The following is a 142,819-nucleotide window of genomic DNA, read 5'->3' on the forward strand; positions in this document are numbered from 1 at the left end:
AATACGGATGTATATATATATATAGAGAGAGAGAGAGAGAGAGAGAGAGAGAGAGAGAGAAATATGGAACTTAATTTGTTTGTTGAAGAGCCTAATTCAATTCACGTCTCTGTTTGCTAAAAAATATTCATATAAAGGTTTTTATAGTGAATAAATTAGTTGATTAAATTTGTAATGTTTGATAAATTAGCAGAATAAATTAGCTGATTAAATTTGTAGTGTTTGATAAAATTAGCGGTTGAAATAGCTTATAAATATAAAATGATAGAAAAATATATTGTTAATTAATATTTAATTTTTTCAAGTAAGATGGCAGAATTAAAATTGAAATAAAAAATGATAAACTATAAGCTCATAAACTACTTGAAATAGCGTTTGAAAATAAGTTACAAGTTCTTTTTAAAAAATGTTTATCAAATAGATCTTTTTTAATTTGAACTTATAAGCTATAAGTTGAAAATTCGACCTTACTAAACAAAATAATATTTACCAATGTTGTAAATTCGTTAACATCACACTAATAAACCTTGATGTGTGGAGTAAATAAATTAAACAACCAAATAAAGCGAGAATGACAATAACAATCACAAGAAAAGATAAACAGTGAGAAGAAAAAAAAAATACGATAAGTGGGAGAGAGAACTGCTCTCCATCCCACTATCAAATGAAGTATTTGTTTACAAAGAAACTCCCTCAATAAGATTACAAGAATCAACTTGATCCTAATTCTACCATTTGCCCGATCAATCTCTATCTGTAGCCAAAAAATTCTATTTGATAAGTGTTTCCAATGTGATGTATCAATACTCAACCCTAATGTTTGCCCAAGAGAATTCTCTTTAAACCCTAACATGTATGTTGGCATAAAAAACCCTAAAACACTTAGGTATCGCGCCTGCACCTCGCGCAGCTTACAGGAGCAAAAGCGCCATCGCACTAAAACATTGCACCTCGCGCAAAGGTCCCCGCGACCAATGCAGCAATGCACTGCTGTTAATTTGTTCTGATCTTCTAAATTTGAAGGCAATTGATTTACATTTTGGATTGTGTCCAAGTAAGAACAATCAAGTTAGTTCTAAAAAACACGCATTGATTAAAGACACAATATCAAATCTGAATCGTTAAAGTAACGAATTTTAACGATGTACCTACAAAATATTTGATTTGTTATCTTAAGCTAGGGGCATTTGTGATAAGATAAGATTGAATAGATCATGATATACGATTGACAATTTTTAATGGAGAAATGATGCATGGGGAAACCAAGAAAACCTGCGGACAAAAGCAAAAAAAAAAATAGTAGAATGAAAATATTAAGCATGAGATTCTCACAAAAAAATGAATTTAAATCATTGAATTCTAATGTTTGTGCTTTTGTGGGGTTAGGGACCTCCATAATGAAGGTACCAAGACCTAGAACCACAACGTTATAGACACTACCTAGAGGACAATTCTTATATAAACCTAAATGAAAAATATTTGGATACCTACAATTAAAAAAAAATAATCAAATGTAGTAAAATATCTTAGTCATTTTATTTGACATCATCATTTAATCATTTTTTCTATTGTTTTTTATTTAATATTGTGCGTGCGCCTAAATGATTTTTACATTTAGGATTGTGTCAAAGTAAGAATATCTCTAGTCTTAATTTTGTCAACAAAAAAAGAAATTAATCAACAAATAATTAATATTACTCATATTATATTATACGGTGAATTGTTCACTTTAGAAAATCGGATCCCAATCATAAATTTCAACTTTTAATTTTTGTTGATAATTTTCTTAATCCGTATAATATCGTCAAATAAATCGTTCAGTATTAACGTGGAAGTGGAAAAGATGAAGTATACAATGTTATTTGTATTCGTAAATTTGACATATATATTACGGTATAATTAATCAATTAGAGTTAGTTGATAGGTTATCACGTTAGCCAGAAGGTTAGAAAGTTAGTTAGGGAAGTAGTTACTCTTAATAATTCAATAAATAAGATAAGATACTCCATTGTATATTTTATTCATTTTTTTTATCAATTTATATTTATTTAATATGAATTCTTACGAGTATTTTCCTTATAAGTATTCCTATGCATTCTATCTTATTGATATCTACGATCTTTATCCTTTTAATTCCATCATACATAACAATATAATCAAGTTTGATTTTTTGTAATAGAACAATATGGTGTCTTTAATCTTTATTTATCTTCTAATCCAATAAATATTAGTTCAATTCATAATTCATATATAAGCAAAACGAGTGTAACATCGATGAGCACAAGTGTTGGTGTTTAATTTAAAAAATGGAATACTAGCTAGTAGTGCATGCATATCAAAAACAAGAAAACAAAGTTTATGATCAATCATCAACAATATGAATACCAAAAAGAAAATCATCAACAATATTATTGAAAATGAATACATCATGCAAAAAACTTCAAAAAAGTTTGGTAAATATCGCTTTTATAATGCTCGGAATCATAGTTGGACCCTACTTATCCTATGTTAGGTGGAAGCCTTATCCATTACTCCATTTTGAGGTTTTAATTAGGGAGGTAAATACATATTCATAGAGGTATATAGTATCATATTTGTGTCCACCTTTTATTGGATAAATATGTTATCTGTATCTGCTTCATATTCGTATGGGTATTCACTACATAGATAATCCATTGGTTTTGAAGTATCCGGGGATATTAACAGATATTTATGGATGATAATTTTTTTAATTTTTTCTTTTTAATTATCTAAAATTTCTTAAAAGAATTAAAAAGAAAAATATTAAAACATAATATTATAATTCACTTTCAATTTATCAACAAAGTCACCACATTTATTTTTCTTCTTTTTAACAAAACTTAATATAATATCCATATTTCTCTTTTAAAAAAATAATATACATATATTTCTGATCGTACCTGGTGATCAGAATAGATTGATGGCCGGTCCGTTGAGCGAGCGTCCACACCGAAGGGGGGGTTTGTACCTGCAGGTGCTCCGATGCCTAAGTCAGCAAAGTGAACAGAGAGATACTAAAGAAGAGAGAGAAAGTGTATTGAATAATGATTCAGAATACCTGGCTCTCCTGTCTAGGAGAGCTTATATAGTGCCCCCAGCGCTGGGCCAAAGGTTGGTCTATTGGGCCGGGATAACCGGCCCAATAGACTCAACTGCCAAGATAGTCCCTGTATCGTAGGGGAAGGCCGTTATTTGCCTCTATCTTGGTTGGAGCCGTTCCGCTATTCGCGGGTAAGGGATAGGCTCCGTGACAGCTGTGGCTGGATAAAGGAGCACGTGCTAAACGTGCTGCTTACCCATAATGTCGAGCAGGACACGTCATTGGCTGACGTGTCGGGGAAATCTCCCCTTATTGGGCTGTGCCCCAAATGTCGGGCAGAAGGGATTGGGCCAGCCCTTGGCCCAGTCCAGAACAGGAGCCCCCCAAGTCGTTGCTCCTAGTCGTAGGAGTAATGACTTAAGGTCCATGCTCGTATATCGAGGAGTTGTTTTCCCCGTCAATCCTAGGAGGAGTTCATAATTCATTGATTATGATTGTTGCTCGTATGCGCGAGGAGCGCATTGTTTATGTTGCTCGTAAATTCCTCCGTAGCACGACGAGGAGAATTATCCAAGGAGGAAGCTTCCCTTTGCTCGTGACGCATGCCAGGATGTTCGTGGAGGAAGTTACGGGGAAGGGATTTTGCTTTTGAAAGTCACTTGCTTTTACGTCCCTCGGCGGAGTGTCGAGGAAGTGTTGTGTTAAGTGCATCTTGTTGATGCTGCCTGTTTTTACGGGCACGTTTATATATGAAGTTTGTTCCAAGTGCCCGTGATTTCTGTATGCTCGCAAAATCGAGGAGATATTTGCGTTGGGGATAGGGATGAGTCCCTCGAGGGTCGCGTCGTCTGTTCGATGGGACGCGAAAGGACAGACGTTTCGTCTGCTGTTGCCACGCGTTACAGCTATTAAAGGCTGTAATCATGACCTAGGAAATAGGTACTAATTGCCTCGTTCTACGAGGAGGCATGCGAGCCGTTGGATTCATCGCGTCTTTTCAGTTTTCATCAGAATGAACCAGGGCCATTTGATGGCTTTTGATCTGGGCCGTTGGTTTTTTTTAATCAACGACGGTAATGTATTGTGGCGTACCATTTCGCAATGGGGGCGCAGGAACTTGTAAAGATCTGTGTCCTCTATAAATAGAGAAGGAGGAAACCATTTGCAAAGTTTTACTCTTTGCTTTCTCTTTTCCTGCGTTTCGCTGCTGCTGCTACTGCCAAGCTATTGCCTGTTTTTCCTTCGTTTGTGAAAGATCCTGCCAAGTTCATTTCTCCTTTTGCTCAAAGCTTGCATTTTTCTTCTCTTCAAGGTAAGATTGTTGTACTCTGTTTTGACTTCCAAACCTGTGCCTTTATTTGTGTTTTTGCTTCGACTGCATTTAGATTTAGAGCCAACTCTGGTTTGTTTTGGGTTTAAATGACCCTTCACCGCCGTTTGTTGGTGGTTTATGCGTTTAGAGGGTTTTTGATGACCCATTTCTACCTATATTTATGTGCTTTTTGGTTTGTTTGATTATCCATCCCTTTCTCGTGTTCGTAGTTGGTGTCACTGTTTTTAGTGAGATTTAGTGTTTGATTTAGGTAGAATCACTGTCGTATGGCGTTTGAAACTCTGGGTTCTGCGAGGAACACCATGAGTGTTGTTCGAATGATGTTTCATTTTCTGGGAAAATGATGGATATTGATGCGTTTCTGGAAAATTTATGAACATGATGATGAACGCGATGAAGATGATGAATAGTATGATGAATTTCTGGAGTTCTGTGCGTTTTGTGTCGGGGAGGAGAATGCTGTTTCCTCTCCCCGTTTATTGTAGCAAAAAGCTAGGCTATTTGAATCTTATGTCGGGGAGCTTCTCCCCGTTTTCGCCTTCGCGAATATTTTAACCTGTCTTTGTGAATGTATGAATGTCGGGGACCTTCTCCCCGTTTTTTCGTTGAGAAAATGAGTTTGTAAAAACTCTGTGTCGGGGAGCTTCTCCCCGTTATTTCGCTGGGAAATTTCTGTAGATAAATGAGTTTGTAGAAACTCTGTGTCGGGGAGCTTCTCCCCGTTTTTAACTTGGGATTTTATCCAAATTAGAGTTTGGCTTCAAGTGTCGAGCCATGTCTTGTGTCGGGGACCTTCTCCCCGTTTTTAGGCTTTGTTAAGTGGTTTTCCCCGGTTTCTCTGTTTTGTTTGCCATTTTGATAAGGGCTTTTGGTCGGGGACAGCGTCCTCGTCCTACTTTACGCCCTTTCACTTGATTTGCGGTGAAAGGGTGGATTTGATTACTGTCGAATTCACTTTATTTTCGCTGCTTTTCAGGTACTCAAAATGTCCGACGTGGAGGAGGTAACGGGGAGCCAAGCTACGTCGAAACACAAGTTGGTCGACACTATTACTGACCCAGAGCTGGCTTGGGTTGCGCCCGAGCCCCGGGGGATTGCTTCGATGATTACTGCCCAGGATCCCCGGCTTTTTACTATAGTCGAGGAGGCTGGTTCGGAAAACTGGGAGGTTCATGCACCTGCCGAAGGGGAGCGGGTTTGCTCGTCGTACGGAGGAGGTAGATTCACTATGTACGAGATGGCATTTAAGGAGTTGGGATTTCGGCTGCCCTTCAACGACCTTGAAGCTGGGATTTTTGGCCGATTAAGGGTGGCTCCTTCCCAGCTTCACCCGAACTCGTTGGCGTTCATCCGGGCGTACCAGATCCTTTGTCGGTATCTGGAGGTGGAAGCTACTGTTGCTTTATTTTTCTACATCTTCCAAATCCAAAGACAGAAAGTCGGGGACCGGCAGGGTTGGATTTCCTTGAAGCACCAGTCGAGCAAAATTTTTAAGATGTTCGTCGAGTCTGCTCGGGGTTTCAAGGAGAGGTACTATGTGGTGAAGCCGGTGACGGAGTTTGCTTTCGATTCTCTGCATACGGAAAGGCCCGTGTTCCTCGAGGATGGGTCTCCTCAGTTGGACGAGGAAGGGGAGCAAGTAATGGAGTGGGTTCTTCGATTCCCACTGTCGTGGTCGTCGGAACATTTTGTACTGCGAACCGACGAGTATCTAACGCCTGTCGAGGACCTGAACCCGGCGGAGATGGCAGGCTTTGAGAAGCTTAAGGCCTACGTGGATGGCTTTAAGCCTTGTAAAGTTATAACCAGTCTAGGGGATGTTGCACTAGACAAGCATGGTAAACCGAGGATCGAACCTCGTTTTGTAAATACAAAATTATTACTGTCGTGCAAGACTGTCTCTGCCGAGGACACTTTATTGGGTATCTGTTTTAATTCCTGCCCGTTTTTTACTTGTTTTATATTCAGCATTTGATGTCTTGAGTTTCTCCCCGTGTTTCTGACCACGTTTGTGACTTTGCAGGTAGAATGGCTGATCTTGCTTCCGAGCTGTTGAGGATAGCTGCTGAGCAAAAGGGGGAGAAGTCAAAGAAAAAGGCGAGGAGGGCCAAGCCAACCATTTTGATGGGCGATCAGGGTGCTTCGGGGAGCGTCTCCCAATCCTCCCCGGTAGGCAGTTCAGCTGGTACTCCGGGTGGTCGTTCGAAGAGGCAGCGGGAGGAGCAGATGACGCCTATCGTCGACTTGTCAGAGGGGGACGGTGGCTTCGTTCTCCCCGCATGTTTGAGCGACCGGAGCTTTTTTGACAAAAATCCCCTCCAGGTGCCAGCATCGGAGAAGAATTATATACTGGGCGCTTCTGCATCTGCCCGACAGAAGCAGCTTAATGAGGATGTTGCTGCTGTCATCCGTCTGGCGGAGACAGCCTTGGTGCTCAATGAAGGGGGACCGACTCTCGAGGCTGAGAAGCTGGCCGCTAAAAACAGGAAGCTGGAGGCTGAGATTGCTTTGTTGGAAAATGATCTGCTCGACCTTAGGAGCAAGCAGGAAAATTATTTCAAGAATATGGAGGAGGCCCGACTTACCGCTGAGCAGCTGGAGAAGACGAATAAGGTGCTCGAGGACCTGAAAGTCAGCAGTGCCGAGCAGAGGGGTAAGCTGATGGAAGAAGTGGCTATGTTGCAAGCCAAGTGTGCCCCTCTTGAGGATGAGAAGGAGGAAACTCTCAAGTTTGTAACTCGGGGAGATTTGGTGAAGGAAATCAAGAGGCAAGGGGGCTTGATGTTGGCGAGTATGGTGCACGGGTGGAAGAATGCGATCGCCCAACTCAGGGTTGTGAATGCCGAGCATGGCTTGATTACTGATGGCATTCACAAGCTCAAACGGGTTGAGAACGGGCAGATTGTTATTCCTGAAGAGTATAAGCAAATGGAGCTCGAGGAGGAGAAGTTGGATGAGGAGGCGGTTGATGATGAGGACGAGGAGGATGGGGAAGTCGAAGAGGAAGTTGTCGGGGAGGAGAGGGCACCGGAGGGCAACCCAGAGGGTCATGATGAAAGCTCCTGATCCTCCCCGGTTTTTATTTGGGCCTGCGCGCCAATGACTTGTACTTTATTCGTCTTTTTTGTTTCATGACAATTTGCTTTTGGTGGCCTGCGTGCCCGGTTTTTGTAACATTCGGACAAATGGGTTTTTATGCCCGGTATTTATAACAATGATCGTTTTATTCATCCTGCTCGTCTATTCTATCTCCTCGTTTGTATGTTTAAGTTATTGCTCTTTGTTTTTGCTAAGTTATGCCTGTTCGTAATATGCATGTCTTTATGCTTGCTCGTTTTTAACTTAACAAATTTTTGGTTTTGGTGTTTGTGTATTTGCTCGACATTGTTGTATGCCTGCTCGACAAAACCATTTTTTCTATTTGCAAGTTTTTTTTTGTTGCGAGCGCGTTTCGTCGAGGCTAATACGGACGCCGACACGTTGTTTTCTGAGGCTAATACGGACGCCGACACGTTGTTGTGCCCGCCCCCGCGGCTTGAACTTCCCATCGCGAGCTGGGCGTTAAGCCTTGGCACGAAGACGAGGAGCTTGTCTCAAAGGTCATCCTCGTCGGGGGGACGCTCTGCCCTTCCTGAGCCAGAGTATCTCCTTTTCGATTGTTTGGATCGAGCACGTGTGCCCGCGTGCTCTCCGTTGTCGAGGTGTCGGGCTCGTTGCTAGAGGATCCGAGCAGCCTTTTAAAAGTGTTTTTAGTTTGGCAATAACTTAGCTATAATACTGTTTTAATTTTTGGGCGTTCCAAGGTCGAGGAAGTTTCTTTCCTCGAAGATCCTCGAGATAGTATGCGCCATTTCCTGTTTTGTTAATGACGCGATATGGTCCTTCCCAGTTGGCCGCCAGTTTACCATCCTGGGAGTCCTTAGCATTTCGTCTTAGGACGAGGCTGCCTACTTCAAAGTCTCTTTTGATGACTTTGGTATCGTGTCGGGCAGCTATTTTTTGTTTAAGGGTGGCTTCTCGAAGAGATGCCCCCGTGCGAATTTCCTCGACGAGATCTAGCTCTTCGCGAAGAGCTTCGTCGTTCATTTCTTCTTCGAGCGGTTGCTCGGTTCGGCGAGATGGCTCGCCCACCTCCACGGGGATGACTGCTTCTGTTCCATATACCATTCTAAATGGAGTCTCCCCGGTTGTGGAGTGTGGTGTTGTGCGATAGGCCCAAAGGACGCTTTCGAGCTCCTCGACCCATTTCTTTTTATTTTGGTCCAATCTTCGTCTTAGGCCGCGCAGGATTACTCTGTTGGCGGCCTCGGCTTGCCCGTTGGTTTGGGGATGTTCCACGGAAGTGAAATGTTGCTTGGTCCCCAGGGCAGCGAGGAAGTCTTGGAATCCTTTGTCCGTGAATTGTGTCCCGTTGTCCGTGACGACGGCCTGTGGTATCCCAAATCGGCAGAGTACGTCGCGTTTGAAGAAACGGAGTATCCTGAACGACGTTATGTCGGAGAGGGGTTCAGCCTCTACCCATTTGGTGAAATAGTCCACGGCGACTATCAGAAATTTATTTTGGTGAAGTCCCTTTGTGAAGGGGCCAAGTATGTCCATGCCCCACCAAGCGAAGGGCCATGGTGACGACAAAGATTTGAGTTCGTGGGGAGGAGCTAGGTGCATGTCCCCATGTCGTTGACATTTGTCGCATTTCTTCACATGGTCCTTTGCGTCTTGCTGCATGGTGGGCCAGTAGTATCCTGCTCGAAGAGCTTTCCTGGCCAGCGATCTTCCTCCCAGATGCTGGGCGTTGATTCCCTCGTGTACCTCGCGCAAGATATAGTCGACCGTTTCCTCGTCGACACATTTAAGGAGTGGGATTGAGAATCCTCTTCTATATAACTTTCCGTCGAGGACGACATATGCGCATGCTCGACGTCTAATTATTGCTGCCTCTTTCTGATCGTCAGGGAGGGTTCCATTCGCGAGGAAATTGTATACGGGGGTCATCCAGCAGTTTTGGTCGCCAATGACATTTATGTCGAGGACGTTGCTCGCCTTCTCGATGCTTGGTCGGGGGAGTACTTCCTGAATGACGGATTTGTTTCCGCCTTTCTTTTTTGTGCTCGCCAGTTTGGACAGGATATCTGCCCGTTTGTTGTGCTCGCGCGGAACGTGTTGCACCTCCACGGATTCGAACTTAGTGATTTTTTCCTTCACTAATGCTAGATATTCAGAGAGATTATCATTTTTGGCTTGATATTCTCCCAATACTTGTGAGGCAACAAGTTGTGAGTCTGTGAAAATTTTTACTTCTTTTGCCTCCATGTCCTCGGCCAACCGTAGCCCTGCTAGGAAGGCTTCGTATTCTGCTTGGTTATTTGATGTCGGGAAGGATAGTGCTAGGGACACTTCGATGATGATCCCATTTTCGTTTTCCAGGATAATTCCTGCTCCTGCTCCCGTGGAGCTTGACGCCCCGTCGACGAATATTGTCCATTTGTCTGCCTCGCTTGTCGAGGAGGCTGGACTCGTCATTTCGGCCACAAAGTCTGCTAGGACTTGTGATTTTAGCGCTTTCCTGCTTTCGTAACGAATGTCGAATTCGGAAAGCTCGAGGGACCATTTGAGCATCCTGCCCGCCATGTCTGGTCGACCAAGCAATGATTTGATGGGTTGGTCGGTTCGTACTATGATTGTGTGTGCTAGGAAGTAGTGACGTAGTCTTCTTGCTGCGTTGATCAAGGCGAGGGCCACCTTTTCGATTTGTGTATATCTGAGTTCGGGCCCCTGTAGAGCCTTGCTCGTGAAGTACACTGGTTTTTGTCCTTCCGTTGTTTCGCGGACAAGGGCTGCGCTGACGGCCTCGGATGCGACGGAGAGGTAGATGTATAATACTTCCTCGACATCCGGGCGCGAGAGGACTGGGGGTTCGGACAGGGCCTTCTTAAGATGTTGGAGGGCCTGCTCGCACTCGTCCGTCCATTCGAACACAGCTTCTTTCCTTAGTAATTTGAAAAGTGGTAATGCGTGTTGAGCAGATTTTGCTACGAAGCGAGACAATGAGGTCAGCATTCCGTTCAAGGTTTGTATGGATTTTTTGTTGCTCGGAGTTGGGAGCTCCGTAAATGCACGACATTTGTCGGGGTTGGCTTCGATTCCTCGTTCTGTTAGGTAGAATCCGAGGAACTTTCCTGCTCGTACCCCGAAGGTGCACTTTTCTGGGTTGAATCGCATGTTGTGTTTTCTGGCCTGCTCGAAGACCTTACGTAGGTGGGCGGTATGGTCGATTTCCTCGTGGGATTTTACGATCATGTCGTCCATGTAGACTTCGAGCATGTCGCCTATTTCTGCCCGGAATACTTTGTTCATCATCCGCTGGTATGTAGCACCAGCGTTTTTTAGACCGAAGGGCATTACGTTGTAGTAATAGTTGCCCGACTCGGTCATGAAAGCTGTTTTTCCCCTGTCGGCCACAGCCATTGGGATTTGGTTGTATCCTGAATATGCATCCATAAAAGACAATAATTTAAAGCCAGAAGAATTATCGACTAATTTATCAATGCAAGGTAAAGGATAGGAATCTTTAGGGCAAGCCCTATTGAGATCGGTATAGTCAACACACATGCGCCATTTTCCATTAGATTTTTTAACTAGTACAACGTTTGACAGCCAGGTAGTGTATCTAGCTTCAGAAATAAAATTTGCCTCTAGGAGGTCTTTTACAGCTTTTTCAGCAGCCTCCGCTTTTTCGGGAGACTGCCTACGCCTACGTTGCACTACAGCACTAGCAAGTGGGTCGACAGTAAGTTGATGACAAGCGATGTTTGGATCCAGCCCGGGCATGTCGGCAGCGTGCCATGCGAACAAGTCAGCATTTTCTCTAAGGCAGGCTTTCAGCTGCTTCCTCGCCAACTCGGGGAGCCCTGTCCCAATCTTGACTCCTTTTTCTGGATCTTCGCCAAACTGGACTATCTCGAAATCTCCATCTGGAATGGGGCGATAATGTTCTTTGCTCGCCTCGTCGTCCTCCTTCTCCTCCTTCTTTAACTTTTTCTCCTCCTTATGCTCTTTCTTGGAGGTGCGGCTGTCGAGGTCAACAGAGCTCACATTTGGGGCTGGCAGACTTGATGGTGCTTCCGGGGAAGGCTTTGATGGCGCTTCCGAGGAGGGTTTTTGCTTTTTCGGCTCAGGAGCTTTGCCGATGAAGTTGTTGCCTTTGGAGGCTGCGTCAAAGCACCTTCTTGCAGCTTCAATGTCCCCGTGTAGAGTAGCAACCTGCCCTTTGTGAGTATAATACTTCATCTTCAAGTGGGCAGTGGAGGGGACAGCAACCAGGTCTGCTATGGCCGTCCTGCCGATGATGCACTGGTAGAGGCAAGGGCAGTCCACGACCAAGAATTTCACCCTGATCGACTTAGCGGTCTCTTCGGAGCCAAAGGTGACGATCAGGTCGACATAACCCCAAGGCCTAGTAGTTGCTCCATTGAATCCTGTGAGATCTGAGCCCAAGTACGGGGTGAGATGTGTCTCGTCCAGCTGTAAGGTCCTGAACAAACTGGAGTACATGATGTCGCAGGAGCTCCCCGGATCGATGAGGACCCGACGAACGTCCATGTTGGCCATGTCTGCCCGGACGAGGAGAGGAATTTGGAAATTGGCTGTCCCACCGGGCAGCTCTTCTCGATAGAAGGCTAAAGGCATTGATCGCCCCTTCGCCTTGTCCAGCGTGGCGTTCATATTCGAGGACGTATTTATGAGATCCTCGAATTTTCTTTTTATTGATCCGACGGTGTGCTTGTCCATGTGACCGCCGGATATGACGAGTGAGTCTGTGAAGTAGTCCCCCGTGGTAAGCGTAGGACTAGTATGGGTGTCCCCAAAACCGCTGGGGATAGCAAAGTCTTCTGGCCGGGAGACGCTCATGGCAATCTGCTTGGTGCCACTCTGCCCGACTGGTGGGGGAACTACCTCTTCGACGGCGCGAGTCTCCGCGGCCTCTGGTCGAGGGTCATTGTTTCTTTTCACGAACTCTCGTAACTGTCCGTTTCTTATTAATATTTCGATAGCATCCTTCAGTTGGATGCAATCGTCGGTCCTGTGACCATAACTCTTGTGGTATCTGCAATACCTATTCTTGTCTTGGCCGGGCTTCAGGGGAGTCGGCTTAGGCTGTTTTACATTCGCTCTGTTAAACTCAGAGATGTGAACTTCAGCAAAGATTTCTCCCCGTGACTTGACGAGGGGGGTGTATGTGGCGAATGTGCTTGGAGGGCCACGAGATTCACGCCTGTCGCCCCTCCTTCTGTCTCTGCCCCTCTCGCCGCCCCGATCGCCGCCTCTATCATGTCCCCGGTCGCTTCCCCTGTCATCGTTCCTGTGGGTGGACTCGCGGGCAGGGTGGCTGCTCCCAGGTCGGGCAAGGCGAGCGACATCAGCTGCCTGGACCTCCTCGTAGTCGATGTACTTTTGAGCTTTTAGGAGGAGGTCGTCCCAGGTGGGTGGTTTTTCTATGCCCACAGCTTTAGCAAAATCGCTGCCCGGGCGAAGGCCCCTCTGCAGCAAGTATTTCTTCATGTCGTCGGTCGTCTCGACCTGCACGGCCTCTTTATTGAACCTCTCGACGAAATTGCGGAGAGTTTCTTCCTCGGCTTGGTATATGGCCTCCAAGGCGTGCACAGTCTTTGGATGCTTGCGGGAAGCAGTGAAGTGTCTGGAAAACTGTTCAGTAAGATCCCTCCATGAATGGATGGATTGAGGGGGCAGGCTTTGGTACCATGCCATTGCTCCCTTCCTCAGCGTGGTTGGGAACAGTCTGCACCTAATGGCACCGCTAATGTTCCTGAAATCCAGGTTCGCGTTGACATTGGCTATGTGATCGTCGGGGTCGGTCAAACCATCATACGCGGGGAGCGTAGGAGGTCTCTCGAAACCCTTTGGAATATGTTTCTTTAAGATGTCTCTGGAAAGAGGGCATCGGGGATCGCCCTCGTCGCTCCCGTTGGGAGAATGGTCCTCGGAAGACCGGGGAGAATAATCGCCGGGCATGGGCGTTGGACTGCGAGATTTGCGTGGACGATAGCTGCCCGACGCGCCATGCTTGGCCATGTTCGTCAACCCTTGAGGTGAATGGCGGCGCGGGGCCTCGTGTTTTCCTTTCTTGCCCGGGGAGAGCCTACCCTCGCGATGTGGAGGAGTACGGTCCCTCTTCCGAGGAGTAACTTCGACCCTCTCTAAGTCGGGGCGTCGATGTTTGACGGCCGCCGGTCGGGGAGGGGAAGGAGTAGCCTGGTGTCTCCGCGGGGGAGAGTTGGTCTTTCTGCGACGCCGGCTTTTCTCCAGCGCGGCGATTCTTTCGCTCTGCTCGTCCAGTCGACGATTTTGAGCCTGCATGGCCTCTGTTGTTTGTTTGAGGGCAGCGATCAAGGCTGCGACCTCAGAGTTGGCCAAGACGGCGGGCTGTTCGGCGTTGTTTGCCGGAGCTTCTTGCTTCAATTGCGGGCGTTTGCCCATCCGACGATCGGTTAGGATCTCGACGTCTTCTTCATCGGAAGAGAGTGAGGCCTCCCGTCCGTCGCGGGAGTCGGTTTCTGGACCGTGAGACGCGGTGGTATTGTCACGCACCGGGGATAGCACGGTGTTATGCTGCGGCGGCGGTGAGGATGGAACGTTGAGCACGTTATCGTTGCCGGTATCGGTGTTGAGTGGCTGCGAAGAACTGGCCATGATGAAGTTTCTTGAGAGGTTTGGTTTTTTATCTTTGTTTCTTTGAGGAAAGGTTAAAGAATGGGGAAGAACTCAGTCCCCACAGACGGCGCCACTGATCGTACCTGGTGATCAGAATAGATTGATGGCCGGTCCGTTGAGCGAGCGTCCACACCGAAGGGGGGGTTTGTACCTGCAGGTGCTCCGATGCCTAAGTCAGCAAAGTGAACAGAGAGATACTAAAGAAGAGAGAGAAAGTGTATTGAATAATGATTCAGAATACCTGGCTCTCCTGTCTAGGAGAGCTTATATAGTGCCCCCAGCGCTGGGCCAAAGGTTGGTCTATTGGGCCGGGATAACCGGCCCAATAGACTCAACTGCCAAGATAGTCCCTGTATCGTAGGGGAAGGCCGTTATTTGCCTCTATCTTGGTTGGAGCCGTTCCGCTATTCGCGGGTAAGGGATAGGCTCCGTGACAGCTGTGGCTGGATAAAGGAGCACGTGCTAAACGTGCTGCTTACCCATAATGTCGAGCAGGACACGTCATTGGCTGACGTGTCGGGGAAATCTCCCCTTATTGGGCTGTGCCCCAAATGTCGGGCAGAAGGGATTGGGCCAGCCCTTGGCCCAGTCCAGAACAATTTCTAACTAAAATAAAGTTCATCACAAAGTTATACGGAATATAAGTCTCTTTTATATTATAACTAAGGATATGTAAGTAATTTTTTATTTATTAATTAATACGGATATATGCGGAGTGAATACCATTAAATCCGTATCAAAATTTATTAAGTAACAGATAGTTGAAATATCTATTTATTTATCCGTGTATATTTATTAAGTTATCCGCTACCTATTCGTGATAGATTTTATCTCCGTATAGCTTACTTACTATTGTCGGTACTTGGGGTCCCGCTCATGACTTAACGTACACGGTACACTACATTTTACACTCTCATGTCTCAACTACTATTATAGTGCGATTGACTCGGTCTAGTATTAATGTCGGGATTCAAATCTAACTTTATTTTCACACAAACATGTCACATTTTATTATGACTACGAGTCAAAATAGTCATAACAGGTACCATCATTAGCTAACAAAAATTTACTATGTCAATAATTGTTGAAAAACACAATTTATCCCAAGGTTTCAAACCATTGTAAAGAATAAATCTAACAAATAGGGTTTTGTAGTTTTTTTTTTTTGGTAAAAAAAGCTAAAGAGTATAAGGGAAAAGAAAAAAAAAAGACAAAATAGAAAGACTAGTCATGGCTAGTGAAATCAGCATCCGAGGAGGTTCCTAATTTTGCGAAGAAGTCTGCGCATTGATTACCTTCTTTAAGAGTGTGACAAAGGGAAACATTACTTTGGGAAATCAAATCCTTTATGTCCTGGATCAAAACTGCATGCATATGAAACTTAACTTGGGGACCTTTTATGAGGTTAATACAGTGTAAAGAATCTGAATAGCAGACAAGTTCGTCAATGCCCATGTTTATGGCCAACAAGAGGCCCTTGTAGACAGCATTAAGTTCAGAATACAAGATATCAGAAGACCCTTGAATGTAACCAGAAAACCCTGCCAAATAATGACCAAAAGTGTTTCTAATGATTCCACCAAAACCTGATCGAGCAGGGGAACCGAGACAGCTTCCGTCAACATTAAGAATGGTACAAGAGAAATTGTTGTTATTCCACTTGATAAATCTATCAACTGAACCACCATTAGAACTAATAGTGAAGCAATTCTTGAAAGTTTCAACCATAGACCTGATGTTAAAGGAGAGTCGGCTTAAGGACCAAGTTTCGTTATTGAGGCTCATCAAATTGCGGTGTCTCCAAGACAACCAGACACAGTCTCGGATGCAATGAAGGAATGTTTCATCTTGGAGGTCACATCGAACACAAGAAGCAGAGAGGTTCATCTTGCGGTGGTTAAGCAAGGAGAGAGTGGGCACAGAGTTGTAAGATGGAGCTTCCAGATCCAAGTCCAGGAATGCAAGGGGTTAGAGGTTATTCCTGGGTCTCGTAGTGAGAGAAGCCAGTCATAACCGCTTTTGGTAGTGTAAGAGCCATTTTTGTTGTTGGTCCAAATGAAAGTGTCTTCAATGGAAGCATTGAACTTCATGTGACTGTTGTTGATGGTGTCAAAAATCATTGGGGGGAGTTGAGTATAGAGGATTTGGGTGTGGGGGTTGCCTGAGGAAAGCACGTCCCTAACCAAGAGCTGAAGGTCATGAATATCAATATAAGGAACAATAGATCAATGACATAATAATTAATTAGCAAAAAAATAATATCAATGCGAATTGAAATGGATAGATATAGTAGAATTAATGAGTAATTTACTGATATAACCTTGTGATTTATTAGTCAGTTTGATCTATACGTACAATTAGGAGGTGTATTGGATTAAGATTTCATGAGATTTTAAAAGACTTTTTTATACAAAAAAAATCTTGAGGTATTCAATCAAGACTTTTAAAAAAGTTAAATAATCTTGTGGTATTCAATCAAGACAAATAAGATTTTTTTTCAGGGCAACAAAATTCGTTGGTATTCAATTGAGATTTGTTCATACTTTTAAAATGTCTATTGGTATTCAAAAGTCTACCAATTTTGATGGATTCTTATTTGGAATGAATTTTGACAGACTTTTTAGTTGAAAATACACTTGACAGACTTTTTCAACAATCTCACCAAATTACTTTCGCAGTTCATCATCACTGCATCCGGTTTTTTCTTCTTTTCTTTGTTCACTTTTTCAACAATCTCACCAAATTAAAGCCTTGAGAATTTTTCAAACTCATCAAGAGTTTTTACTTTCATCATCATCATTATACCGGTTTTCTTCTTCTTCTTCTTCTTCTTCTTCTTCTTCTTCTTCTTCTTCTTCTTCTTCTTCTTTACCTATCAAATATGTATTTTTGCAAAAAATATTTTAACAAATTCTACATCTTTTTTACAAAGTTTTGATTAATTCTTTGGCACGTCTTGTGCTGAGAATGCTGTTTGTTAATATATCTCATTTTAGCTTCTTCAAAAAAAAAAAGTTTTGATTAATTACAACGACAAACAAATTTTTTTCGTCACATTCATCTGCTCCTATTTCCCATCAATGGTGGTGGTGGTAACCTTTTTATTGGTGATTAGAAACCTATACATAAAAATGTACCCAAAAAAAATAATAAACATATACGTGAAAAAAACGTAAGGTTTTTTTAAAAAAAAAAAATTGGATTCCCAAAAAAATATAATTTTCTTTTATTAAAATTTATTGATTCTTTTAAAATTTTCCTAATATACAAAAGTTTCCTAATATATAAAGTGTTGTGAAATCTTAATTGTAAAAAAGTCTTTTGAGAAAAATCTCTCAAAATTCATTCAAATCATGTGTTAAAAATCTTGATTGTAAAAAAGTCTTTAAAATCTCACAAAATCAATATAGTCCAACAAAATCTCATAAAATCATCAAGACTTTTTTTTGCCAAAATTGTTTCATAAAATCTCAATCCAATACACCCCATAATTTTTATTTTACGGTATCTATACGTACAATTAATAACAAAAGAGAAATTTGAGTATTTGTCTATAATTTAATAAACTCAGATGGTCACATCTACGACAAGTTTCCAAATCTTGTATCAATTTGTATTGAACACATTCAGATTAATGAAATGTTATAAAGTAGAAAAGAAAACACATTTAGATACTATGCCTCTATATTTTTAATTTTATGAGTAATATGCATGTATGTAACATTAGATAGTATTTTGCTTCCACTTCTCATTTCTCAACATTATGCGTCTGTGCCTCTGTATGCACTCACATTATGCATGAGTTGAGTTGGTAAGATAGCTGAAAATTTTCTTTGTTGGTGAGTGAGAGTGATTTAGTGAAACATACTTATAGAAAATGATTCTTGATTCACATCATTATGTTAATATTTGAGTCATCATGATAATAGTGGAAAACGAATATAGTGACTCAGAAATCATCTATGTGGGGGGGGGCTTATTTTTTTTTGGGTATACATAATGTGGCACTTCTGTCTGTTGCAAAATGTTGTAGGTCAACCGTCAATGTCATTTTCGTTGGGAAAACAGCGCCGACCATTATCTACTTCTTTATTCCTATTTCCTCACCATCCACTAATTTATACATCAATATTTTAATGTCCAAAATAAAATAGTAAGATATAGAAATAAATCAAAAACGATATTGTCACTATTTTAATGTTCAAATATCACAATAATATGCGTAAAAAAAAAAAACACAATATTCTCTCCGGTCCTTTTTATAAGAAACACTTTGAAATAATTACACATACTAAGGAAGTACATTTTACATAGTTATTTTCATTTAATACTCTTATAAATTTAAATATATCTCATGTATACCCTTATTTAATTACTCTTAATTCATCTAACTTACTTATTTTTAATATTCTCTTTTATAATAAAGATGGACATAAGTGAAATTAAACATTTAAAACATTTGAAAATTGGTCAAAATTTCTTATAAAAAAGATTAAAAAAATTTCTCAAAATGTTCCTTATAAAAAGCACAGGAAGGAATAATAAATTTAAAGGTGGGATGTTGATTAAGGGGTCTAAGGAATATGTTGATCCAAATGTTAATGTTTTAATATTTTAATTGGAAATTGAAAAAAAAAATAACTAAAATATATTGTTACGTTATTTCATATTTATAAATTAGTTTAAATATGCACAATTTTTAATATAAAATTTATATCTTGATACAGTAACAGACTAACATATGCCCTAAGTACATATATTAGCTGATCATTATCTGATTAAGTTCAACATATGATAATTAATAGCCAAAAATTGAAAATAGAGTAAGCAAAGAGTTGATTAGTCCTTGTTTAAGTAGAACTAACCCAAAAAGTAGAAAGAAAAGCGAACGACAAAATCAATGGTCCCAATGGCACAACCCGTCATGACATTCACACCGCTTTGTTGTTCTGTTGTTCTTTAAGGCGTGAAATATGGAATTTCAACAATTTAAAACTGTCAAGTTTTTTTTTTTTGACCTTTGTCAAAAAAACAGTCAAGCTTTTAGAGAAATATAAAAAGGAAGTACGAAATTAAAGTAAAATAACAATTAAAATTTTCTTGTCTAGTGTAACAAAAAAAAAAACTTGTCCAGTTAGTTGTCTTGTTTATATATCTTCATTCTTCAACAATCTTTAAAGATGTCGAAATAAATCAAACAACACTATAGTAAAAGTATCTTTCAACTTAATCAGGTAGTTATATAGTTTGAATTTAATTTTAGAAATATAGTTATGTTAAAAAAATTGAGGAATAGTTTTGTCATCTATATTATCTTAGAATTGAGAGTTGTGTCTAAGTCATGAATGAAGGTAATTGTTTTCTTTGATATTTTTCTATGCTCTAATATCATCTTAATTAGAATTGAGTATTGAGTCTAAATCATCCTTACAAAACCAGTTTTGTAAGGATGAGTTAGACTCAATACTCAATTCTAAGATGATATCAAAGCCTATTCACGATTCGCTGGGCCACTTCGTCGGGCCGCCTGCAATCAGGTTTCTGATCGGGCCCTCCACCTTTCATGTCCGCGCCTCAAGCCCATAACGTTTGGCGCGAGGGGTTGTGTTAAGAAGTCTCATATCGGTTGTGGGATGGTCTGACTAAGTGTTTATAAACTAGAGACAATCCTCACTTTACAAGCCGATTTTGTAAGGTTGAGTTAGACATAACTATCAATTCTAAGATATTATATATAGTTTTACCTAGTTTGAGAATTAATCTATGCAATTATGTATAAAGAATATTCAATTGAACAAAAAATGTGAACATAATTTATATTTTTAATTACAAGACTTGTTAGTGTTTATTACTATTAGTAATGTATCATAATTAATGATATTTAAACAAAATAATAATAATCAAGTAAGAGTTTTGATACTGTTAAACATGTGATTAAAGGTTCGATTCATAACTCACGCGTATGTAAAAAATTCGGTTTGAAGACCACGTTGTGTGCTCCACAGGTTCTCTAATAGAGATTAGTCATCGCTAAGTGCGGTGAAAATTTTGTACCAATATTATGGTAACCAAAAAATAAAAAAAATAATAAATTTGAAGTAAAATTTATTAAAAAGATAATATTTAAGAAAGTTCTATACATGAAATTTAGTCAAAAGAAAATAGAAAGTTCTATACACAGAGCCGAGTGGTAAAGAGGTTAGGAAAAAGTCAAAGTTACACATAGTTCCTTCTGGAAACATGTTGTGTTTTACAATATTTAATTTAATAAAGGGTTGGCTTACCCTTATGGGGAAAGTCACTATTGTTGATTTTCTTGTGTGGGTCATCAGGCCACTTCCAGAAGGCCAATTTACAAATCAAAATGTAGAAACGGTGTTTTTTTTAGGCTTAATTAATAAAATGGTCCCTTAAAGATATTTTTGGTTTCATATTGATCCCTTAAAGAAAAAAATGTCTAAATAGGTCCCTTAAAGAAAAAAAGGTCCGAATATGTCCCTTAAAGACATATCCGTTAATCAGTTTGGTCCTATTTAGACCTCTTTTTAGGGACCAAACTGATTAACGGAGATGTCTTTAAGGGACCTATTCAGACTTTTTTTTCTTTAAGAGACCTATTTGGACCTTTTTTTCTTTAAGGGACCAATCTGAAACCAAAAATATCTTTAAGGGACCATTTTATTAATTAAACCTTTTTTTTATTATTACTTCTAATATTTTCAACTCCACAAAAAATATAATTAAATAGAAATAATTTATATTTTATTTTTTAAATAGTGTTTGCACTTGTCATTGTACCTCACATCTATATAAAATTCAAAATTTGAACTTTATAACACATACACTTATTTTATTTTAATAAATCAAGATATTCTCTGGATGCGGAAACAAAGACTGATCTTTGATATAACTGAAATTCATTTAATAAATTAATCTTTTTCAGCAAATATTTTTTCATACGCACCGGTTATAAATTGAATCTTTGACAAATAAGAAGTTTAAGTATCCATCATTTATGCTATACTGTGTTGGTACACATATACACACTTAATTCATAAAATCACCATTTGAGTTTTCTAGAATATACACTTATTTTTGTAATTTATTATAAAAATATCTTCTCCCTGTCCCTTTTATTGAGCTACTTTGACTAAAATATACAATTCATTTATCTTATTTTGACTGTATTTTTTAAATGGGTCTTGTTAACATGTGCCCTTATGGCACATGTTAAGATATACCAAAATAGAAATTCAACATTTAATGATACAAGAAATTTAATGCTTCAAAAGTCAAAATGCACAAATTAGCATTTAATAATTTCTATTTTTGATTCCTTAACATGTGCCTTAAGGGCACAAATTAACATTCTCCTTTTTAAATAATATATAGATACAAATATTAGCATATAAAATCTTGTTTAATTTGTTTTAATGAGTATTTTCAAAATATTAAATTTTTATAATTTTTTAGACAATTAAAAATATTAATGATTAAAATTGTGCATTGACCATACGTGCAATAATCAAACTAAGTCTCATTGGGAGGGGGAGTAGTAAAATACTATTTATAATATAAAAAATTGGAGTTTTGAGAAATTTGAGGTGTGAAGACCAGTTGTGAAGGCATGAAAAAAGTTTCAAATATTTAAGTTTTTTGCTTTTCCAAAGCAATAAATCGTCTCAAGATAAGCCTTTTTCGATCAAGAGATAAACAACTCCGACAAGGAAACGTTGTTGAGATTTTTTTTTTTTCAATTTCCTTGTTGTTTCTTAAAATGACCAAAATGCACTCCCACTTGTAAATTGAGTTTGCCGGTTAAATGTCCGTTTTTATGATTTTGGTGGCCTATGGACAACCTTATAATTTGGACCTAATTTGAATTCTTAAAAAACATTGAATTCAACTGCTAAATTTTTTTTTTTAATGAATTACTGTCATGTCAACAACCACAAAATAATAATTGACTCTAAAATATTCTTCGGATGATTGTATTCCTCATCATTATCATTTTCGTCACATTGACTTTTCATAAAGCTACGATGCTTTGTTGGAAGTGTCGACACCTATATATCAAATGCAAGACTTTTGACAATATTTATTCTAGATGGAAAATCTTCATTTCTATATTTTTAAAGTACAACATTATAGCCTCCACTTTTTTTCATTATTATTGTAACTTCAACGCACGTTTAATTTAGATTGCAACTTCTTATGATATATCATTGTAAATATAAATAATTATTCCTAACAATGTATTATTGTAAATATAAATCTAAAATATATTTAAATTTAAAATCTTCAAAATCTATTTAGACACATTATTTTTAACCATTAAAAAATTTGGTATTTATGGTATATTTGGAATAGCTTATTTTTGAGATTATACAAAACAACTTATGCAAATAATAAGTTTTTATTAAGTTAATTTATAAGTTCCAACTAACATAAATTGTATTTTTATAAGCTGTTTTTTCATAAACTAACTTGACAAATCTATAATATAATAATACATAAAAAAATTATTTATTTGTATAAGTTGTTTTGCATAAGCTAAAAAATAAGTATTTCAAGCGGACCCTTATTTATTTTATATATTTTGGCATATGTAATATTAATATACCCCCAAAAAATTATTTTGGGTCCCTAATTTGTAGGAGCCTAGGGCCGTCACCTTCTTCGCCCCCCTCGGATACGGTCCTGGCTGGTTAAGTAGTGAGTGACAGTTTTTTTTTTGTCTCAACTCCAACATGTACGGTTTTTTATGTATGGACAAATTAATGGTTTTGTATAAATATGTCTGGATAATTTTTATAGTTTATGTATGGTTAGTTTGTTACAACTTGTGTATTTAAACTGATTTATGTATATCTGCATGGTTATGTATTTAAATTTATCGAAATAGAACATGTCTAGTTCTGATCTAGGAGGTGTTCACTGGTTATGCAGTGAACTACAAGATGGTTCGTTGGGTATGCAGTGAATTGCGAAGGGTTTCGCAGTTAACCAGCGAACCCTTCTGTTACAGGGATAACAACAACATAAACAAAACAAATTTAGGAAACGAAAATGAAATGGTAGGCAAATTGAATATAAAATTTTTTATTAAGAAATTAGACAAAAATTACATCATAAACATGTTTATTACACCGTAAACTTACTTGAAAAAGAATACATTAGACATAAAAATTATATCAAACTATATAAGTTTTTTTTTTCTTTTAGCATACTACTGTACTAACTTATATCAAACTATAAGTTATAGAACTATAAACCATAAAGTGGTAATTTCTTTTCACACCCCTTGTTTCTCTTGTGCCCTGCTTTTTTTTTAAAAAATAAAAATAAAATATTATGCTCAAGTTATAGAACGCGAAACAGGTTTGTAATTCTCAGATTTAAATATTGATAAAAAAAGAAATTCGTCACCGGTATTCAAACTCGCCTCACCACCCATTAAATTTTTTTTAAAACAAGCACGCTCGAGTTATAGGACTCCAATACTTAAAAAAAGAATTCGGATTCTAGAACTCAAAATGTTTTCATATACGTACGATCCCCACATCTTCACCCACATTCTTTAGGATCCTAAAAACATCATTTACTATAACAAGGAGAAAACCAATTTCTTATGCATCAACGTCGACGTTGATGTGAGAATCATGTTTTCTAGTTTCTCCAGGGGCGGCATGGGCTAGACAGGGCCATGGCCCGCCCCGGTAAATAGTTTGTTTCCAATCCCCATTTTCCTGCTTTCCAGTTTGCGGGAGTTATAAACCCCCTCTATTTAGAAGTTCACATTCTAATTTAGAGGGTTATTAGCCTCCCTTTAATAGTTCTGGAATAAAAAAAAAATTCTCTATTATTAATAAGTCAAATATCCTTTCTAATTTCCTTTTTGTAGGATCCCTTCAAATGTTTTATTGTTTGATAATTTATAGATGTTTTTAAAATGTGTAATTTATTTTGTAATAAAGTACTCAAATTTTTATTTAAAATAGAATTTTAATTAGTGTATAAAAATTCATGTTTGATCAATCTTTTGTTAACAAAATTTTAATTTTATAATATAGTTTTAAAATTTATTTATGTCCATCTTTTGACTATTTTTAGATATTCAAATTAGATACACCCTCAATATGATATGTTTTTTTTTAGTAATTTTTTTGGATATTCGATTTATATTTATAGCGGCCCGCCCCCATTTTTTGGGCTAGCTCCGCCACTGAGTTTCTCTTAGCATACTACTAACAGACCAATGAAGTTAAATGTGACCCTGGTGAGATACGATTCATATTGAATCCAATGAAGATGAAGTAACCTGATCTATTTATTCCAGAGTCTTGTGTTTAATTCATATCACTTTTTAATATATGTTTATGTATTTGTTGATTTTATGTTCATGTACTCCGTTGTTGTTAATAAAAAGTTCACGTATTAATACAAATTTGTATTTGTTAAAATGTTATTGAACAGTGTAACATTATTCAAATGTTACACGGGTGTAATTTAATCATTCTTTCAAGGGTAAATAGGTTTTTACCCCCTGCAAAATAGGCGAATTTTGCATTACCCCCTGCAAATATTTTTTTTGACATTACCCCCTGCAATTTGAAAATTTCTTGCCTTTAGCCCCTGGTTGCACAACAAGCGGGTGACATGGACAAAATCTTAACAAGACAGGTACACGTGGTATTTATTTATTTATTTGTTTATTTTTAATTGCCACATCAATTGTACACGTGGAATTTGCCATTTTTTTAAAACAAAAATTAATGCCTCATAATATAAATAATTTGTTTAGTTTTTTTTCTTCGAATATATAATTTGTTTAGTTCTTTTTTATTTACTAAAAAAAATAGTAATCTGAGTTAAGTTAAAACCAATTCAATAAAAATCAGGAAGTTAAAACCAATTGATCATCTTCTTCCATCTTTCATCCTCATCCTCCTTCTTCTTCCAATGCAAAGGTTCCATGGCACAAACCCAAAAATCATAACAAAACCCCAGAAATTCATGAAACAAACCCAACTAACACTTAGTTATTATAGGTTTTAGGGGAAAATTCAAGGGACGATTAAGTGATCAAATAGTGCTACACCAAAACCAAAATCATAATATACGATAAAGAAACTTTTTTTCTTTCTAAATTAAAAAAAAAAGTGTTGCAATATTGAGAGAGATTAGAGAAGAACTGAGAATTATCATCATCAAAACATGTAACTCCATCATCAAAATTATCACCATGATTATGAACGCCAACCCCAACCTCTAAACTTTCATCATCTCCACAAACCTCACACAATTTTCAGGGCATAATTAAAAGAAAAATTTCCAAAATCAACCCCATATCTGGGTTTACCTATGAAGGTTTGGTTTTGATGAATTTAATTTTCTGGGCTGCTTCTGTGAATGACAAAAACGAAGGCGATCCGAGAGAAGAGATTCAATTGCCGGTAAAGGATTTCAAGATGACGGTGAAGAGTTTTAATTCCCGATTATTTGAGAGGAGATGAATGTTTCTGTCAGTTTCGGCTAAAGGTTTCAAAATGACGGTGAAGAGTTTCAAGAAGTAGATGAAGAAAGGTGAGAGAAGAGATGAACGTTTCTGCAGTTTTTTTTTTTTTTTTTGACAATTAATTTGTTTTTATTTAAAATAAAATAGGTAAATTCCACTTGTACAATTGGTGTGAATTAAAAATAAATAAAAATTATATAAATACCACGTGTACGTGCCATGTCAAGATTTTGTCCATGTCACCCGCTTGTTGTGCAACCAGGGGCTAAAGGCAAGAAATTTTTAAATTGCAGGGGGTAATGTCAAAAAAAAATTTTGCAGGGGGTAACGCAAAATTCGCCTATTTTGCAGGGGGTAAAAGCTTATTTACCCTTCTTTCAATGCTAATTTCAATTATTTGTGTTATCGAAACATTATGTTCAAACCACTGACATTTGCTTCAGAAGCAAGCATTGTAAGCCATGAAAAAACAATGTTCAGTTTGGTTTTGGTTTTGCATACACAGTTCATGTCAAAATTAGAATCTAGTGCACTAAACTTGATACCAAGTTCGGTTTGAGTGTATTGTTAATTTTTCCAGTTCGGTTCAATTTTCATGAACAGGCCTGCTCACAATTAAGTGCCATACTTGATGCTTAGTGCTCGACTCACATTATTAAGACTAAGGGAGAGCGGAAGTAAGTATATCAACACACAGAACAAGGTATCAGTCACACGAAAAAACTCTTTATTGTATCAAGACAGTACCATAAAATTCTATAAGAAAAAAACTGAGACAACATTCCCAACCACTCTTTTTGGACGGTGTAACTAAATGTACAAATTCCGAGAATGAGAAGGAAATTACAAATCAATGTTCACTTCAAATTTGTAAATGACACGGACACTAAAGAAGCATTGACCTGAATGGATACTTAAGCGGAAGCAGTAATGCACTGTATTGCCTCTTTGCATATACCAGTCATTGTTGCTTCAGGTCCATAAACCTGTAATGAAGTTATCCAAAAGGACTAATAAACCGTTCCTCCAAACAATTTTTCATATCGATAAAAGAGTTGATTAATTAACTAACCTCAATCGGGATGCCAATTTCGTCTCCAAGTGCTCGCATTTTCTCTAGACCCTTTTGGTAGTTCGGACCGCCTCTCCTTACGTAAATGTGCATTCTTGCTGCCTTTAACTTTGATTCCTGGATCGCAGTAGCTCAAAAATCAATCAACTATATACTACAAGAAGACTCTCGTGATACAACTATGAAAAGTTATATGATCGTTGTATTACCTTCTCCTTTAGTGCCCGGATTATGCCACTAAAAGTAGCAGCAACATCTGTAAAGTTAGCTATGCCTCCTCCTATAACAAGAGCCCTTTTTTGGCCATCAGGATCTGCAGTTGCACACTGGAAAGAAATAAAAGAGATTATTGCAGCTACAGAATAACTCTAGTATCTTCAGATCTATGAAGTACAAGTGTACAACAGAGTTACAGACACCGGACACGATACTGACACCAACCAACACGTCAACACAATTTAATCATTTGAAAAAAATAGAAGTAATTGATTGTAATCAGTATCGAACACTAACACGTGTCAAGCACCAGACGCACCTTCAATTAGAAGTGTTAGTGCTACCTACATAGCTTTCGACACTTAAATCGAGGACTGGCTGTTCATGTCACTCCATTTTTCAAAATCTAAATTGATATGTACTTTAAAAATAAAGCAAAAGTGAAAATTAATTACATCAATTACAACTCTGGCATACTGCAAAACCTCCTCTTCATTGGGCGCACCGCTATATTCTGCATAGTTTCCAAGCTCATTTGCAAAGCCAAGATCTCCTACCTGTTTTAATATTATTATTTAGCATAAAAGTTGTCACTTCATGCTGCAAATATGGAGATTAAGAATGAATATTGTTTCAAAAATAAGAGAAACTCACTGTGTCAGCGTAGATGACACTAGCACCTCCACCAGCAACCATTGTCCAAATTCGTCCCTTTGGGTTCAGCACAGTGAATTTTAGAGATGCACTTGTCTGCAAAAATTAAACAAGTGTTTAAATTAACTGATAACATCAAATCATAACTATAAGTAATGGTATTATTTCACTTATCAAAAGTTATTGATACATACACATACTGACGCAAGATTCCTCTGGGGGTTATTCAGAATACTAACCGCATGTAAGAAGTTAAAAAAAAAAAATGTACATACACGCACAACGCACACATATTTTCTAGACATACATAGTCTTAACTAAATTGAATAAGAGAGTACATTTAGGTCAGAGTTATGTTGCTGTACCTTTTCATCTAATCCATGAATGAAAGACTCGGTGGCACTAATAACCCTTCCAAATGGCAGTGAAAAAAAATGCATTTCTTAAGGTAATGTCTATTTTGAAGCGGATGGAGCAATTGCAATTAATTCATATGAAATTGTTAAGGTAATGTCTATTTAGAACTATTTTACATATCGATGTCTTATGCAAATTTTCTTGAGCAATGCCTAGCTATTTCGCACATCGATTTTAATAATGTGCAACCAAAAATCAGTACAGTTAGGTACAATCATCATTTAAGAACTGAATATAAAATTGTATCCTTCAAATTTTTGAAGAATTTTTTTTTGTTTAATATAAAATTTAAAATTTGAATTTGAATTATCTAATCTTAATTGAAAATTTACGAACGCACCAACTAGTATATGACTTCACTAAAACCCGATCCAGGATAGTATGGAAAGAGGATCGGGCTTTGGGCTTTAAAATTTATTTCAGCACAAATAACTGTTATATATATAACTACTTTTCTCTCTAGGGTTCCCGTTTTTCATTCATTCATTCATTCATATCTCAAGGTTTGCATATTTTTCATTCATCTCTCTCTCTTTTTCTTGCTCGCTCCCTCCCTCCCTCAAGGTATGTACGTATGCATTTTCATTATTGTTCTTTCGTTTTCAATACTTCTAGTTCGAGTTGTTTAATTCATAATCTATCTTTTTCCTTTCAATCTTTTCTCTGATTAATTGTTTAATTCATAATCTTTTCGCTCTAGGGTTTTTATTTGTTGTTTTAGGGTTCACGACTTTCATAATTTCTTCTTTTATTTTTCAATTCAATATATTATGATTATTATTATTGAATTGGGGATTGTAATCCTTCTTTTCAAATAACAATCCCTCGATATACAATACGGTCACTGTTTGTGAATTTGTGTCTCACTCACGTTTCTATATAACAACTTATTGTACAAGCGCTTATCATAAGCTATTTTTACTTTCAAACACAGAATTAACTTTGAGTGTTACTGAAACTCTTAGTGTTTTATTATTATTATTATTATTATTATTATTATTATTATTATTATTATTATTATTATTATTATTATTATTATTTGTCTATCTATTTGTTTCCTGCTTTTAACAATATTTTTCTTTCATCTAATTTTACAGCATTGGATTATGGATAATCTTGGTAACATGAGATATTCTATGGATTACTGCTTGGCTTACCGCTTGTATAATCCCGACTCGTTTATGACGTCTAGAACCGTAAGGCGTTTCACTGAGCCTCCGAAAAAATCACGGGCAAGTTTTTTCTTGTAAATGTGTTAGCAATGCTCTTGATGTTTTTGTTTATTTGTCCATATTTTACTTATTTAATATTTAATATTAATCTCTAAAATCTCTAATCTTGTAGCTTGCCCGTCTGGAAGATCAGCTGGAATCAGACATTCGATTAACTGAACACGTGAAAGAGAGGCTGAAGCTGTTGCAGGAATCTGGTGCTGATCCTGAACATATTGTAAGTTTTTCTGGAAATGTTAAAAATGTTTGTGCTGGGCTTTTTAGCAATGCTTTTGCTCCAAACATTTTTAGTTTCTTTGTCCATGTTTTAGCTCTTTAATATTATTAATCTCTAAACCCTGCAGGCTAGAGTCCACAATAAGTTACAGATTATGCTTGCTAGCTTGGAAACTGATAAAGCTGAAATCGAGCTTGAGAAAAAGGACATAGCTGAAGCTCAAAAACATGCAACTGAAGTTTCAAAGCAGCAGGTGAAGAGACCAAGGCAGATAGATGAACCTGGAAAGCAGACAACTGAAGTTCCAAAGTATATGGAGATAATAAACAACACTGAAGTTCCAATGCAGCTGGTGAAGAGACCAAGGCAGATAGATGAATCTGGAAAGCAGACAACTGAAGTTCCAAAGCAGCAGGAGAAGGAACTGAGGCTGATAATAAACAACACTGAAGTTCCAATGCAGCAGAATAAAGTGTTGGAGGCTTAAGAAGAACGTCATCCAAAACGTGGTCAATCAGTTTATATGAGTACCGTATTATACTTACATCTAGCAAATGTATTTGTAATCGTTCTACGTGTATGTGTCTCGGTGTATCCGTGTCATGTTATTCTTACTTATATCCTATAATTCTGTCGACTTGTAATATTGTGTGTAATATTCTGGTTTTGAATCATTATCAATGAAGTAATTGTGTTGTGCAATCTATTTTTGTTCAGTGCCATCAGATGAATTATAAATTTATTGGATATGTGTGAAATTGCTGAGCCTTCTTGATAATGGCACAACTTGTTACTCGTTTAGTTCATGGTACTCAATTCCTGGGATCCAACTTCTTCTAACTCCGTGCGTTCTTCTAATAGGAAGAGTAGTAGAAAAAGTCAGAACATGTGTTCCTATTTAGGAGCATCAGTTATTTTTTCCTTTCCTATTTAAGTGTTAAAAACCTAATAGAAAAAAGTCTAATGAACAATTGAAAGTGGAGTACGGCTGCATATATTGAACTTCACAAAATAGTTAGTTTTGGGCTGCCGTCCACTATACTCCTATAAGATTGAGATTCATGACTCAGTAAAAGGTGATGTTACATGGTCTAAGTATACATGAAACATTATAAGCTCATGACAACTGAGATAGAGAGATCAACAGAATTGGAATTAGGAGAACGGTGATATACAGAGGCAATGAGAGCACTAAGCTTGTCAACATGAACAACACATCTTTGGTATTCTCTTTGCTTATTTTTTTTACAAATTCAATTGTTTCTATGGTTTAGATTCTACGATACACACTTGTCATCATTATTTGCAATTTGACATTGTTGTAGTAGTATAAATAATTGTTGTGATCAGTTTGTTTTAATTAACACAAAAACATCGGTTGAAGTGAAAATATTTCACCGTTAACTAGACTTGTTAGAAGTGAGCCATATTAAAGTTAGAATGAATGAATTATTCATATCAATTGATTTTATTATTCGGTTATGCAAATTAATTAGAAAAATTTGTATTAGGTTGTGTTCCTAATAGCCTAGAAAATAATCAGAGAATAATATTGAAGTTTATTCTATTTGTTTTGAGATACTAATATTAATATTAGTATTATTATTGTGTTTTAAGAGTGATCCTAATATCACAGTTCCTTTAAATTTAAGAATGGTCATAGCACCATATTCCCTATAATAAGAATGGTCTTCATACCATATTAGAACGGTCATAGCACCGTATTAGAATGAACTTAAAATCATAGCGCAATGGTTTAAGTATCATATTTGAGGGTGAAATTCTTGCCCGATATCTACCGTGCAGTATTTATCGGTATCAGTAGAGAACTGGACTGTTTTATCCTGGAGACTTCGTGGTTGATTGTCTGTCTTGCACAATTTTGGGTAGTGCCGCGAAACGTCTTAAAGAAAGCGTATTCACCCGCGACTCAGTCTGGTAATCTCTTCGGTGGCTGAAAATTATTTTTAAAGATTTTGAACCTCAGAAACAACACTACTCCTTATGTCCCAAATTATAAGGGGAAAAACTCACATTTTTTTACCCAAATTATAAGGTGAAAACACAAACATTTATCTTTTTCAATTTTTTTTTTACTTATTCTCATGAAATTAAATGCAAACAACATTTAATTTACTCTCTCTTATCTTTTCTATAAACAATAACCAATAAAAATTATTTTTCCATATGCGCAAAGTTTTACGGACTAATTACAGGATTATTTTAGTTTGCTTTAATTTTCCTTTGAAACATTTTTTTCAAAGAAATTCATGGTTCTTTTTTTTAAAAGGAAAAGAAATTTATGTTGTTTTTCCATAATTGGTTTTGACTTTTGACGGTTGAATTTCCGTACAACAAAAGTGACGTAATGATGAGCTATGATGTGATGCAAAACGGGTGGACTTTCGTCAACTTAGCCCCACACGATAAACTAGCTAAAGCCTAAAGGTATGCAAGAAACAAGCATGTATCTCCGTTCCAATAGTCTACACTCCTTCTGGTCCTGCAAGAAATTTTATTTTTTAAACTCATTAAAGAATCTAACGTATGCTTATCAAAAAAAATAAAAATCTAACGTATGTATCATTATCTAAATACATTATATTCTTAATCAATCTAAAAAAATAAAAAAAAATTTGTATAGAGGATTGGAGGGAGTATTACACTATTACTCTCTCCCATAATGAGTGACTTAGTTGATTGTTTCACGCATGTTAATATATAACATTGATATTTGATATTTTGAAAATACTCATTGAGACCAATCTAACATCTTACTATATATTTTTATTTATTAGTAGAAAAATATAGTCAAAACAAGATATATAAATAGTGCATATAGTCAAAATGGGTGACTCATCGTGAGATGGAGGAATATAAGATCTATTTATAAAATTTTGTTGTATCATTTTATTGGATTCATTTCAAATTTTAAAGTGAATTTGTTAAATTTTTACAAATAGAAATTTTTTGTTGGATTGAGGAAATATTGGGAAAATGTGCAAAAATGTGTTTCGTTAATTTTGTGTTACTATTATAAAATAAATTGTCAATTTTTTTTTGTGTTACTATTATAAAAATATATTTAAAAATGAACGGATAGAGTAATATTTAGCCTATAATAATTTTGTTGATTAGAAATATAAAATAATTATTCCCTCAGTTTCAAATTACTCGACGATTTAGAAAAATAAGGTGCAAAAATACATTTTTTTTATTTTATTTTTTTCTTTAAAACGTCAAATAATTTGAAATGGATGAAGTATAAAATAGTAAAAGAAATATAAAAGTAAATAATTAAAGGTTTTTCCAAGTAAAAAATGACGGAGTGTATCAGACAAAAGAAATCCTGTAGAGACAAAAAATAATTGAAAAAGACTTATGAATCACTCCTAACCCCTTAATAAATAAATTCATTAACCATATCTTCCAAAGTAACTTTCTCAGCCATGTGAACTGAATTACTTCAATTAACAAAGTAAACAAAAAAAAACAAAACAAAATGGATAATCTTCCAAACTAACTTTTTCAACCCACTCATCAAATTTGTTTCATTCTAAATGTTTGTTTCTCCGACAACACCGCTTTATGCAAATCCTCCATACTCAAATCACCGCCGCAAAACACCATCCTTGTTCCACCGTCCACCGCCACATTCTTCACACTCCTCCACTCACATAAATTCCCTTTCACAACTTCACATACAACAATTTCCTCAAGTACTAACGTGTTACGCAAGTAAACAAAATTCCCAACCCAAACCACTTCAACCGAACCAAACTCCGAATCACTTTTTAACTTTTCCACCATCTCCTTCGGCATCGAACCAATTTCTTCCATTCCCGAACCTAATTCCTCCTTAACTCTCCACAATTTCACCTCTCTCACGTTCCCTTGTTCACCGACCAATCCGGCCACCGTCAATTTCTCCGATAAAACTCCGGTGACGGAGTAAAATACATTTTCATTAGGACACAAATTGTAAGGTCCTTCCCAATTCATTGTAATAGTATTGAAAGAGTACGTAATGCCGGAGGTTTTCTCCGTCACGAACATTGTTTCTCCGACAACAGCAACAGAAAGCCACGTCGATGCCGGCACGCTTATCAACATTGTCGGCATCGACGGACACATCACCCAAGTACGGCTCTCCATGTCATACATCTCAACTGCAAGAGGATCATCCTCGAATTCACACACACCACCTGCAACAACCACGCGCGTACCAACCCGTGCTACTATTGGATCCGTGCGCCACACGCGCGGAGAAGGTGCTTTATGCCACTCGAGATGAAGCGCGTCGAGTGAAAAACTGAATTCCGAAGGAGATATTGTAAAGAGTAGAGTTGAGTGAGATGATCTAACGGCGGAGATTTCGTGAGTTTTGTTGATCAATGGTTGTTGTTTGGTTATTTGAAGCCACGCTTGCGAGCGTGGGTCGTACGCGTGAGTATAGCTCACGCGCGAAGTGTTCGCGCGTGTTGGCTGAGTGAGAATTATGAGCCATGGTTTGATTTTTCTAATGTGGTTGAGTGAAGAGAAAACTGTTTTGTTCCAAGATTTTGACACATGACAAGATGGAACAAGTTCTATGAGTGGCACGAGTGAGAATATTACCTCTAAAACATCCCCATGGATAGGTGCTTCTTTTTTTGATTCCCTTTGTGTGGTGGTGGCAACCATTGTTAAAGGGGAAAAAAAGCTGCGTTTGTTTAAGTGATTTTTTTTTGGGTGGTGGAGTTTAGAGTGAGAGGGAAATGAAATTGATTATGATTTTGAGTGATTTATATAGAAGTGTGAAAAAAGGAGAATTGCAAAGAGGGATTTTCCGCGTTGTACAATTCAAAGGGTGGTTGTGAATATTGGTGACCTATTGAAACGTTTCAACCCATTCTAATTGATACGGTGTTAATTTTTCCAATTTTTATAGGAGTCGCTACAAAAAGACATAACTTTTTGAAGTCTTCCCAAATAGTTTAAGTTATTTTTTTAGTATTCCTAATACAGTATATTCCTAAAAAAATTAATTCTAAAGTATAAGAAGCACATGTTTTTTTTTTTGGGTCAAGGATACACACTTCATTTTAGTTGAATGATAGTAGAAAATAGTTTAATTAATGATAGTACCAAAAAATTTGTTTTTTTTTTTATATATATTTAAGTTAGTAGTATATGTTCCTTATAGAAAGTTTCAACTTAGGTATACTGTACAGAAATATTTCATCATTTTACTCATGTAATGTATTTGACTTTTATTTTTTGTTTATTAAAGTAATTTTATTTTTCTTGACAAAAAAAAAAGTTATTTTTTCTGTCAAAAATAATTCCGCCATGTCACACCACTTAAACTCACTTTCTTAATATGACATGGAAGGTTAAAACATTTTTATTGATTAATTGTGTAAAGTTTTGTTTTTACTCAGTTTGTTGATATCCATTAAACTCTTTTTTAAAATGTTATGTTTTAATTTCTTTTTTTAACTCAATGTTATGTTTGGACAATGCTTGCAATTGGTAATCTCATAAAAAAATTGCAATTGGTAAGTAGTTAACCTAATTTGAATGCATGTGGTTGTACTTGCAATGGGAACATGTCTTACTATTGAATACTACAATATGCTCCATAATCAAGGTCAACTTTTTATTATATGCGTAAAAAGTAATAAGAGGTCTTATAACAGTAGGAATGAAGTCCGTATATATAATTAAGCAAGTTAATTTTTGAGCCATTAATTAATATCAAATTTTTTATGACGTGAATCAACTCATTTAATTAAAAGTCATATTACTCTGGTGAGAATAGTTCAGCTGATAGGGACGAAAACAATTTAGAAAGTAAACAACATGCATAGGGGAAATAAAATGCAAAATTTTGTTAGTTAGGTGCCTATCGCTGCATGTTTATGGTAACTACCGACAAAGCTAGTAGAGAGGACGGTCATGCGGGGTGGTGGATATATTTGCATAGTAGATGAGTAGCCAGCAAGGAGGTTTTTCTAAACTTATTGGGTGTTGTAATGTCTTTATTACTGAACTGTGAAAAGATTTAAAACTCGCAAGGGCGCGAGGTCTCAATCATATAGAGGTGTGTATGGACTCGGAAGTTGTTATTTCCACAATTCAAGATGGGAGAGGAGGCAAATGTCATGGGTGCAAGCCGGCTATAGTTCAAAGAATTTGTCAGATAATGAAGCTAGATTGAGAGGTGCAATTGTTCCATTTACTAGGAAGCTATACTTAATGTCAAATGGGTTGACAAGTACGACATTCATGCTAAAATGGTGGATTTACTATTTTTAATTTGATGATTATCGAGATCATATTAGAGATCGTTACGATGTTGATGTAGACGGAGTTTCAACTTCGCGCCTTGTAATTTTACCGTTCTATTTTTTTTTTAATGCTTAGACCCTCTTCCTTGATTTAACTAATTTTAAATGGCCAATTAAACTAAATATTTCCCGGTGATTGTACTCACCTTTTTTTTTTTGAACACCTCTTCTTTTTTTTACGCACCTACTTAAAATTTAAAAATAAATAAAGGGTTATGCTAACCGGTGCCCCCGGGGCACTGGTTAAGGAAATCAAAAAAGGAAATTTTTAAATTGAAAATAATACTTTTTAGACTTTCGAGACGTTGACTGCACAAAGTTCAATGTCATATTACTATATTTGCTTCCTTAAACAGTATCCCGGGGGCACTATTTAGCATTTTCCATAAATAAAATATGATGTCAAATTAACAATTGTTTGAACACGAAATCAATAATTATCATCATCACTTCCACGGTTGAGAGTTAATAATTCCCTTCCTTTTGAAACTAAACATAAGGATACATATAGGATGATGTCAGCCACAAAACCAAGAAACCGAACACTTCAAATAAATGCAATACGGATGTATCGAGAGAGAGAGAGAGAGAGAGAGAGAGAGAGAGAGAGAGAGAGAGAGAGAGAGAGAGAGAGAGAGAGAGAGAGAGAGAGAGAGAGAGAGAGAGAGAGAGAGAGAGAGAGAGAGAGAGAGAGAGAGAGAGAAATATGGAACTTAATTTGTTTGTTGAAGAGCCTAATTCAATTCACGTCTCTGTTTGCTAAAAAATATTCATATAAAGGTTGTAGCGGACTAGCATATAGTGAATAAATTAGTTGATTAAATTTGTAATGTTTGATAAATTAGCAGAATAAATTAGCTGATTAAATTTGTAGTGTTTGATAAAATTAGCGGTTAAAATAACTTATAAATATAAAATGACAGAAAAATATATGTTTAATTAATATTTATTTTTTTCAAGTGAGATGGCAGAATTAAAATTGAAATAAAAAATATAAACTATAAGCTCATAAACTACTTGAAATAACGTTTGAAAATAAGTTACAAGTTCTTTTTAAAAAATGTTTATCAAATAGATCTTTTTTATCATATGAACTTATAAGCTATAAGTTCAAAATTCGACCTTACTAAACAAAATAATATTTACCAATGTTGTAAATTCGTTAACATCACACTAATAAACCTTGATGTGTGGAGTAAATAAATTAAACAACCAAATAAAGCGAGAATGACAATAACAATCACAAGAAAAGATAAACAGCGAGAAGAAAAAAAAACACGATAAATTGTTTACCTAGTTCGATCAAAACGACATACTCTGGGAGAGAAAGCAACTCTCCATCCCACTATCAAATGAAGTATTTGTTTACAAAGAAACTCCCTCAATGAGATTACAAGAATCAACGTTGATCCTAATTCTACCATTTGCCCGATCAATCTTTACCTGTGGCCAAAAAAATCAATTTGATAAGTGTTTCCAATGTGATGAATCAATACTCAACCCTAATGTTTGCCCAAGAGAATTCTCTTTAAACCCTAACCTGTATATTGGCATAAAAAACCCTAAAACACTGTTAGGTATCGCGTCTGCGCCTCGCGCAGCTTACGGGAGCAAAAGCGCCATCGCACTAAAACATTGCACCCCGCGGCCAATGCAGCAATGCACTGCTGTTAATTTGTTCTGATCTTCTAAATTTGAAGGCAATTTCAACAATCGAGTTAGTGTTCTAAAAAACACGCATTGATTAAAGACACAATATCAAATCTGAATCATTAAAGTAGCGAATTTTAACGATGTACCTACAAAATATTTGATTTGTTATCTTAAGCTAGAGGCATTTGTGATAAGATAAGATTGAATAGATCATGATGTACGATTGACAATTTTTAATGGAGAGGTGATGCATGGGGAAACCAAGAAAACCTGCGGACAAAAGCAAAAAAATTAGTAGAATGAAAATATTAAGCATGAGATTCTCACCAAAAAAAAAATGGATTTAAATCATTGAATTCCGATGTTTGTGCTTTTGTGGGGTTAGGGACCTCCATAATGAAGGTACCAAGACCTAGAACCACAACGTTATAGACACTACCTAGAGGACAATTCTTATATAAACCTAAATGAAAAATATTTGGATACATGCAATTAAAAAAAAAAAAACCAAATGTAGTAAAATATTTTAGTCATTTTATTTGACATCATTTAATCATATTTTCTATTATTTTTTATTTAATATTGGGTGTGCGCCTAAATGGTTTACATTTAAGATTGTGTCCAAGTAAGAATATCTTTAGTCTTAATTTTGTCAACAAAAAAGGAAATTAATCAACAGATAATTAATATTACTCATATTATATTATACAGTGAATTGTTCACTTTAGAAAATCGGATCCCAATCATAAATTTCAACTTTTAATTTTTGTTGATAATTTTCTTAATCCGTATAATATCGTCAAATAAATCGTTCAGTATTAACGTGAAAGTGGAAAAGATGAAGTATACAAGGTTATTTGTATTCGTAAATTTGACATATATATTACAGTATAATTAATCAATTAGAGTTAGTTGATAGGTTATCACGTTAGTCAAAAGGTTAGAAAGTTAGTTAGGGAAGTTGTTACTCTTAATAATTCAAGGCAAATGCTAAATAGTGCCCCCGAGGCACTCTTTAAGCCTTTAAATAGTAATTTTTTAATAGAATTTTTATCGGAATGCGTAAAGTCAACGCATTGGAAATTGTAGTGTTTAACTTTTTGAATAAAAAGTTTCTTTAAATGGAATGCTTAAAGAGTGCCTCTGGGGCACTCGTTAGCAAGACCCATAATTCAATAAATAAGATAAGATATTCCATTGTATATTTTATTCATTTTTTTTTATCAATTTATATTTATTTAATATGAATTCTTACGAGTATTTTCCTTATAAGTATTCCTATGCACTCTATCTTATTGATATCTACGATTTTTATCCTTTTAATTCCATCATACATAACAATATAATCAAGTTTGATTTTTTGTAATAGAACAATATGGTGTCTTTACTCTTTATTTATCTTCTAATCCAATAAATATTAGTTCAATTCATAATTCATATATAAGCAAAACGAGTGTAACATCGATGAGCACAAGTGTTGGTGTTTAATTTAAAAAATGGAATACTAGCTAGTAGTGCATGCATATTGAAAATGAATACATCATGCAAAAAACTTCAAAAAAGTTTGGTAAATATCGCTTTTATAATGCTCGGAATCATACTGGGACCCTACTTATCCTATGTTAGGTGGAAGCCTTATCCATTACTCGTAAATACATATTCACATAGGTATATAGTATGATATTCGTGTCCACCTTTTATTGGATAAATATGTTATTCTTATCCGTTTTATATCTGTATGGGTATTCACTAAGCAGATAATTCGTTGGTTTTAAAGTATCCGCGAATATTAACAGATATTTATGAATGATAATCTTTTTAATTTTTTTCTTTCTAATTATCTAAAATTTCTTAAAAGAAGTAAAAAAAAAAATATTAACACATAATATTATTCGTACAATTCACTTTCAATTTAATAACAAAGTCACCACATTCATTTTTCTTCTTTTTACCAAAACTTAATATAATATCCATATTTCTCTTTTAAAAAAATAATATACATACATTTCTAATTAAAATAAAGTTCATCACAAAGTTATACGAAATATAAGTCTCTTTTATATTATAACTAAAGATATGTAAGTAATTTTTTTAAACTAATACGGATATATACGGGGTGAATACCATTAAATCCGTATCAATATATATTAAGTAACATATAGTTGAAATATCTATTTATTTATCCGTGTATATCTATTAAGTTATCCACTACCTATCCGTGACAAATTTTATCTCCGTATAGCTTACTTACTAGTGTCGGTACTTGGGGTCCCGCTCATGACTTAACGTACACGGTACACTACATTTTACACTCTCATGTCTCAACTACTATTATAGTGCGATTGACTCGGTCTAGTATTAATGTCGGGATTCAAATCTAACTTTATTTCCACACAAACATGTCGCATTTTATTATGACTACGAGTCAAAATAGTCATAACAGGTACCATCATTAGCTAACAAAAATTTACTATGTCAATAATTGTTGAAAAACAACAATTTATCCCAAGGTTTCAAACCATTGTAAAGAATAAATCTAACAAACAGGGTTTTGTAGTTGTTTAAATAGATCAATGACATAATAATTAATTAGCAAAAAATAATATCAACGCGAATTGAAATGGATAGGTATAGTAGAATTAATGAGTAATTTACTGATATAACCTTGTGATTTATTAGTCAGTTTGATCTATAAGTACAATTAGGAGGTGTACTAGATTGAAGTATTCAATCAAGACTTTTAAAAAAGTTAAATAAATTTTGTGGTATTCAATCAAGATAAATAATTTTTTTTTTCAGGACAACAAAATTCGTTGGTATTCAATTGAGATTTGTTCATACTTTTAAAATGTCTATTGGTATTCAAAAGTCTACCGATTTTGATGGATTCTTATTTGGAATGAATTTTGAGAGACTTTTTAGTTGAAAATACAATTGACAGACTTTTTCAACAATCTCACTAAAAGCCTTGAGACTTTTTTGAACTCTCAAAAGACTTTTTACTATCAAAATTCTTCTTCTTCTTTATTACTTTCGCAGTTCATCATCACTGCACCCGGTTTTTTCTTCTTTTCTTTGTTCAATTTTTCAACAATCTCCCCAAATTAAAGCCTTGAGAATTTTTCAAACTCATCAAGACTTTTACTTTCATCGTCATTATACCGGTTTTCTTCTTCTTCTTTACCTATCAAATATGTTTTTTTGCAAAAAATATTTTAACAAATTCTACATCTTTTTCCAAAGTTTTGATTAATTACGGCAAACATTTTTTTCGTCACATTCATCTGCTTCTATTTCCCATTAATGGTGGTGGTGGTAACCTTTTTACTGGTGATTAGGAACGTATACGTAAAAATGTACCAAAAAAAAAAAAGAAACATATACGTGAAAAAAATGTAAGTTTTTTTTTTAAAAAAAATCTTTGGATTCCCGAAAAAATATAATTTTTTTTATTAAAATTTATTGATTCTTTTAAAATTTTTCTAATATACAAAAGTTTCCTAATTAATATATAAAGTGTTAAGAAATCTTAATTGTAAAAAAATCTTTTCAAAAAAATCTCTCAAAATTCAATCAAATCACGTGTTAAAAATCTTGATTGTAAAAAACTATTTAAAATATCACAAAATCAATATAGTCCAACAAAATCTCATAAAATCATCAAGATTTTTTTTTGTCAAAATTATCTCATAAAATCTCAATTCAATACACCCATAATTTTTATTTTACGGTATCTATACGGACAATTAATAACAAAAGAGAAATTTGAGTATTTGTCTATAATTTAATAAACTCAGATGGTCACATCTACAACCAGTTTGCAAATCTTGTATCAATTTGTATTGAACACATACAGATTAATGAAATGTTATAAAGTAGAAAATTAAAGAAAACACATTTAGATACTATGCCTCTATATTTTAAATTTTATGAGTAATATGCATGTATGTAACATTAGATAGTATTTTGCTTCCACTTCTCAACATTATATGCGTCTGTGCCTCGATATGCACTCACATTATGCATGAGTTGAGTTGGTAAGATAGCTGAAAATTTTCTTTGTTGGTGAGTGAGAGTGATTTAGTGAAACATACTTATAGAAATTATCTATGGCCCTTCTTTTTTGGGTATACATAATGTGACACTTTTGTCTGTTGCAAAATGTTGTAGGTCAATGTCACTTTCGTTGGGAAAACAGCGCCGACCATTATCTACTTCTTTATTCCTATCTCCTCACCATCCACTAATTTATACATCAATATTTTAATGTCCAAATAAAATATTAAGATATAGAAATAAATAAAAAACGATATTCTCACTATTTTAATGTCCAAATATCACAATAATATGTGTAAAAAAAAAACACAATACTCCCTTCGGTCCTTTTTATAAAGAACACTTTTAAAAAATTACACATACTAAAGAAGCACGTTTTACATAGTTATTTTAATTTAATACTCTTATAAATTTAAATATATTTCATGTATATCCTTATTTAATTACTCTTAATTCAACTAACTTACTTATTTTTAATATTCTCTTTCTTAATAAATAAGGGCATACGTGAAATTAAACATTTAAAACATTTGAAAATTGATCAAAATTTCTTGTGAAAAAGACTAATTTTTTTTTTCTCAAAATATTCCTTGTAAAAAGGACCGGAGTAATAAATTTAAAGGTGGGATGTTGATTAAGGGGTCAAAGGAATATGTTGATCCAAATGTTAATGTCCTAATATTTTAATTGGAAATTGGAAAAAAAATTAACTAAAATATATTGTTACGTTATTTCATATTTATAAATTAGTTTAAATGTAAACCACTAGGTTTGGTCTAGTGGTGAGAGATTTGGATAATACGTTATAGGTTCTGGGTTCGATTCTCAGCTCATTGTAAACAAAAAAAAAAATATTAGTTTAAATGTCAATTTTATTCTTAATATTTCAATTTGCATATAATATCAAAATAAATAATATTCATGAAAAACATGTATGAATACTATATTTTAGAGTGATTAGTGGTTAGATAAAAGTAAAACGGATCTAATCAACCAACATAGTGTGGCACAAGTAGTAGATATTTAAGTCCCTTAACCATTTGGTCCTGAATTTGATTCCTGGCCGGTGCGTATGGAGAAACATTTGTTGGGAGATGTCAACCCCTTAAATGGATCTCAATTGGCCGGTGCGTATGGAGAAACATTTGTTGGGAGATGTCAACCCCTTAAATGGATCTCAATTACCTCGAAGGGATTAGTCTCTACAGTTGCGCACGGATGATACATTTGGTTTAACAAAAAAAAAATCTAATCATGGATCTATGAGTTCACAAGAGAATTATTATAGGAACGTGCTAACATGTATCTTAAAATTGGAAGTTTTGCCTAATTCAACCATATAAAATCAATTTGTAAGGTGAAGATTGTCATCTTGCAACTAATGTGAGACTTCTAGACACACTCTCTCACGTCCAGCACTGTTGGATTTGGTGCGTGGATATAAACGGTGGGTGACCCGATAGCGGAAACCTGATAACATGTGGCCTAAAGGATCTTGGAGAGACTCTAATACCATCTTAGAATTGAGATTTTGGTCTAACTCAACCCTACAAAACCGACTTATAAATTGAGAATTACCCTCACTTTTAAAGATACATTCAGGTCATCTTACAACCAATGTGAAACTTCTTTAAAATGTATTATAAGGACACATGTTAAATATTCCACAAATAATAAATATTTCTTGAACTAGGCAACTTTTGACTTATAAAAAAAATGCAGGTTGTAAAAAATATGCACAATTTTTAATATAAAATTTATATCTTGAATTGATACAGTAACATACTAACATATGCCATAAGTACATATATTAGCTGATCATTATCTGATTAAGTTCAACATATGATAATTAATAGCCAAAAATTGAAAATAGAGTAAGCAAAGAGTTGATTAGTCCTTGTTTAAGTAGAACTAACCCAAAAAGTAGAAAGAAAAGGGAACGACAAAATCAATGGTCCCAATGGCACAACCCGTCATGACATTCACACCGCTTTGTTGTTCTGTTGTTCTTTAAGGCGTGAAATATGGAATTTCAACAATTTAAAACAGTCAAGTTTTTTTTTTTTTTGACCTTTGTCAAAAAAAACAGTCAAGCTTTTAGAGAAATATAAAAAGGAAGTACGAAATTACAGTAAAATAACAATTAAAATTTTCTTGTCTAGTGTAACAAAAAAAAAAAACTTGTCCAGTTAGTTGTCTTGTTTATATATCTTCATTCTTCAACAATCTTTAAAGATATCGAAATAAATCAAACAACACTGTAGTAAAAGTATCTTTCAACTTAATCAGGTAGTTATTTAGTTTGAATTTAATTTTAGAAATATAGTTATGTTAAAAAAAATTGAGGAATAGTTTTGTCATATATATTATCTTAGAATTGAAAGTTGGGTCTAACTCATGAATTAAGGTAATTGTTTTCTTTGATATTTTTCTATGCTCTAATATCATCTTAATTAGAATTGAGTATTGAGTCTAAATCATCCTTACAAAGCCGGTTTTGTAAGGATGAATTAGACTCAATACTCAATTCTAAGATGGTATCAGAGCATATCCACGATTCGCTGGGCCACTTTGTCGGGCCGTCCGCAATCAGGTTTCTGATCGGGCCCTCCACCTTTCATATTCGCGCCTTAAGCCCATAACGTTTGGCGCGAGGAGTTGTGTTAAGAAGTCTCATATCGGTTTATGGGATGGTCTGACTAAGTGTTTATAAACTAGAGGCAATCCTCACTTTACAAGCCGATTTTGTAAGAGTCTTGATACTATTAAACATGTGATTAAAGGTTCGATTCATAACTCATGCGTATGTAAAAAATTCGGTTTGAAGACCACGTTGTGTGCTCCACAGGTTCTCTGATAGAGATTAAACATCGTTAAGGACGGTGGAAATTTTGTACCAATATTATGGTAACTAAAAAATAAAAAAATAATAAATTTGAAGTAAAATTTATTAAAAAGATAATATTTAAGAAAGTTCTATACATGAAATTTAGTCAAAATAAAATAGAAAGGTCTATACACAGAGCCGAGTGGTAAAGACGTTAGTAAAAAGTCAAAGTTACACATGTTCCTTCTAGAAACATGTTGTGTTTTACAATATTTAATTTAAGGCAAATGTTAACATGTGCACCTAAGACACATGTTAAGAATACAAATATAAAAATATTTTTTGGAAACATGTGTATTATATCTTTTAAGTATTAATTATAGAAACCTTAACATGTGCCCTATATGCAGATGTTAACGACACCCTTAATTTAATAAAAGGCTGGCTTACCCTTATGGGGAAAGTCACTATTGTTGATTTTCTTGTGTGGGTCATCAGGCCACTTCTAGAAGGCCAATTTACAAATCAAAATGTAGAAAGGGTGTTTTTTTTTTTTATTATTATTACTTCTAATATTTTCAACTCCACAAAAAATATAATTAAATAGAAATAATTTATATTTTATTTTTTAAATAGTGTTTGCACTTGTCGTTGTACCTCATATCTATATAAAATTCAAAATTTGAACTTTATCACATACACTTATTTTATTTTAATAAATCAAGATATTCTTTGGATGCAGAAACAAAGATTGATCTTTGATATAACTGAAATTCATCTAATAAATTAATCCTTTTTAGCAAATATTTTTCATACGCACCGGTTAGAAATTGAATCTTTAACAAATAAGAAGTTTAAGTATCCATCATTTATGCTACAGTGTTTTGGTACACATATACATACTTAATTCATAAAATCACCATTTGAGTTTTCTAGAATATACACTTATTTTTGTAATTTATTATAAAAATATCTTCTCCCCGTCCCTTTTTATACAGCTATTTTGACTAAAATATACTATTGATTTATCTAGTTTTGACCGTATTTTTTTCATAATATATAAATGTAAATATTAGCATATAAAATCTTGTTTATTTTATTTTAATGAGTATTTTCAAAATATTAAATTTTTATAATTTTTATAGTTTTTATAATTTTTTAGACAATTAAAAATATTAATGATTAAAATTGTGCATTGGCGTACGTGCAGTAATGAATCTAGGTCTTATATATAAGGACGGGGGAGTAGTCAAATACTATTTATAATAAAAAAATTGGAGTTTTGAGAAATTTGAGGTGTGAAGACCAGTTGTGAAGGCATGAAAAAAGTTTCTAATATTTAAGTTTTTTGCTTTTCCAAAGCAATAAATCGTCTCAAGATAAGCCTTTTTCGATCAAGAGATAAACAACTCCGACAAGGAAACTTTGTTGAGATTTTTTTTTTCACCTTCCTTGTTGTTTCTTAAAATGACCAAAATGCACTCCGACTTGTAAATTGAGTTTGCTGGTTAGATGCCCGTTTTTATGATTTTGGTGGCCTATGAACAACCTTATAATTTAGGCATATTTTAATTCTTAAAAAACATTGAATTCAACTGCTAAAATCTATTTTTTTTTAATGAATTACTGTCATGTCAACAACCATCAAAAAATAATTGACTCTAAAATATTCTTCGGATGATTATATTCATCATCATTATCATTTTCGTCACATTGACTTTTCATAAAGCTACAATGCTTTGTTGGAAGTGTCAACACCTATATATCAAATGCAAGACTTTTGACAATATTCATGCTAGATGGAAAATCTTCATTTCTATATTTTTAAAGTACAACATTATAGCCTCCACTTTTTTTCATTATTATTGTAACTTCGACGCACGTTTAATTTAGATTGCAACTTCTTATGATATATCATTGTAAATATAAATAATTATTCCTAACAATGTATTATTGTAAATATAAATCTAAAATATATTTAAATTTAAAATCTTCAAAATCTATTTAGACACATTATTTTTAACCATTAAAAAATTTGGTATTTATGGTATATTTGGAATAGCTTATTTTTGAGATTATACAAAACAACTTATGCAAATAAATAAGTTTTTATTATGTTAATTTATAAGTTCCAACTAACATAAATTGTATTATTATAAGCTGTTTTTTAATAAACTACCTTGACAAATCTATAATATAATAATACATAAAAAAATTATTTATTTGTATAAGTTGTTTTGCATAAGCTAAAAAATAAGTATTTCAAGCGGACCCTTATTTATTTTATATATTTTGGCATATGTAATATTAATATACCCCCAAAAAATTATTTTGGGTCCCTAATTTGTAGGAGCCTAGGGCCGTCACCTTCTTCGCCCCCCTCGGATACGGTCCTGGCTGGTTAAGTAGTGAGTGACAGTTTTTTTTTTGGTCTCAACTCCAACATCTACAGTTTTTTATGTATGGACAAATTAATGGTTTTGTATAAATATGTCTGGATAATTTTTATAGTTTATGTATGGTTAGTTTGTTACAACTTGTGTATTTAAACTGATTTATGTATATCTGCATGGTTATGTATTTAAATTTATCGAAATAGAACATGTCTAGTTCTGATCTAGGAGGTGTTCACTGGTTATGCAGTGAACTACAAGATGGTTCGTTGGGTATGCAGTGAATTGTGAAGGGTTTCGCAGTTAACCAGCGAACCCTTCTGTTACAGGGATAACAACAACATAAACAAAACAAATTTAGGAAACGAAAATGAAATGGTAGGCAAATTGAATATAAAAATTTTTATTAAGAAATTAGACAAAAATTACATCATAAACATGTTTATTACACCGTAAACTTACTTGAAAAAGAATACATTAGACATAAAAATTATATCAAACTATATAAGTTTTTTTTCTTTTAGCATACTACTGTACTAACTTATATCAAACTATAAGTTATAAAACTATAAACCATAAAGTGGTAATTTCTTTTCACACCCCTTGTTTCTCTTGTGCCCTGCTTTTTTTAAAAAAATAAATAAATAAAATATTATGCTCAAGTTATAGAACGCGAAACAGGTTTGTAATTCTCAGATTTAAATATTGATAAAAAAAGAAATTCATCACCGGTATTCAAACTCGCCTCACCACCCATTAAATTTTTTTTAAAAAAAAGCACGCTCGAGTTATAGGACTCCAATACTTAAAAAAAGAATTTGGATTCTAGAACTCAAAATGTTTTCATATACGTACGATCCCCACATCTTCACCCACATTCTTTAGGATCCTAAAAACATCATTTACTATAACAAGGAGAAAACCAATTTGTTATGCATCAACGTCGACGTTGATGTGAGAATCATGTTTTCTAGTTTCTCCAGGGGCGGAGCCCCTCATGGGCTGGATAGGGCCATGACCCGCCCCGGTAAATAGTTTGTTTCCAATCCCCATTTTCCTGCTTTCCAGTTTGCGGGAGTTATAAACCCCCTCTATTTAGAAGTTCACATTCTAATTTAGAGGGTTATTAGCCTCCCTTTAATAGTTCTGGAATAAAAAAAATTCTCTATTATTAATAAGTCAAATATCCTTTCTAATTTCCTTTTTGTAGGATCCCTTCAAATGTTTTATTGTTTGATAATTTATAAATATTTTTAAAATGTGTAATTTATTTTGTAATAAAGTACTCAAAATTTTATTTAAAATAGAATTTTAATTAGTGTATAAAAATTCATGTTTGATCAATCTTTTGTTAACAAAATTTTAATTTTATAATATAGTTTTAAAATTTATTTATGTCCATCTTTTGACTATTTTTAGATATTCAAATTAGATACACCCTCAATATGATATGTTTTTTTTAGTAATCTTTTTGGGTATTCGATTTATATTTATAGCGGCCCGCCCCCATTTTTTGGGCTAGCTCCGCCACTGAGTTTCTCTTAGCATACTACTAACAGACCAATGAAGTTAAATGTGACCCTGGTGAGATATGATTCATATTGAATCCAATGAAGATGAAGTAACCTGATCTATTTATTCCAGAGTCTTGTGTTTAATTCATATCACTTTTTAATATATGTTTATGTATTTGTTGATTTTATGTTCATGTACTCCGTTGTTGTTAATAAAAAGTTCACGTGTTAATACAAATTTGTATTTGTTAAAATATTATTGAACAGTGTAACATTATTCAAATGTTACACGGGTGTAATTTAATCATTCTTTCAATGCTAATTTCAATTATTTGTGTTATTGAAACATTATGTTCAAACCACTGACATTTGCTTCAGAAGCAAGCATTGTAAGCCATGAAAAAACAATGTTCAATTTGGTTTTGGTTTTGCATACACAGTTCATGTCAAACTTAGAACCTAGTGCACTAAACTTGATACCAAGTTCAGTTTGAGTGTATTGTTTTTCCAGTTCGGTTCAATTTTCATGAACAGGCCTGCTCACAATTAAGTGCCATACTTGATGCTTAGTGCTCGACTCACATTATTAAGACTAAGGGAGAGCGGAAGAAAGTATATCAACACACAGAACAAGGTATCAGTCACACGAAAAAACTCTTTATTGTATCAAGACAGTACCATAAAATTCTATAAGAAAAAAACTGAGACAACATTCCCAACCACTCTTTTTGGACGGTGTAACTAAATGTACAAATTCCGAGAATGAGAAGGAAATTACAAATCAATGTTCACTTCAAATTTGTAAATGACACGGACACTAAAGAAGCATTGACCTGAATGGATACTTAAGCAGAAGCAGTAATGCACTGTATTGCCTCTTTGCATATACCAGTCATTGTTGCTTCAGGTCCATAAACCTGTAATGAAGTTATCCAAAAGGATTAATAAACCGTTCCTCCAAACAATTTTTCATATCGATAAAAGAGTTGATTAATTAACTAACCTCAATTGGGATGCCAATTTCGTCTCCAAGTGCTCGCATTTTCTCTAGACCCTTTTGGTAGTTCGGACCGCCTCTCCTTACGTAAATGTGCATTCTTGCTGCCTTTAACTTTGATTCCTGGATCGCAGTAGCTCAAAAATCAATCAACTATATACTACAAGAAGACTCTCGTGATACAACTATGAAAAGTTATATGATCGTTGTATTACCTTCTCCTTTAGTGCCCGGATTATGCCACTAAAAGTAGCAGCAACATCTGTAAAGTTAGCTATGCCTCCTCCTATAACAAGAGCCCTTTTTTGGCCATCAGGATCTGCAGTTGCACACTGGAAAGAAATAAAAGAGATTATTGCAGCTACAGAATAACTCTAGTATCTTCAGATCTATGAAGTACAAGTGTACAACAGAGTTACAGACACCGGACACGATACTGACACCAACCAACACGTCAACACAATTTAATCATTTGAAAAAAATAGAAGTAATTGATTGTAATCAGTATCGAACACTAACACGTGTCAAGCACCAGACACGCCTTCAATTAGAAGTGTTAGTGCTACCTACATAGCTTTCGACACTTAAATCGAGGACTGGCTGTTCATGTCACTCCATTTTTCAATCTCTAAATTGATATGTACATTAAAAATAAAGCAAAAGTGAAAATTAATTACATCAATTACAACTCTGGCATACTGCAAAACCTCCTCTTCATTGGGCGCACCACTATATTCTGCATAGTTTCCAAGCTCATTTGCAAAGCCAAGATCTCCTACCTGTTTTAATAATATTATTTAGCATAAAAGTTGTCACTTCATGCTGCAAATATGGAGATTAAGAATGAATATTGTTTCAAAAATAAGAGAAACTCACTGTGTCAGCGTAGATGACACTAGCACCTCCACCAGCAACCATTGTCCAAATTCGTCCCTTTGGGTTCAGCACAGTGAATTTTAGAGATGCACTTGTCTGCAAAAATTAAACAAGTGTTTAAATTAACTGATAACATCAAATCATAACTATAAGTAATAGTATTATTTCACTTATCAAAAGTTATTGATACATACACATACTGACACATCACAAGTAATAATTTTAAAAAATAGAAGTGATTGAATGTAACTACGTGTTTGGTGTCACATAACTTATGAGAAATTTAATGTTAAACACCAGACACACCTTCAATCTGAAATGTCGGTGTCACATATGACATAACTTATGAGAAATTCAATTAAACTGCAGCATTTTTAATTACGCAAGATTCCTCTAGGGGTTATTCAGAATATTAACCGCATATAAGAAGTTAAAAAAAAAATGTACATACACGCACAACGCACACATATTTTCTGGACATACATAGTCTTAACTAAATTGAATAAGAGAGTACATTTAGGTCAGAGTTATATTGCTGTACCTTTTCATCTAATCCATGAATGAAAGACTCGGTGGCACTCAAAACCCTTCCAAATGGCAGTGGAAATTCAATGTTACCCCACCTGCAACCATCACGATAACGTCTGTTCATTTAAAAATAATTACTGAAAAATATCCATCAGTATGAATTAGCACAAGTATGCTGTCCTCAAAACTAACACTTGGCATTTGTTAAAGAGAAAAAACTCACTTCTTGAAATTCTTGAAAGCAGCAGTGTCGTCTAGCTCGCCTCTCATATCCAATGGATAAGGCTTTCCATCAACCAATGTGAAAGGATTCATCTCCAAGAAAGTGAAATCCAGGTCTAACACAAAAGCAAAGTAAACAAATAAATATATAAATTTAAAGAAAACGGTACAGTGGTGTCTTAATATATATTTTGTTAGTTTGTATACCTTGAAACAGAGTGAAAATCACCTTGAGAAATTCCTCGATTTCTCCTTTGATCTAAAAAAATGTCCAGGGTAATCAATCACATTGAATAATATGCATAAATATAAAAATGTTCATAAAAGGTCCAAAGTTAGTTTGTTTATAAAATAACAAATTTGCAGTTAAGTTGAATTTACCTCCAAGGGAAGGGTTGCAACAAGTGGAGCAACAATTTCTGAAGTAAAAGATACTCCTGTTGGAACAAATACAGTCTTAACCTGAAATATGAAAAAACCACTTTGTAGCTTATGGATGATAAACGGAAAATTTTATACATGCAAAGCACAGATAGCATTCAATCTCCAAGATGAAAAGTATTTGTTGCAGTACCTTATCCCAATTCTCTTCAATATCAATTCCTCCACATTCTGAAAAGCTTACGCTGTTCCCAAGTCTGTCAGAGACGATGTTAAGGTAAAACTCTTCATTATGCGGGATGAAAGGTTCAACAATAAAAGTTGTTATCGGTCCCTTGCATCCACCCATTTCAACCTATATGTTCAATAAACACATGACTAAAATATATCAAAAGGGTTGAAAGGAAAATACTTAAAACAACTAAAAAGTAATATAAAATGCAAATATCATGAATGTCGGTTTGAAGTACAGATCCAGGGAAGGAAAAAACACCTCTTTACCAAGACGCTCTTTCACAAATGAAGCAACCTGTGCCAAATCCAAATTCAAAGCAACCAAACCACTTTTACCACGCTTCCCAAATAACATGTCAGGTTTCACAACCAATTTAGAAGAAGAAAGCCAAGGTTCCTTGTCTTGCAACTCGGTGAAGTCAGTGGCCTCCGTAACCTTAAAGCACGCACCAAAACAAATTCATTACTCGACACAACACAAATCCAACATGCACACTAAACTGAATCAAGGCAACATTGTGGAAGCCTATTGATTTCTAAAAAATTGACATTTTTAAACTTTTATCCAACCAACAAATGCTTATGTCAGTAGATAAACTCGAATATTCCAATCCAGATAAACCCAAATTCTTGTGCGACAAGCTATTGTCAAATAAGCACTTAATTAAGCTACTTAGCCAAATATACAAACAATTATACTTTCCTACTTTTAGTAAAAGTGAAACAGTCTTGAATTTACAAATTTTATGTGATAGACTTCATATACTATAAATTCATACTTAATAACTAATCAGTCACATTATAACAAAATAAATGTTTAAACTTGCTAACTCATGATTAAGAATACTTACTTGTGCAGACTTGATCGGTAAGTCCTTGCCAGAAAGTCTCTTAAAGTGTTCCTTCAACAATCTCTTGGAATCATACTCTCTGATCTTCTTGCGCGCCATTTCTTCTTAATCTAGTTCAGTTCATCAACCAAAGTAACTCAATTATCAAATAAATTCAAACATAAAAATCGTCATTTCTTCTCAATCTAGTTCATCAACCAACTAACTCAATTATCAAATAATCATTTCTTCGAAATCTAGTTCATCAACCAACTAATTCATAACTCAATTATCAAATGATTCCAAACATAAAATCTTCATTTCTTTCTTAATCTATTTCATCAACAAACTAACTCAATTATCAAATAATTCAATCAAACATAAAACTTCATTAAGGGATTAAACCCCATATGATTTTTTTATGAAAAATAAAAAACCCATTTCAAATTAACTTCAAAGAACTTCAAATTTGAGATAAAAATCAAAGCTTTATGATTCAGCAAATTGAAGAGAACAAATTGAAACATGCAAGAGAGTGAGGATTTTGGAATTACCGGAAGGGGGTGATGCAGGTGAAATGGGTAGTTGGATCTAACGAAGAGATGAACGAACGATGTGGTTTTGTGTGATGGGTCAATTTATAGTTGAAAGCTTCGTGTTTTTTTTTGTTTGGAGAAGAAGAAAAAAATAAGGAAGAGGGGAATTATGAGGTTGTTGGTTGGGTTGGTGAGGAAGATGGCTATGAAGAAATTGGTTTGGTAACACATGCGCATGTGTGGGGTATTGTATACCTACCTATTGGTCTACTACTCCCTCAATTTCACTCATTTTCAACTTTCAACATTTACCCAAACAAGGGTGTTTTTAGATTTAGGGAAAGATAAAGGAAAGAAAGAAAAAATTCGGAAATGAATGAATGAATTTAGACTATATTTTTTTTGTCTCAATTTGATTGATACAGTTGATTATTTTACGCATGTTGATGCACAATTTTGATGAATAATATTTTTAATTGTATAATAATAAAAGTCAAAACAATATGTGTGAATAGTGCACAACAGTCAACTGTGTCAATCAAATTGGGAGGGAGGGAGTATCTTAATCCAAATTCATTCATTAGTTTATGTGTTTTTCTTCGCTTAAACTAAACACGTCGGTGCTTAATGAGGTTTCTTTGTGGCATTGAGATTTAGTGCAGTCTGACTGTCTACAGTAAGTGTATATGGATTGTTTGATTAAGATCTGACGTTTAGAATTTATAATCAAATTTTAATGTTTATAAACAGAAAATTTAAGATTAAATTTTGGATCATCCGATCTTAATCAGACAGTGGTTATTGGGCTGATTGCACTGCAGTCATTGTTGACCGACTGCACACAATCTGAATCTTTCTTTGTGAGTACTCACTTCTCCGATATCATATATAAACAAAATTTGATTTTTTTTCTTGGTTCATATAATAATTAATATATTTGTTGTACCAAAGAAAATAATAATAATAATAATAATTAATATATTTGTTGTAGGCTTGTAGCTACACTATTCTATTTATATTTTAATGATGTGATGCTCCTTTTCGTTTTTATTTACTAAGCATTAGAATTATCACTTATGAACTTGAAATTTTTCTTAAATTGTCCAAAGATTGAGAGAAATATTTTTAATGGTAGTATATATCAAATTAAACTTAAAATTACCGATGTGAATAAGTTCAAATACGGTTCAGTTTGAAAAAATTGAATTTCTACTCTTAAGTATTGAAAAATGTGTTTTATACCCATAAATTGAGTCATGCTCATCGGGATTCCCTAATCGAGTCATGTATATCATAGAGTAGCAAAAAATCAATTTTTCATTGACATGACTCGAGTCATGGAGCTCAAAATTCAGGTTTATGCTTGGTTTAACAAAATGACTCGATTAATGTTTTTTTTTTTATTCATGACTCGAGTCATGCGTAAGAAAAATAGGAAGATGGCTTACCCCATTGTAATGTGAAGATTATCTGGTTTATCCCCCCATGAAAAATGTTTACTTAAGATTTCATCATTTTGCCACATGTAATGTTAACGAGTTTTGGTTTACCCCTGACTGACCATATCACGTCATCATTTTTGTGGAATCTTAGATCAACATTTTTCATAAGGGGATAAACTAGAGAATCTTCACATTACATGGGGTGATCCAAAAAAAAATTACAGGGGGTAAACCAAAATTTGCATACTTTGCAGGATAAACCTATTTACCCTTAATTTGTTGACTTTGTGTTTAGCATAGTGTTAAATATTAAAGTAAAACAATCGAAAGTTTGATAAGGTGATAGTTTACCAAAGTTGTACTTGTTGATTATTGTATTGTTTCATCGAAAATTGTATTCAATAATATTCCTTATATCATATTGAATAAAATTTCGATTAAACATCTCTTATGCGCTTTTTATAACATTCATGACTGTTCGTTTATTTGTCTTAGTTTGTTGGTATTGAAATAGTCATTCCAATTGTAGTTTTTGAAGATAAACTTTTAAAATGCTTTCGCTTGCTAAACTCGGAAAGCTCTATTCACCCCCCTCCAAAGTGTTTAATGTCGTTCCAACTAACATATGGTCTCTATCATAAACCACATACATTAATTATCGAATGAATCTAAAAAATGGTTTTTTGCTTATATATAGACGAAATGAGTGTGTTCGGTAGAATCTAAGTTTGATTTTTAGAAAAAATAATCTTTTGTCAAATTTTACTTTCATTTTTTTACAACAGAACTCTAAGGGTACGTTTGCTTAAGTTTTAAAAAATGATTTTATTTTGAAATAGTATGCACTGAAAAAGAAAAATAAATGAGATTTTATTGGTTTCTTTTAAGTACATCTATTGTTTTTTATTTATTATTGATATATAAAATTAAACTACATGGATAAATCCAGTCGGTTGATATATTGCAGCAGGACAACAACAAAATTTCCAGCACATTCCATATTTTAATAGTTCGATCCAGTGAGATTTTCTAAAAGAAAATGAAAGAACGAAGAATTTTGATTCATGATTTAGGAGATCTGAAACTAAAATCATGACCTACAACTTGCAATCACTCAATGCTTTTTGAATGAATAAATTAGAAATATTGAAGCTAAAATCGTGGATTCAAATTGCAGTAAAAATCTTCAATGCTTTATATAAAAAATAAAAAAAATAACATGTTAAAGCAAAAAAAATCATGGCAGTGAGACGGTCGACGGTGGTGAATTTACCACCTATCGACATTCAGTTACTAATAAATGAGTGAATTGCCAAATACCTCTTAGAATTTAAAAATTTGTCAAATACCCCAATGAAAATTGGAAATAGGCAAATACTCTCCTGAAATTGTAAAACATCAATCAAATTGCCCCTTACTCCGTTTACTTCGTCTATTTTGAGACTTCAAAAACACATTTTTTAAGTCTTCAACCTCTTTGCAACCAGATGAATAACAAGAACCAAAATAACAAAACTATCATCACCAAAATCGTTCTCATCATCATGATCATTGCTTTCAAAATCAGAACCAAGAGGTTTTAACCATCCAATAGACCAATCTAAGCCATCATATTCAGAATCAGACAAAAAACATCAATCACCAACATCATACTCTTTATCAATTTTTGTCTCATCCAACTTTTCCTCATCAAAATAGACGGAGTAAACGAAGCAGAGTGCAATTTGATTGACGTATTACAATTTCAGATGGGGTATTTGCTTATTTTCAAAATTCATGGAGTATTTGACAAATTTTGAAATTTCGGAGGGTATTTGACATTTTACTCACCAATAAATTTAATGACTTTTTAATAGATTTCTTGTATTTATTAAAATTGTTTCGGTTTTTAGAGAACTGGTCATTGGTCAATGTAGTTGATGGTTTGGTTCAGCTTAATCGGTTTTATTGAAAACTCCTATATACAGTACAAATGAAGGAAAAATAGAATTATGCCAAATTTACATACTTACACGTCGCTAGACTTTGCAAATATAACGAGTAAAATTGTATCACAAGTATTGTTGCAAACACAATAAGGAAAATATTTAGGGACTAAAACTTATTGAATTTTTTTAGGTTTAAAAACATAATTTGAAATATTTATAGGGACAAAAAACTTATATAAATTTGAAAAGCAATTGTATATGATTTATTAATATTCAAAATTAGCCTCTTGATGCCAGAACTGACCCCCGAACCAGATTCAACTGGTGGTGAAAAGCCGAAAAAATACAACAGAATATATGAAAAAGAAAATAGGAGATAAAGAAGTAATCAATATTTTATGATGTATATTATCTAAGTTTAACATAAGTGGCACAACATGTATCTAAACTAATAATAAAGGGAATACTCAAATTTTGGTGTAGCCTTTTTTTGTAATTCCCATAATACTCATAATAGTTTTTTTTTTTATTTTTTTTTTTATACTTCTTCTTTAACTTCCACATTTGTTTAACTTCTATTTTAGTAACTTCTTCTCTCAAATAAAAAGTAACTTCTATACTTTTTTATTTTCATCAAATCATTTACATTTTCTAACACATTTTATTTTCATAAAATTGGGCCACACAGACGAGCACGTTCACTAGTATCCTATAATAGGAATACATAAGGAATTAGATTGATTAAATTATTTTTAAAATATAGTGGACGTGTTATATATCCATGTTTTTGGTTGGTGTTGTTTTTTGTGATAGATATGTGCGACTCAAAAATCATGTTTAATACACGAAAGTGAAGAAAAACCAATTATATATGATTTATTAATATTCATTATTTGATTTTTTTAATTTAAATTTCATAATGTACCCAGTGGTATCATGCATGCATTTAGTTGTGATAATTTATATTAATGATTCTAAGAGTCGTATTTAATATATGATAATGGGAAAAAACTAATTATGTGCTATTAAAAAATTATTTATATATTATTTGTGTTTTTTCATCATTTCTTTAATTAAAATTTGTAATACTTAAATTTCTAAATTAAAATTAAAATTTTATATTTTAAATTAAGTTTAAAATTAATTTTTCAATTAAAAGTATCTAAATTTGATCTCTAAATTGAACAATATTTTTGTACCCAACAATAATAATCACAAATATACTACGTGCGTATTATCTTTTAAAAGTTTCAAGTTGGTCCCTTATCTTTTCTTTAAGTTTCAAGTTAAAAGTTTCAAGTTTGGTCTCTCGGTCATATTCCATTTTATTTTATTTTAATTAAAAAAATAGATAGATAGGAGAAGAAAAAACTTTTTAACTTTTCTTTCCTGGAATTTTCTCTCCTATCAAACAACAAAACAATTTTATGACTTTCCACTGTCTTTCTTTCTTTCCGTTTATTTTCTTTTCTTCAATTTTCTTTCAATAACAAACATAGTGTTCAGTTTCAAATCTCATTTCAGACAAAACCCTCATCACGAAGTTCAGAAACGTGAATCGTGCGAACAACGCCTGTTACCAAAGGTACAAAATTGATAAACTCATGTTTCTGCGTTTAATTGCTTCTTCATTGTTTTTGCATTTCTGATTTTTTTTTTATGCGTTTTTGAATTTCTCATGTGCTGCATTAGTTTCAAAAGGATCCAATGAACTAAATTGTTGAATTCAGTTTGGATAATAAGGAAATAGGTGTTAGGATTCACTTCACAGTTTACAAAAACTCCATTTTTGCATGACCAAATAGTATGGAATTCTTGGAATTATTCTCTTATGAGTTATGGGTATAGTTTGATTTCCTCAATTAAGAGTTTGGGCATGTTTGGATTGACTTATTTGAATTTATCTGGCATAAGTAGTTTTCTGAGACTGTTTGGAAGAACTTAATTTATGATAACTTATGACAACTTTCATAAGTTTTTTTTTCGACTTATTTTCATAAGTTCTCCAATATAGGTTCTGTTTGGATTTGGCTTATGTTTTGAGCTTATGAAAATAGCTTATGCAAATAAATAAACTTTTGTGTTAATTCATAAGTTATCACTGACAAAAATTGTATCTTTATAAGTTGTTTTCTCATAAACTACCTTGAAAAGCTTATAATAATACATAAAAGCTTATTTATTTGCATAAGCTGTTTAACATAAGCTCAAAAGTAAGTTAATCCAAACAGGCCCATAGTATAACTTATGAAAATAGCTCGTAGAATATATAAAAACACTTTATCTTTGTTTTATCTTTTGCTATAAAAATAGCTTATGTAAGCTTATACATAAGAGCTTATCATGATAAGCACTTGTGCTATAAGCTGCAAATAAATTGTTTATCCAAACAGACCCTTTGTCTGTTTTTTGAGTCTTTGTTTGTGTCTCTCTTTTGTGAGATAAACTTGTTGTATTATGAGAAGTAGATGTTAGGTTTTCATTTTTCGTTTAGATTTTGAAAGTTATAGCTTTATAAGTATACGCCTTTTCCATACTACTAATTTACATCTATGTTGTGTATTTTGTCACAATTTAAGCTTTGGATTGTATGGTACAAATGTATAATACTAGATTTCACAAGCCAAATTTATTTGGATAATTTCATAAGCTTAAGGCTTTATTGTTTGTTTAATAATTTTATAATATATATCTCTCACTTTCTGCTCTTTTGTTGTAACTTGTTGTTCTTGTTTCTATATGATTGATACTTATGTTATTAGAATGAGTTTGTTAGCTTAGTTCTTAATTTGCAACTTTTTTCTCATTGTTGCTATGGAAGTGCAAAACAATGGGAACTTGTAAAAGCATAAACGATTGTTTGTAGCAAAAGTAGCAAAATATGCCTGCATTTTTTGTTGTGATATTTTATTTGTATGTAGAAGAATCATAGGACAAAATAAAATGATTTTCAGCTTTGTTGTTTAAACTTTAAAATTGCTTGAAATGTAATTGAATGGAAATCAGCTTTTGATTGCTTTGTGGAGGTTGAATTTTACTGTTTACTGTGATGATTTTGATGTTCAATTGTTGCATTTAGACAATAATTAATGAAATAGTGTAACTTTGGAGTATAAATAAAAGCTAAAAAATACCAGTTCGGTTCGTAACTCCAAAATCAGTTCAAAAACAACAGTGGTTTGGTTTGAATACTAAAAATAGTTCAGTTCATATAGTTTAAAGTCGATTTTGCACCAGGTCGTTTAAAAAATCCAGAACCCGGTGCACTGAACCTTAAAACCAATTCAGTTGGTTCATGACAAATTATGAACAAGTCCAGTTTGGTTTTACCGAACTGTTTTTGCAGTTTAGTTTGGTTTTCCTTTCTGAACCGAACCGAACCTTGAATAGTCCAAGCCAAAATCGTATTTAAGCAGTTAAGAAATGTATACTAAACGACATACCTTGTGACAGTTTCACATTGCATTTCAAACGCCCTCAATTTGAGGTTGAAACGCCAGATCTTCAGATTTGGAGCTCCATCAGCAGCCACAGTGTGCGGCGGAAAAGCTCTCTGCTACTTCCGTCAACACTTTGAAGAAGAAAAACCCTCCATTCCACAATGCAACAAGAGTTAGAGGTATGGAAGGAACAAGCTTCTCATATGTGGAATGTGGCAAATGATTATCTTCGCGAGGTTCCTCCCAATCAGCTCTATGCCGCTGCTGCTATTGCGCTTTTCACAACCCTGCTTCTTCTCTTACGTGAGTGAGTTCGTCTTGTTGTTGAGTTTCCCATTTTTCATTGATTCTGAGTTTTTAATTTATTGTTTATGTTTTTTGTAGTGCGGCTTTTGAAGCGCACTAAGTCTAACACCATTGTGTTGACGGGACTTAGTGGGAGTGGGAAAACCGTTATCTTCTATCAGGTAAGCTAGTAATAATGTTTTTTATTTTCTATTTTATGTTAAACCTTAATTCTTGTGATTTAGTTGGTGAATTGATGAGTTATTTCACCTGCTTGTGTGTGTGTGTCCATTTTGATTTGATGGCTAAAGATTTGTTGAGTTCACATTCATAATGTGCTTAATTTTGTGTTTATTTGTGAAATGAACACTGCATGAAATGAAGTGATACTAGGTGCATTGATTGAAATGTAATGCAGGATTCTGTTTGTGCTATTTAGCAATTATGGTCTTGAGCTATGACTGTGATATTCGATTCGGTCTGTAATCTGAAAACAAGAAATAAATGGATTTTTTAGGTCTACTCTGTGGCAAGCTTTCAGTCATTGCTGACAAGTTTTTGAACTGCATAGCCTAGATTAGTTTGTAATATTACAGGGAAAAAAAAAAATTAAGACCAAATATTGTTTTTATCGTTGTATGTAAGGGATAAAAAGAGTAAAGATTAGCTGGTTAATAATAAACTGAAAGCATATTATTACATTAGGTAACTAATACTACTATTAAATTTCTTTCTATTCATATTTCCTGTGCTGACATGTTCTTGGCACATTTTTCTTATGCCTATGTCAGCTTAGGGATGGCTCTACTCACCAGGGTACTGTTACATCAATGGAACCTAATGAAGACACTTTTATTCTTCATAGCGAAACAACGAAGGTAGTGTTAGCCTCTTGCAGTCAAATACTTGCATGAAGTGGTAAAGGTGTAGGCATGCAGAAATTTTTCCCATCATGTCTATTAAAATGAGAATATTCATCTTTTGTTGTTAATTGAAGAAACATGTCTGGCTTGTCAAATTAGTCATTATGTTTGTTTAATGGTTTGGAATAAAACCAAACAATAGACCATAGATATTGTCTTATGTATTTTATATTGTGACAGAAGAAGATAAAACCGGTTCATATTGTTGATGTTCCTGGACATTCTCGTCTTCGACCCAAATTGGATGAGTACTTGCCTCTAGCAGCTGGCATAGTCTTTGTTGTTGATGCTTTGGACTTCTTACCAAATTGCCGTGCTGCCTCAGAGTAATTCATTTTTCCATTAAACTGCTACTTATCATCTTTTTATAAAGTAACACACTGTCAATATTAGCTATAAGCCGTCGCTGGCTAGTGTTTAAAACTCTTGAAATCTTATAGCATTATAAATTTAATAAGTCACCATTTCTCGATTTTCCTGAGAAAGAAGCGGTATCAGTAATTACAAAGATACTGACATTTTGTTTTACGTATTAAGGTACCTATATGATCTGTTAACTAAGGGAAGTGTTGTGAGGAAGAAGATTCCACTGCTTATTCTCTGCAACAAAACCGACAAAGTCACTGCTCACACCAAAGAATTTATCCGCAGACAAATTGAGAAAGAAATGTATGGCTTCAAGTCCTTAAATTTGTTTATCTTTACTCATTTGATCATTCAGCAACTACTTCATCCTTTCATTATCATTATCGCTTTTGATGGATTATGTGCTCTTCACACTCCCCCTCCTTATCTGTATGCTTTTATCCGAGACAGATGGATATTCGTTTGCTAATCATCCAATGTATGTTAGTCTGATTCTTTTCATGATATCATTAACTCGTGTTATTTTTTCAGCGACAAATTACGGGTATCAAGAAATGCAGTTTCAGATGCTGACGTTACAAATGAGTTTACTTTGGGGGTACCTGATGAGCCATTTTCCTTTACACAGTGCGCTAACAAAGTTACAACTGCAGATGCTTCTGGTTTAACCGGGGAGTTATCTCAGCTAGAAGAGTTTATCAGAGAACACGTGAAGCCATAAATGGATATTATGTTTAAATTCTGTTGAGTCAAATTTATCATGAATGGGGTTGTTCCTTTTGGATTTTACATCTTAAAACTCAACACAGGCTGGACTAAGAAAAAGAGAGGGCTAGGGTAGGAATCACCAGTTGGGATCCACGAGGATCGACTTTATTGGAAGTCTTTGAATATTGATTTGATTATAATGATTCAACTGTTTGTCCGGATACTTCAATTTGCTTCATATGTTCTCAACTGTTCCCCAGGTGTTTGTTCACCTGTCCTCAGCTTTATTTTCAGAATGTTTTCTGCTGCTGTTTTCCATTGGGTGTCACAATCAAGAAAAATATTTGTTACCATCAAAATGCAGCTTCGAATATCATTTCCCAAATCATGCAATCATTTTGATCCTTCCCAAATCTCTCCCATCTCATTACATTTTTGCAAGCATTCTTTGTCTTCTAGAGAGATATAAGTCTATGAATTGTTTGATAATGGTTTTGAATAATGAAAGGTTTTGGTAGTTGTTCATGACATATATATATATCCATGTGGATTGCAGAGATAGATTGTGATTGATGCATCAAGAGATCCCAACCTCAACCATGGATTGATTTTGCTGTGGAATGGATCCATCAATATAATGTTTATTAAATTAATTAAATGATGTATAATTAACAACTCATGTGATTGCCTCAAATATTTTTTGAAGTTATGCAGAAGCTATTAACATCGCTTCTAATTACTAAATAGACAACCTATGTTACAAAATTTCAACTTACAGGATCTAAACAGAGTCAAACTCATCGTAGGTTATATTATAAGCAATCTTATCTTCCACTTACAATTTTTTTGCAAGACGTAATATTTCACAACTTGAACCCCTTGTGTGTTTTTTCTTTTCTTCCTGATGTTGCATAGGTTCCCTCCACTGGAAGTACAATAATTCTATTCGAGACATTGTTAGACACAAAATGTGTACATCCTTCTCAGCCAGGATTCAAACGTTGGTTCCCCGCATTGTGGGAGAACTTCTTGTGTTTTAGACGCACTACAACAACTCCAACTATTCATTAGTAAATTGCTCTTTTATTTTCCATGGAATGAATCAATCAATGTATGATATTTTGGCACATTTAACTTGGATGGGAGACATCATAGGCAAACAACTTACACCACAGGTGAGAGAACTTGTATGAGTTTAATCTTAAATAATACAGTAATTACAAATATGCATCCCCAAAATTACCGCCTCATAAAAATGACAGTCCTTTGAACACTTTTCGGGGAGAAGAGAATCTATATCTATGATTAATGTTGTGGAATGTATCATCATCATCATCGTAGAAACTGACATGCACCAGGACACAATTTTGACAACCACAAGTGCTTCAACTTCACTATTAAGGCAAAGACGCTATAGCATGGAATGTGCATTATACCTACGGCCAAGTACCTAAAAGTCCAACAAGAGGGCAACAATCATATATCAACCAAAACTGCTCATTTCAATCTACAAGATTAATTTCATATCCAACAGTTGCCTTCAGATATGTTTGGATTGGTGATATACGATTGAATGAAGTGGAACATAATGGAATTACATAACACTCAATTTTAAAAAATCTAACCAGCCTACTCCATTCCGCCAAGCCAAACATATCCGAATCAGCATCAAATAAGATACACATGCAATGTTACACAATAATTTTTTTTCTTCTTTCTGGCATGGTGTATTGGTGACCAATTGAATTTAGGAACATACCATAAGGGTGCATATGGGGAGGACAAATCAAGGAAAGGGTAAGGCCAACTGTAACAAAAGGATAGAAAATTATGAACAGAATTGTGCCGATTGAAAAGAAATAGTAATAAGATGGGATACACGGTTTTACCTAATCGAAACAACGGCGTGGATGATCCACTGAAAAATCACAAATGTAGCCGTCCACAAGATAAAATATGCGGATCGAAACACCGGAAAACTCTGCATGTGTTGAGAAGAAATAGTTGTTGTAAATTTAAAGTAGATGATTAAGGAGAAATATAAGCAAAAACAGGAAAACATAAACTCACCATGCAATTCAATGATGTTTCACCAAGGAGTAGCACAGCGTTAACAGAGTGCATACTAACGGTGAACTGCAAATTGAAAAGTGAAAGCATTTTAACATAAACTGTGAAAGTATGATGTTGATTATATGCTAATAGCATCAACTATTCAATGGAAATCTCAAACTGTTTTAACCTTTTAAGAAAAATGAAACAAACGCGAAAATAAATGCTATGTGATCGCGTTTCATTAGGGGTTAGGTTTTTATTTCGTCTTCTTTTATTCTTTCTTATCTTATGTAGCAAAAAGAAATGCTAAACAGTTCCTGAAAACTTTATCAGTATCTAAGTTTCCAACCAAAAGATGAAATTATAGGCAAGGGACAATTATACTTACAATATCGAGACCGGAGCCTTTGGGTGACGTAAGAGGATAAAGAATGAGCCAGTATACAATGTCAGTGAGCATCGAAGCACCTGCACAAGTCTACATATTTAAAAGAAAATTAAAACAAATTGATATTGATTGCCTCCTAAGTTTAAGCAGTTAATAACACAATAAAAGTCAAATAACGTCGCAGTTTTTTATTGATAAGCTGAACAAGAACAAGGTCAACAAGAAAACATCGAAAAAAACTATGACTGTAACAGAGAGACTGCATCACGGCCTTCTGAAAAATGCTGATCCCATATTTAAAAATAATAAGCTTCAAATAATTAACCAGGACTTTTAAATCTTAGAAGGTTGTGACCAATTAACTTTCTTGGTAAGGATAGCATAACTACTTTTCCAATGTAAGCATATAGCAGAGTCCTTTTTCAGCCATGATTTGACTAAATAATATTACAGCAGAAACTACATGGCCTAACCCAAATTTGCAGGGTTGATATGTTGGGAAAAGGACAACCACTATCGGGCCACTCGGGTCACGCTCCAGATGTCTACACATAGGCACTAAATAAATAAACACTAATAAAATCATCAAGAGTAAGTTACCTGAAATAATATTTGAATAGTATAACCCCTTACACCAGCAGTATTCTGACCGAGAGATTCCCGATAGGTATACGAACTCTTAGATAGGAAAGGTATATCTGAAATTCCATCGAGTCTTGGAGCCACAGAAGTGCCTCGTTCTGCATCTGATGTGTTTCCCTCAAATTTCTTGTGGTTGAAGTAAATTTCATTGAAGGAAAAACAACATGCAAGCTGGAATTGAAATTAAGAGAGGAAGTCTCTTAGAAAAGATATGAACAAAAACATAGAAAAGCAAAGTTGATGGACATGTTCAGCAGTTTTTTCTGTGGAGCATATAATAACAAAATTTCAATAATCTGATTAGACCAAATTCCACCTCCAAAAAGATGAAAGAACTGCAAAATTACTACACTACAGGAGTTCGAGAAGTGAAGTGGTACCGCAAAGTAAATAGTGACCAAAGCAAATGTCCACCTGTTCGGCAGCCAAAAAAAGGGCAGAGAATCAGAATATTTACAACCAAAAGGGGATGCTCAAGATGGCAGTGTTTCACAGAACAATTCACAAATATTAACTATTAAATACCCAACTTGTGTATAAATCATAATAAGCGCCTTCTTCACTTTAACAACGGCTCTTCATTGGACTCAAACCTTTTGTGCCAAACACCATCCCAATAAAATACAGCTAATTATGCAAGTAAAAAGTTTACAACCAACGGAAAAAGATATTTAATAAAACGGAAGTTTTTATCATGAAAGATTTCTTCACAAACAGCTCATGTATTATAGTCAACCAATCAAATTGTTTCTTGGCCGGAAAACACAGTAAGTGAATAGCTCAATTACGTGTTTCTGATATTGTCATGAGCTATTTTTTCGTGACAAGTAGCATTTCCAAAAAGTTTCTTGTTTTTCTTACGTAGCAGCATTGTACTGTAGAACCGATTACTGAGGAAATGTTCTTAAAAATCCTAATATTACTGAGAGTGGACAGAAGGTTTGGAATCCAGTCTTTTTAGTATAGAGCCGATTACTGAGGAAATGTTCTTAAAAATCCTAATATTAAATATTATTAAAGAAACGAAACATAAACGAATGCAAATTGAATATATTAAGCAACAAGTAATAGTTTACTTATTCATTATCAATGAAGAAAGCATGCATACAAATCTACAAGCCTTGAAAGTTTAGTTACTTCAAGCAAAAGGCCTTGTTTGGATAAACAATTTATCATATAAGTGCTTAACTATAAGCTGTTTCTATAACAAACGATAAAATAAAGTTAAATTGTTTTTTTTTTTGACATCAAGTCAAATTGTTTTTATATAAGCTATAAGTTGTTTTCATAAGCTATCTTAGAGAGCTTATGGAAATAAGCTAAAAATAGAATATGGACATGTCGTAAGTTGTTTGCATAAGTTCTCCTAGATAATCTTACAAGTGTTTAGGCTCGTAGATAAACTCAAATATGTCAATCTAGATAGACAACAAGTCTATAATTTCATGCATGTATAAGGAGTTTCATACAATACACGACAATAATATAAAGAATATGTGCAATTTAACTTACAGAGTGTAGTAGAAAAATATGCCACCTCCATTAACAACTACATTAGCAATGAGCAAAGTCAAAAGCACAAGAAAAGAAATTATTCTGTAAGCAAGAAGCCAATTAGGATGGATTCCTTTAAGACATGTATTCCATGCTTCATCTTCGTATAGCAACCCAACCGTTTCTCGCCGCCCTTCTTCTACCCTCTCATATCTTGATTTATTGAATTCTTCATACTTCCATATCAAAAATGATGCTAAACCCATAGTGGAAAAAATAAATAGTGCACATACGAAAAATCTCCAATTCAACCAATAACTCAAGGTATTAGTATCTGGTGTCATGGTAGATGCCAAGTGTGGCTCGAGAATCCTGTAAATTAGTGTTGAAATTCATGAGTTGCTAGTACTTCCAGTTATAGCTTTTAGTCCAAACTACTTAATTAATTGCTTATAGCATAAGCGCTTATCATAGAAGTGCTTATTTACAAGCTATTTCTATAATTAAATAAAATCAAATTGTTTTTTTATAAGCTATAACACATTTCTATAAACTCTTGCAAATAGTTTCACAAGTACTTATGTCAGTAGATAAGCTCAAATAAGTCAACCCAAACAACCCTTATAGGAAAATAAGAATGGCCTACTTGGATAAACAACTTATTTGTAGCTTTATAGCTACCATCTATTTTCATAAGCAATATTGTTATAAGCTCTTTCAAACAATATCTCACAACACTTATGTCAGTAGATAAGCTCGAATAAGCCAATCCGAACAAGCAAAGAAGTATCCTAAATTCTCAATTAATTCAGTTGATCACAAAACATATGGTTTTAAAATCAACTATGTTAATCTAGGATATGATAAAGTAGTTGAACCCAATCTGGTTACTTAAGATGGGTTTGAGCAAAATTGGAAAAAGTTAAAAACTTGATGAATATGAAAAAACAGAGGAGTAGAATGGAAGCACTTACATTTGAGAAGTGAAATTAAGAAGATGGTGGTGTCAATGCAGTAACAGAAAGAAGATGCTTTGGCTTTGCTTCTTTCTTTGTTGCATGAGAGAGAAGAGAGAGAGAGATATGTGCAATATGAAGATGTGATGAATCACATCAACACCAACCAATAATAATACTACAAACTAAGAATAAACAAATAAATAAATATACTCGTATAAATTATGGTTGACATGTGAGAAACGTTTAGGATATGAAATTATTTGTTATTGGAGTGTTTGTATTCTGAGGTTGAAAAAAATAAGTCTACTATAAAGGCTCTCAAGAATGATATAATCGTGTTTCTCGTGCGCCCTATTTTTATTTATCCGCTACTTAAGATATAAGTAGCGGAAGATGTTTGAGAAACTCATATGACGCCAAAAGAAATTTCCTTAGATTATTCCATCAAATCTTACCACGAACCATCTATACTAGATTTAACCACCAAATCTTGCTGTTTTCTTTTTCATTTTCAATGACCCCATTTTTTGTTTTTGGGATCTTCTACTGAGATATAAGTCTTCATGAATTGTTTGATAATGGTTTTTGAATAATGAAAATCTATTGTGATTTGTCTCCTAAAAGGTTTTGGTAGTGGTTCATGGCATATATATCCATGTGGATTGCAGAGATAGATTGTGATTGATGCATCAAGATCCCCAACCTCAACCATGGATTGATTTTGCTGTTGATCCATCAATATAATGTTTATTAAATTAATTAAATGATGTACAATTAAGAATAAGATGCATCACTACTCAGAAGCTATTAATATCCTTTCTGATTACTAAATAGACAACCTATGTTACAGAGTTTCAACTATCCAAACAGAGTCAAACCCATCATAGGTTATATTATAAGCAATCTTATCTTCCAGTTACAATTTTTTTGCAAGAGGTAATATTTCACAACTTGAATCCCTAGTGTGTGTTTTTTTCTTCCTGATGCTGCATAGGTTCCCTCCACGGGAAGTAATTCTATTCGAGACATTGTTAGACACAAAATGCGAAAATCCCTCTCAGCCAGGATTCAAACATTGGTTCCCGCATTGTGGGAGAACTTCTAGTATTTTAGTCACACTCCAACCATTCATTAGTATATCTCTTTTATTTTAATTGGAATGAATCAATCAATAGGCGCAAACAACTTACACCACAGGTGAGAGAACTTGTATGAGTTTAATCTTAAATAATACAGTAATTACAAATATGCATCCCCAAAATTACCGCCTCATAAAAATGACAGTCCTTTGAACACTTTTCGGGGAGAAGAGAATCTATATCTATGATTAATGTTGTGGAATGTATCATCATCATCATCGTAGAAACTGACATGCACCAGGACACAATTTTGACAACCACAAGTGCTTCAACTTCACTATTAAGGCAAAGACGCTATAGCATGGAATGTGCATTATACCTACAGCCAAGTACCTAAAAGTCCAACAAGAGGGCAACAATCATATATCAACCGAAGCTGCTCGCTTCAATCTACGAGATTAATTTCATATACAACAGTTGCCTTCAGATATGTTTGGATTGGTGATATACGATTGAATGAAGTGGAACAGAATGGAATGATATAACACTCGTTTTTTAAAAAATCTAACCAGCCAACTTCATTCTGCCAATCCAAACATACCCGAATCAGCATCAAATAAGATACACATGATAAATTGTTCCCTGCTTGCAAGTTTATTTTAAGTGTAACATATTTGAAGACCTTGACCAAAATTTTATAACAATATTCTAGTCTCAAAATTATTCTTTGTTGAAATATATGTCAACTAGTGGTAAAAAATAATAATTCCGGCATGGTGTATTGATGACCAGTTGAATTTAGGAACATACCATAAGGGTGCATATGGGGATGACAAATCAAGGAAAGGGTAAGGCCACCTGTAACAAAAGGATAGAAAATTATGAACAAAATTGTGCCGATTGAAAAGAAATAGAAATAAGATGGGATACACAGTTTTACCAAAGCGAAACAGCGGCGTGGATGATCCACTGAAAAATCACAAATGTGACCGTCCACAAGATAAAATATGCGAATCGAAACACTGGAAAGCTCTGCATGTGTTAAGAAGAAATAGTTGTTAATTTAAAGTAGCTGATTAAGGAGAAATATAAGCAGAAAGAGGAAAAAATAAACTCACCATGCAATTCAATGATGTTTCACCAAGGAGTAGCACAGCATTAACAGAGTGCATACCAACAGTGAACTGGAAATTGAAAAGTGAAAACATTTTAACATAAACTGTGAAAGTAACATCAAATATTCAATGGAAATCTTCAAACTGTTTTAACCTTTTAACAAAACTGAAACTAGTAAGCAAATGCTAAACAGTCCCCAAAAACATTATCAGTATATTCGTATAACTTCTTCAACCAAAAGATAAAATTATAGGCCAGGGATACTTACAATATCGAGACGGAAGTCTTTGGGTGTCACAAAAGGATAAAGAACGAGCCAGAATACAAGGTCAGTGAGCACCGAAGCACCTGCACAAGTCTACATATTTAAAAGAAAATTAAAACAAATTGATATTGATTGCCTCCTAAGTTTAACCAGTTAATAACACAATAAAACTCAAATACCGTCACAGTTTTTTATTGATAAGCTGAACAAGAACAAGATGAACAAAGAAGAAAACATTGACAAAAAATATATGACTGTAACAGAGAGACTGCATCACGGCCTTCTGAACCCATATTTTAAAAATAAGCTTTAGATGTCAATTAAAGTTTTGAACATTTTACTCTATTCAAATAATTAACCAGGACTTTTAAATCTAGAAGGTTGTGACCAATTAACTTTCTTGGTAACATAACAACTTTTCCAATGTAAGCATATAGCAGAGTCCTTTTTCAGCCATGGTTTGACCCAATAAAATTACAGCAGAAAGAAACTACATGGCATAACCCAAATTTGTAGGGCTGATATGTTGGGACAACGACAGCCACTATCGGGCCACTCGGGTAATGCTCCATACGTCTACTTATAGTCGTCAAGGGAGTGTATCTCACCTTACAAAATGGCTTTGTAAGGATGAGTTAGACCCAATATAAAAGTCTAATATGATATCAGAGCCTATAGATCCCAGCTACCCATCACACTATCCACGCGCCAAGCCATAGTATTTAGCGTGAAGGGGCATATTGAGAAGAACCAGAGTCCCACACTGAAAACAGATAAGGCCTGGAATTTTTTTAGAAAGAGTTCCCCTCCTCGCCTTACAGGCCGGTATGCTAAGGATAAGTTAAAACTCAATATAATAAACCTAATAATCACAAACAAGAGAGATAGTGCAGCTAAAAGGACAGAAAAACAACAAATTCAGCAAAGCTGGTAAGTCTCAAAAGAAACTATTAGTAGAGCATCACAATCACAAAGAGGGTATACTGAAACACTGAAAATATAAATCAGATGTCTGCCGGTGTTGTATGCAACAACAACAACATCTAGCAGTATTGTGACAATGTGATTAATCCATTATAAATTCTATTTGGCACCTTGTAAAACTAGTTAAAACATTGTGTTATTTAGAAACCCTGTTTTTTAACAGTGTAAGTTTCCAAACCCACTTGGGTTGGTCTGGTGGTATTGGCTTGGGACCTGGGAGTGTGCTCCTCCTTAAGGTTCAGGTTCGATTCTCTCTGGTGCCAATTTGGGTGGCCTAATTTAGCTTCTTTAAAAAAAAAACAGTGTAAGTTTCCATCTCAAAAAGACAAACTTTTCCAAGCTAAACAATAATTTGCGTATTTGACAAAAACAAACTTCTCTAAAATATTTTCAATCCACATATTTTTTATCTGCTTCTACCATCTTCAATTACATCCAATTTCTTTCGCAAAACCAATATTATAATGAAAAAACCACAGTTTGCATGTTCTTCCTAAACAAAAATTATACTTAAAAGTGAATTGTAGTTGTTGACAAAGACTCAAAGTTGGACACAGATTAATTAAAACAAATGCCATGCACTAAATAAATAAACACTAATAAAATCATAAAGAGTAAGTTACCTGAAATAATATTTGAATAGTATAACCCCATATACCAGCAGTATTCTGACTGAGAGATTCTCGATAGGAATACGAACGCTTAGATAGGGTAGGTATATCTGAAATTCCATCAAGTGTTGGAGCCACATAAGTGCCTCGTTCTGCATCTGATGTGTTTCCCTCAAATTTCTTGTGGTTGAAGCAAGTTTTATTTAAGGAAAAACAAGATGCAAGCTGAAATTGAAATTAAGAGATGAAGTCTCTTGGAGAAGATATGAACGAAAACATAGAAAAGCAAAGTTGATGGACATGTTCAGCAGTTTTTCTATGGAGCATATGGACATATATAATAACAAAATTTCAATAATCTGATTAGACCAAATTCCACCTCCAAAAAGCTGAAAGAAAAGCAAAATTAATACAATACAGGAGTTCAAGAAACGAAGTGGTACCGCAAAGTAAATAGTGACCAAAGTAAATGTCCACCTGTTCAGCAGCCAAAAAAAGACAGAATCAGCATATTTATAACCAAAAGGGATGCTCAAGATGGCGGTGTTTCACAGAACAATTCACAAGTATTAAATACCCAACTTGTGTATAAATCATAATAAGCGTCTTCACTTTAACAATGGTTCTTCATTGGATCCAAACCTTTTGTGCAAAACATCATCCCAATAAAATACAGCTAATTATGCAAGTAAAAAGTTTACAACCAAGGGGAAAGGATATTTAATAAAACAGAAATACTATTTATCACGAAAGATTTCTTCAGGAGAAGCTCATGTATTATATAGTTAATCGATGAAATTGTTTCTTGGCAAGAAAATATATTAAGTGGATAGCTCACTTACATGTTTATGATATTGTCATGAACTTTTTTTTCTTTTTTTGCAACAAGTATCATTTCCATAAATTAAAAAGTTTTGTTGTTTTTCTTATGTACCAACATTGTACTGTAGATACAAGATTGGCGATAAAGAGTGGACAGAAGGCTTGGACTCCAGCCTTCTTAGTATAGTGCAGACTATAGAGGAAATGTTCTTAAAAAGCCGTAATATTAGATATTATTACTGATACAATTGGTAAGGTGTATGTAAGTAGGGACATGTAGGTGCACCAGAGAAGCATTCTCACTAGTGTTGTAATTAACTTGGTGGGAAAAGCATGAATAGTGACAGGTGGCATGGAAGAGAGAGAAACAGGATCTGATGGTTATAAGGAGGAATGAAGGTTCAGTATGGTTAGGCATTGATTTGATTTGAGTAGTCACTCTACCTGGGAGACCTGGAGCTTCTCGAATTGCTCCCTCTATCTTTACAGCTTATTCATTTCTTTTTCATAGTTTATACCATTGTACCTTGCCCAGATTTACACTGAATCTGGAAGATCCATTACTATCAATATAATCATTCATTTCCACCACTATTTTCCTACTGTTTTATCTGTTATTTAGCTACCTTATTACCATGGATCCTATCAATTACTAACAAAATGAAACATAAAAGAATACAAATTAAATATATTAAGCATCAAGTAATAGTTTACTTATTCATTATCAATGAAGAATGCATCCATACAAATCTACAAGTCTTGGAAGTTTAGTCACTTCAAGCAAACAAGGCCTTGTTTGGATAAATAGCTTATCATGTAAGTGCTTATGTATAAGCTATTTCTATAATAAAAGAGAAAATAATTTTATATATGAGCTGTCTTGGAGGGCTTATGGAAATAAGCTAAAAATAAATTATGAACATGTCATAAGTTGTTTGCAATGCATCAGCTCTCCTAGACGGTCTCACAAGTGCTTACGCTAGTAGATAAACTTAAATAAGTCAATTCAAATAGACATGATGTCTATAACGTGTTATCTAATTTCATGTATGTATAAGGAGTTTCATACAATACAAGACAATAATATATAGAATATGTGCAATTTAACTTACTGAGTGTAGAAGAAAAATATGCCACCTCCATCAACAGCTACATTAGCAATGAGCAAACCCAAAAGCACAAGAAAAGAAATTATTCTATAAGCAAGAAGCCAATTAGGATGAATTCCTTTAAGACATGTATTCCATGCTTCATCTTCATATAGTAACCCAACCGTTTCTCGCCGCCCTTCTTCTACCCTCTCATTTCTTGATTTATTGAATTCTTCATACTTCCATATCAAAAATGATGCTAAACCCATAGTGAAAAAAATAAATAGTGCACATAGGAAAAATCTCCAATTCAACCAATAACTCAAGGTATTAGTATCTGTTGTCATTGTATATGCCAAGTGTGGCTCGAGAATCCTGTTAATAAGTGTTGAAATTCATGAGTTGCTAATACTTCCAGCTATAAATTTTAGTCCAAACTACTTAATTAATTGCTTATAGCATAAGCGCTTATCATATAAGTGCTTATTTACAAGCTATTTCTATAATAATTAAATAAAATCAAACTGTTGTTTATAAGCTATAGTAACATTTTTCTATAATTTCTTGCAAATAGTCTCGCAAGTAGTTATGTATAAGCTTCCATAAACTATTTTTTACATCATAAGATAAACTATGTATTGGAAACTTATGAAAATAAGATTAAAAAAAACTTTGAAAATTGTTATAAGCTCTCCTAAATAATCTCTAAACTTATGTCAATAGATAAGCTTGAATAAGTCAATCTGAACAAACAAGCAAAGAAGTATCCTAAATTCTCAACTGATTCAGTTGATCACAAAACTTATGGTTTTAGAAAATAAAAACAAATAGGCATAGGAGTAGAAGCACTTACAGTTGAGATGTGAAATTGAGAAGGTGAAGACTGAAGGTGTCAATGCAGGAAAAGAAAGAAGATGCTTTGGCTTAATCTTCTTTCTTTCTTGCATGAGAGAGAGAGAGAGAGAGAGAGAGAGAGAGACGTGTGCAGTGATGAATCACACCAACACCAACCAATACAAACAAAGAAGATAAATAAATATATAAATTTGTTGTTATTAACTTATTATGGTTGATTGATCAATGATACCAAATTAATCAAAGATTCATCATAGATTCCCAAAACGGAAGGGCTTTTAACGGATTAAGCTTATTTTTGGGGCATAAATTAATTAGGATTTATTAATAGTACAAAATAAATTGGATTTTTTGTTCACCAAAATAACTAAATTTGCATTTTTTTAGACAAAAGTAGAAAATACTATTGAATTTAGATCTTCTAGAATGAGTAAAATCAGGTTAGTTTTTGTTACAAAATTTAAATTAGGTTTATTTAGACAATTATATAGTAAAAATTATTGGTGTCTTTAGGTATATGTTTGGTTCCAGGTTTTTGTTAGGATTACAATGTTAGGTTGTTAGTATTATAATATCTTTAGTATTACAATGTTATGTTAGTTTTTTCTCCTTTTTATTCTTTGTAATTTATCAACCCTTTAATTAAAAAATGAAGAAGAGAAAACAGGAAGAAAAATTGGAGTGGATCCGAATCCAAAATTTACACACTCTTTACCCTTCCACGTGCAGTAACTCTTGTCTATCTTTCTAGTATTCCATTCCTCGCTACTACTTCATATAAAGGGTAGGTGTTTATAAATACCACATGAACCAATCATGTTTGTTTCCATAAAAAAAATTCAATTCTAACCGACTGTAGGCATAGATAAAATGCAGGCATTACAACACGGATGAAAGTTGAAACCTAAACATAACATATTAACAAAATAAGACCAAATAAATAAATAAAAAATTAAATGTAACCAAAAAAAAAAACATTAATGAATACTACATCTCAAGAGTTTGCATCATTGGGCTAATCCGTAGAGCATCACAAGTTACATTCGTTTTTCTAGTAAACAAACAATTTCAACTGATGCATAGAAGACTGTTTCTTTTACCTCCTAGTTCTCTCACCGATTCTCAAGATAAGCTTATCTCGATTCGCCTTGTCTATATCTTGGCAATGCAGCAGTTTTGACCAAAGAATAGCTAAATCATTTCATCAAGAAAAAAAAAATCAATGAAAACTCAATATAAAAAATAAAAACTTAACCTGACAACATGCAAAGTAAATTTCATAGTACTTTGCACTATATATGTTCAAAGCCATGGTCAGACTTGAAATTTAGCAAAAATAAATTTATTCACCTAAAAACAATTTAAAAGAAAATAAAAAATCCCAAACATGATTGGCTTGGCCTTGGCGTAGTGACTCTTTTTCTCGCTTATGAGTTTTCTATCTTTCTCTATCCCAAACAATATAGTGAATATTTACGAAAAGAAATATTGACATTACAAACAAACAAAAAAAAATGCAAAAAATGTGATTTTACAACACACCTATTTTGATTTAAGAGACATGCATTGTAAATTCCAACCCTACCACAATACCATGATGTTGTTATTGATAAAGGAAACCGCTTTTGGGGGGAATGAAAACTAAGGAAGGTTAGTAGATATTACATCAATTTTCAACATTGAAAAAGGAAAATTAGATCAATCTCACTGTAATATGTAGTATATGAAATCACCTCTTTAATTCAAGTCACTCTCTCCCAATCCCTCTCTTCCTCTCACAATGGTTTAACTGTTCTTGCGGTTCATCTTTCCCAATTTTCAGCAACCGACTTTCGAAAACAAACTTTTTTTTTTGTGGCTAAACTTCACAAAAACAAACTTAGTGTGTTGTGGATTGTGGAATCAGGAATAGCTACACAAATTTTCTTTTTATGATGGTAGCAGTTGCAAAAATAAAGGGAATGGAACCGCTTCGTAGATGTTAGTTTTTTACGTGAACAATGATAGTAGAAAAGAGAGAAGGAAATATGTGCAATTTTGTGTTGTGGCATATGTAAGAACTGCTTGTCTATTTGGTTGTATGGATTGAAGGGTAAAATAGGTATTAAAAAATCTCCTTTATATTATGTTATAGATAAAATGAACACTTTTTAATTCGTTGAACTATATATATATATATATATATATATATATATATAACTATCAACAAGTTTTTTTAGGAAAATTAACTATCAATAGATTGTTTTATACATATTTTCATATTCTACACATTATTTTAGAAGTGCTATAATATTTTTGAACATAAAAAATTTTGTTAGAATTTTGCATTTGATTATTCCCGGAGTTTTTCGGTTATTGAGTTTTCATATTTGATTGTTTATGTAGTGAATACCAAATAATTTTAAAATGTTGAGATTTTGTAAAGATGGCAAGGATAAAAAAGTAAATTAATTTTAGAATCCCTTCCCTCTCCTTGTGAACCAAACATATATTTAATCAAAATACCTCCTCTCTCCTCTTCTCAACCAAACATATATATGTAATTAAAATTTCTCTCCTCATCTTCACTCCCCTCCCCTCCGTTGAACCAAACAGACCCTTAAGCTCCAAAACTGAAGGTTCACGTGGTGGGAAGTTTCAATTGAATATGTGACCATATAAACAAATAACAATTTAGAGGACAACTCACACATAATAAAAAACATGTTTCTTTCTCTACCAAAAAAAAGAAGTGTTTCTTTTATGTACACAAGCATATCCTTCTTCATAACTATTGTATTTTTAGATAGTTTAGTGGTTAGAAATTTGATCATTGAAATAAATAAGTAAAGTGTTCAAAATTCGGAATCTCAATCCTCACGTATAAATGCGATGCCGATGTCCCTACCAAGTACCAACTCAAAAAATGGTCTCTATAGCTTACTGTTACAATTCATTTCATGACATGTTTCAGGCTTTGATTACATTTTCTTTGTAGCTTTAGTAAAATTACAGCGGATCACCCTCTATGTTTCATGCATTAAATAATACAACATTATTCTCAACTAGTTCTCACTTTCTTTTTTACCATGCACCTTATATGTTCATTTGATAATTAACAAAATGTTATAAGCAAAATACCCCCGGATACAAAATTTTCAAAAAAAAACAAAATGTCATAAGCCTTCAATCTTTTTTCTTTTATAAATAAAACAGTTAACGTCATAAAAGAAAGAATTGTGATGACTTCAAAAATAAATGCTAACAATTGTTTTTAAGACATTCACTTTCTAATTGAGATTTGGCGTTGCACTTTATTTTTTTGAAATTGAAAATGAAGGAGATGAACAATTTTACCTAGAAAGTGAATGAAGAACATTTTAAAAACGAGTGTTGCTATATGTAGTAAAGGATTCCACTCATGAAACCCGCAAAGCAATACAAGCCCCTTTTTTTTTACTGAGTTACAAAAAATAAGGAATTATAGTGGTCAAAATTGATAAATCATGCAGATGAGTGTTGCTATATGTAGTAAAGGATTTTCACTCATGAAAATTCGAGAAGCAATACATGTATTTTTTTTTACAAAGTAGTCAAACTTTCAACCTTTTATTTGATAAAAAAAATCCGAAAATGTAGAGGTCAAAATCGAGAAATCATAAACTTATTAAGTGATCTTGCTCAAGTGATCAATGAATTTTTTCTAGAACAAATTGTTGAAGAAAACTTATTAATACCAATTAATTTTTGTTAACATATCATACCAATTTATGGAGAAAACTGTCAAATACCCCCTAAAATTTTAAAATTCGTCAAATACCCTCTTAAAATTTGGAAATAGGCAAATACCCCTGAAATTATAAAAAGTCAATCAAATTACCCCATGACGTGGACTCTGACTGGTAGTGCCAGAGGGCAATTTGATTGACTTTTTATAATTTCAGTGGGTATTTGCCTATTTTCAAATTTCAGGAGAATATTTGATGAATTTTAAAATTTTAGGGGGGTATTTGACAATTTACTCCCGATTTATGATTTCCTTTTTCCGATAAACAATATTTTCATTTAAAAAAGGTGAAGGTATCATTAAAAAGACGGGTTTATTTAACAATTTGCATAAAACTAAAATACACCACCAAAAATAAAAATTCCACAAAATTAAAATAAAAATTTAAAATCTAAAAGGCCTCATTGGGCTTTCTCAAAAGCCCAAAAATCAAACCCTAATCCCCAAATTCCACAATATAAATTCTCAATCAAACTCACAAACTCTCATTCCCCACCCATTTCCCTCTCCCGGCGCAAACCCTAATCCCAATATCCGAAGATGCAGATCTTCGTCAAAACCCTAACGGGTAAGACGATAACCCTCGAGGTTGAATCTTCTGACACCATCGACAACGTCAAGGCCAAAATCCAAGACAAGGAAGGAATTCCACCGGATCAACAACGACTCATCTTCGCCGGAAAACAGCTCGAAGACGGTCGCACTCTCGCCGACTACAACATCCAGAAAGAGTCCACCCTCCACCTTGTGCTCCGTCTCCGTGGTGGTGCTAAGAAGCGTAAGAAGAAGACTTACACTAAGCCAAAGAAGATTAAGCATAAGCATAGGAAGGTTAAGCTTGCGGTTCTTCAGTTTTATAAGGTTGATGATTCTGGGAAGGTTCAGAGATTGAGGAAGGAGTGTCCTAATGCTGAATGTGGTGCTGGAACTTTCATGGCTAATCATTTTGATCGTCATTATTGTGGCAAGTGTGGTTTGACCTATGTTTATCAGAAAGCTGATGCTTAATTTTGAGTTTATGTTATGCTAAGTATTTTTAATTTGGATATTTAGTTTTTAAAGTTTTGTTATTTATCATTTTGGATATGTGGGTTTGTTGACAATTTTTGTTACTACTATGACTGCATGAATGGTTTAATTTTAATATACTATTTTGTGTTAATTTTATTTATGATGTTGTTTGATATTTCTGATTTGGTGTGAATCAGATTTGTGTATTACTGTTTAATTTGTTTCAATTGCGATTGTTTTGGTGGGTTGCTTTAGATATTAAAAAATGTTGTTGATTTAGGTGATTAGTTTGTGTAATTATGCCTGTTTTGTTGGAAATGTATTTCCATTAGTAAAATTGTGATTGGATAGAAATTTTTAGCAGATTGTATGGTTTGAGATTGAGATGTTGAATTTGGATGAATGGTTTGATCTTAAGTATAGTACTAATTGCTGTGAATGATAGTTGTCTAGTATCAAGATTCTCTTGACTTTTAAACTTGATCAAACTTAAGGAGATAATATAGAGATTAAGACCTAAATTTCTGTATTTTTTCCTGAAGTTTTGTTTTTTCAATTGAAAGAATCCATTTCCATTGTCCAGTGTTGTATACTTTTACACCCGTGATTGAAAAAAGGTCCAAGTGAATATGGAGATTTGTGATTGAGATGTTGTATATTTTTTCAATATATCAACCTGTGATTGTTTTTTAGGTGGAGTTGATTATTCTTTTAGTAAGTATATTATGCCGGTTCATTATGGTATACAATGGCCTAATAATTGGGATCTCTGTTTATGATACAACACAATATAGTAATGGAATTGATTCTTTCAGCTTCCCATGAACATATTTTATATGGTGCAATTTTGTCATCTGCCTTATGATGAATAAGTTTTATTCAAAGTTGATAGTTAAGACATTGTTATGATAGTTAAGACATTGATAGTTAAGACATTTTCTTCACTTTTTCTAGTTCCAGTTTTGTGATAGTTAAGGATGCATGACAAGTAGTTAAAAACATTGTATGTTCACTTTATTGGTCTAAGAATAGTTAAGGCACTGTCTTCAAAGGTGCTAGTTTCATTTTTGTGGTATTTTCGTAGCTTGTTTTTGAATTATTTTATTCAGATTATATTTGCACGATAAGAAAGATGGAAATTTTGTGGTTTTGTTTTCACAATGACTTTGTTTTTATTTTATTCTATAGAGTTATAGGCATTAGCCTAATTTCTGCGATCTTTGTTCTATTTATCAAATTTAACTACTTGCCATGCATCCGTTTCTTCCTTTTGTTGAGGATAATTGTTCTTGCTAGATAAAAAATTGATGTTTTGGCAATTTTTTTTTAAGAATTAAGAATGCAAAACAATTATTTTGTTCTTACTTTGAACAACTCAAACTTCTTCGATGAAGCCATATTTGTTAATAAGGATTTGTGATTGTCATAATGTTGCTATTTGGTTCTAGTATGATGTTTGCTTTTTTCCACTGCCAATTGAAAAACATGTCCACCGCAAAAACAAAAGATGAAAATGTAAAACGATGCTGCAAGTGCAAACACATTATTCATTGCAGCAATATTTGGTCAATCTAAATGATAGTCAATCTAAATGTGTTGTACTGTCCTGTCGTATCATGTTTGTAGGTGAATTCTAAGGTGCCATACCTTGTTAAGTATTGTATGATGCATAACAAGACCATTTAAATCTCCACCGTTGGATATTGAAATTCCACCGAAATTCCACCGCATCTATCTTGTTTTCAACTGATATTTTTCCTCACCTTTGCGAAGTGACCTAGGCAGAAATCGACCTAACTTCTGGTGTTGTCATGCCAACCTCCATATTCCCTTGGAAAAACTAGTTTTCATTAATTAAAGTCTGAACACATGATGAAGCATTGAGGCTAATATTACGATACCTTTTTAGTATAATCACTAATCACTAATCACTAATAAGTAATAATCCAGGGGAAAATAGCTAAAAAATGTTGCCATTTGTCACTGGTAAGTGATAAGCAACAATCCATGGTTTCTTTTAGTTTTGTTAGGAGAACTGGGAATGGGACTGGTCAGAGCTTTTATGCTTTTATCGAGCCCAATTCGAATTGGTTTATTGTATAGATAATTGTTCTTTACTCTTCTACGATGCTACTCACATTAATTTTACTTTTCTACTTTGTCTTCTCTGTATCTTTATCATAATTGCTATAGGCATACTTCCACAAATTATATTTATAAGTAAATTTGATTTTTTTTATACGTTGAATAATGAATATATGTGATCTATAATATAAGCATATACCATACATATATTATTCTTCAATGTATAAAAAAAGAAGAAGTTAAATTTGCTTAAAATATGATCGGATGGAGTATTTGTTTTGTCCTCTGTGTAGCAAACTATGGTTATTACTTTGCAAGAAAGTTTTAGGGAATTGTGAGAAAGTTTTACCACGAATAGATTGTTATTACTTTCTAACATTTCCTATAATCCTACCCTTTTAAAGCACACAATTAAACAGAAGCATGAATTAGACAAAAATACATAGCAAAACAAAAAAACTTTTACATGTCGAAGCATTACACTTAACATTTAATTTAGTGCATGTTTAGATTCAAGTCGAGTCATTGTAATTTTGACAAAAAATATATTTTTGAACTTCAACAAATGAACAAAATCACATTACTATGATTTTCCCAAATCTATTTCCAATCCAAACATACACCAAATCTCTGTAAAGTGTGACCAAGCATGTCTAGGATAGTTCCTGCCACTTAATTTAATTCTTGAAATGATTTTCTTCTAATTTTTTATATTATTTTACACTTTTCAACTCTTTAAATAACTCAACTATTTTTTTAAAATATTAATATCACCATAAAAAAATCTAAACTATAGGTCCCGATGATTCCACAATATATTTATATTTTAAGTTAATATGTACAAATAAGCTAGTGAAATAAAATAGGTCAAATGTTTAGTGAAAATAATAATTCAAATATATCTATATTATACATAAAACATAAAATGACGTATTATTAAATAACACGATACATTTTTTTCTTCATCAAATAACACAATACATGAAAAATAAGTCAAAAGAAAATACATTAATAAATTCATAAATGTTAAAATAAACTATTAGCACAAAATGCATGAAAATAATAGATTTTTTTTTTTTTAAAAAAAAGAATAGCAGTGCAACGGTAAAATAAATTGAAGGATTGGACACAACTTGAATAATGCTACGGTGCTTTAGTTGGATATGGAATTACATAAGGAAAATGATTACATAATTCCACTCACTAGTCACTAGTATTCAAATTGAGAAGATATCAACTCTTCAAAAACCATCTATTTCCAAAAAAAAAAAAAAACTATTTCTTTTGAAAAATTGAGAAGATATCAACTCTTCAAACTTACCACCAAGTTAACCTAGATAGTCAAATGACAAACTATATTAGTCTGAATTATAAATTCTCTAATCGATGACTATATAAAAAGTTTATAGTAAATTATTGTAGAAGTTTGTAGTTCTCCTTTTGTCATTGTGTAGAATTGTGTTTTTTAGTGTGCTAGGTTTAAAAAGTACCAAAAAAAGTTGTGCTTTTCATAATATAAATTTTTAAAAGAGCCACAAAAAATCTGAAGCATCAATTAGAAGAGAAAAACAGAACCGATTAAAAACTTTGTCAACTTCATTAAACTACAATTTAACTAAAGCTCTTTTTATAAGGCCGGATTTTTAGTTTATAGCTTATATATAAGTTCATATGAAAAAAAACACCTATTTGATAAATATTTTTCAAAAAAAGCTTATAGCTTATTTTTCAAATGTTATTTCAAGTAGCTTATGAACTTATAACTTATCATTTTTTTTCTTCTAATTTTACCCCTGCCATCTTACTTGAAAAACAATTAAATATTAGTTAAACATATTTTTTTTTATATCATTTCATACTTATAAGCTAGTTCAATCGCTAATTTTACTAAACACTACATATTCAATCAGCTAGCTTATTTATTATAAGTTAAAAATTAGTTTATAAGCTATTCACTATAAGTTCATCCACTATAAACTAATTTATCAGCTATCCGCTATTTTTTATTGAACAAAGCCTAAACCTTTTTAAGTCCAATTAAATAGTAGTATACTAACTCTGACCAAGTAATGTGTATTGACAACCAAGTAGTAGTTGGAAACCTTTGATTAGATTTCAATTGACAACAGTGACACCTCAATGTGTCACTCTACAAAGTTTAATGATCTAAAACTTGGCTCACCAATTTTAGTTCAAACTTCAAAAAAACACTTACAAATATTTTTAGTCCCTTTCCTTGAAGTTGAACTACTACATCTCACAATTATGAGATAGTCTATTCAAGTTCTGATTTGTGTCTTAAAAGCTAACTCAATTTACTCTTTCTCTCATTTTAGGTATCCATTTCATGCCATGAAATTGGTGCATAGCTTTGCACTTTATAGTTTTCTCATGTTCATGTAGATAGCAAAAGTTTCAGTGAGTCAAAGACACCTAATGTGAAATAACAGCTTGGAATATGAGTTGTAAATATGGTATAACATATTTAAAGAAGACAAAATTTTATCTTTTTTTAGAACAAGAGCAAAATTAGCCATTTTTGGATAGATGTCATATGCAAAGAAGCTTCTTATATTGTCACCTTTGATACTCAAAGTTAGTAAAAATATTCTTCCCGTTACTTATAATATAAATACCAACTTTGTCCCTAAATATAAGTTTTGTTTGAAAAAAAAAGTCTATAAGTCTCACATTTAAATTACTAAATATATTTATCAACTTTCTTATTTCTTATAAAATACCTATTGTTAATATTACTAAGTATCTTGGAACATACTTTGCTTTTTGTAAGAAAAGTATATGATAAATCAAAGATAAAACATCCATATTTAAAAGGGTATGTTAGAATTATTAATATACAAAGTTGACGCATTATAGCCCGTTTGATACATTTTTTTGGTGAAAAAGTTATTTTTTAAATAAAAAAAAACCACTTTTAAAAGTTTCATCTCGTGTTTCAATTTTTCTAAAAATAAGAATAAAAACCGATAGTGCCGTATCCGAGGCAGGGCGAACCTCCTAGGTCCATAAAAATAAGTCTAAAATTTGGGTCCCAAAATAATTTTTTCAGGGTACTAACAAGCCCAAGAAAAAAATAAATATCAAATTCTTAATTTTGTCTGTCGAGTCTTACTCTCTATCAGTGAACATATAAATATATAGGTATTAATTATGAATCAGTGATATATTTGATATGTTGATAATTTATTAGTCTACAATTATACGTAACTATCAATGATCAAGCGTATGTATCTCTTATTCATATCAAATATCAAATTCTTTCCCAGACCACATTCGTACTACTTTCTTATCACTACACACACATTTGCATTTCTTTTCTTCTTGCAATTTCGCTCAACCATCGTCTTCCTCCATATTTTTTTTCTCTACTGCAACTCATCAATTATCCTTAGTTTTCTCTTATATAACATATTGATGTGAACACGATTATTAGTGACTTTGCATGATTGCATATAGAAATTTGAAATACACATATGAATTGTTTTGTATGAGTATTTTTTAGCATTCAATTTTTATAATACACTAATTTTGTCTAACTTATGTAAAAAAAAAAGACATGTCTTATGTTATGGTCAGTTTGTTAATAAAAGATTTTTGCTGCTAACAAAAATAAAATATGTGTCTTATGTTATGGTGAATTTGTTAATAAAAGATTTTTGTTGGTACTAAAAAAAAACAAGGGTATTGTTTGTATTATGAAAAGTCCACACCAAAATTCATTTATTCTCTTTATACTAGTACTACAGGGCCAGATACGCGCGTTCCGCGCCATCCTGTGTCTAACTTATGTCCATAAAAGAGATATGTCTTATATTATGGTCATTTTGTTAATAAAATATTTTTGCTGCTAAAAAAAATATGTGTCTTATTTTATGATGAGTTTGTTAATAAAAGATTTTTGTTGCTACAAAAAAAATCAAGGGTATTGTCGGTATTATGAAAAGTTCACACCAAAACTTATGTATCCTTTTTATATATAGTATAGATATAATATAGATAGATATTAGTTAGGGTCTAAATTGTAGATTCGTCCTTAAACCACCAAAATATTAGAAACGATCCTGAAAAACGGCATAAAAAAGCTGTTAAGCTAACATATTTAGTCAAGATTATGGTTTTCATCTTCTAAGATTTAAATTCAAATCTCATACTAAACAAAATTTAATTTTTAAACTTAATTAATTAGTATTATTTTTTTGAAGACTTCGTTAAAAAATTTGTTTTTGCCTCCTAAATTTGTTGGGTTGGTCCTACCATATATAACCCTTGATAAAATGTTCAAAGCTTTCCTTAACACCTATTTTTACCATTCATAAGTTCATAACCAAACTTTTGCTTTAGGAAAACAAGAAACTAAAGTAACTTTCACAAGAACTTCATTATTTTTGCATGAAAGTGATTTCCTAAACTCTTCTAACAAGATATAAAAATAAGATCTAAGTAGGAGTGGATATAATTAATGCAGAAGGAATAATCACACAATCTTTTAGGGTTGTGACAAAATCATCAAAACAGAAAAGTCCAAAATATAAACAATGAATATAGCTTAAAAATGAGCTCATATAATTATTGCAAAAAGCCAATAACATCTTTATCTTTATAATAACCTACAAAAATTGACTTAAAAGATTAATAATGCATCAATAAGAGAGGTATATCCGCGGTTCTTGATTCCTACCTACCTCACAACTTTCGTTAAATTTGTTTGTGGGACATAGAAATTTATCATAACATGTAAAGAAATTTCACAAATATGGTTCTTTGTGGAAATATCTAGTCCTAGTCACCCTATGAACTAGGCCAAGGCCTATAAAAATAGGGTTGCAAATGTTAGTTGTTTGCATTAAAGAAGCAAGCATTTTCATATTAAACCCCACCCACTTTAATGCAATGACCTCATGGAACAAAATCTAATCCATTTTAAGATATGATAAGCTAAACCTCTTTGCCAATCTTCTCATAACACAATTTTCTTCATCTTAGCACTTTCTAAGGACATTGATACTATATGCATGAGGTGTTATTTTTTTTTTTAGTAATTTAGAATTGAAATATAATATTATATATAATCATATTCTCTAACATAACGCGTTAAATCTAAAAAGAGAGTTTAATCGCATTAGTCTATTAGTTTATTTAAACATAAGTCTGATTATTTATTTAAATACGTTGATATGAAACATTATTTTAAATAGGTTAATAGTCCTTATCACACTTTCAAATGAAGTAGACCACCTCATGCGACATTAGTGCTGCGAGGTGATTTTGTGTGTGTAGAAAGATGAGAGAAACAAATATAGAAAAGGTGATCTACAAGGAGAAAAAATGATCATGAGAGAGGACAGGAGAAAAAATGCAGTAGAGGAACCGCATCCACTCTTAAAAAGTCATACCCAGACCAAAAAAATAAACCTATAACAAACTATAAATCAGACGTAAACCTTTTATATTTTTACGGACCAGAGACTTATTAATTGCAAAACCTAACTCGATTCAACCTATCCTCGCCTTATTTATATTTAATCTTGGTGGACATTTTGTTGAATGAATACTGACCCTCCAAAATCTAACTCATGTGCAATCAATCACATGGGATCGAGTTAAGGAAACAACAGAAAAAAGGTTTTGAATGAAATGGATAATACATGGTTAGTACATAATCCTATAACTCAAATCTGAAACAAAAATAGATGAGAAGTGACACATGCCAAAGAGAGCACAGAAAGTGGGGAGGATACTTTATTTCATTGGTCAATTTGTTTTGCTGTCTTGCATGAAAGACAAATCCTAATAAGATGCCTCTTTAATTAACTTCTCTATATGCATGCCCTTGTGGAAACTTTCACTTCTTTCTGCACTTTCATTTTCATCTAGGACAGAGAGAAGGCTTGGAGAGTTATAAGTGTCAATAAAAGAGAAAACAACACATGAAACAAACAAGTACTTTAACTCATTCTGCAAAGTACCATAGAACTTTGAGCCACTGCAACCAATGGAAAGTTTGCCCGTTATTATAATCTTCAAGGTGAAATTATCATAAACTCTATTCTAAAGGGTGTGATTGTAATTGTACGGATCCAGAGTGCATTCAAAGACCATGATTGCATGCAGTCAACAAGATTCGGAACGTCTAATTGAAATCAGACGATTTAGATTTAAAGTCAGAAACTTTACTATTTTGCAAAATTTAAAACTATATCAAGATCTATGCCATTTAATTTTGATCAGACGGCTAGCATCTTCTGACTGCAACGTAACTGAATGGTTGATGACTACATAAGATCCAATTCCTAATTGTACTCCTAATATTTGTTAACATTGATTAGATAAGGTCTGAAAATATGTTTATAAGTAACGAAGATTTATCACTTGTAAGTCATTTTGGTCGGGGTTGTGCAGGTCCAAACCGAAATTCTACTATGGTATTAGAGTCTGTCTAAAATTTGTTAGGTCATTTATTATCAGGTCACCGTTATCGGACCACTCGAGCCATACTCCAAATGTCCAGCTTTAGATGTGAAAGTTAAGAGTCTCACATTTGATGAGATAAATATTATAGAAAGTGTTTATAAGTGGTGCATACAGCATAATCTTCACGTTATAAGCCGGTTTGTAGGAGTTAAATTAGGCTTGAAAAAAAATAAAAAATTCAAATTCACCAATTTTTTTTAATATCAAATACACCACTTGTTTAGCTTCAGTGTTGGAGTGGTTTCCAGCAAAGAAAATCACAATTATATCTCAAAATCATTAAAGTGAGATGATGATTGATTGATTATGTGTCCAACTTCAACTATAAATGCTTCATTGTGTCAAAAGAGTTACATTACATCTTCATATATCTTATACCTCTTCTTTCTCTTCCCTTTTCACACACAAACACTCATCACTCATCTCCACATTCAAAAAATCTCATGTCAACACTAAACCATCTCTTTGATCTTCCAGAACAAATATGTTATGTACAATGTGGATTCTGTAACACCATTTTAATGGTAATTAATGAGTTCTAAACTTCACTTAATCTTAATCTCATATCATTTAGATTATGTAACACCATTTTTGTTCTGTTTCAAATTAATTCAACAGGTAAGTGTTCCATGCAACAGTTTATCAATGGTTGTGACAGTAAGATGTGGTCACTGCACAAGTCTCTTATCAGTTAATATGATGAAAGCTTCTTTTGTCCCTTTTCACCTTTTAGCATCTCTTACTCATCTTGAGGTAATATTTCAAATACTTTGTGATTATTTTCTTTAATATGAAATATTTATGTATTTATATATACTATATATTAATTTTAGTAACATATTTGTGACATGTTTTCAATTTTTGTAGCAAAAAGAAAGTAGTAGTCCAGATGAAGATGCAAACAAGGGTTTGAACAATAATAGTTCATCCATGATGACTTATTCGGATTGTGAGGAAGATGATGTAATTCCAATCACCAATGTCGTCAATAAACGTATGTATCCTTTTTAATTTAATTAATTAAAAGATAATTACTTACTAAATTTAGTATAACAATAAAAAAATTATTTATTAGGCCATAAGGTGTCTGCTCAGTGATAAAAGTTCGTATAATTTTATAAGAGATTAAATCTCTTCATAAACAGTTGTAAAATGATTATTTGTAACACGTTAATTAATGATTTCAATATTTATTTGATGAGTGAATCATTGTTCTATGCAGCACCAGAGAAGAGACAAAGAACACCATCAGCTTATAACCGGTTCATCAAGTAATGTTACACTAAACAAAGTTACACTTTTATATAGACTTAGAAATTTTGAATTCTAATATTGTGAGTAATATTTTTAATGCAGAGAAGAGATTAAAAGGCTTAAGGCTCAACACCCTGACATGGCTCACAAGGAAGCTTTTAGTACAGCTGCAAAAAATGTAAGGCCTAATTTTCTTTTCATAATCATAATCATGTGATTTTAAATTGCGGTTCTGATACTGTTGCAGTTTTGCAGAGACCTCTAAAACTGTTATATTATGGAACGCAATTTAGAAAATTTTCTAAGACATGTGAATTAATCATAATTTTGATTTTTTTCCCCCTCATTTTAGTGGGCCAATTGCCCCCCAATTCAGTTTCAAGGAGATGAAGAGAGCTGTAACCAGACAGATCAACTAGTGGATCTTGACTCCCAAGTGGACCCTCATGATGCTGAGGTAAAAAAAAAAACTTAAAATTTTGATTTTATAACTTGTTTTCTTTATAATTGAAATTTTAAAAGAAAATTGGAAAAAAACTAATATTATTATTTTAGCTTATTAAAACTTGTTATAAGTAGTAGGAGGAGATTCTTTGGTTTGACACTGTGTACATTTATAGTATTAATAGTTCCTTTCTTTATATCACATGGTGGTGAATAGTAAAGGTAGAGTTCATGCATTCAATGGCAAAGACTTTAAATCATCATGTTGTTGGTTTCCAACCAGCATGACATTGATCCACTTATTTAGAAATTTATTGTAGATTCTCATATATTATAGTATTCTATTATTGATTGCCATTTGACATTATATTTTCAAAAGATTATACTTTTAAGTTTAGGAGAATTCACATTCACATCTCCTATGGTACACTTAAATAGCACACATCCTTTTTTTTTTTTTGCACACCATTCTTATGTTAATTAGTTAAGGAAATTACATAGTTTTTTTTTTATTTTTATTTAGACATGGCACATATATTATCTCTTTTTTATTGCGAATGTGAAATTTTAGTAAAATATCACCATAAAGCAGAAATTTCATATTATAACTTCAGAAATTTAACGTTCAATACATTAGAACACAATATTTGAATTGCCAACGCAATATATATTTTTTAGTATTCTAAGGCCCAAAATGACATAAACTATAAACGAGCTTTTAGTTCACCACGTGGTAGGGATATGTGGCCGTGCAAGCAAACAAACCGATAATGCATTTGTAATTTAACGGAGGTTAACGTCTATTACAAAATAGAAGAGATGTATGTGTTATTAAAGCTTTGAGTGCAATTTTCTCCAAAGGTTAACATTTAGATAATTGAAATATAAACTAGTATCATTAGCCGACCAATCTCAAATCAATGATCAATATCAACTAATGCATGTAACGATGTGTTTTATTTACCGCGGTGGATCCATGTCCATCACTTTCATGAAATGTCATTTATATTTGCTATAAAGCCAACTTTTTCATTGGCTATATATATACATGTAGATGTACTTGACTATTGTAATGACTGCACCATGATGACTTCATATGTGAAAATTTTCAGGTGAATGAAGAAGAACATGGATTCCGTGGAAGAAAGGTACCAAGAAATTCCATCTTGGAAAGGACACCATTTGAGTGAATTAATAATATATGCTGATCATGAGAGCATATATGACAAGGAAAAAAGCTGCTATTTTTGTGTTTAACATTAAAGATGCATATGCATCTAATGAAGTCATTTTCCTTCCGAAAGAAAAAAGAAAAAGATGCTCTTGGTAATGAACAATGAATTAAGAAGTAGGTTCAAGAGATGACAATTTGTGACACTTTAGAATTTCTTAAATAATTGACAGTTTTATCTCACAACTTTTTTATATATGTATTCAATTAGCAATATTTATGATGGTGAGAATGTTTTGTTTCTCTGTTCAATTAGTAGGCTGGTCAAAGAAATCACTACAGTCAACAAATATGGAATTTAAATAAAAAAAAAAAAATTTCCTATTTAGAATTTTAGATTATAAAGCCTATGTTTTTAAAGGGTTTTAGTAACATTTAGAGTATCCTTAGTAACATTAAAAAAATATTACCCTTTTAGTAGCTAATTCCTAGCAAATAAGTTTACCTACAAGTTATGCATGGGTTGAGCGACAAATTGGCTGTGAAATATTTTCCTAGCTAACTATAGTTAACCTTCAATTAAGAACACAGTAAGGTGTTGCAGGAAGCTTTGAAGTAAGACTTAAACATAAGTATGACATATAAGCATTTGCTAAGATTTTCTATCATGGTAGTGTAAACTTTGCTCTTAGAAAGTTAATTATATATTTTTCCAGTGTTGCTTGAAAAATGTTACTAAAGGGTAAATCTATAGTAGTGATTTTACAGAAGATGGAAGAAGCACCATATTATAATGATCTAGAATTTACTTATCACCAAAGAACATACCTATAATAAATGAATCACAACCCTTCCATTCTTTCAACAACAAGTTCATGAGGTGGTAACTATACGTCTATACTTTTCACAAGAAGGATGTTACTGAGAAATAATTCAAAGGGACGGGGACGGATCCACAAGCTTATCACACTGGGGCCGAAAAATAGTAAAATAATAAAAATAAATGTAGATTTTTCTGTTACACTATCCATGTAATATTTTATTTATGTTATCGTGTTATATTTACGAAGTTCTTGTTTAATAGTGACTGATGACTAATCGCCTCCAGGAAATATGTGGGGCACAAAAAATGAGTTATTCCCCTCAAACGAATTTTGTTCATACACAAGAGCCAAATATCAAACTTTTGACCACTTACTTAAGAGACCCAAAACTTTAACCACTTAAAACAACTATTTTTTTGTTAATTAAAAGGCTATATTTTTACTAATTCAACATTTATAATTGTTCGAGAATATAAATATTTTTACACCATAAATACATATCAATTAAATTCTTATTTATATAATGTAAATGATAAATAATAGATATAATATACCAATCGTATATGATATATTATGTATATGTATGTATGTAAATGAGGAGGAGGGGGGTTTTGGCCACTGCTTGCCCCCCTCCAGGTCCGTCCCTCCAAAGGGATATCCCTCTTTCAAATTTAGCTGCATAAGTAAATAAGTAATGCGTGTTTGCATGTCAAGATTCAAACATTTCTATCTCACCTTTCTTGGAATAGAAGACGCTTATAAGTGAGCGTTCAAATGCAATTTAAGGGGAGTATTTCATGCTACTGGATTTAGGCGTTACATAGAATATTTCAATCAATTATGCCACAACAAAAACGCTATAACAATATCCATAACATTTGAGATTCAACTTCTTATTAATTCAAAACTGTTACAAGACTTTCTAATATTGCAAATAGAAAAGAGTCCACAACACTGGGATGTTTAAGAATCATAAGATCATAGAATCATAAGGAAGGGACAATGTTCAATTAATTTTCCACAAAAAAGTGTTCAATTTGATCCACGATAAAAGGTTTTAGATCAATCTAGAGATGGACCAACAACACTTTACTTTTGAAATAATTATGAAGTGATTGCTTCATTTCATTTATGATGAATGTCCTTTTACATGTACATGGTTGAAGCATTTTATCAAACAGAAAATAAGCATTGTCTCATGAATCACAACAATAGCAAAATCAAAACAACACAATACAAATAAATCACTTCAATTCAATCATGTGTTGATGATTCATCCAGTTGAAGTACTGAACTGTTTAGAAGAAGAGCCACAAACTTAATTCATTATTAACAACAAATTAACAAATATAACAGCATTAATTAGTTTTATTGACAAAAATAAGAGTAATTGACAAATGGTATAACGTTAAAATATCAAAACAGTTAAATAGTAATGCTAATTTTTTTTTGTACATAACATATTCATTTTTTGATTTTTTTTTACATAATATATTAAAAAATTTGTACATAATAATATATTTTAATTGCTTTGAAATGATTATTACAATAAATATTTATACACAAGTGACAGAGACACATATCTAATTGGCCAAACATCGTGACCTACAAAATCTATTTGTGATTGTTGTTGGATAATCAAGTATTGCTAAGTTAGAGATCAAACTTGGATATCTTGATTGAGAATTTAATTTTTGAACTTAGGTTTGTTTGTTTTAGCTTTTCTTAAAAATAATTTTTATAGTTTATTGTTTTTGCCTTAAAAGTTTTTTTATAAAAGTTTCAAATGAAAAATTGATTTAAATAGTTTCTCGTAAAATGTTGTTTTAAGTATTTAATTATTCTGTTACAAATTATTTTGGATCATAAATTTTCAAAAGAAGCTATTTTTATTTTTCTTCCTATCACACAAATAAAAAAACTATTTCAAATAGTTTTTCATAAAAAATCATTTTTTAGAGATAGTCTTTTTAAATAATTGTGATTTTTATTAAGTTCAATTCTCTAACATGAATATTTAAGTTATTGAATGTCAAAATCACCCTTTTAATTTATAAAAAGATGAATTTGAAATAGTTTTTACAAATTTATCCTAAATATTAATTTTATCCTAAATATTAATTTTATAAATTTACAAAGAAAAAAAATCACTTTTTTTAAAACTAAAACAAACGCACCCTTAATCTAAAATTGAGAAATTCATATTAAATTTAGAAATTTAAAAGTTGTAAAGTTTAATTAAAGAGAGGTTCAAACACAAATAACATATATAAATATCATGACGTTTAAAATCAAAAATAAATAATACATAATTGATTTTCTCTTTCTCATATGTTAAATATGCCTCAACCAACTCATGACACCACTATTATATTGTGAAGTTTAAAAATTTTAAAATAAATTTGAATATTAACAAATCATATACAATTGAGTTACCATCAAGCATCGAATGTGACTCTATAAGTCATTCATAATAATCACAAAAACAATTCCCAATCAACTACTACATGTATAATACCGCCAATATATTTTTAAAAGAATTCATTCTCAGTAATTGTTCATGTACCAAACAACTCTTTGAGCCATGTATATGTAATAAATATATATGTTAGAAATAGAAAATAATCGTAAATTATAACCGTATTATCCTTCCATCTTATTTATAGAATTCTTTTTCACTTTTTTTGTTCTTAATATAAGGTACCGTTTGGCCTAACTTTTTCCCTCTTATTTTTCCTTAGGAGTAAGAAGCTAGGCCAAACAACAATTTGTAAAGGTTCTAGTAAAAAAAACAGCTTCTATGTTTTAAGATAATATATTTTCAAACATATCTTTTAACTCTAGTATAATAAATAAAATACAACTTTTAATCTTTTTTTTATAAAAAAATAGTAAGATTTACCAAACAACTTTAATTTTAATTTTAAAGCTATTATTTTTAGCTTAATGGTTAAAATAGCTTCTACACCTAAAAAAAACTGGGTCAAACGGTACTTAAGACAAAATAAAAATAAGTAATAAGAATCTCTAACTATTTTACGTAAATTTGTGTTCACCCAAATATATATATATATATATATATATATATATATATATATATATATATATATATATATATATATATATATATATATATATATATATATATATATATATATATATATATATATATATATATAAACGTATTATTAAATTAACTTGGTGCCCCTGGGTGGTCGCCCATCTGGACTGTACTCAGAGTCACCACTACTTAGGCAAAACACTTGATAATGCGGATGATCCTAAACGGTCAAATATGTGTTTCTCGTTTTGAACGAGAATGAAAATTACAAATATCACATAGTTCACGGCAATGAGAGATATAAAGTTAACATAATATTTTGCGTGTTTGACTAAAATAAATATATCAACAGGTTTTCGGTTACGAGCCGATCTCTTTGGTGAGAGGATTGCCACCCAACATTTCAATCAAGTCTTAACGGTAAAAAAATCCTCAAGACACACACAACTCAAGATATGAATGAGCGAACAATAACCCCAATTATTTTAAGTTAAATATCGTAGTTCATGAAATCAAAAGCAATCTGGTTTGGAAGGTCAAACCCAAATTGTCTTGCAACAAAATGTGATTTATTAACACAATATCCTCTTCAAAATGACCTTTGTTGTTTTGTTTTCCTGTGACCACCAACTTTTTGATATTAAAAACGAGTTGTATTTAAATATCAGCATGAATGAGATAACCTTTAAAATATGTGTTGTATTTAAATTCAAATATGTAACAATCTCTTATATAGATTATCTATCTCAACCAACTAATCAATACTATTCATAGTAAATATATATCTCCAACGGTTGAAATATGTCTACTATTCAATAGGAACATGCTTGAAAAAATTATTAAAAAATTTAAAAGTTTAATAATAATTAAATAATTTTGAAAATCTGAAAAATAGCAGAGACTAAAACTTTTTATAAAGATTGGCACATGCCACCTTTTTTTTTTACGGGACCAAAAACAAAATTTGAAGAGATAAAAAAAACATATTTAAAGCATTTTTATAAGGGTTTTTATAATAGTGGGGGAAATAATGCTTGAAATAACATTTATTTTTACAATTATAAATGTAATTATTGTGCTATAAAGTCTAGATTCATCAATTTTACAATGAATCGAAAAAATAAAGTATTTCTTATATATAGGACCAGAAGAAGTATTTCGGAAAACTTGTTTTAATTGTCCCGGCACATATAATTAACAGTACTAATCTGTTTAGACAACTTGATTTCTATTATGCCACAGGTAACATAATAAAGTTGCTACCTACCCTGCCACTCCTCTAAACCTTTTGTTTTTTATTTTATAGGTTTTAGTCAAAAATAAAATAAAATTTATAGGTGTTGCATTATTTATTTTTATTTTCATCATTGTCAAAAGAAATTGTATAGGTGAACAAACAATCATTCAACAATTTATTTCAAACAATCACTCACCAATTTATTTCAATCTCATATCATTTGTACACTTAATTTCTGACAGGGTGTGGTGAACGGACGAGAATTGAAGACAATTTCACAGAAAAATTTACACTTCGGGTTTCTTGCATGAGCAAAAGAAGCATGCCAAGATAGTTGTGCAAATCTTATCTTACTTCTAAATATTAAGAAATCCTGATTATGGTAGCTCATTGGCAGTCACAGCATTGTTGAAACAAAGCACAAAACAGGGGGAGTTGATGCCGGTAATCGAAAATTCAACCCACAAGCAACTTACTTAGCAATTAATTGATATTGTTATGGTTAGTCAGAACACTAATCAGCAGTAGTAACCCAATTCCAGATGTTCTACAATAACTACCAAAACACAGATTTATATCACATTCTAAAATTTAAAAGTAGTTAGCATAAGCTGCACCTTACAGTAGCCTCTCAACAGCCACAACTGATCCAGAACACAAAATAAAACTGCTTGTTACAACACAATTTATAGATGGAAAAGGACAAAAAAAAAATTGACTTATGGCCATAGGACTTGCGGTGCAACTGACATATCTTGGTCCTCTGTAGTTCCTTACGAATCCTCAATTGGCATCATGCTTTTCCAGAGCTGTATTCAAATGAATGTATGATATTACAAACCCAATTATTTCAGAAAATTGACACACACACACACACACACAGAATAATATAGGGACCAGAAATTACAATTGTAATTCAGTAGCTTCTCAATAAGGTCAACATGGGTCATAAGCATGCGCCTACAGCAGTAACGAACGAGCCCCAAAGCATCCAGAGCATCACTGCAATCCATCCACCATTATGTCAATATGACAGTTTTTAAACTAAGATTTGCCACGAGATATAAACATTAAAATGCTGTCAACACATCTAGTATCTAAATAATGATACCTAATATCCCCCTTAATAAGGGTTTGGGGCAGATCAACATCATGATCGCTTTTTAAATTGTTGTGCCAAATACAAACAAATTATTAATTTATAACCATTGTTCAATCCTAAAAATACTGCAATAAGCATAGTCTAGTAGTCTACATCAAGTTGTTTCTACTGCCCAACAAGTTTTTATCTGTGTGGTTGAGTTCACAATTTGAAAATATTGAAAAGGTAATAACAAGTGTGAACTCCACCATTTGAGCATTCCATTTTACACCGGCAATTGAAACTATGACTCAAGATCACTGAATTTACAAAACATAAAACAGACATTTGTTTACCCTCAGCCTTTGAACAAGTTATAAAACTTGAATTTACAAGTTACTGTTATGCTCATCTGCAACATCCATTACATAGGAGTGCAATTTTAAGAAAAACATCAATTGATTATGTTTTTATACCAACAGCAATGAAACAGTAGAGACCACTCATAATACTACTACAAGAGGAAATTAGATACAAAGTTGAGTTCATAGCCAAAGCATGCCAGAGACAAAACAATGGAACCCAAAAAAAATTGTGAAACTAAGGATTTGTTTGGATTGGCTTATTTGAGCTCATCTACTGGCATAAGAACTGGCGAGAGACTTTTTGGGAGAGTTAATGAAAATGACATATCTATAAGCTGTTTTCAGCTTATTTCCATAAGCTTTCCGATATGGCTTATGTAAACAGTTTATAGCTTATATTAAAACAGTTTGACTTTATTTTCTTTTATTTAAGAAATAGCTTTACATAAAGACTTAAAATGATAAATGGTTATGATATAAGTACTTTTTTTTTTTCGGTTTACAATGAGCTGGGATCGAACCCAGGACCTATAACATACTACCCAAACCCCTCACCACTAGACCAAACCTAGTGGCTTATATAAGCACTTAATTGAGCTGTGAATCCAAACAGGGCCTAAGTCTTTAATGAACAATTTCACAAGCAACACATTCACAAACAGAAACCACAGAAAAAACCCATTCAGTTTTTCTGTCACTACAAATACCCTATTCAGCTATATAAACAAGAAAAAAAAATAGGAAAAGAAAGGGATTATTGTACTGACCCTTCAGTGTAATCAGCTTGCAGAAAGTCAAGATAGGAATCCCATTTGTTTCCAATGACCTAATTTGACGAAACCAAACAATTTTAGCATGAATTAACCATAAACCCTAAATTTAACATTGTTAAAAAGTTCCAAATTTTGTAACTACAATCCACGATATGCAACTGAAAGAAGAAGGAATAGAGTAATGGGAAGCGTAGAAACCTTTCCACAGGTGAAACAACGAACAGGGATAATCATTTTCTTCTCTGTACTCTCTGCTTTTTCTAGCGCTTTTCTTCTCTGGGCAACGAAGCTTTGAATTGAATGAATGAATGAATATTCAGAATTTTATAATCGAAACTAATTTATACTGTATGATATATCATTAAAAATGGACCGGATTAAAAAAATGTTTATCACGACCTATTGGGCTTCAAAATAAAAAAATTTAAAAATTACTTTTCACACCCTTTAATATTCTCAAAATACACTTGTATGCTATTCAATTAATGAACAGAATTCGCTAAAGTAAAAGTTATTTGAACCGGAGCACCATCCTCTCGCCCTAAATTTTCTTTATAAAAAAATAACAATAAGAGTTTTAAAAATTAAATTAAAGGTATTTGGTAAAATATTGTCAAAAATAAACTTTAATGATTTTTTAGTTTTTTCCTATTAAAGTTTTGAATATAAAATAAATAGCTTTAATTATTGCACCAGAAATAAGAATTTCACATGATAAAATATTTGAAGGTGTTGACTGATATTTATAGAAAAGAAATTATTTTATTATCAAAAAAGAAATTATTTACTACTTTACAAAAAATGCACTAAAACACAATATATTTTTTCTTGTAAAAAAATAATAAATATATTTTTTCATTTGGTTTCACTAGATTAATACACACATTAATCAAGTTACAAAAATAATTTATTTGAAACATCTTGACACAAAATGTGATTATCTTTGTTCCGTAAGGATAATTCAGTTGATAGCTACTAAATATATTATTAGAGAGCCGAATTTTAAACTCAAAATTTTCTATTTCTTCATATTTATAATCTGAGTTTAATTACTAGACTATTGAAAAAATGCGAGTATCTTTCTTGATATATAGATTTAAACTCCAATTTTTGTTAAAAAAACCTTAATTCACATTTTATGAGAGTCTATCATGTTTGTTTTGTTAAACTCAATCCAAGTTGATAAGTTAGAAATTTGTATAGAATGACCATAGAATATGTCTTTTAAGATTATCCAAAGCAAAAATTAGTTAGAACAAACACACAAGAATATAACTCAATAAACACATTTATTATTATGTCATGCATGACAGATGGTAATGCTAATAGCGAAATTCCGGAAAGAGTGGTGTGTCTTCTTCTTCACATTGGAATATCCAATCACCCAACAAACAAAATAAAAATATATTTATTCAATTATTTTGGTCACATACCAAAGTAATGGTTTCAAATTTCAATGTAACATCCACTCCTTTATCTTCCTTCTATTCTATTCTATATTCATCATCATCATCATAATAATTCATCCACCATCTACTCTTCTTCAACCTTCCTTTCTTTCTTTCTAGATAGATCTCTCCCATCCTTTTTTTCATCAACTACCATTTCAATCTCAAGGTATATATATATATATTTCATGGTTTTTTGTTTGGTTTTTGCATCTTTTAATTTTGTAAAATTTTTGTCTTTTTTTATTGTTTTGTTGATTTTCATGGTTTATATTTGATTTGATTGGATTTTGGATTGCAGTTTCCATTTTCCTCTTCTTGTTAAGACTTATATACAATCAATCAATAAAGATTCTGAATATCAAGGTAACTTTTGTTATAATTTTTGTGTTATGACTTATGATATTATTATCTTATAGCATTTAGTTTAAGTTATTGTTTTTTATTTGATTAGATTAAGGATGTTGCAGTATTTGATGTTTGTTTCTTATACATAATTTGGAATTTTATGTTTTTTGTTGATGATTATTATTTGCAGTTTCAATAATACAATTTGAAAGCTTATATAAGTTGAGGCAGACAATTGGGTTTTCTGAGACAATGTTTGGAGGAAACAACAACGGAAACCGCGTTCTTCCTGGTTTCTTAGATGAGACTCAAATTCAGTATCAAAATAACGCAGCAAATCAGTTGCAACTGTTTGGAAATTGTGAGTTTTTTTTCCCCTATAATGTAGTTGTTCATCATGATAAGTTTGATTTGTTGAACTTAGCTTTTGTTAGAGATTTGTTTGATTCAATGTGTTTTATGCTATGCTACTTGCTGTTATACAAATCAGTTTTTTGAATAGGGATGAAAGAGAGTATATTATGCCATGTTTGTCTATCCCGAGTTCGAATCTTGGATGAAACAATTTTTTGTTAGACTTTGATTTCTGCTGGCTGAACTCCGGATTATCAGAGTCTCGTACCCTGCGAACCAGAGGGTTAAGAACTGTTTTATCACGTGTCCTTTGTCATTATTTTAGCATTGATTGTTAAACTCAAGAATGGTGGATTGGTTGGTGATGCCGTATCGTGTCCTAGTACAAACCCGTGTGACGTTTTTTTTATATTTTCTATTGCTAGTTCTGGTATTCAAATTTTCTCTTGTACAATTAGATGTTAATACTTATTTGATCACATTATCATTTTGCACAGTTCCTTAAATTCTATCATTTCCCTTTAATAGTTCTTGTAATTTATCTGTAGTTTTACCTCATCGTCGAGTGCTGAACATGCAATGTATCTTGCAGTACAAGCTGGATGTAGTGTTGGTCCAGTAAACTTTGGAAACGAGCATATCGGTACCATGATTCTGCCTAATAATAACCGAAGCAGGGATTTGGAAGATATCTCAAAGCAGCAAAGGCTTCAAATTTCCTTAAATTACAATGCTCGTCAAGATGAACCTGATCGATCAGCAAGTATTCCAAATCCTAACCATGTGTCAACAGGATTAAGGCTTTCGTACGATGATGATGAGCGTAACTCAACTGTTACTTCTGCCAGTGGCAGCATAACTGCTACACCTTCTATCATGTTGTCTCTTGGCGACAACATCAGAACTGAGCTTGATAGGCAACAAGAAGAGTTGGACCAGTATATTAAATTTCAGGTAATATATCAATATGGATCTTTAGAAGTTATTTACGTAGTACCAATACTTCAGATTGAATGTGTGTCCAATGTTTGACATGTCTCAGTGCTCATCAACACATCTGGTTACATTCAATTATCCAATTTCTCAAATTATTTTCGTGTCGACTTATCAGGTGTCTGTGCTTCATAGCAAGCTATGCTCGACAAATAAGCGCCTTTTGAACAATATATATCCAATGTTTAATGCATTGATGGTTTTGTTTTCTTTTGTTTTATATAGAAACGGATGATATGCTTTGATTATAAACTGTTAATTTTGTATGATTCTTGTTTTGGTTATTTTTCACTTTTCTGAGATTTTACTTCTTCAATTCTTCACAGAAGGAACAGTTATCAAAAGGAGTCAGAGATATGAAGCAAAAACACATGACTTCTCTCGTTACTTCCATTGAGAAAGGTATTGGCAAGAAGCTAAAAGAAAAAGACATGGAGATAGAGAACATGAACCGTAAAAACAAGGAGCTAGCCGAAAGAATAAAGCAAGTCGCTATTGAAGCACAAAACTGGCACTATAGAGCAAAATATAATGAATCGGTTGTAAACGCGTTGAGGAACAACCTTCAGCAGGTAATTTCAAACGGAGTCGAGCAAGGACTAAAAGAAGGGTTTGGAGACAGTGAAGTTGACGATGCTGCCTCATATATAGATCCGAATAACTTCCTGAGCATTCCGAATGCACCTATGAAATCTATTTACAAGAGCTACCAAGGAATGGAGAATCTTTCTTGCAGAGCATGCAAAGCGAAAGAGGTTTGCATGTTGTTGATGCCTTGTAGGCACCTTTGCTTGTGTAAAGATTGTGATGGGTTTATCAATGTTTGTCCTGTATGTCAATTGATAAAAACTGCAAGTGTCGAGGTTTATCTGTCTTAACTAATGGTGATGGTGGTAAGTATTTGAAAAACACAATAATGGAATATACAAAACTGTTTTTCTGTGTGATTATTTGCCAAAGTTCTGCGTGTTCAAGTGAACGTATTTGTCACCAAGAAAATGCATTACATTATATTTTTATCATATTTTTCATGGCGCATTACTTGATTATTCCTTTTATTTATTTACTTAATTTTTGGTAGTGCCTTCAAATCTGATCTATACTTGTAAAAGTGAGCATTAACAAAACCCTTTCTATACATTTCTTGTTTCACCGAAGCTCATTTCTCTGTATATCAATTTCAACTATCCTGAAATATTTGTAAAAAAGTGACGATTTCTCGCCCACCAGCCCATGCTTACTGACTCAGAGAGATTGTTGCAGGGGCTCCCTCGAATGACAAGGTCAAATCCACCAAATTTGATTATTTAATGACACTTGTTGTACATCTTCAACCTCAATTATATTTCCCTTTTGGTTGGTCTGTTCTCACCAACAACCGCGAAGAATGTTTCTGTTGTTGACTTCAGCTATTTTGACCGATACTATACTACATTTTTTCAGCAATATTCCAAGTCGATGCAGAGCAACCTTTGCGCCTCCGATGCCAGAGAAGAGAGACAAGACATTATTAACTTCTGGGGCCGTGGTAAGCAACCGTATCAACCTGAAGTCAATTCTATATAAAAAAAGAAACAAAATAGATTAAGAACTGTCTTATATTATCATCCAACAATGAGTTAAAAACACCAATATCAGAAGTTTGATATGAGAGGGTAAAACTCGTCGGCATAACATGCATCGAGATCCTCCCTGGTTTGGATACTTCTTTCGCATGTTTATATTTCTCTTCTACCGGAAGCGTCCAATACCAGAAAGGATCTCAATCTGCATAATAGCATAATAACGCGAAATGCATTGCCTAGTGCTTCAAGTGGCTCCATAACCCAAACCAAGTTCCACCTTCTACTTGACCCTCAACATTTGAGTCGAAAATCCTATTGGACAGTTTTTTAGTAGGAAGATATCCCTATTTCACCTCGTCTTGAGTCAACGCTGGCTGATCCTCAAAACTTAGCTATTCAGGTAGGAACTCTTGAAGTACATTTTCTTGTGCATTTTTAGGTGAAAGTTCAGAACCAAAAACTTCCTTAGCCTCTTTGTAATTGTGGCAGGAGGAATGGTAGTTAACTAGGACCAAAATCTGCTTGTCCATTTTATTGTTGTGGTGTTTCACTCTTTTATTTGTATGATGACTAGTATACGTACCCGTGCAATGCACGGGGCGACTATAGCTGGTATGATTGAATAATGACATAGCTTATTTAATATAATATTTAGACCTATGTTAAATACCCTAACAAAATCAATAAATATAATTGTTTATATATTTTAAACTTTAACTGAAAACCAAAAAACAACATTAGACAACAATACATAGCATTGTTTAAATCAAAGGTTTAACTTAATAACATAATCAACTACAACACATTAGCCATGATAAGTTTATTTGACATAATACAATTACTGTTGTTGATCCATGACAACAACATTCAAGACTTGAGGTGGATCCTCTAAAGTGAAGCGACATCTTGAGCCAGGTTGTATGTTAGCAACATTTAGAAATGTATTAAAACCTACAGATATGTACCTCTCATGTTGATTTCTTGCGGCCATTCGAATTTCACAATCAACGGAAATATTTGTGTTCTGAAGAACCATACTAATGCGTCGTTGTTGCGGTGTTAAGAAAGCCTTACTTATTATTGTAGGAAAATGCTGAATAGTGGAAACATACAAAATCAAAATACAATTTTACAAAGCTAAGCCATTATAACTTATATCAAGAATATTAAAACACAAATACTATATTCTTACCAAGAATGCTATTTGATCTACATGCTGTTGACTGATGTTTATTTCCCAATACCTTTCGAGTTCAATACCGTCATCTTGAATCAAATTCATCTGGTATACATATCGGAAACATATGATTATTATATGATATTCATAAAAGAAATTGAAAGTGAATATAAATGTTGTATTAAGAAGTTACTATTATTGCAGCTCTGCTACAATGTTGAATCCAATTGACTCACAAAATCTGATAATCATTCTAAAATAAATTGTTGTATTAAGAAGTTTTTATTTCTAACTGAAAATTAATGTACTTAGATTGCAAAGAACATCCCAATATCATATAATCCATGCTAAAGTTCACTCACAATTCTAGCTTCATTTATTTTTATGTGTTTTTGTAGATCTGAAAACACATCCAAAACAGAACCTATGTCTACCAAGATGAATCCAAAACAGCAATATATAAACAATTACTTTGGTCTAAATATTATTTTCACAACAATAGTATAATGATGCTATTTAACATCATAAATTCTAGCTTCATTTATTTTTATGTGTTTTTGTAGATCTGAAAACACATCCAAAAAGTATTAAGCATCATAATACCTCTTCCAATTTATTGACGCAATCTGCTAATGAATTCACATTATAAAATAAATAACTAAAAAATGCAAAATGATAGCGAGTGTATTATGTATATCAGCAAGCAATAACACAACATTGAGCTTCATATTTTAATTAATGTTGCAATGTTTCTATGCAAATAGCTTTGATATATATTATAGAAGTTATGTTATAAAAAGATTAGAATTTGAAGTTCATCATGGGTTTAAGAAGAGCTTCGAAATATAGAAAACATAAGTCACTTACCTTGTCTCAATTCTGCTGCTGGTTGAACTCCCAATATGGCTGACTGCTCCAATTGCTCCTTGTTGCTCCTGTCAACCCTAGCTGCAACTTCACAATCCAAAAATAGCCAAGGAAATTTCGGGTATGGACTCCCTTATTTGGGTAAATTTGGATTGGGCCTATTATTTGTTAGTGGCCCAAAATAAATAGCAGTGGCAAAGGTTGTCATATAAAGTAATTATTGGTACAACAAATACAATAATAATAATAATAATAATAATGATGATTATAATAATAAGATGCCAATGTAAATTAAGCTCTTAATTGTTTGCATCAAAATAAGGCAATCATCCTTAAACATATGCTAAGTCAAAGTAAAACAATTAATCTACTTAAACACATATTAATCCTTACAAATGAAGACTTTAAGTGCAAAACATGTTGAGAATAAAAATCCTGATATTTGTCCCAAAAGTTGCAATAAATAAATTAGACACATGACATTACATTGACCATAAGAGATGGACACTTCCTCATTAGAGAGTCAAAATATAAGTCATTAATTATGTTATAAACCTGCAAGTACATATGGAAATATGTTAGAATAAATATAAATGAATATAAAAAATCATTTATTGGTATGATATGAAAATTAAATTATCATGTAATTACCTTTTGTTGGTTCCATCAACTAACTATGTTATGCAAGGATTCAAAAATCTCAGGAAATACCACATTTAGAGTGGTGGTGCAAGGCTTTCCATCTTCATCTAAAATAAGCATCTTCAATCCTTTCTTGGTTGTAACTCTAGAAATGGCTACATAGAGCTGACCATGTGTAAAAACCGGCCGAGGTAAATAAAGTCCGACCCTTGACATAGACTGTCCTTGGCTTTTGTTGATTGACATTGCAAAACACAAGCTTATAGGAAATTGACGGCGGCCAAACTTGAAAGGCAGACCTGAATCAGTAGGTATCAAGTCCATTCTTGGAAGAAAAACAGTTTCACCGGCATGTTTTCCATTGATAAACGTTGCTTTTATAATATTCTTCCCCAAATCCCTAACTTGTAGTCTAGTACCATTACAAAGTCCGCCAGCTTGATCAATATTTCGCAACAACATAATAGGCACACCAACTTTTAGTGTCAAGCGATGATTAGGTATCCCGGAACATTTAATGTCATTCAAAAATTCTGATGTAAACCAATCGCTTTGAACTTCATAATCTTCATCAGATTTGCACGGTGTATCACAACTAAAATAGGTTTTTTCTTCACCGGGAATCAGAGACAACACATAATCATTTACATCTTCAACAACTTCTAAAGTTGGAGCAAGTATTGCTTGATCTTCAAAATAAGCTGGTTGCCCATAATTGGTTACAACATCTGGATAAACAAAATTAACCAAAGAAAGCAACGGGTCATCGACTTCTAAATTACACAAATCTTCGGGAATTTGAATTTGGGCCTCTCCATTTTCATCTGAATCTATGAGTCCATCTCCAATTTTCAAAATCCAATCAGCAAATTCTTTAAGCTCAGATTGTGACTTGTCCGCGGAATCACCTTTCAGCCTCATATTTTTTGTCAACTCCAAAACATTGCAATGCTTCCATAATTTTGATGAGCACAATGTTTTATTCACAACATCTCCTCTTGTACCTCTCCTAATTACAGGCAAGATTTGTCTAAAGTCTCCACCTAAAACAACAACCTTTCCACCGAATGGCTTAGTGTTCAAGTCCTTATCTACCTTCGACATCAAATCCCTCATTGTACGATCAAATGCTTCAAAACAATATCGATTCATCATGGGAGCTTCGTCCCATATGATTAGACTTGCTGCTCTCAACAAATTGGCTCTATGACAATCTTGTTTAACATTGCAAGTAGATTTATCATTTATTTCTAATGGGATACAAAAAGTTGAATGAGCGGTTTTTCCATTAGGAAGCAACAGTGAAGCAATTCCGCTGGAAGCAACATTAAGCACAATTTTACCTTGAGATCTTAAGGCAGCTGATAGTGTCCTCCATAAGAAAGTCTTCCCGGTACCTCCATATCCGTACAAAAAGTAAAACTCACCGGTTTCAGACAAAACAGAAGTCATGATCTTTTGATAGACAGAAAGTTGCTCTTCAGTTAATTGCTCAACTAAACTTGCATGCAGAACACCTAATTCATCTCTATTGTAGCTCAGTTCCTCTGCTATGAGTCTATTTTCAAAATTATTGACATCTCCATCTACTGGTACAGGCATGGTCTTGTAATCACTTAATGTTCTTCCATTTAAAAGCAACAATTTTTGAATCTCAATGAGACAAAGATTTTGCAACTCTTCATCACTTAATTGCAATTCTACAACAAAATATAAATTTTATAAGACGTAAATTAAATTGATAGAAAATATCATAAACAGGGTAATAAAGATAATAAACAAATTAATACCTGGAAGATTTAGTTCTCTTCTTTTACTGTAAAGTATACCATCGGCTAATAAATGCCAAGTAGAGAGCCAAACATCGTATGGATTACTCATTGTATTCATGTTCAATAATCTAACAAACAACCTTCTCATCTGACCACCTGTAGCTGTTTCGTAAGCTTCGATAAGTCCATCTTTGAATTCCTGATCATCTTTTAAAAGGCCCAGTTCACTGCATGCCTCTTGAAATGTTTTGCATAATTTTCCGTTCACCGTTTTGATACTTTCATAACTTGTGCAACCCCTGACTTTTGTCAACAAAACTCTCAAGTAATACAGTTCACCCGCTCCAACAGGCACATATGAAAGTCTTCCGATGCTAAAACCCTTCTTCCTTGGTTCCCAACGGTGATCTCTAGGATGAAAAACAAACTTTGAAGGAAATTCTGCATAAGTGAGATCACGGCCTTCCTCATACTGAGTATTTGCATTAAACCAAGCAAGAAACATTGTGTCGATCATTTCATGGTAACTCACGACATTATGAAGTTTACTGTTATCATCAAACTTGACACATTGTTGATTTTCTAAATGAATAGACAATCTAATAACAGCTGGAAATTTTTGATGAATGTCAAATTTAAGTAGTCTCCAAACAGCTTCAGACGGAGATAAATATCGACACTCATAATATTTTTTTATTTCATCAACACATTCAGTGTTCTTTGCAACCTTTTTGCCATTTGAAATCTCAATATTTGACCGGTCGTGACCTTTATTAACATATTTAAATAAGTACTTGATGGCATTGGACTTATTGCAAGCTTCAACATTAATATGAGCCTGATACCTCATCAAAAGAAATGGATTGTAGGGAACAACAAAGCCATTGTCCAGCTTCACTCCACTCTTTTCTACAACTACTCCGGTATCACGTCTCCTGTACGACGGATATCCATCCTCATCAATACTTGTGGATGATTTATATTTCTTTGGAAAGAATTTTGAGCATTGAAGCGTGCCATTCATGCAAGGAGAACTGAGATTAGATTTGCCACATGGACCATGAATCATATATGAAGTAACCACAGCATGGAGTTTTGGATATAATTTAGGATGAGGAATTTCAGCAGAGATTAACTTGTCAATATCAGCACCAGAAGTTATCTTATGTTCACCATCTAACCACAATAACATATGTGCATGTGGTAGTCCTCTCTTTTGGAACTCAACGGTATACATGCCTATCATAATACATAATAACAATAAGATCTTAAAAATCAATCATTATGAAAATGAAACAACGTAATCTAACAACAATCGTATATAAATGTTTTTAATTAAACTTCCAGAATATTTACCTCCTATGACCTTGCCGAATATCTGATTTTTTTTGAAGTCAATCAACATTTGATCTAACTTCATCTTGAACACTCTACAGACGATATCAGGTCGATCAGATGGTTGAAAACCTTTAGGACGAATGAAGTCGCGTATTTCTGGCCAATTTGCATTACATGTAACTGTGATGAATAGATCAGGATAACCAAACCTCTTACAAATTCCCATAGCATCTTGACAATTATTGAACATATATCTTGGACCTCCGGTGAAAGAATCAGGAATAATAACACGCTTCCCTACTAAAGACGCATCTACATCACCTCTATCAACAGCTTCTTGTAGACCACTAAGAACATCATTACGGATTTTGGATTGGTTTTCTCTTATGAATGACAGGCGTTGGGCTTCTAACATGGTGTAACAATCAACAACAAACTGTTGAAACAACCTTTTACCATAAAGAATGTTGCCAAATTCAACTTTTCTATCTTGAAGTCGAAAAGCAATAAATTCTCTAATTGAAACTCTCTCTCTCTTTTTTTCCTTTGATACTTCTTCTGTAAAAAAACGTGGAATATCTGGTTCCCAACCATTTTCACCACGTGGAAAGAGTAAAGGATATTGAAGAGGCAAGAACAACACATGAGTTTCATGAATCCTTGTCAATCCATATTTCCTTTCATTGACAATTACATCTCTTCCAATATCAGAATCATCAAAATCTCCTACAATCAAACCTGCCACCTCATCAGCCGTAGGAATATTATGCATTCTTGAATCTTTTTCACGGTTTCGATATAATCTTAGAGATAGTTGACATTCACTGCCATTTTGTAGTGCATCTCTGACTCTCCTATAAGCTTGGGCAAGACCATTGTAATTATCTACCATATGCTGAAGGTCTTTAACTAAAGTGCGATCAATGGGATCTTTTTGTTTCTTATCAGACCTAATTTTTTTTTCATAATGTGCTTATATTAGTATGATACATATACGTTTGCGACTGAAAATTTGTAAAGAATCAAAGTGGACAACATTATAAAAAATTATAAAGAATTACCTAAAACATGCAGCTCTGTTATTTACTTCGTTCTCCGTATCATACACATACAACTGTGCAAACTTCGGAGTCATTCCTACCTCAGGTAACAGAGAACCAATTCTATGGTAATTTTGACCACCTAATATAAATTGCGGAGGTCCTAAGCCATCGTTGATTTTATCATTTATTTGACCACCCATGGAAGTAAATGCAAACATGCTATTGTAAGCTCTAATGTTATCCTTAAAATGTCTGCTCCTACGATCTTGACCACTAATTAAATCCATCAATAGTTTCGGAGGTTTCTTTAAAAGAGGCAACTTAACTTCTCCTTTTTGGCAACAAATGGAAAATTCAATTTGAAGACCATTTCTTGTTTTTTCTGATCTTTCCTCATACCACATTTCAGCAAAGCACTTTGTGCATGTAAATTCAGGAAGTCCAAAATTAAGGATAGCTACATGTTTTTAAGAAAGACATTTATATTAGTATAGTTTCTCATATTGTAACGTTTTATAAAAATACTTAAAGGAGGTTAAATACATACGCTCGATTTCAGAAGCTGCATAGCAAGTTGATTTGAAATGATCAACATTATTATCCACGTCAACAGAAGAACCTGCTTTGGAAGTTAAGATAATGTCAGTTTATAATAGCATTGACTAAAATTTTAATCTTGAATGAACAAATAAAAATGTTTTAAAATTACATACCTTGTGTGTCATCCTCAAAATCCAATCTTTGAACACCGATATATTTAGAGTGTAGTGGAAATTTCCTGGAGTATTTTCCATCCGAACTTTTGAAAGTTGGATTGATAACCTCAGAGTAAGCTGAATTGTTCACTTTATTATTAGAAGCCGAAGTGGATCCTGACACAATAACTATTTTATTAGGAATAACAAACATAGTTATGTTTAGAACATATAAATAAATCTAGTTTTGTATTCTAACCTTTTTGATATTGACTTGGTTGTCTTGATTTTGAAGTAATGACTGAATCCTCGGTGAGAGAATTAACGAAACATGACGTAGGAGAAAAGTACTTAGGATTTGGAGTTCGGATTCTTTTAGATGGTATGGTTGAATTCACGTTTTGAGATGAATTTGTTGTGAGAATAGAACCTGTTTATTCAATCAATCAGAACTAAAATAATAAATATACTTCACCTTATGTATTGGTTTTATTTTTCATCAAATTATTATAAAGGACATATATATATATATATATATATATATATATATATATATATATATATATATATATATATATATATACACACATCAAACATATATATTAGAAAAACTTCAATACATACCTGGATTCAAAGGTGATAGAGGAATCCTATCTGCTTTCCTCTTAGCAATTGGAGTGTTGCAAACAATATTGTAGTTGGGACTTATGTCCATTGGTTGAACATTCTCTATATTTGAATATTTTAGTTAAACAACTATTAAAAAAATTTAATATTAAATAGAAGGTTTGATTGAAAGGTATACATACCTAAATTTGAATAAGATCTTTCCATTGAATCTTGTGTTATTGAGCTCATTCCATCAAACCTTGAATTCTTTCTTTGGGTTGCATCCATTGGTCTAACATTTTCTATTCAAAAAAACAAATGTGTATCATTCAATAACTTGATGAATAATGAAACCATTTGTATCTTTTTTGATGAAATTATGAAATAAGAAATATGGTAGTATATAAATACATAAACCTGAAGATGAGACATTGTTATTCTTTGCTTGCTTCTTTAGTTGTTGCTTTCTACTGAATCTTGCTAGTTTAGCTTGAGAAAACTCCATAGTTTTCCCAACAATGGGTGGTTCCTTTTAGTTTTTTGTTAACAATTCATAGTGTAATGAAAAGATAACTTTTGTTTGCATCATAGAACCAACGAAAAAATATTTTTTTATGACTACTTTGAGACAAATAAAAGGAACAAATGTTGGTCAACTTATTTGTGTCATAAACTTTGTTTGTATGTGATTTGTTTGAAAGTGATTTGTCAATGAATAAAACAAATGTTATCAATGTGTTAAAGTAATATACTAACATTAGCATGTGTTTCCATGGTATTGTCTCTATCAAAGTAAAATATTTGAGAGACCAAATTAGAGTTGTCATTTTCAATGCTAATATTACACCTAAAAGGTAATAAATTGAAAAGATTATTTATTAGACTATCATAGATATTGATTGTATCAAAATGTAATATGAAAAGGAATTTTTCATATAGGATATTTGACCTATATGAATCTGTAAATTTATATTACATAAAATGTATGCATATCATGCACTCATATATAACTGTCATTTGTATATATAGTGAAATCATGATATTGCATTATCATCTAAATGTTACAAAATAAAATTGAAGTTTTGGCTTTGGCTTGGTAGACATAGAGCTATTTTGCTTTCGATTTTTAAGTTCAAACTTGCTAAAATCTATAATACCAACATTAATATAAATACAAATTCCATAACATACATTGATGCATACCACAAAATTAGAAGGCTAATAACATACAACAAAGGTTCAGTAATGAAAATGAAACCAAAATGAGACAAACAAAACAACTTGGTCATCAATATTACAACAACGGTATTAACTACCACATTTTAATAATATTGGAATTAGATAATATGAATATAAATTATGCATTACAAAGGTTAAACTTCGCGCTTGATGACCGTAGCCTCAATGAAGTCAGGTGGAACTGAGACAGTGAAACAAAGTGTGTCTCCAATACCGAGCTCTGCGTCTTGTACAAAATCATAGAATTCTTGTTCGATGTAAGTCCGCCTCATATAATCGCGATTATATGACAATAAATTACAATGATAAATCAGATCTTTATCTTGATTGACCAAAGTAATTTCTTGTTGATCTTCACGCAAACAATTCTTTACAATATGTCTTGGGATATGCTATCAATATAGATAAGTAATAAAGTAAGTAATATGAATGTAATTAGTGCTAATTATAAAGTATGAAGGATGTAGTAAATACCAATACTTTTTTGCCACTCCAAATAGCTCTTGAAACTACTATCTGCCAGCTCTGTATCCTTTCACTACATTCAACTTGCAGATCTGGACTGTAAACCATCTCATCAGCATGGATTGCATCAATTTGGTCTTCAATATTGTCAGAATGAGCATCCATTTCATCTTGCCTAATATATATAAATAAAGAAAATGACTTGCTTGAAAAAAAAGTGTTGTATATTATCATAAAACCATAAAATATAATAAATTTGTAAATACAATAGTTTTCTATTCAGTGGTGTGGGGACATAGTATAAATTATGTTTATGCACTTTGAAACATGTAGGGTATGATTTTGTTTGCTAGTTGAGTTGCACATGCATGTGTTTATTTACTTTTATCTCTTTCCATTTTACAAAACACATAGCAAAAAATAGTCCAAGTTATAGTACATGACATGAAACTTACCCATTATTTGGTTGCAAAATTTCTGGAAATAAAATCCAAGGAGGGAGGCTCATCTTTGAGACAAATGGAGGGGCGGCTGCTGTGAAGATAGAAGAGATTGTGTGAAACTTAATAACATAACCCTAATTTTACCTTATATATCTATAAATATGTGGGCCACAACCCTATGTTTTTGTCTCAACATGTTAAAAAGATATATGATTGTTTAAATGTAGGCCCAACATGGATTTATAATATAACTCATATTGTGAGTTTAGTCTTGGGCTTGCAGCCCAAAATAAACATTAAGTAATATGTAAAAAAATAGTAAAATGTAAATTACCTTTTCAATGTTCTTCCAATTAGCTTTTAAAACTATTGTTTTGCTCCTCCAAATAACTCTTATACTCCATAGATATATACTTTCGCTGGATATATTTTTTGGTCCTGCAGCAATGTGAAGAGTTTAACCTTTATCAACTGCATGTAATATAATAAGTCAAACTTAAAATTATGTTATACAAAACATGAAGATATTTGCATAAAAAATAAATTACATATAGTGGATTGGACAATTAAATAATATTACCTCATGTCTGTTATAAAGCTCAAAATTTATGGTGCATGTTTACACCTAAGAAGTTATGGTTCATAACATGAACACACATTCATAAGATATGAAACAACAAAACATTCAATATACTAATGTATGTAGGAAAATAATATGCATAAAACATAAATAAGTACGTGTCATCATCATATTACAGACCAAGTTGTTCAACATAAAACACCGATTGATATAGTCTAGATCCATCTATAGAGATCTCAAAAAAAAAAAAAAGATGTTCAACATTCATACATAAAGAAACAACATTAACATTTGCTTGTAATCACGATGATAATTCTAATCCTTCCACACTGTAAGAACCGTAGGAGGATTGTCGAGTAGGAACGACAACTTGTCTTCTTCTTTTAGGTTCATCCTCTTGACAAAACCGTACCATGCACCTCCAAGTTGAAATTGAGGAATCTTGGTATTGGCCTTTGCAACAGTGCATGTGACTGTGTAATTTGTGTCACGATTAATAACTTTCAGCTCATGATCTAATGAGAATGGATAGTCGTTGCACACATAGCTTGGAAAGTGCTGAAAAAGTAACATATGTAAATGTTTCTGTAAAATTTTTATTAGCTTTCTCTTCAAACAAAGTATTTTAAAAACTAAAATGGATAGCTACCAAGCCAATGTAAATTTAAATTCATAATATGACAATGTAAATAATAATACATCTATTTATTGGACAAATGGTATAAATAGAATAATGATTAACCATGTAAGACGATATTATAAAATTTCTAAGACAAACTTACCAAAACAGACTTGCCTTTTGCAAAGGCATCACTAATCACTCTAGTCCATCGATAATCTTCACCTTCGTTGACAGCTTGTTGTTGCACTCGTTCGTCACTATTCACATATTCTCCTTCATCTTTGTTTTCCAACGGTTCAAGTGATCTCGCAAATGAGACAATTTCTTCAAGCTTCCTGTCAATGCTTCCATCTGATTCACTACTATTATCATCCGAAGGGATTTTGATTGGTATGTCCGTAGAAGAAGGGTTTTCCTTAGTGGTTTGAAGCTCATACATGCGGAAATTGTTTCCGTCATGTTCATACTGAAGACATACTTCAGTTGGTACCCTAAACTCATTCACAATGGCTACTGCTATACCACATCTTATAAAATAAGTCCCATTGTTCTTGCTAAACAGAATAAGAGTCCTTACATCATTTTTGTTAATAATATATCCATGTCTTTTGAAATTAATTTTGTGACCCCAATTGGTAAGAAACTCTGGACAGATTTTTATCTCTTCCTATCATATAAAAAAGAGATTAATAACATGAAATATAACCAACATAAAACATATTGCAAAAACTAAAACTACCTTATCACGGTATATCATGGTTGTGAACCAATCCTTTGCGCCAACTAAGTATGGTTCGACATTCCTTATATAGACAAATTAACTCACATTTAGTTAGAGAAAAATTTCACAAAAATACATTGACTTTGAACAATTATTGTTTCCTTTAGATTTAACTTTTTTTAACTACAATGAGTTTTAAAATGCAAACAAATTAAATAATAATTTGCAACATTATCCCAAACATTTAAGGATTCAGTGGTCCCCAAAATACAATTTAATTCGAAAAATTAACACTTGCAAAACATGCATCCTATAAATAAAAATCATTAATTTGAGAAACATGAAATTTTTGGGTAGATCTGATATTTTTTCATGTGTATGTGTAGATACATTCCAACACAATATGTGTACTTGTAGATCTGACAACAGTTCATTGGTAATGTTTTTTAACAAAGATGGAAGCTTGTAATCTAGTTGAAAATAGGAAAAAAGTTGAAAAAGTGGAAGAATTCATACCTGTTTCTAGATGAAGCCATGATTTTTGTCTCTTGTGGTCCCTCCTTGTCGCAAATGTGGATAGTGTAGGATGTTGGTTTTTTAAGTAACTCCTTATGAGGTCTTTGTCATGGACTATTATGTCCTTATGTTAGGCAGCTTTGATAGCAAAAAGTGCATGTGTTACATTGATGTTTTATGATATAAGTGATTCATTAAGTGGGCTACACCCCTTTTGATCCTATGTGTACTATATATATATATATATATATATATATATATATGATTTAAAGTGATATAATTCTATCCTAAATTATTTTGTCCTAAGTTATATAAAAATTATTTTTACCTTTTTACAGAATATTAAGTTTGAATATATACATTTTTCTTGAAGTTTAACATGTACATTTGAAGAACATAAAGAAATTGCTTTTTATCGCGAAAGATTGTATCGCGAATCATCACGACGGCAACGTAGCACATTTTAAGAGTAATTATTTTAGTCAACACTAATTGCACATGTGTGGTTAGTGAGTGTTTTTTCAAAGTAGCTAGCCATTCGTGATAAATTCGCTAGAAATTTTTTCGCTATATATATAGCACTGTTACTTTATTAAATAATAAGTATTGCAAAAAAACATGTATCGGAAAACATTTATGCATACCATCAATCCATATATAATTAAAATTTATATATAGATAATGTATGGTAGTGCAATGAAATTTTTATAATTTTTATCACGAAGAATCACACAACTATTAATTGAAACACAAAAAACTAAATTCGGTAATAATATAAGTTCCATCGAAATTACTAATTGTGAATTAGTTACAACCCAACTAAAGACGATAAACTAAATAAAAGTTGTTCAACCAAATAACAAAACCACAAGTCGTTATAAACTTCAAACTTAAGTTAATACATCATTATCAATTAAACTGCTTCCAACATATTCCTCATCAATTAAAAAGCTACCAGCATATCCTTCATCGACGCCTTCTCCTATTGCGTATGACCTCAACATTCATGAATCGGGCATCTTCATCAAGTTCACAACGCAATGTATCACCAACCCTCAAGTCTTTCTCAAACTTAAAGTCATACCAGCCATCGCCTAGGTATTTTTCGTGAGTGTATCGGCCTGAAGTGATTATGGTACATGGATAAACTCGTCCTGTGGCAAGATCCCTCAACCTAATCATAGTCTGCTTATCCCAAAGAACATACTTTGACGTCTTGTTGGGAAAATGCTACGTAATTAAAAGTGTACAATAAATCAGTACAGAAATACAAATGAAAAATAAGAAACAAAAATGTGAATAGAATGCACTTACAAAAACTTGATTTGTTCGAACAGCTGACTCAGACATCTTCACATCAAACATGTAATAAGAAGAAGGGTCTACAGGGTCTTCCACCTCAGGTTGATTAATAACATCACCATGCTCCTCATAAATCATGTCTTCATCGGATGATATCACAATAGGATCGTAATTGGTAGGAGTAGGAGTCATATTTTCTCCATAGGCAGGGTACATAGAAAATCTGTTTACATCTCCTTCCAAATAAAGGACAATGATCATCGGTTTCATAATGCCATTATTCATGGCAACTCTCCTTCCTGAAGAAAGAAACCATAATCCGTCCTTTGGCTTGAACTTTACAGCGGTAGATTTGTTTGTTGCGGCATTAATGATGCAACCACTTTCTTCAAAATCAAGCTCTTTGTACCAGTGATTCAAAAATTCAGGACATACCTTGATTGCATTCTGATTGGTAATTCATATAAAAAAAAAAAAAAAACAAACTTAGTATTGTATTCTAATTAGTCGCAATTTTCAAATTACGTTAATTATCGGCATCATAAAAATATAAAATACCTTATCAGGGTAAATGGTAGTTTTGAAGTGCCTAGATGCTTTAACACGGACTTCAGGTACATTCCTTATATTATAAAAAACACTTAATTTATTAAATGAACTATTTTATATAAATATTTAGTCTAACCTATACTAAAATGAAATGCGGCAGAATTTATAACAATATAAATTTGAAGTTGTATAGACATACACTTTAGCCGAAGGAGGAGTGGGTGGCACCGAAGCAATAGATTTTCCCTTAGCACGAACTTCAGGTACATTCCTTATATTATAAAAAACACACAATTTATTAAATCAACTATTTTATATAAATATTTACTCTAACCTATACTAAAATGAAATGCGGCAGAATTTATAACAACATAAATTTAAAGTTGTATAGACATACACTTTAGCCGAAGGAGGAGTGGGTGGCACTGAAGCAATAGATTTTGCCTTATCAAGCCAGATTTTAAAATTGTTTTCTTCTTTATAGAAAAGTATAACATCAGTTGGTTTGACGAAACCATTAACCCTTGCTACATTGATCCCAGAATGAATAAACCATCTACCGTCACTCCACTTAAAAACAAAACTGGTCGCTTGTTTCTTAAGATTTGTAATACTTCCAGGCTTTTGAAAATCAATGTTGCTTCCATACTTGTTGATCCACTTAGAACAAACATCAATTTTCTCCTATGATATCAAACAACAAATAGAGAGAATATTGGTATTGGTGTTCTATTAGTACATATCAAAGTATAAAATTCAATCAAGAACTTTATTATAGATATTTTTGAATAGGACAACTACGATACCTTATCCGGGTAAATTCTTGTCGGAAACCAACACGGCAATGTTTTCTCACCTACGGAAAGTCCCCTTGTATATAACAAAACATATATAACTTTAGCACGAACTTCAGGTACATTGCATATATAATCAAATACACACAATTTTTTAAATTAAATATTTTATCTAAATATTTATTCTAACCTATACTAAGTATGAAATGCGACTGATTTTATCAAAACATAAATTGTAAAGTTGTATACACATACACGTTAGCCGAAGGAGGAGTGGGTGGCACTGAAGCAATAGATTTTGCCTTATCAAGCCAAATCTTGAAATTTGAAATTCTGGTATCACTAGAATGATGTTGCCTAAGATGTCCCAACAACTACTTTATGATTAATGTTGTTTCTTTTGTTGGCACATCTTATATAACATATAAAAACTGACAGAAAATAAATAAATGACACAAGTAATTGTTAACCCAGTTCAGCCAACTGCCTACTCTGGGGGATACCAATCCAGGAAGGAAATCCACTAATAGCTCTAGTTACTAAGACCTCCAGCAAACCCTAGGATTTACGCCTTACACTAAGACCTCCAGCAAACCCTTGGTTTACGCCTTATAACCTCGACACTACTCATGCAACTTCTGCCTAGGAACTCCTAGACATGAGATCCCATCTCACTTCCACTCACACAACACAACCTGTGTTGATTATACAATGTTAAGAATGATGTGGCGACAACTTGCCAAGACAACACTTCACTTTTGCTTAAAAGCTTTAAGTGAATCACACACGGTAAACTCCGTACTTCAAAGCTTAGGAGTAACCTTAAAATAACAAACTCACTTCTTAACTTGTGTTATAGAATCCACAAGCAAGAATTACAATCAAATAATAAAAGACTCAACAAAGACTCAATATGTGAACTAATATTTTTCAATGAGATACTTAGTCTTGAGCTTGGTCTTCGTATATATAATGATTAGGCACGCTCCTCTTTCTTCACAAATGCTCAGACGCTCCTTGAGAATCATAAAGGATGATCTGATACTCTTTCAATCTTCATTAAGGATATATCAAGACTTTCCAAAAGTGTTTAAAGGACTTTATATGATAGGATAAGTCATCCAGCTATTTCATTAAGTTTGTCTTATCCTTAAAGCTCCTGATCAGATCAAATCTCTATTAAGCGTGCTCTTTAAGTGGATTTCCATAAATAGCAGATGCTCTCATAAATGCGCGAGATTTCCTTGAATAAATATGATGTTGTAACATGTTTTCCAACATCTTGTTAGTATATTTGTTTTAGCAAAATTAAGTCAATTCAAATATCCAACAATCTCCCCCTTTGGCAATTTTTGGCTAAAACAATTTCAGGCCATTACCCTTGAGAGATTAAAAAGCGCAATCCTTCAAATCACCATGGTCACACAAAAGAAGGAATGTTAGAGCATCATTTAAACAAAATTTCACATAGGTGAAAATATATGTGCATCAGAGGCAGCAGCAGCGGAGATATCATCAAATAGCCTCGAGCAAAAATTAAAACGTGGTATCAGAGCAAAACATATATCATATGTCATATGTCATCAAAGGTGTTGTGACATATGAGAGCACATCTTCTGGCACATGTTCGTCCAATCAGGGCAGCATCCATTCAGTAGCAAACTCCCCCTGACTTCATCAGCTTGTGCATCATCTCAGGGTAAAAAAAATTTTACTCCCCCTGAATACTTGCTTACTGCTACTTAAAAACATGTCATAACAAAAGACACAACAACATGTAGCAGAAACAAACAAAGCAAAGTACTACTCCCCCTTTTTAGCCACAAAATGTGCCAAAACAGGAAAGTTAAGTATCCAAAGTGCAGAAATTAAAAGTACAGACCATGCACTCAGAAAGTGCTAAAATTCAGGGCACAAAACACCCACAAACAAATAACAAAGTGCAGTAAAACATTAAAACTGATTACAAAATCATTCATCATCACTACTGTCAGAGGCTTCATCCTCATCTGTAGCAGTAGCATAACCTTCATCCTCATCTGCATTGTTTTGATCACCTGTAGCAGCCACATTTGCACTAGCTTTGACAGGTATTTCATCAGCTTCCAATCCTTCAATCATCTTCAAGAACACATTCTTCCTTTCCTCAAGCTCAGCCTGCTGTTTATCTATTTCCTGACATTGAACCTTTAAACCAGCAATAATCTCCTTTTTGGACATAACACCAGCACCAGCAGCAGATGTTCCAACATGATCAGTAACATTGTGATTACCAAAAAGCTTGTGATGGAAAGTAAAACCAGATTCCCTTTTCTTGGGAGTGTCAGTCACAACCTTAATGTCTGGATATTGGGCCAAGATAATTCCACATAACAACGAGGGAAATGCTATTGGCATCTTCACAGCTGTTGATCTAATATGCTTAATGGTTTGATCAAAAATAAAGGTCCCATAGTCATAGTCAAACTTGGTTCCTACAGCATATATAAATCTACCCAGGTTGGTTGCAACATTGGTTGCATGCTTGGTTGGTACCCAATTGGTTGATCCTATCCTATTGAGGATGGCATATTTGACATTCAATTTACTCGTGGGTATCAGCTTCTTTGTAGGCCAGACCTTAACCTTACCACCAGTTATCTCAGCACTCACAACATCATTAGCAACTTCTAATTCAGCCTTAGGTTCTACAGACCTACTTAGGTAATTATTTATCACAACAGGAGAAAAATTGATACATTTACCTCTGACAAAAACTTTATGGTAGTCCTTGCTCAGTGGGTTATCACATTCTTCAGGGATGTTCACCAGAAATTCTTTCACAAGCAGCTCATAACAGGGACTGAAGTCACAGACTGTCTTCATCAGACCGGCTTCCTTGATGTAGTCAAAGATGTCTTGACATTTGAGAGCATCTTTGGTCAGTTCCCTTTCAACAGCCAATCTCCTTTGGTAAATGTAGTCCCATCTCAGTGCAAAGGCAGCACGATGGAAGGAAATGTTATCACAGGGGGCTTCTTCAATACCTTGAGGAGCCTTCTTCACAGTAGCCTTCTTAGGGTTGGCAGAGGAGATGTTAACAACATCTTCAGCAACATCATAGTCTGAGTCACTAGATGACTCCTTCTTTCTCTTCAGTGTTTCCTTCTTCTTGCTGGGAGGGGAGAACACTTTGCTCCAACCTTTTACAGGTCCAACACCTTTTGTTTTCACTCTTGGTGCAGGAGTCTTGCTTGCAGTGGCCACAGCCTTCCCTGTACAGCTTCTCAACCTTTTTGTTATACCACCAGTAGGTTTTACAGCAGTCTTGGTGGTGACATAATCATCAACATCAACAACATCTTTCTCTTTCTCAGCTTCTGCAGGCTTGTCAGCTTCAACCTCTTGCTCATCTGTAGGGATGGACTGGTTGCTCTCTTCAGATTGAGTGTCTCCTTCATCATCAGAAGTACCCTCATCAGCAGTTCCAATTTCTTCATCTGTGGACTCAGATGTTGTGGCAGTTGTCTCAACATCCTTTTCGGCAGCAGTTTCCTTCATAGGTTCTTCCTCAGCAGTTGCAGCATCTTCATTCTCATTCAAGGATGTCTCAACATCTTGCATGACAACTTCTTCAGTAACAACAGGGGTTGATTTCTCAGCCACCATCTCAGCAATTGTTGGTGATTTATTAGCAGTTTCTGTTTCAACCTCTGTAGGAGCGTCTTCCATCTTAGTTTCAACAACATCAGACACAGTTTTGGGGTTTACTTCAGTTGCTTTCTCATATGTGTTAACATTCGAATCAAAAACCAAATCAGACATAGACAGAGCAAACTTAGACTTGTAGTCTCTTCTCTTTCTTTTAGAACTTCCTTTACTAGAGTTAGCAATTTTAGCAGTAGAAAGAGAGATATCATCGCCTACCTCAGAAGTTCCCTTCTTTACAACAGTTTTTCCTTTTCCTTGCTTCTCAGCGTCATTGGATTGAGCTTTGGGTTTGGATGCATGAACAACTGTAACGGGGACCGCGTCCTTGATAATCTTTGAGGGATCGATTTTTGTCTTTGATCGAGTAGACCGTCCGGTTTTAGTGGTTTGTGAAGATTCAGACATGTTTTGATAATTTTTGAAGGTTGAGAAGATGGGTAGATGGAGTTTGATGATCAAGGTGAGAGAATAGGGTTTGCAGACAAAGGTTAGAATTTGGAAGAAAAACAATTGAATGCGTGTGATGATGTATTTAAGGGAAGTTTGTAATGATTTCCCTAAATTAGCGTGCATTGAATGATGGGAGAGAAAACGGTTTCCTTTTGCACGCCACAACTGCAGTAACTGCTATGCTTCTTCATGCAGGCAAATTCCCAATTTGCCCCTTAAAAATTCAAACTGATTAGCATCAAGCGCCTTTGTAAAAATGTCAGCTAGCTGTTCACTTGTACCAATGTGCTTGAGTTCCACACAATTTTCTTCAACAAGGTCTCTGATGAAATGATGCCTGATGTCTATGTGTTTGGTTCTTGAGTGTTGAACTGGATTCTTTGATATATTGATTGCACTCAAGTTGTCACAATATAATGTCATGACATCTTGGTCGACATTATATTCTTTCAGCATCTGTTTCATCCACATCAGCTGGGAACAACTGCTTCCTGCAGCTATGTATTCAGCCTCTGCAGTGGATAGAGACACACAATTCTGCTTCTTGCTGAACCATGAGATCAAGTTGTCACCCAAAAAGAAGCATCCTCCTGAAGTGCTCTTTCTATCATCAGCACTTCCAGCCCAATCTGCATCACAATACCCTATCAAAGTTGAGTTCTTGGTCTGGGAATACAGAATCCCATAATTACTGGTGCCCTTTATATACTTCAGAATCCTTTTGACTTGCACAAGATGGCTCATCTTTGGCTTGGCTTGATATCTTGCACAAACACCAACAGCAAAGGTGATGTCTGGTCTACTAGCTGTAAGATACAAGAGACTGCCAATCATGCTCCTGTATAGGCTTTGGTCAACATCAATGCCATTCTCATCTTTGGTTAGCTTCAGATGTGTAGCAGCTGGAGTTCTCTTGTGTGCTGCAGTGTCCATTCCAAACTTCTTGATCATATTCTTCGCATACTTGCTTTGAGAAACAAATATGGTGTCTTCCATTTGTTTGACTTGCAGACCAAGGAAATATGTCAGCTCACCTACCAAACTCATTTCAAACTCTGATTGCATTTGTTGTACAAAATGTTGCACCATCTTTTCAGACATTCCACCAAATACTATGTCATCAACATAAATCTGGGCAATCATCAGCTTCTCTTCTTGTTCTTTAACAAACAAGGTTTTGTCATGGCCTCCTTTTCTGTATCCTTGACTAACAAGAAAATTTGTCAGCCTTTCATACCAGGCCCTTGGAGCCTGTTTCAGTCCATAAAGAGCCTTCTTCAGCTTGTACACATGATCAGGATTAGCAGGATCTACAAAACCTTTTGGCTGCTCCACATAAACTTCTTCATGTAAGTACCCATTAAGGAAGGCACTCTTGACATCCATTTGGTACAGCTTAAATTTGAAGATGCATGCTATACCAAGAAGTAGCCTAATAGATTCCAGTCTTGCAACTGGCGCAAATGTTTCATCAAAGTCAAGTCCTTCAACCTGAGTGTACCCTTGAGCCACTAACCTTGCCTTGTTTCTTGTTACAATACCATTTTCATCTGACTTGTTCTTGAACACCCATTTTGTGCCTATGACATTAACACCATTGGGTCTAGGAACAAGATCCCACACATCACTTCTCCTAAACTGAGTTAATTCATCTTGCATGGCTTCTATCCAGAACTCATCAGTGAGAGCCTCTTTTACATTTTTAGGCTCAACCTTTGAGACAAAACATGAATTAGTAACCACTTCATTTGTCCTTCTTGTAGCAATTCCCTGGTTAGGATTTCCTATGATGAGATCCTTGGGATGATTCTTCTGTATTCTTATTGAAGGAACTTTACTCACAGGACGAGGTGTAGGAATGGTTGATTCATCATCTGAGTCTGATTCCTTATCTGCTACAGCTTCTTCAGATGTTGGCAAAGTTGTTGCAACATCATCTTCAGTGTCAGATGTTTCAGCAGATGTCATATCATCTATCACAACGTTGATAGATTCTACTATTACTTTGGTTCTCTGGTTGTAAACTCTATAAGCCCTGCTGTTTGTTGAATACCCAAGAAATAATCCTTCTTCACTTTTCGGATCCATTTTTCTTCTGTGCTCTCTATCAGCTAGGATGTAACACTTACTTCCAAACACATGAAAGTGTTTGACAGTTGGTTTTCTGCCTTTCCACAATTCATATAGTGTAGTAGAAGTTCCAGTTCTGAGTGTGACACGATTGTGAATATAACAAGCAGTATGCATAGCCTCAGCCCAGAATTGATATGGAAGATGTTTTGCATGCAACATTACTCTGGCTGACTCTTGTATTGTCCTGTTCTTCCTCTCAACAACACCATTTTGTTGAGGTGTGATTGGAGCTGAGAATTCATGCTTGATTCCTTCAGAGATGCAGAATTCAAGAAAGCTTGCATTCTCAAACTCTTTACCATGATCACTTCGTATCCTAACAATAGCAGAGTTCTTTTCTCTTTGGAGTTGAAGACAAAGTTCTTTGAATGCATCAAAACTTTCAGATTTGTCTTTTAGAAATTCAATCCATGTGAACCTTGAAAAATCATCTACCATGACAAACGCGTACCTTTTTCCTCCAAGGCTCTCCACTTGCATTGGCCCCATCAGGTCTATGTGCAATAATTCTAGTACCCTTGTTGTGGTAAGATGTTGCAACTTTGGATGCGACATCTTTGTCTGCTTTCCTATTTGACATTCTCCACATATACTCCCTTCCTCTATTTTGAGCTTTGGAAGTCCTCTGATTGCCTCTTTAGCTATTGCCTTTTTCATGCCTTTGAGGTGTAGGTGGCCAAGTTTTTTGATGCCACAATTTTACCTCATCTTCTTTGCTAATAAGACATGTGGATACATCTTCTTCTTTAGGAATCCAGAGATAACAGTTGTCTCTAGACCTTACTCCTTTCATCAACAGCTCTCCTTGCTCGTTTGTAACTAGGCATTCAGCTTTTGTGAAGTTAACTTTCATGCCTTGATCACAAAGTTGGCTTATGCTGATTAGATTAGCTTTAAGCCCTTTTACAAGCAGCACATTATCAAGCTTTGGTAAGCCATGGTTTGCAAGTTTACCAACTCCCTTGATCTCTCCTTTGGCTCCATCTCCAAAGGTCACAAAACTGGTAGCATATGACTTCAAGTCTTCAAGATAATGTTCAACACCTGTCATGTGTCTAGAACAGCCACTATCAAAGTACCAGGTTTCTCTTGAAGAAGCTCTCAAGGATGTATGAGCTATTAGACCGGTGATCTTCTTCTTTTCTCTCCATTCCTGTCTTGTCGTAACATTAGGAAAGACAGGAGTATAGAATTCTTGATGAACTCTCCTTGGATATCCGTGCAGCCTATAGCAGAAAGGCCTAATGTGTCCTTTCCTGCCACAATGATGACATGTCCAGTTATAGAACCTGGGCATAGAATGTCCTATCAGATGTTGCGACAATCCTCCTGACACAAACGTGCTGTTGATTGGAGTATGTATAGTAGCATTGTTGAACTTCATCTGCTGCTTTACTCTTTCATGTTCAAAACCAATGGGCTTAGGTTTCCCATAGTTTTGTCTCTGTAACATTTCCTCAAAGGCATCAGTACCTTTGGTCATCATTTTAGCCACTTTAGTGACTTGATCTAAATCAGCATTTAATTTGATTACTTCTTCATTCTGTTCAGCAACTTTACACAGGAGGTTAGACTTCTCCATTTCCAGCTGTTGAATTTGACTACTCTGATCTTCAACCTTAGCATTGAGGTTATCAATGTTTATGAGTAAGTCATTTTTCTCAGCTTGTAGTTTACCATTGATCTTCTTTTGTTTCTCTAATGCTTTGCAAACTTCTATACTTCTAGTATGAAGATCTTTATAAGTAGCAGCTAGTTCCTCATAAGTTACCTCCTCATCACATGATTCTGAGTCAGATACACAAACTCCTGTTAAAGCATTAACAAACTTGGCAGATTCTTCCTCCTCTGAATCTGTATCAGACCATGAAACCACAAGACTTTTCTTTTGCCTTTTTAGAAAGGTTGGACATTCAGGTCTGATATGTCCAAAACCTTCACATTCATGGCATTTCATTCCTCTTTCATCTTCATTTGTCTTTTTCTGAAAGCTGGACTATTTGTTGTTGTTGAGTCGACCATTTGGCTTGTGTCTTTGATCCACTTTCTTCATCAACTTGTTGAACTGTCTTCCAAGCATAGCCATAGATTCAGCTAAGCTTTCTTCACCTTCAGATTCAATTTGTAAGTCATCAGCAGCACTTTTTGAAGCAAAGGCTAGATTCTTATCTTTCTTTTCACTTCTCCTGTTTAGGCCAATTTCATAGGTCTGAAGTGATCCTATGAGTTCATCTAAATTTAGACTTGAAAGATCATGAGTCTCCTCAATAGCTGTCACCTTCATATCAAATCTTTTAGGCAAAGATCTGAGTATTTTTCCAACTAGCTCCTCATCTGAGATAGGTTTTCCAAGTGCATCAAACGAATTTGCAAAATCAAGCACATTCATCTGAAAGTCATGAATGGTTTCTTCCTCCTTCATTCTGAGATTCTCAAAATTGGTTTTGAGCATCTGAAGTTTAGATAGCTTAACTTTTGATGTTCCTTCATGAGCTTTTCTCAGAACTTCCCAGGCATGCTTAGCAGTAATACACCTCTTAACAAGCCTGAACATGTTTGCATCCACACCATTAAAAATAGCATACAAGGCTTTGGAGTTGCCAAGTGCCAGATCATCCTCATCTTTAGTCCATTCATCATTTGGCTTCTTGACATCAGTTTTATTGCCATCTTTGTCAAGAACCATTGGTGGTTCCCATCCACGTAACACAGCCTTCCATGTCCTGCTGTCAATTGATTTTATGAAAGCCTCCATTTTAGATTTCCAATAATCATAGTTCTCAGGACCTGTCAGTAAGGGGGGTTTAGACACTGACCCTCCTTCTTTATCCATTGTACCAGAAAGTACTCTCCCTGGAGCTCACCCAAAATAACAGAACAGGGTGCCTGCTCTGATGCCAATTGAAATTCTGGTATCACTAGAATGATGTTGCCTAAGATGTCCCAACAACTACTTTATGATTAATGTTGTTTCTTTTGTTGGCACATCTTATATAACATATAAAAACTGACAGAAAATAAATAAATGACACAAGTAATTGTTAACCCAGTTCAGCCAACTGCCTACTCTGGGGGATACCAATCCAGGAAGGAAATCCACTAATAGCTCTAGTTACTAAGACCTCCAGCAAACCCTAGGATTTACGCCTTACACTAAGACCTCCAGCAAACCCTTGGTTTACGCCTTATAACCTCGACACTACTCATGCAACTTCTGCCTAGGAACTCCTAGACATGAGATCCCATCTCACTTCCACTCACACAACACAACCTGTGTTGATTATACAATGTTAAGAATGATGTGGCGACAACTTGCCAAGACAACACTTCACTTTTGCTTAAAAGCTTTAAGTGAATCACACACGGTAAACTCCGTACTTCAAAGCTTAGGAGTAACCTTAAAATAACAAACTCACTTCTTAACTTGTGTTATAGAATCCACAAGCAAGAATTACAATCAAATAATAAAAGACTCAACAAAGACTCAATATGTGAACTAATATTTTTCAATGAGATACTTAGTCTTGAGCTTGGTCTTCGTATATATAATGATTAGGCACGCTCCTCTTTCTTCACAAATGCTCAGACGCTCCTTGAGAATCATAAAGGATGATCTGATACTCTTTCAATCTTCATTAAGGATATATCAAGACTTTCCAAAAGTGTTTAAAGGACTTTATATGATAGGATAAGTCATCCAGCTATTTCATTAAGTTTGTCTTATCCTTAAAGCTCCTGATCAGATCAAATCTCCATTGAGCGTGCTCTTTAAGTGGATTTCCATAAATAGCAGATGCTCTCATAAATGCGCGAGATTTCCTTGAATAAATATGATGTTGTAACATGTTTTCCAACATCTTGTTAGTATATTTGTTTTAGCAAAATTAAGCCAATTCAAATATCCAACAAAATTGTTATCTTCTTTATAGAAAAGTATAACATCAGTTGGTTTGACGAAACCATTAACCCTTGCTACCATAATCCCAGAATGTATAAACCATCTACCGTCACTCTGCTTAAAAACAAAACTAGTCGCTTGTTTCTTAAGATTTGTAATAACTCCAGGCTTTTGAAAATCAATTCTGCTTCCATACTTGTTGATCCACTTAGAACAAACATGAATTTTCTCCTATGATATAAAACAATATTGGTATTTGTATTAGTTGATATGAAAGTATAAAATTCAATCAAGAACTTTCGTATAGATTTTTTTGAATAGGACAACTACGATACCTTATCCGGGTAAATTCTCGTCGGAAACCAACACGGAATTATTTTGTCACCTACCGAAGGTCCCCTTGTATAACAAAACATATATAACTAATTAGTTTGTAAACATATCATAACCAAATGATTAATTAGTTAATGAGACCACAATTTAAAATGAATAATTTATATAAGTTACTCATAGTAAAACCATTTGTAAAAATCGTTGATTTACTTAATCAAACCATCCTTTTAAATGAATAATTTATATAAATGAAACTTAGTAAAACCTTTTCCAACTATCCTTGACTAAGTCAAACACTAATTTAGCAAAATGGATTCAGAAATTCTAATTATATATAAGTCAAACCCTCATTTAGTAAAAAACGTTTTTTGACAAATAAATATATAAGTCAAACCCTAATTCCCAAATTGCATGTGTAGCTCTGACAAAAGTACATGTATAGTGTACATTAAGTATTGGGATGCAGAGCAAATTCATGAAAATAGGGAACAAAGGTAAAGTATTCATTTATTCTATAGGAACAAATTAGCTTTATTAACATATAAGAACCTGGAAGAAGACGCCATTGTCGATGGTCCCAAGTGTTGCCGGTCCTAATGCGTGTGTGTGAGCCCCTTTGTCGCTGTCGTTGTCGTCTACGCTATCGCATGATCAAGGAAGAAACATATGGACATTAGCTCTCCTTGCTTGGATAAGGTTTAGTGAAACCTTTTGAGATCGTGTAACCTTTTCATCATTTTTTGTTTGTTGACATAGGCTTAACTGGGCTGGGCTATCTCAACCTTATATTGATTTTAGTATTAGGCCCAAGCAACAATCAACTCATGAAAATTGTGACAAATCGTTTTTCATACCCCAGGCTTTATTAAAAATACACATTCTACCGTAATAAAATATAAGTGTATTTACACATTTTTTATTTTGTCAATTTATACTGCAAAATATTAGAAAAATTTTACATACCTGAACACTATTCGTCAGTTTAATTGAATATATTTTTTACTATTTGATATGTTTCAAAGACAAACTTATAATTATCGGAAAGAAATATTAATTTTTAATATGTTATATTTAACATTATTAATTACTATACGATTAAACTCTGAACAATTTTATTATATTTTTAATTATTTCTGATTATACAATTGGTTGTTCCTAATAATTAATGTTTAGGTCATCGATTCAACTAACACTATATATCTTTAGTGTTTGGATGTTCTTATGTCACAACCGCTTGATCGGATCGAAATTGGAATTCGCATACATATATATGAATGTTGCTTCCCTCCTTCAATTTCCTCAGCAAATGGGCCGCAAAACATTGGATCCATTGCAGTAGGCCTAACATAGTACGCTCCAATATAAGCTTTTCATCTATGCCAATAAATCAATTTTGAAGCCGCTTCAAAGGGATCAGAAGCATGGATGAGCCGTCCCTTTTATGATCACGAATGGATGAGCCGTCCCTTTTATAGATATTGTTACTCATCTTCCTTATTTATCAACTTTGCAAAGGTACACTAATTTTGGTCGCATATTGAAAATGTACACTTTGCAAAGGTACACCTTCCTTATTTATCCTGGAGAGAGAGAAGTTCGAAGGAATCAAGAGAAAATGAAGAGAGATGAGTAAGAAAATGAGAGAGACAGATGAAGGAGGGAAACAACATTCAAATTCATACCCAAAGAAGTAAAAAATTTGTCATTTATGTCAGTTAGGATTTTGCAATAGTTTCTTGTGAGCTTGACACCTGTCAGGGTAAATTTGTCATTTATGAGAGAGACAGATGAAGGAGGGAAACAACATTCAAATTCATACCCAAAGAAGTAAAAAATTTGTCATTTATGTCAGTTAGGATTTTGCAATAGTTTCTTGTGAGCTTGACACCTGTCAGGGTAAATTTGTCATTTATGAGAGAGACAGATGAAGGAGGGAAACAACATTCAAATTCATACCCAAAGAAGTAAAAAATTTGTCATTTATGTCAGTTAGGATTTTGCAATAGTTTCTTGTGAGCTTGACACCTGTCAGGGTAAATTTGTCATTTATGAGAGAGACAGATGAAGGAGGGAAACAACATTCAAATTCATACCCAAAGAAGTAAAAAATTTGTCATTTATGTCAGTTAGGATTTTGCAATAGTTTCTTGTGAGCTTGACACCTGTCAGGGTAAATTTGTCATTTATGAGAGAGACAGATGAAGGAGGGAAACAACATTCAAATTCATACCCAAAGAAGTAAAAAATTTGTCATTTATGTCAGTTAGGTGTTTGCAATAGTTTCTTGTGAGCTTGACACCTGTCAAATGTTTTTGTCAATGTTTTTAAATTGTTTCATTTTTTTAATTAGACTATATTAGTTATTTGATATAATGGGTATTTAATATAATAGTAGCATATGAATTTATAAAAATTTATTTTTTCATCGTGTTTTATTTACTTATCATCGTAATATAAACATTTAAAATTTCAACTAATATTTTAAATGTTAAGATTATACTTTTAAATAATTTTGGAAGGTAATGATTTTTAGATAAATATCTTCCATTTTGTTAACATTTAAAAATTATATTACTTTGTAGGCTTCAAATAATAAGATTATATCAAATAAAAAAAAATAACAAAACCAGAAATAAGGCAAGTAAATAACACGAAATCATAATTAATTATATACCTAATTAATTGCCCACTGCCACTGGGCCAAAGAGTACAAAACAACATAGAAATTTAACTAAAACCATTTTTACTAAATAGGCATTTGATAGTACTGATTATCTTAAAACAAAAAAATTAACCTCAAAATAGACCAACTACCCTGGGCCAACAAAATTACATAATCAAGTTCAACAAATACAAAACCACCTAACACCATCTCACACACTTAAATCCTAAGTAATCTTTTCAATTTTGATTGCTCTTTTCAAAAGCTTGATAGGTGCATTGTCATCTTCATCTTGCTTTTCAGGAGAAATTCTCTTGCTTATTTTTTTTCCCTTGATTGCTTTAATGTCAGTTGAACCAATTTGATTAAGAGCTATTACCATGCTAGAACCAGACTCATGAATATCTTCATCAAGATTGACAACATCAGATCTTGTCATTCCCTTAATTTGTTGAATTTTTCCAACAGAACTACCCTCAATGACCATGCCTTTTGCCATTTCTCCACATCCAGCCAATGTTTTCTCTTCCTAACCATCCAAACTTATAGTTAGTCATATAATTATATATAAAAAATAAAATGGGTAAATTAAGGAATATATTTACAACAACCTTGATGTTTTTGTTGGCCACAAATTCATCTTTATGAACAACTCCACTATAAGTTTTTCCAACAGCTTCTTCTTTGGTCGTTGTTCCAACGGATTTTTGAAGATCAACCGCCTCAACAACTATGTCCTTTCCTCCTCCCTCTAGACTACTTGCAGCAATTGAAAGCTTATCAAGTGCAAGAAGCAAAAAAAATGTTAGCTAACTGTATACATAACAGTAACTAAATAAAAGTATGTCAACCAATCATAGACATAATTTACCTTTGAAGACATATCACTTTTCTTTATATCACCACCATCTTTGTTGCAAATAAAAGTGTCAAGAGAAGGATCGTCAAGGTCCACAACAGTAGAAGAAAATTTACACATTAAATCTTGGGTACATGCAATAGGAGTATTATCACAAATAATTGACTTTCCTTGGTCCTTGGAGTTACTTTCATTCAATGACAGTGAATCCTAAGACAAACAAATTAACATTAAATATTGGTGCTATGGACTTGCCAAAAACTTATATACACTCAACGTATTTAACATGATAGCATACCTCAGATAAGATATTAGTAGAACCACAAACTAATACATCCTTCCCTTTGCCAATCAAAGTACTCAAGGAACCAACCTCCTAGTTTAATAAAAAATTTAATCAGTCAATTTGTTTGGAAGACAATGGTAAAAAAAATGTAGTATAGAGTTAGATATTGCATACATTGTTTAGCTTGCTAATTGAAGCTTCCTCATGATCCCACTTGTCTTTAAATTGCTTGATTATGTTAGCATCGGTGCAGATCTTTCTGACTTTAAATGTCTGTTCAAATCTGGGATTATTTGAAGGTTTAGTCTCCACTTTAAACAACCAAGTCTTATCAATCAGGCTAGTTAATTGAGATGGCACCCCTCCAACACCAGCAACCTAAAATAAGAACATATTGAAAACACTATCAATATGAAAAACATGTTTAATAAAACTCACACATATTATACTAAATCAGAATATTACCCTTTGGATGTCATCTAACATATCAGCACAGCTCATTTGGAACAAAGAGCTTGCATCTTTGTCAAATATCACAAATGTGGCAGAATCCGTCTGATCAATAACCCTAACCTTTGAAGGTGTGAAAACACAAGAAGGGGGGGGTTGAATTGTGTTTTAGCTAAGTTAAAACTTTTTCAAGTTCTTAACTCAACTATGTTCGCAGCGGATAAATAACACAAATAATAATAAGAGAGAGAGAGAAAAACACACAAGCAGTTTATACTGGTTCCTCTCACAAAACGAGAGTAGTCCAGTCCCCTTGCACTTCCAAGGGAGTTCACTATAATCACACAAGATTACACCTGCTCAAGCACACAAGCAAGAGACTTCTCAACAATGCTCAAGCACACAAGCTTAAGACTTCACACTTAAGCACACAAGCTTAAGTTTCCTCAAGTACTATAAATAGTAAAGTAGATGAAAGTATACAACTGCTCTTAGGAGAACCTAAAGGCACAAATACAATGAGTACAAAGTATTTGAATCTACAAGTGCAAAAACACTAGATCAGAGGTTCAGAGCTTGAATACAGAATTCAGAGTTTGTTCAGCGCTTGTCAATTCCTTAATAATGTTATATTTCAATACAACTGATCCTTCTAGTATATATATGACAAGAAAAGAGTCGTTGCAGAAATGACCGTTGAAGTAGATAACCTTTTGTCTTCAAGCAGCTTGTCTTGATGCAGTTTGGTTGTTTCTAAAACTGAGTAAGAGTTTCAGATACTTTGACCATGTACAGAGAAGACTTTCCTTATTCAGCTAACAAGTCTGATGACCCACGTTCTCAAGATTGGACAGACAAAATGAGAGTAGCTGTTCTGATCAAGCTTGAAAGGTCCTTTTCTCCATTGGTAGAAGAGTTGACTGGTGAAAGGAATCTTTCACAGCTTTCAAAGAGATCTTCAGAGGTTGATGAAGCTTGTAGACAGACAGGAAGTTCTGAAGTCTTCATCCTCTGAATGTTGAATCTTCTGAAGTCCAACATCTTCTGAGCGCTTGTGAACTTCTGAATTCACATCCTCTGAACTTCACTCAGAGCTTATATGATGCTTATATCTGCGCACTTAAAATAAATTTTTAGTCCTTCCAATTGTTTATTAATACTTTGTTATCATCAAAACCTTTATAGATTTAGGGGCAAACATTTTTAAATCAATTTTGTTCCAACAATCTCCCCCTTTTTGATGATGACAAACATAAGTATTAATTGACAATTGTTGTTAAATTAACTTATCATGTTTCTCTTAGGTTTATGAGGTTTGCAAGCTCCCCCTAAGATTGATACTCCATAAAGTCTGAACTTTATGTTTTATCCATGATATTTTAATTTAGTATAAGATTAAGATGTTTTGAAATAAAACAAATTTCATATCTTTCTTCAGAGTGAGAGGTTTGCAAGCTCTCCCCCTAAGTCTCATAAGGCTAAGTTAAAATTGCACTCTTAACTTATCCTTACTTATGAAATTTATTTCAGTTTCAACTAACTTAGTCTCCTCCTTGAAATACGTAAAACAACTTAAAAGTAACAACTTTTAATATAACAGATAAAAGCGAGATAAAAGGTGTGGTTTCAGTTTTGGAACTTATCAATTAATGCGTAACTACTCCCCCTTTTGTCATTATCAAAAAGTAAAACAAAGTTATATAACCAAGACAGTCAAAGAGAAAGGAGAGTGGTTGTTACAAAGGTGAATTAATTTCAACAGCGAAAACCAACGCGCTCAAGGGTTTATAAAACGGAACAAGTGAACATGCCTGCTTCACATAAAAACAAGAAGAAACAAGTGAAGCAAGAGAAAGTTGGAATAATGAAAAGATTCAGTTTACGCATCGCAGAGTTTAAGAGAAAGAAGAACGAAGAGAAACGCGAAGACGAAGAGAAAGATAAAAAAGACAACAAGAAACCACAAGATGCTGAGATAATAATCATCTCATCAGACTCAGAAGCTGAGGAGAATGAAGATGATGCTGACTATGTGGAGTTCTTGGCTAGCTATGTTCCAGAAGAGGAACAAGAAGAAGAAGAACAAGAGCAAAACCCAGATCCCATTGAAATATCATCAGAGGATGCTGAGGAGAAATCAGAGATTTCTTCTGAGTTTTATCCATCTGATTAGGATTAGGTTGTCTTTTTCTTTTTCTTTTTACCAATGTACTCTACATTATCAGATCATTAATAAAAATTTTTTTTAGAAAGCATCTTGTGTTCTTATGTTCTAATTTAACCAAGAAAAATAATCACACGCAAAACAAACAGAATATAAAACAAACCACATAATTAATAAAACAAACATAGCTTAAAAAGAAAATTGTTCAGAGGATAAACAGATAATAAAGAAAGAAAACTTAAAAACATGTGCAGAGAATCCTAGGGTTTCTTAAGAAAGGCTAAGAGTTGGTCAAATTTGTCATTCAAGGATCCCACATTGGAAACTAAACCATCCACCTTGGTTTCCAATGTCTCTTGAGCAGCTCTTTGACGTTCTAGACCTTCTTGCTGTTCCCTCAGTGCTTCTTGAAAAATCTGCAACTGATCAGCCATAGCAGGAGCTTGATCTTCAATCACAGGTTCTGGTTCTTCAATCATAGGTGCCTTGCCTTTATCATAGGGTTCTCCTTCCTCTGGATAGTCTATCATCAGCACATCCTCTTGATTCTGAGAGGCAAGCACATCCAGTACATCCTCTTCTGTGGCATCCTCAGTAGGTAGCTCATTTGCCAACTCAGCAACTCTAGCAGCAGCTTCTTCCAGACGTTCAGTCTCAATCCTTTGATCCTCAAGACGTTGCAGAAGAGTAGAATCAACCCAGCAATCTTGAAATTCAGACAAACGCCTCACAGCAGCAGCTATAGCAACAAGCTTAGCACGCTCATGCTCTTCATGATTGAATGGCGTTAACCTTTTCAACTCAGCCCTAGCTAGATTGTTCCTCATGAAGCTTATACCTTCCAGATCCCGTTTACCAATAACAGCCTTAACCTTTGCAGCAGCAACATCCAAAGCATTGCAAAGCCTTGCCTTAATGCTTGATACTTCAAGATCCACATCAGAAGGACAAACTAAGAACCTGTCCTTTATTGTAGATAATCTAAGCAAGTCTTCATGAAATTGAGTGGATAGATTTCTAAAAGTGTTGGATGATGATGGTGAAGGATTGGGAATGGTAGAGAGAGTAGGTATTTCAGGAGTAGGGTTGTCAATAATCACAACTTCTACCTCTGAAGGCTTGGGAGCACAAGTGTGAATACGCTCAGGAGAAGCATGTTCAGCACTTGGGTTAGAATGAGGTTCAGGGGTTGGTTCAGATGATGAGATGTCAGAAGTGGATTCAGGGGGAACATGTTCAGGAGATGGTTCAGGTGATTTATGTTCAGGGGATGGTTCAGGAGATTTGTGTGGAGAAGGTTGTTTTGTGGGAGAGGTTGGTTTAATGACAGAAATATCTGGTTGAGGTTCAGATTGTGGAATGTCAGGTTGAGGTTCAGGTTGAGGTGATGTAGGTTTTGGAGGTGAGCTAGATTTGTGTTGAGTTTCAGGAGAAAAAGGGTGATTATTAAGAGGGTCAGGGCTCAGATGTTTTTCAAGCTCAGATAGGGGGTTATCAGAGGTTGGAATATCAGAGGTTGGTAAGATGGTTTTGAGAGGTTTGGTGTAACCTAATCCAATCTCATTTTCATTAAAAACATACTTAGAAGACTTACCTTTATCTTTAGGAATAGGAGCAGGTCTTTTACGAAGGCTTTCAGCAATAGTTTCTTCATCAGACTCAGTGTCATCTTCAGAGTCAGATTCCTCAGATGAACTTTCAACTTCAACAACCATAGGCTTTTTAGAAGATCCTTCAGCAGCCTTGACAGCAGATTCTTCATGCTTCCTCTTAGTTCTTTGCTCAGCCATAGATTGCTCAACTTTAACTTTCTTCTGAGCCAGAAGATCTGGCTTTGGTAGATCATCTTGAGCTTCAGCCTTTCTTTTTGGTTTCCTCTTAGGATTATACTGACTTACAGGAGCAGGAGGAATCATACTTCTATCAACAACAAATCCTTCTTGTCTGAGCACCTCCAAATAGTCCTGAATAATGTGCTCAGCATCAGCTTCAGATATAAGTGGATAGCCTGCGACATACAGACGATCCTCAAGCCTAACAGTGAACTCTTGTGGGGGAGCAACAGGCTTAGATGCAATCAAACGCATCTTGGACAGAAAGTTAGCATTCAGAATTTCTGGATAGAACCTCTTCTCAACCAATTCAGGGTGGAACTTCCTCAAGTTCTGAACAACATGACCTTGATGCAGAAGGTCAGACAACAGCCTAGGATAAACTATAGTAGTTTTCCTCTGAGATTTACTTGCAAAAATGGCTTCACAGATACGTTCAAAAAAGTAATCTCCAAGATTAACCTTCTTTTCAGTCAGAAGAAAGTACAGCAGATGACGATGCGTCCAGGAGATTGTATCAGTCCCACCAACCCTTGGACTGATAGCAGCTAGGATGATCTTGAAGAGAACTCTACATTCATCAGTCAAACCCTTGACCTTCCCTTTCAAAGAGAAATCTGTGCAGATGAGATGCAGAAGATCATCCCTGTATCTTGTATCCTTTTCAAACACATCTAACTCTATCCCAGAGTTAGGTAGACCAAGAAGAGCATTGAGATGAATAGGCGAGATTGCCATGTTCATTCCACAGATGTTAGACCTAATCTGTACACCTGTATAATCCAGCAAACCCATTTCCTTCCTAGTTTTTCCTTTCAGACTAGGATTCCTCTCAATAGCAGCAAGCTCTTCCTTCTTAGCTTCATGCTTATCAAAAACCTTTGCTTTCATCCAAAATTTCTTCAACAAATCTGGATAAATGGGACCATTAAGCATGTCGAAGTACTTATCCCATCCCTGAGTGATAAAGTACTTTTTAACATCAAACCCATTAGCTTGTAGACCATCGAAATCAACCATCTTCTCTGAAAGAAAAGTAAGTTCAGATTCTGGAAACTCCATCTCGTTCCCAACGATCTGAAGATTCTTGAATATGAACGGTGGAATCCTTTTTGACGAAGAAGACGAAGTACCAGCCATTGTTGGAGATTAGGGTAAGGTTTGGAAGACTAACGAGAGAGAAAGAAAGTTTGTGTTGGAGGTTTAGAGAGAATATGAAAGTGTAGGTTGTGAAAGTGAATAGTGTGCAAGTGTATTGTGTAAGTTTATTTAAATGAGTACAGTTAACACGAAAATAGCAAATTTGGGAAGTTACGCTAATTGACAAAAAGTTGAATACCAAAAATCATCATTAACCACCCACTACCTGACACACGTAGACCACGTGCAGAAAGTTTACTCGGTAACTGCTATTTTAAATGGACAACTGTTCAGCAGTGAATACTGAACGTTTCCCACTAAAATAATTCAGAGCCTCTGAGTTATTTAAAATTCTCTATCAGAGTCAAGTACTTCAGAGCTTGTGTTTCAGATGTTCTGAATCATAAGTTCTGATATACATAACCTCTTACACTTTAATTGCCAAAAACAATTTTTCATTCAGAGATTGAAAACATGTTCAGATGTTTCTTTATAAAATCAAATCTTTCAACAGATAAGGCTTTAGTAAATATATCAGCCCATTGATTTTCAGTATCAACAAACTGAATATCTATAATGCCTCTCTGAACATAATCTCTGATAAAATGGTGTTTAATTTCAATATGTTTGGCTCTAGAGTGTAGGATAGGATTTTTAGATAAATGAATGGCTGCAGTATTATCACAATATAAAGGAATATTGTTACTGCTTACCTGATAATCTTCTAACTGATATTTTAACCAGAGTAGTTGTGTGCAACACTTAGCTGCTGAAATGTATTCTGCTTCTGCTGTAGACAAAGCTATAGTAGTTTGTCTCTTACTAGCCCAGGAGATAAGGTTTTCACCAACAAATTGACAATTGCCACTTGTGGATTTTCTTTCAATTTTATCTCCAGCATAGTCAGCATCACAGAATCCATTTAGCACATAATCATTGGATTTCTTATAGAGAAGTCCAAGATTAGTTGTTCCTTTCAGATACCTAAAGATTCTCTTTACAGCTGTAAGATGAGATTCTCTAGGATCTGACTGGAATCTTGCACATAAGCAAACACTGAATAAAATATCTGGTCTAGAGGCTGTCAGATAGAGTAAGGAACCAATCATACCTCTGTAGACCTTTTGATCTACCTTTCCTTCATCATCTGACTTGCCCATGTTGGTAGTTGGATGCATAGGAGTATTCATTATTTTGCAGTCTTCTAGATTGAATTTCTTCAGAAGTTCTTTGGTGTATTTTGATTGATGAACATAAGTTCCTTCCTTCTTCTGATTGATTTGAATTCCAAGAAAGAACTTCAACTCTCCCATCATGCTCATTTCAAATTCATCCTGCATTATCTTAGAAAAATTCTTGCACAAAGCAGCATTAGTTGAACCAAAAATAATATCATCAACATAAATTTGAATGATTAAAATATCTTCTTTGGTTGTTTTTCTAAAGAGTGTGCAGTCAACCTTTCCTTTTTCAAAACCTTTTTCAAGAAGGAAATTACTGAGTCTATCATACCAAGCTCTTGGGGCTTGTTTCAGACCATACAGTGATTTCTTCAGTTTAAAAACATGTTCAGGGTTTGAGACATCTTCAAAACCAGGAGGTTGCTTAACATACACTTCTTCAGAAATGAAACCATTTAAGAAGGCACTCTTAACATCCATCTGATATAAGGTTATTCCATGATTAACAGCATAAGATAGAAGTAACCTGATTGCTTCAAGTCTAGCAACTGGTGCAAAGGTTTCCGTATAGTCAATCCCCTCTTGTTGACTATAACCTTGTGCAACCAATCTAGCCTTGTTTCTTACCACTTCACCTTGTTCATTCAGCTTGTTTCTGAATACCCATTTTGTTCCAATAATGTTCTTGTGTGAAGGCTTAGGCACTAGAGTCCACACATCATTCCTTTGAAATTGATTCAGCTCTTCTTGCATTGCTACAATCCAAGCATCATCTTTCAGAGCTTCATCAATCTTTGATGGTTCCATCATTGAGATAAGACCAACTAAAGATTCCTCATTTCTCAGTTGAGATCTTGTCTTCCTTGGACTATCCTTGTTGCCTAAGATCAGTTCCTCTGGATGTGATGATTTGTATTTGAAGGTATTTCTTGGGGGCTCATCATCTTCAGACTCATCAGCATCAGGTTCAGCAGATGCTTCAGTACTTGGTTGTTCAGAGTCTGTAGGAACTATTGTGTTCAGAGGTACTTCAGAGAATGGATGTTCTGAGTAGTTTGGAATATCTGAATATTGATCCTCTGATACCTGAAATCTAGATAAACCTTCCACAAGCTCTGACACTTGGTCAGGCTCTTTGTCATCAAATTTGACATGCATACTTTCTTCCACAGTATGTGTTTCAGAAATATACAGTCTGTATGCTTTTGAGCGTTCAGAGTATCCTATAAAGATACCCTTATAACCTCTAGCATCAAATTTCTTTAGATGGACTTTGTTGTTTAAGATGTAACATGTACATCCAAACTGATGAAAATAAGAAATATCAGGTTTTCTTCCTTTGAACAATTCATAAGCAGTTTTGTTCAACTTAGATCTGATATAGATTCTATTTTGAACATAACATGCTGTGTTTACAGCTTCTGCCCATAAAAACTTTGCTACTTTAGTTTCATGCATCATGGTTCTGGCCATTTCTTGCAGAGTTCTATTCTTCCTTTCTACAACCCCATTTTGTTGAGGAGTTCTAGGAGAAGAGAATTCATGCAAAATGCCATATTTTTCACAAAAGTTTTCAAAAGGTTCATTTTCAAATTCTCCACCATGATCACTTCTAACTTTTAAAATAGTGTAGCCTTTTTCATTTTGAATTTGTTTGCAGAAGATGCTAAACTCATCATAAGCTTCATCTTTTGTTCTTAGGAATTTTACCCAAGTCCATCTACTGTAGTCATCAACAATCACTAATCCATACTTCTTTCCATTGATTGAAGCAGTGTTAACTGGTCCAAAAAGATCAATGTGAAGAAGTTCCAATGGTCTTGAGGTAGAGACAATGTTCTTAGGTTTAAAAGATGACTTTGTAATCTTTCCTTTTTGACATGAACCACAAAGTGTGTTTGAGTGATATTTAATTTTAGGTAAACCTCTGACAAGGTCAAGCTTACTAAGCTTAGAGATTAACCTCCAGTTAGCATGGCCTAACCTCTTATGCCAGATCCATTTTTCTTCACTCAAGGTCAAAAGACACATCACTTTTTGTTCATTCAAATCAGAAAGATTAATTTTATAAACATTGTTCTTTCTCAGACCTTTGAATATCATGGTGTTATCAGATTGTTTAGACACAGTACATGATTCCTTATTAAAGACAACTACATAACCATTGTCGCAAAATTGACTTATGCTCAATAGGTTATGTTTGAGTCCATCAACTAACCAAACATCATTAATAGATAGGGAGGAATTACCTACTGTACCTGTACCTATTATCTTTCCTTTCTGATTACCTCCAAAGCCAACAGAACCTCCTTCTTTCATGGTTAGCTTGGAGAACAGTTGCTTGTCACCAGTCATGTGCCTTGAACACCCACTATCCAGATACCATGAATGATTCATGATACTTCTTTGAGTGATAGGCTGTATGAGAAACAACTTTAATCACTACGATGGAACTCTTTATCACAGTTAATGATAAAGTCATCCCAATATTCTTCCTCTTCATTGATCAAGTTCTGATTGTTCACTTGAGAACTTGTCAGCCATTGGTCAAGGACATAAGCCCTTCTTCCTTTGCATAGAACTTGTTTCCAAACTCTAGGTAGGACATATCCTTTCCTAGTTGGTAAATCTGAATGATACATAATTTCAGCTTTTGGTACCCATCTTCTGGGTCCACGCTTGTTAGTCCACAAATGCTTACTGTGTTGTTGAGTGTGAGAGAAAGATTTTGGTTTGGAATAATAACTCTTTTGAAAATGTTTCTTAGTTTGAGTTCTGTTATTATTCCAGGACTTGGATTGTTTATGCTCCCAGAGTTTGTATTTATCACCAGTCCATTGATTTGACTGGTTATATTTACTGACTCTAGAATCATAAATAACCTTAGTCCTATGTTGCCTCTGAGGTTTGAGGTTTGACTTTCTTTTAAAAACCTCTGAGCTTTTAGGTTGACTTTTCTCATGAACTAGAATTCCTCTGGTTCCAGAAGTTGAAGCATCAGATTTTGAAACTTTCAGAACATCTGAACTAATACTGTCAAGTTCTGAACAGCTTTTATCTTCTGAGCTTTTCTTCCCAGATCCTGAGGAACTTGGTTCCTCTGAGTTGTCATTTCCCAAATCTCTCAGATTATTATCCTCATCTTCCAGAGTACCAAATTTCTTTCCTTCTTCACTCTGAGGTACAACATAGTAAACCCAAGATTTTCCAACCTTTTTGGGATAGGTCTTTAGCTTTGAATATGTTCTACCATATTCATAGCCAAGTCCCTCTCCTCTATGTCTCATGACATTATAAACAAGATTAGCAGCTTTGCTCTTACCAAGGTTGAGATGCACAAACTGTTGAAGAGCCATTTCTTGCTCATCAGTAGGTTTGTGACACACAGCACAACCCTTTTCAAGATCATTTACTCTATTCAGAGTTTCTTGATATAGACCTTGAAAATGTTCTGCTTGTTCAGTCAGAGTGTTAAGGTTTTCTTGTAAAACTTTTTGTTTACTTAACACTCTGAGATGTTTCTCAATGACCTTGTTAAGTGCAGTTATGAGTTGAGATTTAGAGCAGTCAGAAAATACCTCATCAGTTACTTCTGAGTCTGATTCTGATTCATCGTCTGAGTCTACATCTGAGTCAGTTGAAGCCATCAGGGCTAGATTTGCTTCTTCTTCTTCCTCAACTTCTTCCTCAGATGATAGCTCTTCAAAAGTAGCCATCAGACTCTTTCTCAGTTTACTCTTGAATTGTTGCTTCTTTGAGGTGTATCTTTTGCTTTTGTCTTTAGCAGACATTTCTGGACAATCAGCAATAAAGT

At 33.6% G+C, this 142,819-nt stretch overlaps 16 protein-coding genes across 22 annotated transcripts in view; 5 read left to right on the forward strand and 11 right to left on the reverse strand.

The window, feature by feature from the left end:
- Positions 1-9,778: 9,778 nt before the first annotated feature.
- Positions 9,779-13,484, reverse strand: LOC123904346. Its single transcript, XM_045954024.1, has 3 exons — positions 12,096-13,484; positions 11,487-11,915; positions 9,779-9,901 (listed from the first exon to the last, which is right to left on the reverse strand). Exons 1-3 carry the CDS (start codon positions 13,482-13,484, stop codon positions 9,779-9,781), a joined length of 1,941 nt encoding a protein of 646 aa, XP_045809980.1.
- A 1,863-nt stretch (positions 13,485-15,347) lies between these two features.
- Positions 15,348-16,010, reverse strand: LOC123904347. The gene has a single exon (XM_045954025.1). The coding sequence runs from the start codon at positions 16,008-16,010 to the stop codon at positions 15,348-15,350; it is 663 nt and encodes a 220-aa protein (XP_045809981.1).
- A 10,341-nt stretch (positions 16,011-26,351) lies between these two features.
- Positions 26,352-28,038, reverse strand: LOC123906891 (ATP-citrate synthase alpha chain protein 2-like). Its single transcript, XM_045956907.1, has 6 exons — positions 27,949-28,038; positions 27,584-27,679; positions 27,385-27,486; positions 26,923-27,039; positions 26,714-26,830; positions 26,352-26,627 (listed from the first exon to the last, which is right to left on the reverse strand). Exons 1-6 carry the CDS (start codon positions 28,021-28,023, stop codon positions 26,556-26,558), a joined length of 579 nt encoding a protein of 192 aa, XP_045812863.1. The 5' UTR covers positions 28,024-28,038; the 3' UTR covers positions 26,352-26,555.
- A 412-nt stretch (positions 28,039-28,450) lies between these two features.
- LOC123906890 lies at positions 28,451-30,151 on the forward strand. The gene is made up of 4 exons (XM_045956905.1): positions 28,451-28,564; positions 29,098-29,232; positions 29,345-29,449; positions 29,577-30,151. The coding sequence occupies exons 2-4, from the start codon at positions 29,107-29,109 to the stop codon at positions 29,934-29,936; spliced, it is 591 nt and encodes a 196-aa protein (XP_045812861.1). The 5' UTR covers positions 28,451-28,564; positions 29,098-29,106; the 3' UTR covers positions 29,937-30,151.
- A 2,698-nt stretch (positions 30,152-32,849) lies between these two features.
- LOC123906893 (F-box/kelch-repeat protein At1g23390-like) lies at positions 32,850-34,451 on the reverse strand. The gene has a single exon (XM_045956910.1). It carries the CDS (start codon positions 34,130-34,132, stop codon positions 32,990-32,992), a length of 1,143 nt encoding a protein of 380 aa, XP_045812866.1. The 5' UTR covers positions 34,133-34,451; the 3' UTR covers positions 32,850-32,989.
- A 14,414-nt stretch (positions 34,452-48,865) lies between these two features.
- Positions 48,866-53,148, reverse strand: LOC123906895 (ATP-citrate synthase alpha chain protein 1). 2 transcript variants are annotated; one of them, XM_045956912.1, is made up of 13 exons: positions 52,847-53,148; positions 52,314-52,423; positions 51,722-51,898; positions 51,422-51,583; positions 51,229-51,309; positions 51,055-51,106; positions 50,849-50,963; positions 50,639-50,720; positions 50,098-50,193; positions 49,899-50,000; positions 49,437-49,553; positions 49,228-49,344; positions 48,866-49,141 (listed from the first exon to the last, which is right to left on the reverse strand). In XM_045956912.1, exons 2-13 carry the CDS (start codon positions 52,410-52,412, stop codon positions 49,070-49,072), a joined length of 1,272 nt encoding a protein of 423 aa, XP_045812868.1. In that variant the 5' UTR covers positions 52,413-52,423; positions 52,847-53,148; the 3' UTR covers positions 48,866-49,069. The 2 variants fall into 2 exon arrangements, with proteins under 2 accessions (XP_045812868.1, XP_045812867.1); XM_045956911.1 differs by having other exon boundaries at positions 50,639-50,741; positions 52,847-53,113.
- Positions 53,149-57,671: 4,523 nt separating this feature from the next.
- Positions 57,672-62,143, forward strand: LOC123906899 (signal recognition particle receptor subunit beta-like). Of its 2 annotated transcripts, none has more exons than XM_045956915.1 (7): positions 57,672-57,783; positions 59,652-59,941; positions 60,023-60,105; positions 60,715-60,801; positions 61,027-61,172; positions 61,384-61,515; positions 61,744-62,143. In XM_045956915.1, the coding sequence occupies exons 2-7, from the start codon at positions 59,800-59,802 to the stop codon at positions 61,931-61,933; spliced, it is 780 nt and encodes a 259-aa protein (XP_045812871.1). In that variant the 5' UTR covers positions 57,672-57,783; positions 59,652-59,799; the 3' UTR covers positions 61,934-62,143. The 2 variants fall into 2 exon arrangements, with proteins under 2 accessions (XP_045812871.1, XP_045812872.1); XM_045956916.1 differs by having other exon boundaries at positions 61,030-61,172.
- Positions 62,144-62,983: 840 nt separating this feature from the next.
- Positions 62,984-67,732, reverse strand: LOC123906898. Its single transcript, XM_045956914.1, has 9 exons — positions 67,474-67,732; positions 66,518-66,871; positions 65,386-65,419; positions 64,964-65,176; positions 64,364-64,453; positions 63,991-64,056; positions 63,810-63,901; positions 63,680-63,727; positions 62,984-63,370 (listed from the first exon to the last, which is right to left on the reverse strand). Coding segments are annotated over exons 1-9 (1,017 nt in total). The 5' UTR covers positions 67,476-67,732; the 3' UTR covers positions 62,984-63,252.
- An 853-nt stretch (positions 67,733-68,585) lies between these two features.
- Positions 68,586-74,469, reverse strand: LOC123906896. The gene is made up of 9 exons (XM_045956913.1): positions 74,280-74,469; positions 73,448-73,801; positions 71,957-71,990; positions 71,526-71,738; positions 69,922-70,011; positions 69,656-69,721; positions 69,478-69,569; positions 69,348-69,395; positions 68,586-68,930 (listed from the first exon to the last, which is right to left on the reverse strand). The coding sequence occupies exons 2-9, from the start codon at positions 73,771-73,773 to the stop codon at positions 68,813-68,815; spliced, it is 987 nt and encodes a 328-aa protein (XP_045812869.1). The 5' UTR covers positions 73,774-73,801; positions 74,280-74,469; the 3' UTR covers positions 68,586-68,812.
- Positions 74,470-78,511: 4,042 nt separating this feature from the next.
- LOC123906900 (ubiquitin-40S ribosomal protein S27a) lies at positions 78,512-79,214 on the forward strand. Its single transcript, XM_045956917.1, has one exon. The coding sequence runs from the start codon at positions 78,588-78,590 to the stop codon at positions 79,053-79,055; it is 468 nt and encodes a 155-aa protein (XP_045812873.1). The 5' UTR covers positions 78,512-78,587; the 3' UTR covers positions 79,056-79,214.
- Positions 79,215-87,835: 8,621 nt separating this feature from the next.
- LOC123906901 (axial regulator YABBY 4) lies at positions 87,836-90,890 on the forward strand. The gene is made up of 7 exons (XM_045956919.1): positions 87,836-88,159; positions 88,254-88,388; positions 88,503-88,629; positions 88,858-88,906; positions 88,992-89,067; positions 89,242-89,346; positions 90,446-90,890. The coding sequence occupies exons 1-7, from the start codon at positions 88,079-88,081 to the stop codon at positions 90,521-90,523; spliced, it is 651 nt and encodes a 216-aa protein (XP_045812875.1). The 5' UTR covers positions 87,836-88,078; the 3' UTR covers positions 90,524-90,890.
- A 5,191-nt stretch (positions 90,891-96,081) lies between these two features.
- LOC123906902 (DNA-directed RNA polymerase subunit 10-like protein) lies at positions 96,082-98,162 on the reverse strand. The gene is made up of 4 exons (XM_045956920.1): positions 98,044-98,162; positions 97,840-97,898; positions 96,534-96,628; positions 96,082-96,435 (listed from the first exon to the last, which is right to left on the reverse strand). Exons 1-4 carry the CDS (start codon positions 98,077-98,079, stop codon positions 96,410-96,412), a joined length of 216 nt encoding a protein of 71 aa, XP_045812876.1. The 5' UTR covers positions 98,080-98,162; the 3' UTR covers positions 96,082-96,409.
- Positions 98,163-99,149: 987 nt separating this feature from the next.
- LOC123908310 (probable BOI-related E3 ubiquitin-protein ligase 2) lies at positions 99,150-103,117 on the forward strand. Of its 5 annotated transcripts, none has more exons than XM_045958916.1 (6): positions 99,169-99,462; positions 99,595-99,659; positions 99,832-100,002; positions 100,588-100,949; positions 101,315-101,743; positions 102,432-103,117. In XM_045958916.1, the coding sequence occupies exons 3-6, from the start codon at positions 99,894-99,896 to the stop codon at positions 102,552-102,554; spliced, it is 1,023 nt and encodes a 340-aa protein (XP_045814872.1). In that variant the 5' UTR covers positions 99,169-99,462; positions 99,595-99,659; positions 99,832-99,893; the 3' UTR covers positions 102,555-103,117. The 5 variants fall into 5 exon arrangements, with proteins under 5 accessions (XP_045814870.1, XP_045814872.1, XP_045814873.1 ...); XM_045958917.1 differs by lacking the exon at positions 102,432-103,117 and adding an exon at positions 102,252-102,425 and having other exon boundaries at positions 99,171-99,462; XM_045958915.1 differs by lacking the exon at positions 102,432-103,117 and adding an exon at positions 102,252-102,393 and having other exon boundaries at positions 99,172-99,462; positions 101,315-101,881.
- A 2,146-nt stretch (positions 103,118-105,263) lies between these two features.
- On the reverse strand, positions 105,264-111,201 carry LOC123904348. Its single transcript, XM_045954026.1, has 11 exons — positions 111,114-111,201; positions 110,897-110,998; positions 110,712-110,816; positions 110,347-110,517; positions 110,106-110,264; positions 109,940-110,014; positions 109,411-109,849; positions 108,368-109,299; positions 108,210-108,250; positions 107,030-108,146; positions 105,264-106,939 (listed from the first exon to the last, which is right to left on the reverse strand). Exons 1-11 carry the CDS (start codon positions 111,199-111,201, stop codon positions 105,264-105,266), a joined length of 4,905 nt encoding a protein of 1,634 aa, XP_045809982.1.
- Positions 111,202-112,069: 868 nt separating this feature from the next.
- Positions 112,070-112,565, reverse strand: LOC123904349. Its single transcript, XM_045954027.1, has 2 exons — positions 112,410-112,565; positions 112,070-112,327 (listed from the first exon to the last, which is right to left on the reverse strand). The coding sequence occupies exons 1-2, from the start codon at positions 112,563-112,565 to the stop codon at positions 112,070-112,072; spliced, it is 414 nt and encodes a 137-aa protein (XP_045809983.1).
- An 18,512-nt stretch (positions 112,566-131,077) lies between these two features.
- The window catches only part of LOC123904350, a 16,296-nt gene continuing 4,554 nt past the window's right edge, over positions 131,078-142,819 (reverse strand). Inside the window, exons 11-16 of the mRNA XM_045954028.1 lie at positions 132,704-132,811; positions 132,413-132,616; positions 132,251-132,328; positions 131,965-132,162; positions 131,705-131,869; positions 131,078-131,622 (exon numbers count right to left, since the gene is read on the reverse strand). Coding sequence (XP_045809984.1) covers positions 131,320-131,622; positions 131,705-131,869; positions 131,965-132,162; positions 132,251-132,328; positions 132,413-132,616; positions 132,704-132,811 — 1,056 coding nt within the window. The 3' untranslated portion in view covers positions 131,078-131,319. The remainder of the gene's footprint in view (positions 131,623-131,704; positions 131,870-131,964; positions 132,163-132,250; positions 132,329-132,412; positions 132,617-132,703; positions 132,812-142,819) is intronic.

This window comes from Trifolium pratense, linkage group LG2 (genome assembly GCF_020283565.1).
Source record: "Trifolium pratense cultivar HEN17-A07 linkage group LG2, ARS_RC_1.1, whole genome shotgun sequence".
Lineage (NCBI taxonomy): Eukaryota > Viridiplantae > Streptophyta > Magnoliopsida > Fabales > Fabaceae > Trifolium > Trifolium pratense.

Bases quoted from the DNA above. Each gene is read 5' to 3' on its own strand.
- LOC123904346 (XM_045954024.1), bottom strand. From the start codon at position 13,484: ATGGCCAAGCATGGCGCGTCGGGCAGCTATCGTCCACGCAAATCTCGC. The intron at 11,916-12,095 runs GCGAAGGGGCGA...AGGACCTTACAG, and splicing joins TGAACGCCACGCTGGACAAG to CTGGACGAGACACATCTCAC. The intron at 9,902-11,486 runs GTGAGCTCTGTT...TGACGAGTCCAG, and splicing joins CAAGTCTGCCAGCCCCAAAT to CCTCCTCGACAAGCGAGGCA.
- LOC123904347 (XM_045954025.1), bottom strand. From the start codon at position 16,010: ATGAACCTCTCTGCTTCTTGTGTTCGATGTGACCTCCAAGATGAAACA.
- LOC123906891 (XM_045956907.1), bottom strand. From the start codon at position 28,023: ATGCATTTTTTTTCACTGCCATTTGGAAGGGTTATTAGTGCCACCGAG. The intron at 27,487-27,583 runs GTGAGTTTCTCT...ATATTAAAACAG, and splicing joins GTGTCATCTACGCTGACACA to GTAGGAGATCTTGGCTTTGC. The intron at 26,628-26,713 runs GTTAGTTAATTA...ACTTCATTACAG, and splicing joins AAATTGGCATCCCGATTGAG to GTTTATGGACCTGAAGCAAC.
- LOC123906890 (XM_045956905.1), top strand. From the start codon at position 29,107: ATGGATAATCTTGGTAACATGAGATATTCTATGGATTACTGCTTGGCT. The intron at 29,233-29,344 runs GCAAGTTTTTTC...CTAATCTTGTAG, and splicing joins AGCCTCCGAAAAAATCACGG to CTTGCCCGTCTGGAAGATCA. The intron at 29,450-29,576 runs GTAAGTTTTTCT...TAAACCCTGCAG, and splicing joins GTGCTGATCCTGAACATATT to GCTAGAGTCCACAATAAGTT.
- LOC123906893 (XM_045956910.1), bottom strand. From the start codon at position 34,132: ATGGTTGCCACCACCACACAAAGGGAATCAAAAAAAGAAGCACCTATC.
- LOC123906895 (XM_045956911.1), bottom strand. From the start codon at position 52,412: ATGGCGCGCAAGAAGATCAGAGAGTATGATTCCAAGAGATTGTTGAAG. The intron at 50,194-50,638 runs GTACAGCAATAT...TAATTTTTGCAG, and splicing joins TTCATGGATTAGATGAAAAG to ACAAGTGCATCTCTAAAATT. The intron at 50,001-50,097 runs GTGAGTTTCTCT...TTATTAAAACAG, and splicing joins GTGTCATCTACGCTGACACA to GTAGGAGATCTTGGCTTTGC.
- LOC123906899 (XM_045956915.1), top strand. From the start codon at position 59,800: ATGCAACAAGAGTTAGAGGTATGGAAGGAACAAGCTTCTCATATGTGG. The intron at 60,106-60,714 runs GTAAGCTAGTAA...TGCCTATGTCAG, and splicing joins AAACCGTTATCTTCTATCAG to CTTAGGGATGGCTCTACTCA. The intron at 61,173-61,383 runs GTAATTCATTTT...TTACGTATTAAG, and splicing joins AATTGCCGTGCTGCCTCAGA to GTACCTATATGATCTGTTAA.
- LOC123906898 (XM_045956914.1), bottom strand. The intron at 65,177-65,385 runs GTACCACTTCAC...TTTCAATTCCAG, and splicing joins TGGTCACTATTTACTTTGCG to CTTGCATGTTGTTTTTCCTT. The intron at 63,728-63,809 runs GTAAAACCGTGT...CTTTTGTTACAG, and splicing joins CACGCCGTTGTTTCGATTAG to TTGGCCTTACCCTTTCCTTG.
- LOC123906896 (XM_045956913.1), bottom strand. From the start codon at position 73,773: ATGACAACAGATACTAATACCTTGAGTTATTGGTTGAATTGGAGATTT. The intron at 71,991-73,447 runs GTAAGTTAAATT...GCTGCTGAACAG, and splicing joins ATATTTTTCTTCTACACTCA to GTGGACATTTACTTTGGTCA. The intron at 70,012-71,525 runs GTAACTTACTCT...TTAAATATGTAG, and splicing joins CTATTCAAATATTATTTCAG to ACTTGTGCAGGTGCTTCGGT.
- LOC123906900 (XM_045956917.1), top strand. From the start codon at position 78,588: ATGCAGATCTTCGTCAAAACCCTAACGGGTAAGACGATAACCCTCGAG.
- LOC123906901 (XM_045956919.1), top strand. From the start codon at position 88,079: ATGTCAACACTAAACCATCTCTTTGATCTTCCAGAACAAATATGTTAT. The intron at 88,160-88,253 runs GTAATTAATGAG...TTAATTCAACAG, and splicing joins TCTGTAACACCATTTTAATG to GTAAGTGTTCCATGCAACAG. The intron at 89,347-90,445 runs GTAAAAAAAAAA...GAAAATTTTCAG, and splicing joins TGGACCCTCATGATGCTGAG to GTGAATGAAGAAGAACATGG.
- LOC123906902 (XM_045956920.1), bottom strand. From the start codon at position 98,079: ATGATTATCCCTGTTCGTTGTTTCACCTGTGGAAAG. The intron at 96,629-97,839 runs GTCAGTACAATA...GATGGATTGCAG, and splicing joins CAAGCTGATTACACTGAAGG to TGATGCTCTGGATGCTTTGG. The intron at 96,436-96,533 runs GTAATTTCTGGT...ATTTGAATACAG, and splicing joins GAAGCTACTGAATTACAATT to CTCTGGAAAAGCATGATGCC.
- LOC123908310 (XM_045958914.1), top strand. From the start codon at position 99,894: ATGTTTGGAGGAAACAACAACGGAAACCGCGTTCTTCCTGGTTTCTTA. The intron at 100,003-100,587 runs GTGAGTTTTTTT...TGTATCTTGCAG, and splicing joins GTTGCAACTGTTTGGAAATT to TACAAGCTGGATGTAGTGTT. The intron at 100,950-101,314 runs GTAATATATCAA...AATTCTTCACAG, and splicing joins ACCAGTATATTAAATTTCAG to AAGGAACAGTTATCAAAAGG.
- LOC123904348 (XM_045954026.1), bottom strand. From the start codon at position 111,201: ATGGAGTTTTCTCAAGCTAAACTAGCAAGATTCAGTAGAAAGCAACAA. The intron at 110,817-110,896 runs GTATGTATACCT...ATTCAAATATAG, and splicing joins AAGATCTTATTCAAATTTAG to AGAATGTTCAACCAATGGAC. The intron at 106,940-107,029 runs GTATTAATTTGT...ATTTTGTTGTAG, and splicing joins AAGAGAACTAAATCTTCCAG to AATTGCAATTAAGTGATGAA.
- LOC123904349 (XM_045954027.1), bottom strand. From the start codon at position 112,565: ATGGATGCTCATTCTGACAATATTGAAGACCAAATTGATGCAATCCAT. The intron at 112,328-112,409 runs GTATTTACTACA...CTATATTGATAG, and splicing joins GGAGTGGCAAAAAAGTATTG to CATATCCCAAGACATATTGT.